The 144,179-nt window shown below is 42.0% G+C and overlaps 1 protein-coding gene across 5 annotated transcripts; it reads left to right on the forward strand.

The window, feature by feature from the left end:
• The first annotated feature begins 39,552 nt into the window (after positions 1-39,552).
• Positions 39,553-105,646, forward strand: DDHD1 (DDHD domain containing 1). 5 transcript variants are annotated; one of them, XM_053594835.1, is made up of 14 exons: positions 39,553-40,525; positions 68,179-68,352; positions 75,468-75,575; positions 77,416-77,544; positions 78,938-79,085; positions 79,518-79,624; positions 86,676-86,782; positions 89,352-89,614; positions 90,657-90,732; positions 92,346-92,495; positions 94,082-94,334; positions 95,392-95,583; positions 98,383-98,466; positions 103,336-105,646. In XM_053594835.1, the coding sequence occupies exons 1-14, from the start codon at positions 39,685-39,687 to the stop codon at positions 103,515-103,517; spliced, it is 2,814 nt and encodes a 937-aa protein (XP_053450810.1). In that variant the 5' UTR covers positions 39,553-39,684; the 3' UTR covers positions 103,518-105,646. The 5 variants fall into 5 exon arrangements, with proteins under 5 accessions (XP_053450810.1, XP_053450811.1, XP_053450812.1 ...); XM_053594836.1 differs by having other exon boundaries at positions 94,139-94,334; XM_053594837.1 differs by lacking the exon at positions 98,383-98,466.
• Positions 105,647-144,179: the final 38,533 nt, after the last annotated feature.

The following is a 144,179-nucleotide window of genomic DNA, read 5'->3' on the forward strand; positions in this document are numbered from 1 at the left end:
GCTTTCTCTGTCCTCTAAATTCAGGGAGGACTGTTTCCCTCAAGTTCAAGTGTAAAATTGTAAGGAAGAAAGACACAATTTGAATTTTTATCTTACTTACTGGTCAGTAAAACCTAATCATACAGAATAGGAGAGAAAAATAAAGCCTCCTACAACTTGAGATAAAGACTTTGGAAAGAGTTGAAGGGAAAAAAACAAAATAAGCATTCAGAACTCAGCTTTTAGTTCCTGCTCTATTACACGTTGTGCATCTTTCTGGAAAATACTTAAGCTTTTGCCTAGTCTCAGTTGTTTTCATATGTAAAAGGATGATAAGAATATAGTCATGGTTACAAGACCTTTTATTATGTTTTGACACAACAATCTATGAGGTGGTTAGATAATTGTTATTGTCCAGGTTTAGAAATAAGGAACTGAGACTTAGAAAGTTTAAATAACTTGACTAAAGTTCATGCATCTGCTAAGCTGTATGGTGATATTCAAATACAAGTCTTTTATGTCTAAAATCAGTGCCTTTTCTGCCAAACTCTATTGAGCAGAAAGGTCCCAAAAAGGACTCAAACCTTATGAAGTGACAATCGAAATCCCAGATAAGTAAGACTAAGGTATTTCTGTACATCTACAGAGGCTAAGTCCTCAGTTTCATTTTCTTATTCTTAATTATCTTATCCTTAGGACAAAACTCATAGAGTAGAATTAAAAGTAAGTTGGCCTTTAGAAATAGAAGGAGCTATGTAATAACAACAGAGAGAGAAGGAAGAAGAGAGAGAGAGAAATGGTAGGTCCAGACCCTATAGAAGGAGCTGCTGCTATACAAATAAGAATTTTTATGAACCACAGAATTATATTGATTCCAGTAAATCATTTTCACTTTTCTCCCATATGAAAGATGTCTTAAGCAATTCGAATAAAAGATTTTTTGTTTAATTTTTTTATCTAGTATTTTATTACGCACATTTTATCATCTCAAAAGATAATCCTACCGTGAATTGAACTGAGAAGCATCATCAGCCACTATCACAAGTACATTTTCCTCCTTAGCCATCATCCTCTCAGGATACACAAAGGTAATGAAATGAAATTAGCTAGCTTTATTATACCCCTGCTCTAATTTGTCACTCATTCTGAGAAAGAGGAAGGTACAGTTTACAAGATTTCTAAGAACTGAAGGATGAAGGATCAGAAATCCCAGCAGTAGGAGGAAGGATTAAATTATTAAAATTTCCTCTGTGAATTTAGTTAATCTTTGTATGTATGTGTGTTCATTTTCTAAAATCAATCTGAGGCATCTTAGAGTAAAAGATAGACATAATTTAGCCACCAAATTTGAAGTAAAAATGCCTTTATTTTTCTTCTCCATCTTATTCATTTTCAAGAAAAGATTACAGTGAGGGTGTCTCACTTTCAAAAGCAAATAAGAGCACATATCCCATCCCATATACAAGGGTAAATTCCCAGAAATTTATTATGAGTTTTACTAAGAGTCTACTGGTATGAGTCAATGAGCTTGGCAATTTAGAAAGCAAATAAGGATTTAGTTTCTAAATCTACTTGTCATCAACTTTATGAAAAAGTGTTAATGACCTAATTGCAGAAGTCAACATACTTAAGGATTATAGGTTTTTTAAAAGAGGAATAAACCTGGTCCCTGTTGTCATGGAACTTGAAATGTCTCACTGGAAGCAGAACAGAAACATTAAACCAACCTTTAATTGGACAGCAGGTGACTCAGGATAAGTCAATGGAATGAAAGCATCTCTTACAATGTTATGAGGGAAGTCTTCATGGATGACCTTTGTTTTCTGGATTTTTTAATAAGAGGAAAGGAATGGCTAAGTATGTAGAAAAAGATTCAAAGGTGCAGTGGCTAACTAGTCCAGCAATCAGTCTGGCATTAGTTAGCAGCCAGAAGATGGAGGGTCACCATGACAGTCTGTCTACCAGAAAACATCAGCAGCCTTAGCCCAGATGACTTTCTGCAAAACTGTGGCCCTGCCCACATATATAAAGCTTGAGGTGAAAGGGAAGACAGAGCCATCATGGTAATTTGATTAAGACCAATAACAAAAGGAATCAGAGAAAGCTGCTCCAAAATATGCCACTTTGGCACAAGGATTATTTTGAGCTGAAGGCAATTGAGAAACAGCAGATGAAAAACAAAAGCAAAAACAAAACCTCTCTACCCACCTTTGCCTAAAACCTGGGCCTACTCAGAGATGGCACCGAAAGGAAACTACATAACAAATGTCACATGATAACCCTTATCTTCCTTTAGTTTCCCCGTATATTTGCCTTCCCAGAGTTTGCTGCCTATAAAAACCTAAACCCTCTTTTCCTTTGTCTTGTCACTTCTCCACCACTAGATCGCTCTTTGTTAAAATAGTATATAAGCCCCAGGGTATAACTCCTCCTCTGAGTTCTCATCACTGAGTTTCTCCTATATGTGTAAACACTGCACAGATAAATAAACTTTGTGTTCTTTTTTCCTATTATTCTGTCTGTTGCCAGTTTAATTTGCAGGCCTCCAGTCACTGAACTTAATAGAGTAGGATTTTTCCTCCCCTACAACCACCAAATTTAGATCATTTAGTGACAGCCAAATATTAGTTCAAATTCCTGTCTGTAAATGCAATTAGCCAATTTTAATTTAGTTTGTGAACATAAGTAATATAAATAATTCTAATTATCAGAACGGTGATCTTACTATAAGACGACGTAAGTCATTCTAATTACCAGAGTGCTACAAATGAGAAGAAAAATAAAGTATTAATAATAAAATGTCAAATGGAACTTTTGCTGTCATCACGATTAATGATTTAATATGAAGCTCTATTTCACATTTTCAGCTGAATAATGTAGAATTTAGTTTCTTTATACTTGCCTTACCAGACTTAGAAAAGAAATAACTACTTCTTGATTTTGACCATTCATAATACAAACATGTCTCTGGGGAGAAATGAACGAACAAGTTTTTCCGTAAAAGCAGAGGTGAGAAAACAAAGTAATTCTTACATAAAATCTAATGAAACACAGGTATTTCTTATCATTACTTTGAAAAGATTCAGTATTTAATCATTCTTAGCCAAGTCTGATTTTTAAAAATCTCTCTAAATTCCTCTCTCTGACCATAGCTTCCGATTTTCCATTCTTTACTTCTTTATTCAGACTCCTCACTCCTTACCTCCCACAGACAGACTCAGCCCCACCACAATCCACCTAAATCCTTCTGCCTTGATCTAACTGATGAGCTTTTTCCTTCCCTATTCAGCTGAGATAACTCCCAATTGCTCTTCAACTATGGTCTTGACAGAATTCTCAGCTCCCTTTCTCTTCACCAGTAGGTCAATCCAGTCGCTTGTGGCATCTGCTCCAACCTGTGGCCGTCAGGCGGATGCTGCCAGAGTAAACAAGTGACCTTGGATTGCAGCTGCTGCTCACAAACGCCCTCTGCCTGCCCCTGCCAGCTCATTGTCCCCATTACACGCTCCCCACTCCAGCTTGCCACCCACACGCTCTGACAAAAGACACTCCTGCTTCTTAGAGAAAGCAGGGGCCACCTCTCGGCTTCAAGATCTGCCACCTACATGTTCACTCACACACCTCGGTTTACGCTACTTTTCCTCTCAACTGGAGCCAAGTCCCTATGACTGCCCTAGATTCTTATCTTCCGTCTTCCAGCAGTAGTCAACACTGTCTTAGACCTCACACTACTTCGTTTCTCTGTTAGTTCCTTCTCCTATGCTGTTCAGTGATCACCAATCTAACAAAAAATACTAATGAACTAAAACAAAACATACAGCAAACTCTCCCAGTAAAACACTTGCCCAGCTCAGGAAATCAGTCTTAGCTTTTGTCCTGTCTCTCATTTTGCCCTTTGTACAAGATGACACGTTTTTAAAATAATGCCTGCTTAGGTTATCGTAATAGATATTTATTCTCCTTATTTTTTAAAAAATGAAAAATAGAGGTGAGTAGGGAAAAATCCCCCATAGGTGAATTACCCAGAAAATAACACTAATACTTTCACGTACAGTTTTTTCGTTGTTGTTATCATTAAAATAATTGTAATCGTAAAACAAAGGCAAACATATATTTTGATTTTTTTTTGCAAGTAAAATACACTTTTTTAAAATTAAAAGGTAGTAAGGACTCTGGCCATGATGATTCTGTGAATTCTGCCTTCAATATACTATCCTTTGCTATAAACACAAAACAACTAAAAATAAAATATTAAAAAAGAGAAAATTAAAAGGGTATCCAGCAAATTTTATATCTAATAAGGGATTGATAGCAGAATATATTTTTAAAACACCTACAATTCAACAATAAGAACAAATGAAATTTAATGAAGAAATGGGCAACAAGCCAGCTGTGGTGGCTCATGCCTGTAATCCCAGCACTCTGGGCAGCCAAGGTGGGTGGATTGCTTGAGCTCAGAAGTTCAAGACCAGCCTGAGCAAGAGTGAAACACACACACACACTCCCCCATCTCTACATGAAAGTCAGAAGGAAAAAAGGAAGGAAAGGAGGAAGGAAGGACAGGCCAGGTGTGGTGGCTCACACCTCTAATCCCAGCACTTTTTGAGAGTGAGGCAGGAGGATTGATTGAGGCAAGGAATTGAAAACTAGCCTTGGCAACACAGCAAGACCCCATCTCTACAAAAATGAAAAATTTAGGAGATGTGATGGTACGCACCTGTCGTCTTAGCTGCTTGGGAGCCTGAAGCAGGAGGATCACTTATGCCCAGGAGTTTCCAAGATTCAATGAGCCATGATTGTGCCACACTTATATTCTAGCCTGGGCAATAGAGGGAGACCCTATCCCACAGAAAAAGCATAATGAATTTGAATAGATTTTTTTCCAAAGAAAATACAGAAAAATAACTACATGAAAAGATACTCAACATCACTGTTCATTAGGGAAATAAAAATGAAAACCACAATAAGTTATATCAAATCATGCCCATCAGGATGGCTACTATAAAAAAAAAAAAAACAGAAAGTAACAAATGTGGGCAAGGATGTAGAGAAATTTGAACCCTTTCCACTGTTGGTGCAGTCACTGTGGAAAACAGTATGGAAGTTCCTCTAAAAATGAATTTAGAGTTACCATATGACCCAGACATTTCACTTCTGGTTTCATACCCAGAAGAATTGAAAGCCAGAACGCCAACAGATAATCATACACACATATTCACAACATTATTCACAACAGCCAGGAAGTGACACGACCCAAGTGCCCATCAGTGAATGAACAAACACACCTGCTTTGTGCATACAATGAGATATTGCTCTGCCTTAAAAAGGAAGCAAATTCTCACAGAGGTCACATGGTTCAACCTCAACGGCATTATGTTAAGTGAAACCAGACAGTCACGACACAACAACTGCCCTATGACTCCATCACAGGAGGTAAGTCAAGTGTCACATTTACAGAGACAGACAGTAGAATGGGGTCACCAGGAGCTGAGGTCAGGAAACGGGGAGTTACTGTTTAAGGGGCACAGAGTCTCAGTTTTGCGAGATGAAAAGAGATCCGCTGAGGGATGGAGGTGACGGTCACAGAACAATGTGAATGTATGTAATGCCAAAGACTGCACACTTCAATAGGGGCTAATATGAGAAATTTTATGTTCTACATATTGTATGAGAAAGAAATTCCCAACAGCAAGCCTGGAGACAGGACCAGGCTGGAGGTTGCGGCAGCGGATCAGGCGAGGGGTGAGCTGGTCCCAGTCAAGGCAGTGGACGTGCAGGAGGGGACGAGACTTGGGAGATAACAACACACACAAAATTAAAGCTGTAAAATCAGAAGAGACCTGGGGTGCCACTAGCTCCTCACTGATTGCAAAGGGAAAGACCAATCGTTCTGTTCTCCAACAAGTGATGCTCAGTGGGGAGCAGCTGGCCCTCGTCCAGGGAGCAGCAGGAAGAGCACGAAACAAGCCAAGGTGATTTCTGGCTCCAGCTCCCACGTGGGCAGTGCAACCCGGAGCGACTCAGTCAAGCCCTCGAGGCTCTGAGATGAGAAAGAAGGATAATTTCACTTCTAAGTCCCCTTCCGACTCCAGAGTGGGGCTTCTCTGGCAGCCCCACCTCCTGGTTTGTTATCCCGGCACTTTCCTCTCTCCTGTGACTGCACTGGCCTCTGAGGTGCTAATTAGCACTTGCACTTGAGAAGGAGAGAAAGGAAGGTTAAAGTGCCTGCTCTTTGCCAGTTATTATGAAAAGAAAATATAAAAGAGTTAAAAACCGATGTTACCGAAATTCATTTCTGGACTTGGAGGTTTTAGTTTATACAGACTCGCCCTATGCAAAAGGTCATAGTATAAATTCCACTCCACTCCAAAAAGGACCACTTACATTAGGAGCATCTAAAGGCAGACGAGGATATCTTCCTCGTGGTGTCCCCAGGCATTCTACAGAAATCTCCCAATTGTGATTATAAATGACAACACAAGTTTTTAGCTAATTGAGGAGCTTAATATTCAAAAAAGAAAACAAAGAACCAAACTCAAAGCTTTCTCTTTAAATGTAATTAAAGACCAAATGGCCTAAATAAAGGTGTGTGGACTTGAGCAAAATTGTTGAGAAATCCCCTGTACAGTTGCAAACTTCACAGGATGCTGTCAACGAGCACCACCCGGGCCTGGGGCAGTGTTTCTGAGGGTCTGCAGGCTCTCTCACCATCTCCCACAGGATGGAAAATGTTTGCACTCGATTTGGGTGTGTATCATAATCCCGTGGTGGTGGGCATTACAAAAATGGTTTACTAGTCTCACCTTCACAGTTTGTGATTCCCAAACTCTGGAAGGGGCCTGAGAATTGGCGTTTCTAATATGGGTCCCTGGGTGATGCGAGTGCTGCTGGCCCAGGGGCAACAGCTTAAGAACCACTGGCCCTAAAACCTACTTTTATGTTTAAAATTTGGCTCAAATCCCACTCCCTGCTGAAGATGGGGTGAGAAGGGGGGCCTAGGCCTCAGCCCCATCCTGCGTCTGCTCACAGGTCTGTCTCTGCCCCACCCCCAGGCCTCTCTTTGCATTGTCCTTGAAAGGAACCCCCAAATCTTATCCCTGCTTTCATGTCTTTACCTGCATCAGTGTCTGACCCCACCAGGTAGGGACAGATAAATGCCCCCCCCGCCCCAAAATGCACAAATGAATACAGATATGAGTATGAAAACACTTTTGCAGTCAAAGTGCCACTAAAAATGAAACCGGGGCTACAAGTGAGTCCCCTAGAGATCTAATTAAAATGCAGATTCTGATCCAGAGAGCTGGGGGTGGGCCAGGAGAATCTGTATTTTCAACAAGCTCCAGGTGAGGCTAATACTGTCCGGGGGGCCAACACTTTAAGTCAGACGGCCTTGTCACATGGGTCTGGCTGCAATCTGGACTCACCATGGATGTTTGACAACATGCTGTCTAGGCCCCTTTCCAGACCAACTGAGTCAGAATCTCTGGGTGTGGAGCACAGGCGTCAGGATTTTTTAAAAGCTCTTCAACAATTCTAATAATGTACAATAACAAGTAAGAACAGTTGATCTCAAATTAATTAAACATGACATGGTCAAATGACCTTAAGTCTCAATTATAGGATCTAACTTATTGGAGTATGTGTTATTTATATTGCATTGATGTTGGTAATACCAAATAGGTAATTTTATTTTCTTTAAATCACTTAACATAAGATTATGTCTTTACCCAGTGGATATCATTATCTAAATCAGCCAGAAAAGTTATGATAGTTTTTAAAATAAAACTTTACTTAATGTTTACTTAAAGTTTACTTAATATTGATTTAAGGTTTGAGGAACTACCGTGTTTTAAAAAAATCAGTATCAGTAACTGTTTTAGACAATTGCAGTTGTGATACATATTTTTCTTAGGACCGGGGCAATGTACCTCCTAAAGAAAGCACAGTCAACATTAAAGATGCCAAAAAATCAGATGCCACAGCATGTGGTCCTGAAATGCCAGCTTCCAGAGTGCTCCATTGTTTTAACAGTCTGTCTTAAAGAAGCAGAGTCAAGCTTTTTTTACAAAAAATAATTATTTTAAGGCCAACAGGGTGGCTCAGGCCTGTAATCCTAGCACCCTGGGCGGCCAGACAGGTGGATCGCTTGAGCTCTGAAGTTCAAGACCAGCCTGAGCAAGAGTGAGACTTCATCTCTACTAAAAATAGAAAAACTAGCCAGGCATTGTGGTGGGCATCTGTAGTCCCAAATATTTGGGAGGCTGAGGCAAGAGGATTGCTTGAACCCAGGAGATTGAGGTTTCTGTGAGCTATGATGCCACAGCACTCTACCCAGGTGACAGAGTGAGACTCTGTCATGAAATGAAATGATATATATATATATATTTTTTTTTTTTTTTTTGAGACAGAGTCTCAAGCTGTCACCCTGGGTAGAGCACTGTGGCATCACAGCTCACAGCAACCTCCAACTCTTGGCTTAAGCGATTCTCTTGCCTCAGCCTCCCAAGTAGCTGGGACTACAGGCGCCCGCCACAATGCCCGGCTATTTTTGTTGTTGTTGTTCTTGCAATTGTCATTGTTTTAGCTGACCCAGGCTGGATTTGAAGCCACCAGCGGTGGTGCATGTGGCTGGCACTGTAACCATTGTGCTACAGGCACCGAGCTTATAAATAAATAATTTTAAGAAAAATTATCAAGTAACACTCTGTATTTACACAGAAGATATATCAGAGAATGGTTCTTTCATGTTTCAAAAGGAAGATTTCAATAGCATACGTTTAACTGTTCCTATAAAATACAATTCAGCCTAAAACTCAATTTCTACCAACTTTTCACAAACACATTTGTACCACAAAGTAAGGAATTTTTATGTATTAACTTTGATCTTGGTGTCTAATAAAGCACCTCAGATCATATCAAATCTTGCAGACCTGGGGTGATCTGTTTGAACACTGTTCTAGAAACAGGCTGCCCAATCCATTCTAAGTCCCTGACCCCTGGGAGGATTCTGGAGTCTCCTCCTGCCAGAACGTTGCCTTAGAACTTCAGTGCTAGGAAGAGGTCCAGGCTGCAGACACTGAAGTTGCTGCAGCTGATTCTCAGAATGATAGAAACTCAATTATGCATTTGGTCAAACCAAAGCCTCTCTCAAGCCTCTTAGCCATTAAGAATAAATTAAGTGATTGAAATAAAAAGCTTTAGAAAACTAATTAATAGCTGAAACTCTTTATTAGGTACCACTCTTAGGATATTCCTTTATTGATAATCATAAATTTCTGGGTAAGTATAATGATTGAAGAGATATTTGAAATAGCGATAATTGCAAGTAAGAAAGGATAAGATGGTGCCAAGTTCAATAACTTGTGTTATTATGAAATGATCATCTGACAGAGAGGAGAAGTGCCAGAAATAGGCCAAAGGGCTCTCACACAACACTTTCATGATGAACTGAAATTCCTGTTTTTATGGCAGAACTCAAAACAAAAAGATGCTTTGAGCATGTTAAGGAAAAAGTATTATTGAATCTAAAATCTGACTTTTATTCCCCTCTCATTAACTCTGCGCCCTGAGATCTGGTGTCCACTTCTCTCCCTCTTCTGAAACTTCCCTGAGATCATCAACGGCACCCACAGAAAAGAGAAGAGGTGCCAGAAATATGGAGAATACTTTTTCCTCCTGATTTTCAACAAAGAGAAGAATATACATTTTATAAAACCAAAGTGGGTTGCGGGTAAGTCTGCTACTGGTTCTAGAAAAAATTCTAGAATGAATAATTTAAAATACACAGGTATTAAGCACCTACAGAGAAAGTTGTGATCACCAGGAATTACCCTGAATTAAGGAACACTCAGGAAACACATTTTTTCCTAAGATAAGGAATGTGGTAGGAATCATAGAGCTGCTGCCGATGTTATGAGCCTGCATTTCAACAGTTACGGAGTCCTTGTGAGCAAGGCGAGCAAGCGTGGACCGCTCGAGAGTACACACCAAACCCAACCAGAGAATGCCGAGTTAGCAGCAAAAGTCACCCCGGAAAGAGATTTCCAACAGCATTCTGCAGAGCTGTGTTCTTGTCCCTAACTGGTCTTAGAATTAGGTTATGTCTAGCCCAATGGTCAAATTTGCAGACAAGCTGATAAAGGGAAACCCCAACTGTGGTAAACAGCTGCATTAGATCACAAACAGCTCACGGCATCCGCACCACCACCAAGAGTAACTACACTGACTTTAACAAGGTAAACACAAAGTCGCTTGCTCCAGTTTATCTCCTACCTCCGGGACCAGGACCAGTGAGCCTGGATCTCTCAGGGACAAGAGAGGGGAGAGAATGCGAGGAGGCTACTCGGCACAGGGCCGGGCACACAGCAAATGCTCCAGGGCGCTGTTTTATTGACTTCATTACTGTTTTTACCTTTATCTCATAAGGCTCTCCCAAGAAAATAAATGTACCTCCTAATGAGTTTCAGGCAAGTGCAAAACCAAGTTACACCTTCTGTTCTGTGCCGTATTTCAGCTCTGGCGCGTGTAAGGTTAGCCAGCTTCCAATACCGAAGGAAGAGAAAAGTACCCATCCCAGAAATTCAGTCTCTGTCGACACGTCAGTAATCTGGCCTCCCACAGGCCCTTTATTTGTACTGCTTTGAACTGCCTGCTGTAGAGTTATTTCCAAGCAAATCTTAGAAACGCTTATGATCTCAACTGCTACTGCTTTCAGCTTTCCTTGTGTACCTAGCACTCAGCTAGGTATTTACAGATGGATTATCGCTGAACCTCACCAAAGTCCAGTGGGGTAGGCGCTATTACTTCCATTTCATGTACGTTCTCATGGAAGCTCAGAGGGTCGAGACCAGTGCTTTCAACCATTTTTGTCTCATGGCACACGTGAACCTGTAGGTCAACTTCCTCAGCACACTTAAATTATGTTTATCAAAAAAAGAGTGAAAGAAAGAATCCACTTGCTGTGCTTTGAACTTCTTTCAAAAATAAGTTAACGAATGATCTTTCAAAAATTTCTTTGGCATATCTAAGATCCTCTCACAGCCGAGGCACAGCAGTGAAAAGTAACTGCTTCAGAGACTCATGCGCTCCAAGAATCAGAAGCCAATCACCACCTTTCTCCTCTGTGAAGTCAGAAGTCCCCAAATATTTTAGCCATCTTAAAATGGTAGCCCCCACTGCAAGTACCAACCACCAAGGTCCCCAGGATTTCCTGACCCCAGGAGAAGACTTCCACAGATACACTGCACTCTTTGTTACCTCCATGCGAGACAGTGATGGCTTTACCTGATCGCTGGGGATCACCCAAATCCCAGCTACAGTGAGGGTATCCACCATTCTAAACAAACTCTTGGACAAGGCTCCAACTGTCTCCTCACTGGACTCACAAAGGCCCTTCCCTGCTGAGGCTGATGCATTTTCACCATGCTCACAACAGGACTCCTGAATAGAGGCCCGCTCTCCCTGCATCTTCTCACACCCCCAGATTAAATGCTCCCTATGTGGGAGAATAAACTGCTGGCTGACAGGCTGCCCTGGAGCCCCCAAACCTGTCTCACTGCAGGTACGACACCCCGAGAGATGGAGTTAATGGACTTAGGAGGGAAATGTCACGGTAACAGGCAGTGGGAGCTCCATGTGCAGCTGGTTTCCATTTAGGAAGTAATTAGTGACCGTAAAGGCTTCTCCATACTGCAGAGTCACGAATTGCTTATCCATGGAGAGGAAATTCAGATATACACACAGACATCTCACATGAGAGGCCAGACCTAAGGCAGCGGGGATTCAGCTCCCCAAGTTCCCAGCCTTCTGGGTCTACCTTTTACTTTAGCATCCCGAAGCTCTGACTAAAACCCCTGCCCCAAGCACTGCAGGAAATCCAGAGCCCTGGTGGGATGTTCATTCCGACAATCTTTATGAGTGACTGCTGGGTATCCGGCTCTGCTCTAGACACTAGAGAGTGTGAAAAACAGGTTTTTAAAAAAAAAAGCCCTGCTGCGTTGGTCTTCTATGCGTGCTGGGGACAGGAGAGTCAGGACTGGGTAGGCCGCTCTGGTGGGTCCCCTGGGTCCTGCTGGCTGCACCACCCCTCTCTGCCAGGTGGGAATACCACCCCACTGTCTCCTCAGAGCACCCGTGGTACCAGCTGGTGTGTCTGGCAGCTTTTGTTGGAGGTGATGGGCAGCAGATCAGAGCATAAGGAAGTGCAAAGAACTTAAAATGGGATGTTAAACACCATGAGCTAAAAAGCCACTGCCTGCTGGGGGGGTGGGAGGAGGGGGCTGTTCTCCAGGAGCTCTGGCTCCTCGCCACCTTCCCCACCTCCCCCCAGGATCCTTTTCCCAGCCGTGGTTTTTCTAGCTGCCAGCTGCCAGCCTCGGACCCTCAGTTTCCTCTTACTTTTTTCATGCACAGTAATTCACCCACAGCTTCCCTGGGTGAGGTGGGAGGAGAGAGGGAGGCTTCATCTTCCCCACCTAAAACATCTGCCAAGATATTACTTAAAACAAAGAGTCATCTTGCCTGTTGTGAATCTTGCCATCCCTCTGCTATGTGAAAACAGCTGCCGTCTGTTCTTGGATCAATAGAATTTCTTTTCTCCTTGCAGTCAGCCAGTGTTTGTGGGGAAACATACAAGCATGAGAAGGAATTGCTAAAGGCTGCCCCGAACGTGGGACTGGAGCACTCTTACCAGCTGGGACTTGGGAAACACCATTAAAGATTCAAACAAATAAGTGACCAATGCCAATATGCTCAGTATTGAACAGGTAGGAAGTAAGAACAACCTTAAGAAAATGAAATTGAATCAGTACCTGACATATCAAAGTGACTTTCAAATAGATCGAAGATTCAAACATAAAAAAGGGACAAAGAAAATAATAGAACATATTGGGTTTTTTAATAATAATGTTCTCAGATAGAAAAGACCTTATGGTATGTGAGACCAGAGTGTACCACCTCAAAATGTACTTACTTGGCATTTTTTTTTTTTTTTTGCAGTTTTTGGTCAGGGCTGGGTTTGAACCCACCACCTCTGCCATATGGGGCTGGCGCCCTACTTTTAAATTGTTTATTCAAAGAACTGCAGACAGGAGTAGCTTGAAAAGTTGTCTCTATAAAGGAAATTTATATGTATGCACCTTAGGAAGTGTAAGCAGCAGATGCCTGTAGAGGCTTTTTTCTGAAGGCCCTTTATCTACCCAAAGACAGATAAAGGTCTAAACATCCCAAAACAGAGATTTCTGCAGGCAGTTGCCTATTCTTCGGATGGCTGACCTAAGAGATTTCATCTGCATAGCAAGACCCTCCTTTCCTCACCTCCTGTTTCCTCCCCCCCACAACCTGTCACCATCACCCAAGCCTCTGTCCCCTCTGTGAGGTATCAAACCCCAATCATCTGGCCCTCCTTTGAGCCTCTGTCCAGGATGGCTTCCCCGGTACGTGCACATAATGAATCTGTGTGCCTCAAATCTTCACAAGGGAAGGCTGGAAAATTTATTTTAGCTCTACATTAATATATATTAAGACTAGAAAATAAAGGGAAATGGTGGAAAGATCTGACTATATATAAGTATTAAAATTCCATGTAATGAAACTACCATAAACCAAATCAAAAAATATGGAAAAATATTGTAACACATATAACAGATTAAAGGATAACTTCTTCATTAGAAAAAGAGCCCACATCTCACAATGAGCAACAAAATTTTTTATAGTAGGCAAAGATTCAGCATTATACAGTGTATCTATAACAAAAACATCTGTACCCCTCTTAATATTTTGAAATTAAAAATAAAGAATTAGGCAATAAATTTTTAAAAAGTAGGCAAAGAATATGTTCAGGCAGCCTACACACACACAGCCACTAAAAATACGAAATTATAGGGCGGCGCCTGTGGCTCAAAGGAGTAGGGCACCGGCCCCATATACTTGAGGTGGCGGGTTCAAACCCGGCCCCAGCCAAAAACTGCAAAAAAAAAAAAATACGAAATTATGTGCAATCTCACTTCCACTTAAATAAATTTTTTAAAAAAATATTGTGTGCCAGGTGGCGCCTGTGGCTCAAAGGAGTAGGACACCAGCCCCATATGCTGGAGGTGGCAGGTTCAAACCCAGCACTGACCAAAAATTGCAAAAAAAAAAAATATATATATATATATATAGTGTTCCACCTGGCAGATTGGTGAATATACCAAAATTTATAATACCTAGTATTGGTAATTATGAGAGAAAACACCATTTTCATACACTGTTGGTATAAAACATAAATTGATGCAAACTTTTTGTAGATAATTAGATAATACCCAATCTAGAAATTTCATTTGTAGGAATTTTTCCTTAGATGTATATAAAAGGATGTTTTGCAGCAGAATTTATCAAGGCAACACTCCTATAGCAACACACAACAGCATCCCCATAGCTGACCCCCTCCCCACACTGACCACTCCCATAAACTGACCTGATTTTCATAGAGTGGACATGCACCACACGCACATGTCAGTAGAGCAGGCCTGGCCTTATGGTGACCAGCTCTGTGCTGACCAGCGTGTTATAATCCCTCGGTGGTCATCTTACAGAGGTGCCTCTGTGCACGTCCACCACAGGAGTGGTTATGTGAATTGTCAAGCCTTCACAGGATATAATACTAGGAGACAACATGAGGAACAAGGTCACTGTTGAGGTTATACAGCATAGGCTGCAGCCTTAATGTTATTAAGTGGAAAAAGTGGTGATCCCATTCATATAAAGAAAAAATGTATATAATACATAGCCCTTCTCAATCTCAGTCCAAAAAGCATTTATTTAAAAAGGTAACGTTAAGCTGGGCACAGAGGCTCATGCCTATAAACTTAGCACTCTAGGAGGCTGAGGAAGGAGAATCCCTTGAGCTTAGTAGTTTGCGATCAGCTTCAGCAAGAGCAAGATCCCATATCTACCAAAAATAGAAAAATTAGCTAGATGTTGTGGTGGGCACCTGTAGTCCCAGCTGCTTGGGAGACTGAGGCAGGAGGATCACTTGAGCCCAGGAGTTTGAAGTTGCTGTGAGCTACGCTGATGCCACGGCACTTTCAGGCAACAGAGTGAAACACTTTTTCTCAAAAACAAACAAAAAGTTCCTTAAACTGCTTTTCATTTTTAATACGGTGTCCTACTAAAGTGAAAAACTTTTGTTGTATCCAAAACATTCCAAAACCATAGACTTACTCAAAATCATATCTACCATCAGGGTATAATGTTATCTGTCTTCTCCCTATTAACTGACAAGCTGTGATGAGTGGGAGGAGTTCTGCGCCTGCACAAATTTTAATCCGGCAAGTGTCATATTCTGAAGGTGAAGTGAGGTTTGTTACAGTGGACCCACCTGATATTTTCCTGCTTCTGTTTAAAGTATGAACTGTCAACAAACAAGATTAAGTCTGGATTTTCCAAGGAGTTTCAAATCAATCAGGGCATAGCGAGTTCATGAACAGAGGTTGAACAGTCACGAGTCTCTCCTTCAGATGGAGGAAGAACGGCAGGATTTACGGTGCTGTAATGAGAAGTGGGAGAACATAATAGGATTTTGTAAGAGGTGACCCTACTCCCTGAGGATGCTGGGTGTTTTCAGCAAGCAATAAACAGTGTACAGCATAACAGACCATCACACTTAAAAGAGACCCTTTAACCAAGCCCGCAGAACCCTCCAGCAGTTTAACAGCTGCAGCAGCTGCCTCTTAACAAGGTGGGCAAGTTTTGCCACTGGGCCAAAAGATTGTAGCATGTAACTAGTCTTTAACGAATTCCAAGAACACCAAGGGCTTGTGTAGCTCTCTCAAGCGAAAAGGGTAGAAAGATGTGTGATAATTAGGCACTGCCCAGGCCTACTCATGTTTAGGCCAAGGGAAAGTGGTTTTATTATCCATAACTTGGTTAAGTCACATGATGGCATGGCAATTTCAAGAAAATTGGGGGCCCCTTCCCTACAGTAGCCAGTAAGTCCTAAGAATCTTCTTAATTGCCTCCTGTAAGTAGTCTGGGGAAATTTCAAATTGTTTGTAGTCTGTCAATAGGAAGGGATTTATCTCCTTTGGATAAAACATACCCTACCTAATAAATAATTTTAACTTCTCCTTGGAAATCCTGTGCCTTTCTCAGCTGAGGTGATAGAAAGACCAGTTTTAGAGCCCACCTTACCTTTGGAAAATGACAAAAGAAAGGTCATCGTCCACATCTGGCTTAAGCCCAAGAGTTTGAGGTTGCTGTGAGTTGTGACGCCATGGCACTCTACTGAGGGCAACATAGTGTGACTCTGTCTCAAAAAGTAATAATAATAATAATAATAATAAAGGCCAGGCATGGTTGCTCACTCCTGTAATCCCAGTACTCTGGGAGGCCGAGGTGGAAGGATCACTTGAGTCAGGAGTTTGAGACCAGCCTGAGCAACAGTGAGACCCCCTCTCTACTGAAAATGGAAAAACTAGCCGGGCATTGTGGCACGCACTTACAGCCCCAGCTATTTGGGAGGCTGAGGTAAGAAGATCGCTTGAGCCCAAGAGTTTGAGGCTGCTGTGAGCTATGATGCCATAGCACACTAGCCCAGGCAATAGAATGAGATTCTGTCTCAAAAAAAAAAAAAAGAAAAAAACTCTAGACACTCCAGACACCACCAAGGTCAGCAGAGCTTCCTGGACGGTGAACACATTAGTGTGGCCAGAAGTGCGACCAATCCTTGTTCATGGAGAGAGGATACAAAATCCCTGCTCTTACCCTGTGTCTCCTCGATTGGTGTTTGCTTTATTATCCTTTATAATAAAACTGTAATCATATGCATAATGCTTTTCCTGAATTCTGAGTCATCCTGACAAAATTTTCAAACTGGTGGGGGATTATGGGAACCCCCTAGATTTGTAACCAACTGGTCAGGAGTGTAGGTGGCCTGGGGTTGTCATTGGCAGCTGATGTGTGAAGGAAGTCTGGTTGCTACCTGTGCCCTCCACCTGTGGAATCTGGGTTAACTCTGAGCGGTCAGCACTGGAATATGATTGTACAGCAGCACGCCAGCCGGGGTCAGAAGAGCAGGGTGATGGGAATAGCTGTTTTATTTGTGACCCTGAGGTTCTGACTGTGGAGGGAAGCCTGTTACAAGGACTAGCACAAAGTCTTCTAGGCCCTTTCTCTGTTAAACTCTCAGCTTTTGTCTTTAGTCATTCTTTAGCTTCTGATTTTAGAGGGTATTACATTTAGTTAGGGGTGTGGATGAGTAAATCTGAACTTTGATGGGGTCAACCCCAATAATTCTGCCTGTATCAATATGGTTTATTTGCTGGAAACACATGATGCCTTTAATTTTTACTTGATTTAGAATTGACAATACCCTTTTATGTCAATGTCCAAATTAGTCGCGACTTCATTATAAATAGAGAAGCCTCTAGATAGTTTGAGGAAGAGACAATCAGAAAAATATTTCAGCATCAACTTCCCGTGCATGTCAAATCCCTCCCTGTTAAGTTAGGGGGCACAGTGTCACAGAGGAGGAAAGGATTTCCTTGGTGAAAGCTGTTAGGGATGCCACAGAGATCGTCTGACAATTATTAAAAGACCCTCAGACGGAGCAGCTTGCTGACCCTGAGGAAGCAGAAGGGGGGTGGTGGGTATCCGTCGGGATTGCTGTTGTGGCACCTATATTTAGACAAATTTCTCTTTGAGATGAAGGGTAAAACAGAAGACGTGGGCTGTTGAATTTCCCATGGAGCGCCTTCACTGCTGACTCACTTCACTGTGATCCTCTTTAGTTTCTCAGTCAACACATACAATTGTTTTTCCACTGTCTTTTTAGTTTACAGAAACTACAAGGTGTCTTCATCAAGAGTCTCCCTCTGGAAACAACCAGGACAGGTGTGTTTTTAATCTGTCAATCTATTCTGGGTCTTATTTGGTCTTTATTCTTTCCATGTTTGACAAGCAGTTAGAGGCAGCATGAGGCTATTTCCTGCTCTGCTCCTTGCCTGCATATTATATCCCCTATCTCCAGCTCGAGGCCTGGAGATGGGTGTTCCAGTTCACAGATAGTTAGGAGAGAAGCAGGGAGCGCATCCACGCCAACACCCCCGTGAACTCTCGGAAAACGTCACAGATGGCTCCAATTGGACATGTCCTTCCCCGGCTTACAGGACTGGAACAGAGCCCATTCTATTTTCACAGGGAGATTTTAAGATAATCTCCAAATTAAAAGTTACAGCATCTGTAGCTTTCTCAGCTCCCGGCATTTCCTGTCATCACTCTAGTGCCTACTGGTCTACCTCTTTGTTAGTGTCCCCTGAAAACTTACATGTTGAAATCCTAATCCCCAGGAGCCCTTGGTAGGTGATTAAATCATGAGGGTGGTGCCCTCACAAATGGGATTAGTGCCCTCACAAAAGAGGCCAAAGAGAGACTCCTTGTCTCCTCCACCACATGAGGACTCAGAATCAGTAAGGTGGCACTATCTATGAATCAGGAAATGGGCCCTCACCAGATATCGAATTTTTTTTGTGTGTGTGAGACAAAGTCTTTACCACACTCACCTGCTGTGGCATCATACCTCACAACAACCTCAAACTCTTGGGCTCAAGTGATCCTCCTGCGTCAGCCTCGCAAGTAGCTGGGACTACAGGCGCCTGCCACAATATCCAGCTAATTGTTTTGTCTTTCGTAGAAACAGGGTATTGCTCTTGCTCAGTCTCCAACTCCTGAGTTCAAGGGATCTTTCCACCACAGCCTCCCGGAATGCTAAGATTACAGGTGTGAGCCACCACACCCAGCCTGCTTTCATTTTTGTTTTTCATTTTATTTTATGCTTTGGCCAAGCAATCCTGTTAGGAAGGAATTTTGGAATGTAAATTTCTCTTGGTACTTCTTCATAACAATCAAAAAAATACAGAATGAATGTTCTGGATTTTTACCTCTTTTTATGTTAAGGTACCTCATGAATGAACAATTTTGTCCACATCAAAAAATTTTCAAAGTAGTCCCCGTAATTTGACATGATCACGGTGAAGTTACGCATTTAGAAAGATAAGTACACTGGGTTGAGTTCTAACATAGGTAGGAGTGAAGCAGGGGTCCTGCTCAGAGAGGAAATAAACATGAGCTTAGACCAGAGTGGGCAACCCATGGTTTGGGGCCATATCCAGTTCACTGGCCATTTACATAAGTAAGTTTTTTGGAACACAGCCTTTTCTTTTTTTTTTTTTTTTTTTTTTTTGGCCGGGGCTGGGTTTGAACCCACCACCTTCGGCATATGGGACCAGCGCTCTACCACTTTGAGCCACAGGTGCCACCCAACACAGCCTTTTCTATTCATTTACATACTCCTCTCAGAACAGGAGTAGAGTTGAGCAGTTATAACAGAGACCATAGGGTCCACGTCTTTAGTATTTATAGCCTGACCTTTCATAGAAAGAGTTAGCAGAGCCTCGGTTTAGCCCGAGTCTGGAATGGTCAGCTGCAGTTCTGATTAGGTCAGCTGACTCTGGCCACACTACTGTGACCCTGGGAACTAGTCTGTAGGATGTCTTTGGCTTTCTGGCCATGGCACACCTCTTATCACAAAAGGCACCCAGAAAAGGTATTTGATGGACCGTCCACACTTCCAACTGTGCACAGGAATTACGTGTTTTTGAGCCTTGTAATAATTATGCTATGGCCTACCTATCTCCTCAAGTTCATGTGTTCAACCTAATCCCCACCGTGGTGTGGTGGTTAGGAGGAGGGGTCTCCAGGGAAGTGATTAAGAGATGAGGGCTCTGCCCAGGTGGATGGGTTAGTGCCTTATAAAAGGGCTGCAGGGAGCCGGCTCAGGCACTTCTTGCCCTCGTACCTGCAGCCCTGTGAGGACACAGCCTTCACCGCCTCTGCAGGATGCCCCAACTGGGCACCATCCTGAAGCAGAGAGAAGGTCCTGCCTAGACATCAGACCTGCCAGCACCTTCATCAGAGCTCCCGGCCCCCAGAACCGTAAGAGACAGCCTCCTGCTGTTCATAAATTACCTGGTCTCCTGACTTTATAGCAGCATGAGCAGACCAAGATGATTTCCATAACAATCAGCTCAGCCGTCTCACTACTTTTCTCATCTCTTCCTGGTCCCGGATGTCACTATCCTCAGGAAGGGTCATCTCCCCGCAGCTCCCTGGGTGCTGATCAGGAGGAAAGCGCACAGGTCCTCATCCCTCTCAAGACCGGCCAGGCTGCCCTGGTCTGCACGGCCTCCCGGTGGCAGCCTCGCCCAAGGAGGGCCCAGGGCATTCAAACCTGCCCTCGTTCAGCCACCTCCATCCTTTGGTCAAGCACACAGTCATACCTTATGTCATAGCCAACTTTCTTTGGCTTTCAGCCTCTCAAGAGTGCTACCTACCATGCTTTTTTTAAAAAAAAATTGGTTATCACCTTACAAATCCACAACTCTAGCCCCGCTTTCATCTTTTCCATAGCTTCATCACACACTATAGATGTTACTTTAATACGTTCCAGGACAACTTCACGTACAGATGGGCGAACGCTCTCCTCCTCTTCCTAGACGTACTGCTTTGTTCATTCATTAACACTGAGCTCCGGCCAACAGCACCGTGACTCATGCCAGGCTTCTCCAACAGATGCATTTCTTGTGTGAGCTACACAACAACCTTTTTGCTCTTAGAACACTAGCCAGCACTTCAGCACTATGCTTGGGGACCATTTAAAAACAGTGAAATCACCAGCAGAAAGCACAAAAATGTGAAAAACATGGCACTGAATAGTCCACACAAAGGACATTTGTCTACTATAAGAAGGCAGAGCACTGTCTTGTTCACTCTCCACTGAAAATATGCATATTCAGCAACTCAAATATTTTGCCACTTGCACATTCCTACAAATACCTGGGAAAGTATCATGTATATTGACTTTGGGGGGAGGGGTTACAAATAAACTAGCAAGCAGGCAAGTTCACAAATACAGATTTCATAAATATTAATAATAAGGAGCAATTCTACCAAAAACCACTGAATTGTATACTTTAAAAGCGAACTTTGTGGTTATGTGAATTTATGAATTATATCTCAATAAAGCTTTTATTAACCAGAAAAAAAGACTGTTGAGTGTTTCAGGGGGAATTTCTACACTCCACATACAAAATTTGTGACTATATTTGGCTTTTCTTATGCTCATATATCCTGTGAAACAGAAAAATACCATTCTTTTCCCTAAAAGAGGAAAGAGGGACAGAGACCAGGCAGAGGTCTCTCTGAGCTCCTTGCAATGCTATGCACGCCAATTTCTACCCTCTCAAATGCTGCTTGTCCATGTCTTTCTTTGCTCCTGCTGTATTAAAAGGCCCTGTTGTGCCCGAGCTAGCTCAGGTCGTTTTCTGTTTCTTGCAACCAAAATAATTCTAATAAATACATCAGATTTTTTTAGAGATTTTTCTGGGACCTTTTGACAAAACAGTGGATGAGTATAATTAGGTTTTCAACGATGCTTGAGTAAACAGACATTAAGATGGCTGTGCAGCTGTAATCCCAGCACTCTGGGAGGCAGAGGCAGGTGGGTTGCTTGAGCTCGGGAGTTTGAGACCAGCCCAAGCAAGAGCAAGACCCCATCTCTACTAAAAATAGAAAATTAGCTAGGTGTTGTGGCAGGTACCAATAGTCCCAGCTACTTAGGAGGCTGAGGCAGGAAGATCAGATCACTTGAGCCGAGGAGTTAGAGGTTGCTGTGAGCTAGGCTGAGGGCTAAGGCCACTGCATTCTAGCCTGGGCAACAGAGTGAGACTCAATCTCAAAAAAAAAAAAAAAAAGACTATGAACCATCATAGGGGGAATTCCTTCGGGGAATTCCTTGGGGAAGGGTGTCATGTTTGTCTTTAGTCTACCCAGAATTTAGTGCCGTCCATTTCATGTCAAGGAAATGTTGCAGTGTAAGTGCCAAGTGTCAGGAGGCAATCCCAGTACCCCAGGCAGTGTGCTAGAACCCTGGCCTGGGCCCTCCTTTGTGAATGATAACAACTGGGTTTGTGGTCCCAACTATATCACTAACTGGCCAGGAGACCTCTGTAAAATGACATCAGAAAAATCATCAGAAGTTCCTAAGGCCTCTTGTGATCCTGATATTTTTTCCTAGGTAAAAGGTAAAACACACCTTTTAAAGTAGTGGCTATGCCACTGATTATCTTACTAAACAAACTCCTCCTTCCTGGCCGTCCCAGATCAATTCAGGGCAGCTCAGCCCAGCTACACACTCCTCCAGCCAGTGAATCCCTGTTAAGATTAGATTTGATAATTAAGGTGCTATTTAAGCAGAGAAACACTTGGGGTACTTTTATTTTAATCAGACAGAAAAGGAAAGTAAGCTTTATTCCCTCCCACACAAACATTCACCGTGTCTACCATTCTACAGCCCAAACCCCAGGAGAACATGTCCCAGGGATGTGAGCCAAGGGCATCTGGTGGACTAAGCCCGTCACGGTAGAATGGTGGTTCTCAACCTTCTCCTGCAGCAGCAGCTTGTGGAGAGCACCCTAAACCCAGATCCCCCCTGGACTGCAGCCTGTGTTCCTGGTTCAGTAGGGTGGGGTCCAAAGTTTTGCATTCCTAGCAAGTTTCCACAGGACAGGAACCGGTTGTTGGTTCAGAACCTTAGTTTCAGAACCAGGAAGCTAGATTAGAATCTCAAGGAGATGACACGTGGAGAGGCTGACAATCTTTGAGAGGCTGTCAAATTGGAACATTATCATATCAGAAACTACAGGTAAAGAGGACCTTCAAAAATGTTTTCACTGAGGTCTCCATCTTTCCTATTTTTGTGTCCCTAGAGAGGCAGGGAGTGTCTATTAAGAGCTTTCTAAATCATTAGGTGTATCTCCTTTCAAAGTCCCCTGACACGGCACAGCAATTGAAAGAAACCTATTCCCTCTCAAAGCATCTGTTTGATTGCCATGTAACATGAGAATAGCTCTGTAATGAACCCAGCCCCTAGAAGCCTCACATCAATGTTTTATGCCACTTCCTCAGGCCCATCCAGGAATGTCATCTTCCAGCGCTGCCCTCTGAGTGCCCAAGATGTACGCATGCCCATTCGGGACTGGGAGAGATGCAGGTATCTTGCTGTGCCAGCTACAATGCATTGCCAGGGTACTGCGTCTCTAAGAAAAAGGAAGAGAGATGACTGCCTAGGACAGAAGAAAGTGAAGCAATGGGACCTGGCAGAGACGGGAGCACAGCTGGTGACTCACAGTTGTTCAGTGGAACTCTCTTCCCTGACCTTCTCTTCTGCTTCCTCCATCTCTCTCTCTCTCTCTCTCTCTCACACACACACACACACACACACACACACACACACACGGCCCCTTTTCAGCTTACCGCAGGGCTAAGCTACCTGGGCAATTGCAATTTTCAAAAGATCTGAGAAGAGGCCAGGCGCAGTGGCTCATGGAGGCCGAGGTAGGTAGATCGCCTGAGCTCAGGAGTTTGAGACCAGCCTGAGCAAGAGTGAGACCCCATATCTAAAAAGTAGCCAGGTATTGTGGGGGGCACCTATAGTCCCAGCTACTTGGAAGTCTGAGATAAGGCGATCACTTGAGCCCAAGAGTTTGAGGTTGCTGAGAGCTATGATGCCACAGTACTCTACCCAGGGTAACAGAGGGAGACTGTCTCCAAAATTAAAGATCAGAGTAGAGGTATGAAGACAGACCCAGGCTGCTCACCTGATGCACAAGATCCGTTAGAGCAAACACACTCGCCATGTCACTGGGACATTCATAGTTAACGTGGGAATAAATAGCACCATGCCTACTAATCTCGAGTATTTCAAAATGCAAATAAGTGAGAATATGAGTGAAATCCAAACTGTAACACAACTCCCTGCTCAGCATTTATTCAGTTCAATTAGATACGCATACGCATTTCTGATCACACTTAAATTTGAAATAGAGGAAAAGGTATCTTAAATTTTTCACAGCAGATGTGGGGGAAAGGGTAGCTATACCATATTATTATATAGTAAAGAAAAATTTTAAACGAGTCTCAATACAAAATACTATGGTTTAGAAAACATTTTGAAGAAATAAGATGGGGCTGAAGCTGGACACAGAACAGACTGAGAGTCCTGCCACACAGCATGTGAGCCATAAGGCGTGTGCCTGGACGGCCCGCAGAGCCAGGAATGCCTGCTGGGGCAGCCCCACCCCCACCACCATCCCCACACTCCAGAGGCTTGCCCCGTGTGAGCTGATGAATGCGGTAGGCTGGGACTCAGTTCACCAGAGCTACAATGCATTCTCTCAGACCCCAAATTCTGGAAATTCCTTTGCAAGAACAGTGAAGCCAAAATACTGTAAAGAAAAGAAAGGGGCCAGGGTTGGAAGACCAATATCGAATAATATAAAACACAAAAATAAGATAAGACATAGGGAAAAAGTGGAAGAAGTATTAAGAAGAGAAGTTTACATGCCTAAGACCATGTAAACCATCTGTAAGCCACTCCTCTCTCCCTGTCCCCAGGACACCCCACTGTGTTAATGGCTGTAGTACCCTCTGAGGCAACATATCAAAGTTCAATTAATTCCATCTTGGGTGGCATGACAGTTGCTCCATTAGGCAAAAGGACCAAAAGGCTCACATACTCATGGATGAGAAATTTGCAGTGGGAAAAACAATCATAAAAGGTCATAGCTAGAAATGACCTTAGCTCGATTTCCTCCCATTACAGATGAGAAGTCAGGCCCTGTGAGGGTGACAGGGTTGCCAGAGGTCACAGGTCTAATTACTGGCAGAGCTTCGTCTAGAATCCAGGTTTCCTAACGCCCTGTGACACGTTTATGCTGCTGTAGCTACGAATCATGAACACACCAGCTTTCCCCGATGTCAGTCAATACTGACTTTTTTCCTTCCTTTCTGTGAAGAACACTGCTAAGGATAGCTGAGCCCAGGAGACCCAAAGCACCTACCTGCACTGACAAAGGCCAAGTTACTGTAACCCAAACACATGGCTTCCCTGTGCCTAGCGCTCCACCCAGAAGGGTTGTGTGAGCACCTCCACACAGTGGTAAGAGGTAAGAAACCACAGCTAATTAATTCTATGGTCGCTGGAGCACACTGATGGTCAGGATGACAGCCAGACTCTGCTGAAGGAAGGGTAAACCACCTTTGCATCACCACGTCCTCTGGAGAACACGGTTGAAACACGACAAGTAAACAGAAGAAATGTGGGCAGGAAAAACGGGGTTTGCTCAATGTTACTGCTGGTTCAACAGAATTGCTGCTTGGTTGTTTCTTTGAAAGAAGGAAGCAGTATTTTAAGTTCACTTAGGGAAAGGCATCTTCTAAGAAAGTTGCAATATTCTTAAAACTATGAATACTCTTTGTCCTTGGAGTGAAGCCAAACTTAGGGAAGTCTCATTTTGGGAGGCTGTCTCTGGGATGAAGCAGGACTATGAAAAATGCATGGCACAGCTTTTAAGGAGGCAGACAAAACTGTTCCTCATGCTTCACAGGCAACAAAAACAAACAAACAAACAAAAAGCACTGTTTAAAAATGAAAGTCCCCTAATTCTTGAGCCTGGTGCTTCCTAATATTTGCAGAAGGACGAAATTTCTTTAAAAGGATGCCCCTATTCAATTGGAAAACGAGTTATTGGCTGTTCTTACATGATACCGTTCTACGTAGAGTTGCACGGTATGACCCCATCCCTTATCAGGCAGGGAGAAACAGGATAATGGAGGGAAGAAGTCAGCGTATAATTAATTTAGTCCTTTCCTGTGGGTTTTCCCAAAGCCAGAGGTCTACAGTTTGCCCACCCTGGAAATGTTTTCTCCTCTTTACAATTGTGGTAGACAGTCTCATCTTCTCTAATTTATTCCATATCCCATTGACTAATTTATTAACCTTCTCTTTAAAAAAAAAAGAAAGAAAAGAAAGAGGTGGCTGAGATGACATTACTCTCCTGCTAAAATATCTTTTGTTGTCTTCATACTACGCACAGAATATATTCTAGTGTCTTAAGTAAGCCATTTGGAGTCCTCTGTGATCAGGTACAAACTTTGATACAAAGTGGTATACTGTTAATGTTTTACTTCAGTTTTTTTTGGGGGGGTGAGGGGGGTTTTGTTTTGTTTTTTGCTAATGTACCAGATGAAGTTTTTATCCTTGTTTTTAAATAATTTTTCAAGTTTTCATTTCCTCTTTTGCTAATTCGCGTTCAAAACCTCTGCCCAGTTTTCTGATGGAGCTTATTACTTTTTCCAGTCTGTGAACAGCAACTCTATTTATTAAGGTTTGTAATCTCATGTTTATCGTATTGATGACACTGTTTTCAGAGTTTGTTGATGATATTAACTTATGGGTGGTTTTAGAAAGTCAAAAAAGTTTAGTGTGATAGGTCAGAGTTTGTTCTTCACAAAATTTGTGTCCAGAATCTCTTCCTGGACGTGCTTGCCCTCTCTCTCCCCCGCATCTCCCACCCTCCCACTTTCTACCACATTCGTGTGAAACTACATGTTTTCCAATCCTAGGTATTTCATACCTTGACATTGCCTAGTCTTATGAAGAGTTAACTCTCTTTATTAAGAGTTAATAACATGATTTGATGTGTAAAATTTGGATTCTGTCGAAAGGCAGCACTTAAGGACCTAGAAGGCCACGTGTGACGGTGAGGCCGCAGGTTCCCAGCCCCCAGTTAAGGCTTTTACCCATCTGATAATCTACTGGAAGTTCATTGGGCTGATGAAAAAAGAGCTACTCTCCTCCTTCTGAGCCGAGATGCCTTAGCTGGGCTTGGGCCCTGCTGAGTTGAAGTGAGGAGATGGTCATTTCAAAGTGTAGGTCTTTGACAAACAGAAAATTGTAAAAAATAAAAACAAAAACCAAGACTAAAAAAAAAAAAAAAAAAAAAAAAAACAAAGTCTCAGGTTCTTTTGTAACCAGAAGTGGAGACTTCTTTGTTCACCTTGGAGGAGACTATTCCTTGTTCTTGGGGGAGACTGTTAAGGTGGCTGACCTTTCTGGGGGTGTTAGCTTGGCCATAGACGTCGGATGTTCCGACTGGTCAGGTCGACCTTCAGCTTTACCTCTGATGTGTTCTGTGGCTCTCTTTTTGTTAGATGATTAAGACAGAGAGGAGAGGATGGGGAGCACAGAACAGAGAGTTGCTCCCGGGGATCAGAAACTGACCTGAGAGGTAGAAGAGGAGGCTTTGTTACTGTAGGCAGAGGTGGCGCTCTGAGTTTCAGATGACAGATGTGGCTCAGGGTTGAGAAAAGAGATGGTCTTCCCTCCTCCCCACTCAGCTCGGCACAGCTTTGGTGGAGACTTAGCTGGAATCAGAAGACAGCACCCAGGCCACCCTCAGGATCTGGAGGGCACAACACTGTTGGTAAGGCAACAGGGAGGTTCCTTCAAGCTAACTGGAAGCCAGGAGGGTAGATTCGTGGGTAAACACGGTGTGGGTAGATCAGAAAGGAAAGGAGCGTTGGCTCAGATGATTATTGTGGTGGACAGAGCGTGAGCAGATGGGAGAATCCTTTTGAAGATAACAGAGAATATTGGGAAATATTTGACTAGCAATCAAGTCAGTGGGGGCTTAAGATATAATTGGAGCATTATAAACTTAATATGAGCCCACTTACACTTAGTGAAAAGCCTGCCATATCACACATTTTAAGAATACACATAAAATGCACACATTTTAAGAATACACAGAAAAGACAATGTTCCTACCTTGGTGTGGGCGTGTATCAAGCCAGGCAGCAAGCGCCCCACTGAGGAAATACGTCAGAGCAGGTTGAGCTTCGTGATGTCCTTTCTGTCAAAATCAGAACAATGACAGAGGATAAGCCCCTGGTGGGACCACATGAGAAGGATGATGATATCACGCCAGGTCATGGAGTAAACACCCAGACAGGCCCTGGTTCAGAAACATGGACTGAGTGGCAATTATGTGTGTGACCTCGTGCGCCGGCTGTCAAAGTACTTACAGCTGTACAGCTGAATTGATTTAAGGATGGTCATAGGGATGTAGCTTGCTTTTCTTTTTTTTTGAGACAGTCTCACTTGGTCACCCTGGGTAGGGTGCTGTGGTGTCATAGCTCACAGCAACCTCAAACTCCTGGGCTCAAGCGATTCTCCTGCCTCCGCCGCCCAAGTAGCTGAAACTACAGGTGCCCACCACAACGCCTGGCTATTTTTAGAGACAGAGTCTCGCTCTTGCTCAGGCTGGTCTCGAACTCCTGAGCTCAGGCAATCCACCCACACCATCCTCCAGAGTGCTGGGATTACAGGCGTGAGCCACTGCATCTGGCAGCCCACTCTTTAAGTATGTTCTGATGCGATCCTCTTGAGCTCATGTAAACTAACTTCCAATTTTTTTCAAAATACATTAGCCATCCGCAATATCTAGATGAGTTTTTAAAGGAAAATTTTGTGATTTTAGTCTCAGCACCCATTGCTCAGTGGTTAGGGGGCCGGCCACATACACTGGGGCTGGCGGGTTTGGACCTGGCCAGGGCCTGCTAAACATGAACAGCTACAACAAAAAAATAGCCGGGCGTTGTGGTCGGCGCCTGTAGTCCCAGCTACTTGGGGAGGCTGAGCTAAGAGAATTGCTTAAGCCCAAGAGTTGGAGGTTGCTGTGAGCTGTGATGCCATAGGACTCTACCGAGGACGACATAGTGAGACTCTGTCTCAAAAAAAAAGAAAAATTTGTGATTTAATTTTCGTCTCAGCAAATGTTCTCATTTAGCCCCTGACTAGCATCAAACCAAAGCCTGAGACCAATAAAGCAGCCCCCTCCCCCGCCCCGCCCACAAGCTCCCACTTGTTGAGGCTCCATGCCTGAGTCCCAGGGCACCTGCTCCTGTCCTCTGATCCTCCGGAGGTTCCAGGTGTGCCGATTGTGCCAACGCAGGGTAGTGAAACTGCAGTTTGCACTGGGATAAGAGCCAAGAGCCACCTAGAGAGCAGAGTTGTTTTCTCAGATGCCAGGTGAAAGATGATGAGGCCCTAATTGTGCTCTCAGTCAATATTCTTCTGTCCCTGCCTGGACTAGAATGAAGAAAGGGCCATTCTTTCCTGGGCAGTGAAAGAGATACAAGCTCCTTTGCACTTCTTAGCTCTAACCAAGAGTCTGAATGATGTCTGGTCTGGATCCAGGAGTGGTCAGCTCTTAGGTCGGCCATTCTGGCAGGAGGGTCTTGGGTCCTCTACAAAGTCCTCTGCCACCTTAGCCCAGCATTTTCCCAGGATCTGTGGAAAATTCCCGGAGCCCATCAGGACATTTTACTGGTATTCAGTTTCTGGAGATCAGGGGATTTCAGGATTGCCTGGCCTGGGGCCCTTCTTGTGAGCTTAATTCAGGATGACCACTCAAAAGCTTGACGTAAAGGAAATAGATTTTAAGGATTAAGCCTTCTCTCTTCAGCCTTGCTGAGTAAATGATTTCAGACATGATTGGCATAGAGAAAAACGGGCACTTAGTTAGATGAAAGTGGGCATTGCCCTGACCACAACCTCTCCTCTAGGGCAGCAGTAGCAGGCCTGGGCTGGGGTCCCACTTTCTGGCTGTCCAGCCTCCCTCTCTGGCATGTGGGAGATGCCAGGTGGCCCGACAGGTGCGGATGGTGAGCAGTTGCAGGAGAACAAAGACCTGACATGTTCAGGCCGAGCCAGTGCAACTGAGGCCGCTCCACCCACTCCTGGACAACAGCATCTGGAAGGCGAGGCTGACCCAGCGCAGGCGAGGCTGCTCCACCAGCTCCTGAACAAAGCATCTGCAAGGCGAATTTGAGACTAAGGACCCCGAGGACCTAGAAGAGGCAAAGCATCACAGCCCTTCCATCCAGCCTTTAGAGTCACAGGGACACAACAGTGACACAGGGTGTGCTGAGCCAGCCAGCAATGAAGGGCCTGGACACGTTCCACCAGCACAGGCCCTGGGCCAGGCCATCCACACTCAGTGCCTGCGGGTGCACCAAGACCAGAAGGCGACGAAGCCCAACCCCTGCACCAAGTCACCAAGTCCCAGACAGAGCACCAGGCCAGTGGTGCAGGCATACAGGCTGAGGTGCCATCCCCGGGGCTACCCCACCCACTCCCAGGGTCTCTCCTGGCACCTGTGGTCACTGTTGTGAGCCAGTGGCCCAGCCTGCCCAGCCTGGGTCCCCACGTATCCTGTGCACTGCTGATCCTCCACCCCAGCCCAGGCCCAGCACTGACCGTCCAAGGACGGTTGGGACGCCATGCCCTCAGCCTGTCCCTGATATTTTCTTTTGTTTTTTAAGATGGGGTTTCACTATGTTACCCAGGTTAGTCTGGAATTCTCAGTCTTCAGCAATCCTCCTACCCCAGCTTCCCAGGTAGCTGGGACTCAGACTGGCCACTGAGGCAGGATCCTTGAAGGATGCTTTGTATTGTTTGGTTTCTCTAGCAATCAACTTTTGCTCCCTCCTGATTCTCTATTTTCATTTTTTAGACTCCTTCCTAACTCTAGGTCAGCAGTACACAATTCTCTCTGCCTGGAATATTGCCAGCACGCACCTTCACCCCCATTTTCAGTTATCTTCTATTCACCTTTCAGATCCTGGCTGAGGCATCTGCTGCGATGGTTTGAATGTATTCCCCAAATTTTGTGTATTGGGAACTTAATCCCCAAATTCGTATGTTGTTTGGCGGTAGAGCCGTTGGAAGATAATTGAGATTGCAGAAGGTTGTCAGGGTGGGGTCCCTGTGACAGAACTGGTGGCTTTATGAGAAGAGTCAGAGACCTCATCTGATGTGCATACTCTGGCCCTCCTACCAGGATGTTATGACCAGCAAGAAGGCCCCTGCCAGACACCAGCACCATGTTCTTGGACTTCCCAGCCTCCAGTACCATGAGCTAAATACATTATTTTTCTTTATAAATTACCTATTCTGTGGTATTCAGTTATAGCAAAAAACAAACAAACAAAAAAGATGAAGACAGGGTCTCTTTTTCTGGAAAGACTTCTGTAACTGAATGTAACCATCCTCTCCCTCCCCCCACCCCATGCATGGGGAATCCATCTAACTCAGGTAATAACAGCCTTCAAGACCCCTCTCAGGACTCCATTTACACTTTACAACTGCATATTTAATTGCCTCCCTTTCCCACTAGCCTGTGAGTTCTGTAAGGATCAGTCTGTTAATTGCCCCTAACAGAGTACAATCAGCGCTCTATCCATGGGTTCTGTGTCTGCAGTTAACCACCTGCAGATCAAAAATATAGTTAGAGTTATGATAATCTGTCCTTAAACATACACTTTTTTTCTTGTCATTATTCCCTAAGCAATACAACAACTATTTGCATAGCATTCACATTGTATTAGGTATTATAAGTAATCTATAGAGATTATTTAGAACAGGCATCCTCAAACTGCGGCCCGCAGGCCACATGAAGCAGTGTGAATTGTATTTGTTCTCGTTTTGTTTTTTACTTCAAAATAAGATATGTGCAGTGTGCATAGGAATTTGTTCATATTTTTTTTTTAACTATAGTCCGACCCTCCAATGGTCTGAGAGACAGTGAATTGGCCCTCTGTTTAAAAAGTTTGAGGACGCCTGATTTAGAATATGTAGGGGGATGTGTGTGGGTTATATGCAAATGCCTTTTTATGTAAGGGATTTGTAAGTCCCCATTCATGGATGTTGAAATCTGCAAGATTTCAGATCTGGTCAAATTTCAATTTCAGATTGGTCAAATCTGAACCAATCCCCCCTCGATAGTGTACTTGGCTCATACATAGCAGGTATTTAATACATTCATTTGAGTTATCCTTTATTAGTTACCCCAAACTCATGACTTTTGAGAGCGAGGTCATTTCAATTGTCCCTCCTTTGACAAGGTGGAAAATATCGCCTGACCATTATTCATACAAGCTGAAAGATTATACTGAGAATAAAATTGTATTTGTGTCTTTTTCCTCCCTAAGAATTATAATAATGGATTCTATGTTTTCATTACTGACTCAGACTTCTAAGTCATCAAACCAGAATACTCCAAAGATATTCCTTGTCACTCCAAGGGAAGTATCACTTTCCTTAAGACCCGTTTAGTTCTAGTAGAGTTCTCATAGAGTTTCATCATCTTTGAGGGAGATCAGAAAGTCAGAGGCACCTAAGGATCTCATGGGTTCCCAGATGCATCTAAAGAAGATTTCAAAGCACATTGAAGAGTATGTTAAAATATAATTTGTAAAACCCTACAGATGGTGCCAAAGACATTAAGAAGGCCTGCAGTGCTAAGGAGGGGAAAGCAGAGTTGTACTGAGGGCTGCACATGACCTAAAATTCAGGTCTGTGGCCTCTCCAAGAAGTTGCATGAAGTTGGAGGAGCCAAAAAGTATTTATGAATAGCTCTGGGGAAGAGAAACTGGGTAATTACAGGCCCTTTGAGGATTTAGGGGTTGAGTGCCTTTCGCAGACCTCTGTGTGGATTAGCGAAGAGTTCCGAGAAGAATGACAAGAATGACGTTAAATAACTAAGGAATCACAGGACTAGAGAGAAATGCAAACGAATAGGAGCTTTAGATGCTGAATCCCACAGATTCTAGTTGGTAAGACTTACAGAGAAAAAGCAAGCAAGGGAAAAAGGAAAGAAAAAGGAAGGGAGAGAAACCTTTTAAAATACAGGAAAGTGATTACATCAATGTACACAGCTATGATTTAATAAAAAAAAATAAAATACAGGAAAGTCTTTTCTGCAAGTGTTCACTGCCTGCAACAGCAGGTGACAATTGTGGGGGCACCACAAGGGCTTCCATACGCATTACTTCATTTTGTGCTAAATGATCCTCCCTACAACAAAGTGAGGCAAGTGTGGCTGTTATTCCCGTGTAACTGATGGTGAATCTGAGGCTCAGAGCTCACACAGCCAGTCTCTGACAGGACTGAGAACTGAACCCAGGTGTCTCGACATAATTTCCATGACACCTGTATGTAATGATCTCATTCAAGTATCCTAATTAGCTAGATTGACATGGTCATACAAGGAGAAGACCACTCAAAAAAAAGAAACCAGTAGAGCAAGTAGGTGTGGCCATATTAAATAAGATTTCCTACTATACTTATTTTATTTTAGAGACAGATTCTCACTCTGTTGCCCAGGCTAGAGTGCTACGGTATCAGCCCAGCTCACAGAAACCCTACACTCCTGGGCTCAAGAGATCCTCCTGCCTCAGCCTCCTGAGTGGATGCTGGGACTGCAGGTGTTCACTACAACCCCTGGATAGTTTTCTTTATTTTCAGTAGAGACGGGGTCTCACTCTTGCTTGGGCTGGTCTGGAACTCCTGAGCTCAGGCCATCTGCCAACCTCAGCCTACCAGAGTGCGGGGATTACAGGCATTGAGTCACCATGCTTGTCCTATTTTGCTTATTTTAAAAGCTATTTTTTTAATAATTAATATACACATAAGGAACATACAAATGCATGTCCATCATATAAAGTTCAGATACGAACTTAAAATCTACCTTTATTTCCTCCCCACTATCCAGAAGTAACTATGTGGGTAGTTTGGAGCTTATCTTTTCAGATTTACAATTTACATAGATATAGGTAAATGTAGACAAATATATACAAATGCGTTTATATACCCTTGGATATCATGGGTTTGTGTTTTCAATGTAAAAATAAGAACAAACCACTGATTATTATGTAACTTGCCATCTTCACTTAATAATAGATACGTCTAAGAGAGCTCTCTGCACAGTGCCAGTACACACAAAAGCTCTCTGCATAGTGTTCATAGTCCCAGATGTGTAATACCATTCTGCTACTCAATAACATTTTATTTCCTAGTTTACAAATAAAGAATAAATATTAACAACCGTTTCATCTATCAAGACTATGAATCACATAGCTAATGTGCTAGAAAGCTCAGAAAGCCCATGTTTATTTTACCAATATAAGGGCCTTTACCCAGTATGTTTTATTCCCTGACTTTTCATTTTGCTAACCTCAATTTTCCCTTTTCTTCAATTTTCTCACTTAAATTTGTTGTTTTGAATGGTCGTTTAGAAATCACTTTAAATTCTATTTGAATAAGTGAGAAGATGAATAATTTGATGAATGAATGGAAAAGGTACGCTTTTCCTGAAATTCCTTCTCAAATATTTTAGTTAGATAATAAATTACTGTAGCAAACTCTATTACAAAAACTACTTTATACCATATTCTTTTCTGTATTTGGAATACTGAACCACTACCTATGTATTTGTGATCTTTACATTCACTGTTTTCATTTAAATACACAAAGGTGCTGCATGGAAAAATTCACCTAGTAACGTTTAACATGCTCAGCAGAGTAATTTAAACACCTGTGCTTCATATTCAAGTTTTATGTAGTGGGTAGAACAGCACCCCCCTCCCATGCCCACCTAGAACCTCAAAATATTATATTTGGAAATAGCGTCGTTGCAGATATAACTACATAAGATACGGTCATACCTACTGGGTGCTACATCTAATGACTGGTGGGTTTTTTTGTTTTTTTGAGACTGAGTCTCACTCTGTCATCCCAGGTAGAGTGCCCTAGAGTCATTCTAGCTCACAACAACCTCAAACTCCTGGGCTCAAGTGATCCTCCTGCCTCAGCCTCCCAAATAGCTGGGACTACACGTGCCCACCACCACACCCGGCTAATTTTTTTTTTTTTTTTTTGAGAGATGGGGTCTTGCTCTTGCTCAGGCTGGTTTTGAACTCCTGAGCTCAGGTGATCCACCCCCTCAGGCTCCCAGAGTGCTGGGATCACAGGCATGAGCCACTGCACTCTGCCTATGACTAGTGTTCTTAGAAGAAAAAGAGAGGACACAAGAGCCAAGGCCACACGATGACAGAGGCAGAGACTGGACTGAAGCATCTAAACCAGTGGTTCTCAACCTTCCTAATTGCTGCGTTGTTACAAATGGAAAAAAGGGGTCACAACCCACAGGTTGAGAACCGCTGATTTAAACCGAGGATACGCAGCTCTTCTAAATCTCCCTTAAAATTATTTCTAGAGCATGTGAGGTTTATAATTTCTAACCTGAGAAGAGTAGTAACATGAGTGATCAGAGTTGACGATTTTAACTTGAGTAGAGTAATATAATCAAAGGACTGTGAGCTTGCTGATGATTAAGAATTAGCTGAAATCTAAAGTTCTAAACTTAAGAAAGAGTAAGTTCCAAATGCCGAGCCATTGTTACACATTTCTTATATTTATTTTTATTTTTTTTAATTTTTTTTTTTTTTTTGTAGAGACAGAGTCTCACTTTATGGCCCTCGGTAGAGTGCTGTGGCCTCACACAGCTCACAGCAACCTCCTACTCCTGGGCTTAAGCGATTCTCTTGCCTCAGCCTCCCGAGTAGCTGGGACTACAGGCGCCGACCACAACGCACGGCTATTTTTTTGTTGCAGTTCAGCCAGGGCCAGGTTTGAACCCGCCACCTTCGGTATATGGGGCCAGCGCCTGATTGAGCCACAGGCGCCGCCCCACATTTCTTATATTTAAAACACAGGATGCTTAAATCTTTAAGATGAAATTTCTGAAGAACTTTGCTTTTTTACCACCCTGTTTTAATATATTAATGATGTTAACCTAAGGGCTGTCAAATGTGGAGGTTCAGAACCCCAATGGGAGTACTATGGAAGAGCTCCATGGGCTTGTGAGTATAGTCATATTCTGTTCATGCTGAAACCTTAAATTTGAAATGCTGACTTATGATGGAAGGACAAACATACCTTCCTAAGCAGCAGCTGCAAAAACAGAAATCAATTCTGCTGTTCAGTCCTTTAAACATTCAGCAAATTGCCCAGTTACACAAGTGGAAATCCTCATAGGAATATAGCTTTTTTCTTTCCTTTTTAACTTGTATGAAAAACAGAATCAGATATGTATATACAGGTGATGCTGCCTCGAAATCTCTCAGCATGATATTATGATTATCAATTACTTTTTATTGAAGGCTCATATGAGTTCTACACCATATACATTTTGAACAATACGTACTTCCAATTTCCCTCTGGAGTAAGGCAGGAAAAAATCCTAGAGCACAGAAGCCATCAAATGCATCTACAACAGAGGCATAACGTGGACGTCACAGCCACCTACGGCTATGGCCTAATTCACTTTTCTGTAATGAAAGGGCAGGAATACAGCCAAATCTTCCCTTTCTGATATAAACGAGCTGGCAAGGATTTTATGGCTGCCTCCACAGAGGACACATCAATAGTGTATTGATTCACATTTTCTTTCATTTGAATATGTACCTGAAACACCATTGATCCTAACTTCCAAAAGGAATATAAAACATTTTTATGAGGTTTTGGTAAGTATGGTCTTATAGCTAGGCCTCTTAGAAATCTTTAAGTCAATGCATTTGATGATTCTCAATGAAGTGTGTGATTTTCGTTAAAACTAGAAACTAAACCATCTTTAAAATAGCATGAGATGATAAATACTTTTGAATGAATAAATGGACGGATGAATGACTTTATTTATCATGTATTCCTGCATTATTTCTGCTCACCCAGCTCCCTTTGATTGTAATTCGATTTGTCTATTGACCTGTCTTTAGGAAGAGAATGATGCCTGGGGTGGTGACACAGCTATACGGCATTACATTTCTATTCCTTGGAAGAATTTAAAAGTTGACATTATGGTTTTATTTAAAGATACCACTAGACAGTGAATCCTTCCCTTAGAGCCTCGCATGGTGCCTGAAACCGAGCAGACACCTTAGGTGTATACGTCCAATGGATGTCCCCTGCCTCAGCCTAGTTGCTGTTCTTAGTGCATCAAAGAACACACATTTTTCAGAAGGTGGATAAACAGTCATCCTAAAAATAATAAGTAAAATAAATTTAAAATGTACTGGGTGGCTTATCAAATAGGAGATCGGCAGGTGGGGGTATGGTTATCCTGCCATCTTTTTTCATTCTAAATATACGTATTCCATCATACACTTTGATGCCATTTCAAGTGCAGGTGCAGGGTGCTGGCTCAGAATAAATTACATGGCATAAAGTTATCCCTAATAATTTTGCACAGTTGAAAAAGGGTTAAATGCACAATAGGGACAAGGTTTAAGGAAGAAGCAAAGGAAAAGATGCCATAAAAGAGGCATGAAGGGGAAGATGTCCATTGTGCCTAATGGGGAAGGGAGGACACAGACACGCAAATGGGCTGTTTTGGTCTTTCGCAGTACAACCCAGCTGGCTTCGTGTCTTTTCTGTCCCACACAAGGAACTCCCACAGGCTCAGGTCCATATGCACCTGGTTCTTGCAGCAACATGACCTAGTAATGCCGGGAAGTTTGAATCAATCATATTTATTTGCAGTATGTGAAAGAGGCTTGGTCTTGGGTAATTATTAAAATACAATAGAATGTTTACACAGAGCCATGCAAATTCAGCTACTGCTGTGTTCTTTGTACATGCTAATGAAACCTGTTCTAGCAGGTGGAATAGAGGCCCGAACCCTTCCCGCTCTCATCAGGATCACATGACCTGGAAAGACGCTCTAGGAAACAAAAGGAGAACAGTACCAGGAAACACCAGGTAACGCAAGCCTTTTTAAAGCAGAAAAGAAAGGTGACAAGAGCAACCTCATCACCTTTGTCTTGATTTACTCAGCTTGAGACCCACTAAGAAGCAACATTAAAGCTCACAAATGCTGACTGATACAAGTGAGGTCAGAAGAGAATCTAGGACTCCCTTCCCCTGCTACTTGAATAGTTCTGAAAATCAACATTGTTTTCAAAAACGATCATGCTGTCTAAGAGAGTATGACCATACCCAATCAGCCACAAAAGGTTCATCGTCTCAAAATAACCGAATAACCACAACGCTTACAACAGAAACATACATTTAATATAAGGCAAGGAGTATTTTTTTAAAAGAGGATAATAGTCATTAGTGGAAACTGCATAGTCTTTAACAGTTAAAATTCTGCCAAAATAATCTAACCAAATAGTTATGCAGTTAGGCTGTTCCATAAAAAAAAATTAAGGCATAGAGATATTTTAGATGTTATGATATTCCTTATTTTTAATCCCCTTTACAATATTTTTCATGCTGTTCTGTAATGTGCCTATTTACCTGTCTGTATTTCCCCACTAGGCTGTAAGGTCCTTGAAGAAGGAACTTAGTCTCTCCTACTCTCTCTTGTGTTAGAAGTCAGCATAGAGGTGCCTGGCACACAGGTGGCCATCAAAACTCTGTAGAATTAATGCTTTCACCGGTAGTAATTAGATCAAGGCTTCTACCCAATTTCATAGTCTGCATATTGTCAATGGAAACACTGGAGAAGAAACTTGGATGTAGGTGCCCAAAAAGCATTATGGAAAAGAGGGTTCCAATCTTAGATGTTTTCAGTCAGAACTGCACAAGATTATTCAGCTAAGAGTACAAATTGGGGCAGAAAATCCAGCCAGTGGTCTACATACCAAGCCACGAAGCTCAACACCACTCTGAATCTGCCTATATAGGAAGCAAAACCTTTTTTCAAATTTCTACAAAGGTGCTGTACAAACTTGAGATGGTCCTAATTTAAATAATGAATTTAACATTATCTCTGAGAGGTTAGATCTTAGGAGCAAGAAAAATTGCCCTACCAATCTGATTCCACCACAAAGGGAGTAAAAGAAACAGCAAAGACTACTCTTAAATTGAGAACACTGAGCTTGTACATTGTTTTTCTCTGGATTGGGAGAGGAGCTTATAAAACAAAAGCTATCTTTAAAAACCACATAAGGAAGCCTCAGTATTCAAGGCTGAGGCTCATTTCTGATCCCAGAAAGTGAGTTACAGAATCAGAGATGTATAAAAAACTGGAGGAAATCTTACAGGTCGCAGAACTTCATTGCTAGAAGGAACTTTTATCGGGTCCAACAGTCTTAATTTTACAGATGAAGAAACAAAAAGATCAGGGAGACTTACCTATATTTAGCAAAGCTAAGTCCAAAACCTAGTTGTTTTCTGGCTTTCCATCTAATCATCTTTCTACCACAGCTACTGACTGATTTACCATCATGATCAACAAACATGGCACAGCAACTGTACACAATTGTGTGGGATGGAAACATCAGGGCCTTATAATGAAGTTGACAAAACAGGAAATCCAAGTCTCGCGAAAGACAAGCAATACTTTGAAATGGCACATGAAGGTTTGGCGTTTCAAAGTGGTAGTGACGCCAGGCGAGTAGCAGGTGTGGGGCGGAGTGCTCTCGCGTGGGCGACAATTCTGGAGGGACCAGAAGCAGGTGGCAGAACGCAGGCGGACCTAAGGTCAAAAAAGCAACGTCGGTATACTCCAACGCTCAGAGGCCCTCTCGAATTGCAGGTTGAGCCTCTGGGCTTAGGGCTCAAATCCGAAGAATGAGCGAGGTAAAGCCTCCCCAAAGCCGAAACCTTGAAAGTGCCAAGCTGAAGCCGCGGGACAGGAACGCGACCGCAGCGACGGATGGGAACCGGGGAAACCCAGCGTGCAGCCCAACCCGGGCACTCTCGCCCTCGGCTTCCGGGGCGGGGCGCAGGCCGGCGGGGTGGGGCCGGGAGCAGGCACCGCCCACGTCGGGCTGCGTGACAATGGGGCGGGCCGCGGGCCCAGCTGCCGGCTTCGGGGCCGCCGCATCCCGGATCGGGATTTGAAAGATTAAAAACTCCGGGCGGAGAGGGCGGCGGCGTTGAATGTCTGGCGGAAGCGCTGGGGGTCGCGGCTTCTCCGCACCATGAATTACCCGGGCCGCGGGTCCCCGCGGAGCCCGGAGCGTAACGGCCGGGGCGGCGGCGCCTGGGAGCTGGGCTCGGACGCGGGGCCGGCGTTCGGCGGCGGCGTCTGCTGCTTCGAGCACCTGCCCGGCGGGGACCCGGGCGACGGCGACGTGCAGCTGGCCCTGCTGCGCGGGGAGCCCGGGCTGCACTTGGCTCCGGGCACCGAGGACCACGACCCCCGCCTGGCGCTGGACCCCTGCCTCAGTGACGAGAACTATGACTTCAGCTCCGCGGAGTCGGGCTCCTCGCTGCGCTACTACAGCGAGGGGGAGAGCGGCGGTGGAGGCAGCTCCTTGTCGCTGCACCCGCCACAGCAGCCGCCACTGGTGGCGACGAACTCCGGGGGTGGCGGGGCGGCCGGAGGGGGCCCCGGGGAGAGGAAGCGGCCCCGGCCGGGCGGCCCGGCCGCCCGCCACCGCTACGAGGTGGTGACGGAGCTGGGACCGGAGGAGGTGCGCTGGTTCTACAAGGAGGACAAGAAGACCTGGAAGCCCTTCATCGGCTACGACTCGCTCCGCATCGAGCTCGCCTTCCGGACCCTGCTGCAGGCTACGGGGGCCCGGCCCCAGGCCAAGACCCGGGACGACGACCATGTGTGCGGCACGGCCTCCCCCGCGGGCCCGGCCTCCAGCTCCGGGGAGGACGACGACGAGGACCGAGCCTGTGGCTTCTGCCCGCGCACGGCGGGGCACGAGCCCGAGTTGGTGGAGCTGGTGAATATCGAGCCCGTGTGCGTGCGGGGCGGCCTCTACGAGGTGGATGTGACCCAGGGAGAGTGCTACCCTGTGTACTGGAACCGTGAGTCGCAGGCCGGGGTTGGGGTGGGGTGGGACCGGCCGCCCCTGCGGGGGCTGGCACCCCCTGGGGGTGGGGAGGGGGGAGTTGCGACCTGGCCGCCGCCGAGAGGGAGGCGCGGGAGGCCTGGCGTTGGGTAGAGACAGGAGGGGATTGTGCCGGGTACGCCGGCCGTGAAGTTAAACGAGCAGAAGGCAAAGCCCAGGCTGCCCGGGGTCAGGCGGAGTGGATGCCGCCGGGGGCAGTGCCTCCCGGTGACCGGTGCTGCCGCTGTCTCCCGGGGCTGATCCAGGAGCGCATCCCCAGCCTGAGAGGTCGGATTTCGTGATCCCACCAAGTTTCGTCCACCTGGGGACCTGATTCATTCTCATTAACCCCGCACTGCCTGTGATTTAGATAACAGCGCGTCCCATGGAGTCGTGAGGTTTGAGAGCATCTGCCTGAGAATCAACAGTTCAGTGATGGGCTCAGGAAAAGAAAATTAATCCCCGGCGGGAAGGGAAAGGAGCTGGGTTATTCCCACTGGGTGTGCTCGAGAAGGGGGAAAGCACCGCAAGAGGCGGTTCTGCCAAGTGGGTCCGCTTGCACGCCATGGTTCACATATTTTTAGTTTTGCCTCTTCATCTTAAAAAATTACCGGTCTTATGTTCTCATCTTTATAATGGGGATAATTGTACTTAACTCCTGGAGTTGCTGTGGAAAGTAAATGAGAAAATACACCTACAGGGTTTGGGACTATGGTTGGGCACTTATGTGTGATATGAGTGTTAACATTTATTAGACAACTGCGCAATTAGGTTCGTAATTAAAATAGAGTAAGGAGGAGGCGATCAGAAATATCTCCCATTGCATGCAGTAAATATTACATATGTAATATGTAGTAGACATTCTATAGTAACTGAAGCTGTTGGCCACCAGGAGTTTTGTAATATCAGTTTAATTTTCATGGGCCCAACGTCTTCACTGACTGTCACTACCCTCGGGTTCTCCATACATCTTCTAGCACTCTGCCTTGTGTTAATTGTATGTATTGATGACTTAGCTTTGTTTCTGTATGTTTAGCAGCTTATGGGCCGAGTCCATCACCTTTATCTTGGTACTCTGTTAGGGCCTAGTGCAGTAGATACCCAATAACTAGGTATTGAATTGCACCAGTGATTCTGATAATGTGGAAACATTTGTGTGTTAAGCATGACTTATCAAGATAGCAATCCCAGTATGTGTCAAATCACCAAATAAAATAAGCATAGCAGGAAATGTAATTTCTTACTGCATTTTAAGATGACACTAAAAGCATTTGTTACCATTTTTATAAGGTCAGATTCAGGTGGTGTGTGTTAAATCACTGCTTTTGATTATAAACTCACTAAGAACGGTAATGTTTGTTTTATTCGTTTCTTTCATATTACTGAGTATTTGCACAGTGCTCTTGTGAAGGCTTGAGGAATGGTTAAGAGGAGGAAAATTCTTACCCTTCAGGAGCTTCCCACTTAGTTTATTCTTCAAATGACTTAAGCCTCACTATAGTTTTTTGTTTATTTTATTAAGGATTGAAACACAAAGATTTAGAGAAGCCAGAAAGTTGGATAAAACTGCAGGGCATGCTTGGAGAGGAGCCTGGGAACCAAGAGATGACTCTTACCCTTAGATGCAACTGAAGTGTGTTTGCCTAGAATACTGTGTGCTCTTTTGGCTTATGATAAAATCGCTAATGCTTACATGGTGCTTTATTATTTACAAAGTGATTTTGATAACCATTGTTTCACTGTGATTGCAAATAAATGCTAACCTGCCTGTGAAGAAATGGGCTCAGTTCAGAAATTAATGAACTTGTCCAAGGTCACTCAGCAACTGATTAAAGCAGTGTATTGGTCTAGTGGAGGAATCCAGTGCCATGTCCAAAGAGCTTCTCACCCATTCAAGAGTGAGGGTGTCTGGAAAGCTTTCCAGAAGATACAAGACTTTAGTCCTAAGAATGGATTTCATCAGGCAGAGGAAGTAAGGACACAGAGGAAAAGACATTCCAGCCAGGAGTAGCTTATTCAAGGCCACAGGCATGAAGCTGTGTGGCATTTGGAGGACATGGGACCTGCACCCACAGGCACCAAGACGCATGGAGTAGGTTTGGGTGACTGCCGCAGAGAGGGTGGTACGCGAAGGCTTGGGGGTGGGGGGAGGTTGGTTAGGGGCAGGATGGAATTGTGAAGGGAGCGCCTGCACATGAACAGCTGTGAAAGAAACAGGGTGGGCATGCAGTGCTGAGGAGCTGGGATTTTCCCCTGTGACTGGGACCAAACAGTTGAAGATTCTGTGTAACTTAGGGACAGTGCACAGGTTGAACTGGACAGTGAGAAACACTCATCAGAACGCTGGTGTCATTAACTGACACATGGTGAGGGCCTGCAAAAGCGAACACGGGGATAATGTGAACATACCTTTCTTAGACCCGCTTTCCTAAGGCTGATAACCATTAGGCTTCACAACTGGGAAATTAATTTTTTTAACTAGCCCAAGAGCAAACACCTGTTTTTATCTCTGTTTGGCATTTTCTGAACTACCATAAAAACAGTGGTGTTTCTTGTGGCATCCTGTAATTTACCATTTCTCACAGAATCTCACATCACTTTGTTGTAACTGGTTCTTTGTTTTATTTCAGATTAATATGAGGGCACATGCCCTTAGGTTATATAATTTATACATTAAAAGTTAAAGTCAGAGTTGTGGCTGTGTCCTATATTCTGAGGAGTGTGGCATATATCCATGCATTGTACTCTGTGGGTGGGAAGCTACTGAACTCCCTCCTGCCCTCCCCCAACCTTGAATTTAATTGAGATTTTCTCTTGTGGGTTTGTAATTGTTAATCTCCTATTTTCAAATTGCTTCTGAGTACGTGTGATGCTTGTTTTTCCAATCTTGAGATACTTCGGATAATGTTCTCCACATCTATCCAGGTTGTCACCAAAGAAGCAAAATCTCTGTATTTTTATAGCTGAATAGATAGCACAGGTTCACTCATTCACGTGCTGATGGACACTTGGGTTGTTTCCACATCTTTGCAGTCATGAACTGAGCTGCTGTGAACATTCAAGTGGTAAAATGCCTTTTTAAAATTTGTGTAAATTCCTAGTAGTGCAATTACAGGATCAATGGAAGGTCTACTTTTAGTTCTTTGTGGACTCCAAGCTGCTTTCCACACAGGCTGCACTAGTTTGCACTCCCATCAACAGTGCAGGCACCCCCGCCAGCATCTGCAGCTTGGGACCTTGTGATGTGGGTCATTCTCACTGGGGTTAGGTGGTATCTCAGAGTGGTTTGTTTTTGTATTTCTCTGATAATTAGGGGGGATGAGCATTTTTCTCATGTGTTTATTGCCCATTCTTTTGTCATTGTGAAAAGAGTTTCTATTCATGTCTCTTGCCCGGTTTTTAATGGGGTTGTTTGCTGTGTTCTTGTTGATAGGCTTGAGTTGGATTGCAGCATGCAGCCCTCGCATTCTAAGGGCTGCCCTTTTTGCTTTGTGGATTGTGTCCTTAGCTATCTAATTCGTTCTTTAAGTCTCTGTATATTATAAAAGTTTTCACCCTTTCTCAGGAGGTTCCCTGTATGGTTTCTTCAGCCTTTTTCCAAATGGAAACAACTCACACAAGACAGCGAAGCTTTTGACCTTCCCCCTATTTTAGCTTTTCTTTTTAAACCTTTTTAGAAACTGTCTGCATATTGGTAATGAAGGTTTAAAACAAGAAAATCCAGGTTCCTCTGTAGCATGGTGGTAGGATTCCATTGGCCATTTGGATTTTTGTTTCCTAATGTAGCTCACATCTGGGTGTCAAGGGCAGCAAGTTAGCTGTACCTGATTTAAAAGAAAGACATTATTTTACTCTTCCTTTGAACTTTACTGGCAGATAAAATTGAACCAGTTTGGTTCAATTAAAAAGGGAACAGAATTTGTCTTATATAGCTGGAAGGTAAATGATATTATTACACATGAAAAAAAGTATTAATTGTGGGGTACTTATTTTTGTTTTTTGTTTTGTTTTTGGCGGGGGCTGGGTTTGACCCCACCACCTCCGGTATATGGGGCCAGCACCCTACTCACTGAGCCATATTTTTATTGTATGTTTAGATATTCTTCTGGCTGAATGTGGACATTTTAGGTAGAAACTGATCATGTCTGAGGAAGGGCTGAATGGACTCTCCCTCAGCTGTTGCACTCACCTGGCAGGCCTGTCTGGAGGATTATTACAGTAAAGTGCTTATAACAATGTTGACACGTTGTACTAGGTAAAGAACTATTAACTATACCTATGTGGATCTCAAAAAATTCAGTCTCTGCCTTATTTTTCGAAGCTCACATAGAAGCTAATAAGGTTAAGCAGTACAGAATTGTTGAGCACCCACAATTTGATCTTATCAGCTTGTATCTGATCAGAGAGGAAAGAACACTTGTAAAGGATGTGAAGGAGAGAAGAGAGTGGCCAGAGCATTCACCAATAGATGGTAGGAAGGCATATGGAGCTTTCTAGAGATATTCCATGAGCTTAGAATAGCCTATAGCATTCTAATGGCAGTGATGTATGTAATATGCACTAGGAAGCATATGTGACTTCCATTCATTGACTGAATTAATAAAGTTATTTAAGTGACCAAATTTTTATGTGAACATTAAGTTTCTATAAGTAGTCTTTAACTATAAACCACAGATTCCTTCACCCTTGCCCTGGCTTCTGCCGTACTTATAAAGCTACTTAGATTATTATAATTTTAAACCATTTTCAGTTTCATGTACTTCAGAAATTAACCTTCTTCATGATATACTGAAATGAAAGGAAAATTACATTCCCAGTAAAATGATGTAGGAAACTTAGAACTTTCCCCTTAATTGTATAATGTTTATTAACTTGACATGGATGTAAACCATGTTATTCTGAACAGTATTTTATATGGAGCAGGACATCATGGGAAATAGTGGAGTCCAAGGAATTAGAAGGCTCTCTGTCTTGGTCAGTTTCTGCCTCCAATAAAGCAGGACTGGAGGGAGTGGAGACCAGGCGTTGAGGTGTGAGGCCCAGAGAAGTGTTGAATACTTTTCTCTTTTACTCATTAACTATTCCCCTATTAGCCCAGACTGAAAAGCAGCCTTGGGCTGCATTGGAACCCTGACTGCTCAGATTTGTGGAATTGTGGCAGAGTCTTCTGGAAATCCCCAGCCCAGATCAAGTTTGCTTCAGGGTGTGTTTTTCAGTGACCTGTTGAAACAGCACAAGGATGGGACTGGCTAGTGACATATATGGAGGGCAGAACTCAGCTGCCTAACCAGGGCATTTGGGGCTTCTCTGTTCCTTGCAACACACCGTCAGTTTAGAAACCAATCTGTGTCAGTTATCGAGTACCTTGTCTGCGCATGGCTGGGATGTAATAACGCATGCTGTGCTTTGTATAAATGTCAGGTGTAATCACTGTGCCATCTGTCAACGCCCTTGTCTTTCTTCTTTTACTGTTTTCTTATAAAAGAGATCTTTTGTATTCTTCTCTCTCCCAAATTTTATTTTCTGGGTCTTTGATCGCCACATCATTCTTTGCTGAGATCTCTGATGTCTGGAATCTATAGCTGATGGGAGAGAGTGTGAGAAGAGAGAGGGAAATGGGGGATGAAGCCTAAGATGAAGATTATTGGCATGGAGATTGGGAAGTAAGTACTTCTCTCTCTCTCTTTTTTTTTGAGACAGAGTCTCACTTGGTCACTCTTGGTAGAGTGCTGTGGTGTCTTAGCTCACAGCAACCTCAAACTCTTGGGTTCAAGTGATTCTCTTGCCTCAGGTTCCCAAGTAGCTGGGACTATAGGCGCCTGCCACAATGCCTGGCTGTTTTTTAGAGACAGGGTCTTGCTCTGGCTCAGGCTAGTCTCAAACTTGTGAGCTTAGGCAATCCACCCACCTCCACCTCCCAAGTGCTAGGATTACAGGCATGAGCCACTGTGCCGGCCAGAAATAAGTACTCCTGGAATTTCTGATAACTGAGGAATGTGATTTAAGACCTTTACCTTTTCATGAATGTGGTAGAATTTAAACTGTGCATGTCATCAAGAAAAAGTGTCAACACTAATAAAAGATGTAGATATACATAGTCCCTTCCTTTTTGCCACAATACTCTCCTAAAATCTCAGTTAAAAAGTAGAACAAGAAAACACTTTTTTTTGTTGTTGCTACTTATATGTGTAATCTATGGTACTACTATTTTGAGGCTGCATTGGTAAAGGGAAATTGTTGCCCACAAAAAAATGTTGGGTCACTGACAACTGAGTGGATTAATGGAGTGAAAAGCGTAATACAGATGCTTTCTGATGCCCTGGATCAGGTGGCAGGTGAAATTCAATACGGTAAGAAATAGGAATTGAAATAGGAATTAACCTGTCAGAGAACTGAAGAAAAACAGTAGCAAAATTGATACGAGAGTACAGGCAGTCCCCGAGTTACAAACATCCAACTGATGTAAAATTGTACTTATGAACCGTGGCTGTTACAGGTGGTAGGTAATGTGCCTGTTCCAACTCACATACAAATTCAGCCTAACCAACCTATAGCACCTAGCTCATTCTTAGCCCAGGAACTGCCTATAGCTCTGTTTGACATACTGCTGTCCAATTCCTCCAGATCACCAACAGGAGGGATGTGCATTCATTGACATTTACTGTAACGCCTTATCACATTAAGCCATGTCTCGGTAATCTTTATAATCATTGCTCTTTTTAAGTAAACTCTGTAGAATGACTGTTGGGGTCACACCAAGCTTTGGAAATGACGCTGTCATTGGTACTTCTGTTTCCCAAGACCTCCGATGTCTGGAAATCTTAGAGAACTATAGATTCCATCTGAGTGGATGGCTTTTCCAGATAGTTCAGAGTTAAGCTAGAATGTAATTTTAACTGAATCAAGAACTCTCTCAGATGTTACTAATTCTGTCTTTAACTGCTTCTCAGTGGACGGTCACTTGGAACATTGGTGCATGATAGTCTTTGAGAAACTTGACGTGAGGCAAAGAACTTGATGAACTGTTCTAAAACTTAAGATTTCTAAATCCTATGCCAGGGACCATTCTGCTCTATAGCTGAGATGACGCCTAGGAGCAGAGTTGGAATTACTTCTGAGCTTTAGTATAGACATACTTAAGTGCAGTCCCTCTCAGAATGTCTCACCTCTTAACTATAACAGCTCCTTTATCCATTTTTGGTTTATATTTTATTGACTGAATCTCCTGCTTTCTATTTATTCTTTAGAATTACTTCTAGCTAGGCTGAAGGGCATCCCATGTCTACCTGATTCACCCACTCAAATCTTCAGTAAAACTTGAATTTTAATGTCAGGTGTATATTTTAACAGTAAGTACCCCCATATATGTTTATGATTTGTAGAAAAAAGTCTTTGCTATGAAACAAAAGACAGTCATAGGAAAGAGCCTATTTCAAAGTAAATTAGAAATTGTTGGGCACCACCCCTCACTCAGTCCCAGGAAAGCACTTGCAAAGTTGATTCCTCGCACTCTTCCAGGGTGGCAAGCCCCTGCCGAAAAAAACCCTCACTAACCTGGCCAGCTGGTAGCGTGTGGCTGGGCTCATGGCGACAGGTGTGCCTGCCTGCAGGGTTTGCGAGCAGACATTGGCTTTGGCTCCGCGCTGTATTGCCCAGCAGCCGCCGTCATGCTTGTTGAAGATGTGCACAAGCTCCCGATTGTTCTGCTCTTTGCCTTTCACTGGAAAACACTGAGACCTTAGATTTTACAGCATCTGTTTGGATATGGTTGCTGTTTATTCTTTATCCTCTTTACTGTTCAGCTTTTGTTTTACTATTTTGTGTAAACTGTTACACATTATTAAACTTTTTTTTTTTGATGGAGGAGATGACTCTCCTATAGTGAATGCCCCTGATCCTGAAATATTGGATTGACTTGTGTGAGTCTGATTGCCTTGCAGGATTTTATGGAAATACCTACAACCCTTCAAGGAGCATGATAGACAACACATAAAAGGCACACCGGGTTTAAAATATTTGTTTACAGATCACCTTGTACCCTACCATAGTTCATTAATTTCATCTCTGCCATCTCCATTTCAATTTTTACTGGTTCTCCTAGGGAGGCTACATCATGTAGTGTTTAAGAATGTGAAGGGCCATTGGAGCCATACTGGGCCCAGATCCTAGCTCTGCTGTCTATCAGCGGTGTGGCAACTTGAATTCTCTGTGCCTCAGTTTCTTCTTTTGTAAAATGTGTTTTCTCACATCTGTAATCCTAGCCCTCTGGGAGGCCAAGGTGGGAGGATCACTTGAGGGGAATTAGAGGCTACCCTGAGCAAGAGCAAGACCCTGTGTCTACAACACATAGTAAAACTAGCCAGGTATGGCGGACACCTGCAGTCCCAGCTACTGGGGAGGCTGAGACAGGAGGATGGGTTGGGCCCAAAATATAAAGTTGTGGTGAGCTATGATGATGCCACTGCCCTCTAGCCCAGCAGAGTGAGACCGGGTATCAAGAAAGAAAAAAAAAAATTCTAAATTCTTATCTGCTGCTTTTTTAGTATGTAGCTCCTGATCAAATGTGGGTGATACTGACTTTACCCCCAGAGCTCATTTAGAACATTTCTACAACCTACTACGGTTTTTGAAAACAGTAGAGAACTCTACAGTTTTTCTCAAAGACGGCTCAGTTTTTCGTTGATGCAGAGCCAGTAGTGTTCTTGGTTTTCTGCCATGTTGGCAAGAAAAAAGTGGCCCACAATTCCTCTTCTGGTGAAGGAGACCTCAGCATAAAACTGAGAGATTCTTCTTGATAGATCTGCAGTCAGGCCAGCAGTGGTAGGGATGGCAGCTAGAGTAAGCCCTAACTTAAAATAATCTTGAATCTACCCTTTGTTGAGGGATTTGAAGCAGCCATCTCTTATCCAACATTGTCAGTAAAAGTCACATGAGCTCAGGGAACAGATATTTGTCATCAAATTCCCATAGTAGGAGTTCTTGATTTACCCATAGTAAGATTCAGTTCACATTACATGTATGTAAAATGTTTAGCCAAGTACCTGGTTTAATATGTATTAGCTGTCACGTCTAAGCCAGGCTGTTACATTTGCTCTTGAACTAGAAGCCTGTCTTCTGTCTATTAAATAGTGTATTCGTAGACATGTTTTATTTTGGTAGGGGAAAAGGTGGAACACTGTGGCTCTACCAAAGTCATTTCACCCTAAACATGGTGACCACATAAACACATAGGCCGTATATACACACACACGTTCTCACAGGTACTATGTGTATCTCCATGTGCTCATCTTAAACCTAGTTAGTTACGCTGAGAGTTCTGGGAATCACAGTGAAGTTTAGTACTTCTGGGGCCTTAATTTCTCCTGTGGACTCCAAGGTGGAACAAAGTGAAGACCTTACCAGATGAGATGAGAACAATGGAATAGTCTTCAGCTTCGATAGATAGAAGCTGCCTTGTTCTCAGCTTGTTCAGCCAGTTCAAGATTTGCATTTCAAGGGATTCTAGGAGAACTATCCTTCAACCCACAAATTGGTATTTTTGTTTTATCTTTGTTGTTTTTTCTACCTACCTATTGCTGGTCTGTCCTTCCAATTTAAAACTTCTGTATTCCTACTGATATTCTGTCTTCTTGTTCTACCAATTATTAATAAGATGAAGTTTCCAACTTATAACTGTGGGTTATATATATCCTATTGGTTTTTGCTTCATGTATATTGAAACTCTGTTACTAGGTGTCTGTACATTTATACTATCCTTTTAATGAAATAATACTTTTATCATTTTGAAATATTCCCCTTTATCTCTAGTAATATTCCTTGTCTTGAAAATTTCCTTTATTTGATACTAATCAGCCACTCCTCATGATTAATATTTGCAATTTACATTTTTTCCTGTCCTTTTGCCTTGAAACCAATATATGTCTGTACTTATCGTTAGGTCTTAAATGTTAAGATTTGTTATGACAGTCTCTGCCTTTTAATTAGCATTTTAAACCATTTACATTTATTGTGACTAATGCTGTCTGATTTTTTTTTTCCTCCTTCTTTTTTTTATTTTTTGAGACAGTCTAACTCAGACTAGTTCAAGTTTCCTTACCATAGAGTGCTATGGCATCATTTTAGCTCACAATAACCTCAAACTCCTGGGTTCAAGCAGTCCATCTGCCTCAGCCTCCCTGTAGCTGAGACCCTTCGCAACACCCAGCTAATAATACTGTCTGATTTTTAAATTAACATTTGACTAATTGTTTTCTATCTATCCCATTTGTTCTTAGTTCTTTTTTTCTGCCTTCTTTTGCATTGCATATTTTTTATGATTCTCTTTTACCTTTATTATTAGCTATTAAGGATACTTTCTCATATTATCCTGGTTCATGTTCTCTGAGCATTTTGGCTTCCAGTTACACATATGTTAGATCATTTGATATTGTCCCCCAGCTTTTGGGTGCTCTATTCTGTTTTTTAATTTTCCCCACTCTTGTTTTTTTCTTGTGTTTCAGTTTAGGTAATTTTTATTAACTAATTTTTAAGATCACTGATTCTTTCTTCAGCTGTGTCACATCTACTGAAGAGCTTATCAAAGGTATTCTTTGCTTTCCTTATCAAGTTGTTAATTTTTAGCATTTTCATTTGACTCTTGTAGTTTCTCTTTCCATTTTGAAAATTATTCATCTGATTATATATGTTGCCCACATTTTCCACTAGAGCATATTAATCATAGTTTTAGCATATTAATCATTGTTTTTTTTTAATTCTGTAGCATATTAATCATAGTTTTTTAACATTTTTTTTTAAAAGACTCCAGCATCTCTGGTCTGGGTTCTTTTTACGTCTTAATGTTAATATATGCCATAGTTTTTGTTAAAAGCTAAGCATCTTTTAGAACAGTAGAGTATTCATAGTTTTGTTAAAAGCTAGACATCTGTAAGACAGTAGGGTATTTATACCTAAAAATGGCACACTTTGTCTTTTGCTAGGCCTGTAGTGTGGAGAACTGACCAGTCCCTTTGGGAGCTGAGCAAAGTTTGCGTTCCATTACTGTGATGAACAATGCAGTAGTGAAGTGATAGTTGCCATCAGCGCACCACAGGCTTCAGGTTTCCAGGGCATCTCCTGTGTTCAGAGGGAAGACTGTTTTGCCAGTGTTTTTTCTCCTTGTCTCTTTCACCCTTAGCTTTACGGCTTCCCTTAGCACCTCTGTCTCATGGAAGGTCTTTCTCCATGGTTTTGCACTCCCCAGGAATAGATAAAATGCTATCTTGGTGGCTCGGTGCCTATGGCTTAAGCGGCTAAAGCCCCAGCCACATACAACTGAGGTGGCAGGTTCAAATCCAGCCCAGGCCCACCAAACAATAATGATGGCTGCAACCAAAAAATAGCTGGGCATTGTGGCAGGTGCCTATAGTCCCAGCTACTTGGGAGGTGGAGGCAGGAGAATCGCTTGAGCCCAGGAGTTGGAGGTTGCTGTGAGCTGTGATGCCAGGGCACTCTACCCAGGATGACAACTTGAGGCTCTGTCTCAAAAAAAAAAAAAAAAAAAAATACTATCTTGGTGACAGTGGTGTTACCTGATAAAGAGGGTCTGACTGCCTGTCACTGTGCAGCCAATATGCAGAGATGGAGGATTAGGTCCAACTGGCTTTATTCTCAGAAGGCCAGCAATTCTGGAGAACAGTGAGAGTAGCTTCTCCAAGACTATTCTGCTCTTCCATTTCCAAAACTACAGTTTTATACATAAAAACCATGTTAACCTTTACTTTAAACAACAATAATTAACCCTATCTTAAACAACAATAACGGGCATAACCCATGACCCAAAAACGACATTTCTAATTCAAATGTTACTCTCCCAAATCAATTGCCTTAAACTACTCAAAATACACACTTTTAGGTTAAAGCTGAATTTACAAAACAACAAGGATGAAAGACATGAGGTGAAGGTCAGGTAGGACCTGTGCCGCCTGGGCCCTGGCCTGACTGACGCCTCTGAGCGGTGCAGGTGCAGGTGGGAAGGTGCTGGCTCAGCTTCATTCTTAGCCACAGTGTTCCTTCCTAGTGATTCTGCCCAACCCCGCCACAGAAGACCTCACTGTCTAGGCCCAGGACAGTTCCCTGTTTATACACCAAGGGCAGTGTTTTGGTTTTGGTTTATTTTCCTGTTGCCTTATTCCAGCTGCTGTTAGTCCTTTCTGTTGCTTTCCTGCTTGAAGCAGTTTAGACTTTTGTTCCTTAAGTGAGATAGGAAGGAAAAATCCAGGCCAGGCTTAAGACCTTTGCCATCTCTGACACCGCAGATGTCACCCACCACCACGAAGGGGATACTTTCTAGGTTCCTCACCCTCCCCCGTGAGGGAGGCGGTAAGATCTGTGGGCAGAACGTGCAAGGGGGTATAATTTCCCTGTGCATCGGGAGCCCCAGAATTTCCATCCTCTCAGTGTAGCCCACACTTGACCTTTAGCAGTGTGTTAAATATTCTAGCTAAAGTCGTTTTTCTGGCTTGTGTGGTATCCAGTGTCTCACTCTAGTAAGTAGGTGCAGGAGCTTACATCTTATTCTTAGATATTGTGTTAGTTGCCCTGGATGGACCTTAGCTTTCTGAAGTGTTCAAGAAAAATTGTAATTTCACAAATTAAACGTGATAGGTTTGTTGTTTGGGGATAGGAGCAATAGTTCTTTCATCTTTCTCCATCCTAGGGAAAAACTTGAATTATTATACATTTTTTTTTCTGTTTTTATAGTAGCTGCTTTATGGTTTTTAGTACACATCTAGCTTATTAGAATCAACTTCCGAAATTACTATGTTGCTTTGTACAGGGTAGAAAAACCACGTTGGTGTTCTCACTGACCCCTTCATGGCCTTTGCCATTGTTGTCATATATTTTACTTCTGTTTACTTATACTGGGTCTGACAATTAAGTTTGTGAACTTTGCTGCTGTGTGCTTACATTGGCAGCACCATGGAAACAACTCGGTAAGGGTTCACGACCTGGGTGTATCAGCATCTCACAGCTGTGTTCATGTCCACACATGGGGACATCTTAGTGACCGGCTTTCTTTATTGCTATTGTGTTTTTGTATGCCATTGAGAGAATGTCAGAGCTTGAATTGGAGCAATGAACAAACAATCATAATTTCTTGTTAAACTAGTCAGGAATGGAAGTTGAATCAGGGACATGTTAGTCGTCTAAGTTTATGAGGATAATGCCATGAGAAAACAACAGTGTACAAATAGATAAAATTTTTTTGGAGAGGAGATGAAGAGATGTCAGGGAGGCCAGGAACGAGCAGAACTGATAAAAACATTGCAAAGAATTATCAAATTGTGCATCAAAATTGTCAGCTGACTATAAGGAGCACAGCATACCAAGTAGATTACAATAGAGAAACAGTTAGGAAAATCTTAGCTGAAAATATTACATAGCCACTCTTGTATCACAGCAATGAACCAGCTCACATGGCACTGTCTGTGAGGGAGTTTTTAGCCAGTAAACAAATAACTGTGTTGGAACATCGTCCCTACTCACCTGGGATGGCCCAATGACTTTGCTTTTTAATCCAAAGATAAAGGAAATATTGAAAGGAAAACATTGAGGACATTCAGGACATCAAGGGCAATACAATGACAGTTCCCATGGCCATTCCAGAAAAAGAGCTCCAGAACTTCTCTGAAGGGTGGACCAGGTGTTAGCATCAGTGCACAGTTTCCCCCGGGAGCACTTTGCAGGTGACCACGTCATATTCACCTGTGAGGCGGTAGCACTTTCTCTAGGATAAGCCCCAAAATGTTTTCTTAAACTCTGTTTCTCCCCCTCCCCCTTTTTTTTTTGGTAAGAGACAAGGTCTCACTCTTACCTAGGTGTGAGGCATTGACGTGATCATAGTTCAATGTAACCTCAAATTCCGGGGCTCAAAATCCTCCCACCTCAGCCTCCCAAGTAGCTGGTACTACAGGCACCTGCCCTCATGACCAGCTAACTTTCTTATTTTTTGTAGACATGGAGTTGACCAGACTGGTCTCAAACTCCTGGCCTCAAGTAATCCTCCTGCCTCGCCTCAGCTTCCCGCACTGCTAGGATTACAGGTGTGAGCCACCTTGCTGGCCTCTCCCTCATTTTTTTGAATGATAACTTTTGACAGATATTATAGAACCCTAAATGGACATTTTTGTTTGCTTCGAAACAATAGAATAAAATACGTCACTTTCTTGTCTTGTACTTGTACAGTTTCTGATGAGAAGTTTGCTGTCACTCTTACTCGTGTTCCTAGATGTCATCTTTCTTCCCGTTAGCTCCCCGCCCCGCTTTGCTTATGACTTTCAGCAATTTGATTATGATGCATTTAGCCATGTTCTTCACATTTCACCATGATTCTGCTAACTATGGGTTTATAGCTGTCATTGGGTTGTTTAAATGTTTGGCTATTATTTCTCCCAGTTTATTTTTCTGTGTATCATGTCCCTTTTCCTGGATTCTGACTATGTGTGAGTTAGTCTGTTTGATAGTGAACTATAATTCGGTTTGACACTGCCCCACGTGGCACGATTTTCTTTTCAGTTTTTTTCTTTGTGTTTTATTTTTTGATAGTTTACTGATATGTTACTATTGCTATATTCTAGAATATGTCCTATTGCTGTATTATGACTTTGAAGGATTCACTTATCTTTGCCTCTGCAATTTCTAATTTACTATTGATCTTATTTGTTAGTTTTTCATTTCTAATACTGTATTTTTCATCTTTAGAAGTTCAATTTAGGAATTTTTTTTCTATCTTCCAGGTTTGTGCTTTCTTCTCCCTTTTTGAGTCTGGGGGGAGCATCTTTCTCTGCTGATTTTGCTGTCTGAGTTGTTTGCTCCCAAACATGTTTTAGGATTGTCTTCGTGTTTCTTTGAATTACTTTTCAGGTGTATTCCTTGGATTTTCTAGGATTCCTTTAATGTTCACTGGGCTTTGTTCAGTGTAGTTATTTCAAATAACAATAGAACCTCCATAGCTGACCCCCTCCCTATGATGGCCTCTTCCTCAGGTTGACCTAATCTTCATAGACTGGACATGTGCCATGTGTAGGACTAGTTCCTTGTGTTGACCCCTTCCATGTGTTGAGCAGTTACAGCCCCTTAGATGGTGGCTACAGAGACTCTGTTGCCCTGTGACCCTGAGGCTTTCTTCAGAGCTTAGCGAGGGTCATCACACAGCTTTCAACGTGGGGCCAGTTTATCTCCATTACTCGGGCAATACCTTCCTGAGCACGTTGCTCAGTCTGATTAGAACACGAGCTGCTAATGTTAGGAATGACAGAAAGGGAATTTAGAGTACACATGATGAAAACAATGAAAGAAATAATGGAAACAATGAAGGAAACTGCTAATAAAGTGGAAAATAACCAAAAGGAAATCCAAAAGCAGAATCAAATAAGAGATGAACGATGTGAAGAATATAAAAAGGATATAGCAGAGCTGTAGGAACTGAACCAATCAGGGAACTTAAAGATGCAATGGAAAGTATCAGTAACAGGTTAGACCATGCAGAAGAAAGAATTTCAGAGGTAGAAGACAAAGTTTTTGAGATAACTCAGATAGTAAAAGAGACAGAAAAGAAGAGAGAGAAAGCAGAACGTTCACTGTCAGAATTATGGGACTTTATGAAGCGGTGCAACATACGAGTTATAGGAATCCCAGAAAGGGAAGAAGAATGCCCCAGAGGAATGGAAGCCATACTAGAGAATATTGTAAAAGAAAATTTCCCAAATATCACCAAAGATTCTGACACACTGCTTTCAGAGGGCTATCAGACACCAGGTCGCCTCAACTCTAACCAAGCTTCTCCAAGACACATTGTGATGAACCTGTCCAAAGTCAAGACAAAAGAAAAGATTCTGCAAGCTGCCAGGAGTAAGCGCCAGTTGACCTACAGGGGCAAATCCGTCAGAGTGACCGCAGACTTCTCTAATGAAACTTTCCAAGCAAGAAGACAATGGTCATCTACCTTTAATCTACTTAAACAGAATAATTTCCAGCCCAGAATTCTGTACCCTGCTAAGCTAAGCTTAAAAATTGATGGAGAAATCAAATCATTTATGGATATACAAACATTGAGGAAATTCACCACAACAAGACCAGCTCTACAGGAAATACTTCAACCTGTTCTGCACACTGACCACCACAATGGATCAGCAGGAAAGTAAGAACTCAGAAATTAAAGGACAGAACCTAACCTCCACACTGATGCAAAAGATAAAACTAAGCAATGGGCTCTCACAAAATAAGACGAATAGAATACTACCACACTTATCAATTATCTCAATAAATGTTAATGGCTTGAATTCCCCACTGAAGAGACATAGATTGGCTGACTGGATTAAAAAACACAAGCCATCTATTTGCTGTCTACAAGAAACACACCTGGCTTCAAAAGACAAATTAAGCTCCGAGTCAAGGGTTGGAAGACAATTTTTCAGGCAAATGGAATTCAGAAGAAAAGAGGAGTTGCAATCTTATTTTCAGATACATGTGGATTTAAAGCAACTAAAGTCAAAAAAGACAAAGATGGTCACTTTATATTGGTCAAGGGAAAAATAACAAGAAGACGTTTCTTTTTTTTTGTGTGTGTGTGGTTTTTGGCCAGGGCTGGGTTTGAACCCGCCACCTCCGGCATATGGGACCGGCGCCCTGCTCCTTGAGCCACAGGTGCCACCCAACAAGAAGACGTTTCAATTCTAAATATCTATGCACCCAATTTAAATGCTCCCAGATTCTTGAAAGAGACCTTACTCAGTCTGAGCAATGTGATATCTGATAATAACAGGGGACTTTAACACTCCTCTTACAGAGCTGGACAGATCCTCTAAACAGAAATTAAACAAAGATATAAGAGATTTAAATGAGACCCTAGAACAACTGTGCTTGATAGACGCATATACAACCCTCCATCCCAAAGATAAAGAATATACATTCTTCTCATCACCCCATGGAACATTCTCCAAAATTGATCATATCCTGGGACACAAAACAAATATCAACAGAATCAAAAGAATTGAAATTTTACCTTGTATCTTCTCAGACCATAAGGCACTAAAGGTGGAGCTCAACTCTAACAAAAATGCTCAACCCCACACAAAGGCATGGAAATTAAACAACCTTCTGTTGAATAACAGATGGGTGCAGGAAGAAATAAAACAGGAAATCATTAACTTCCTTGAGCATAACAACGATGAAGACACAAGCTACCAAAACCTGTGGGATACTGCAAAAGCAGTTTTGAGAGGAAAATTCATCGCTTTAGATGCCTACATTCGAAAAACAGAAAGAGAGCGCATCAACAATCTCACAAGCCATCTTATGGTATTGGAAAAAGAAGAACAATGTAAGCCTAAAATCAGTAGAAGAAAAGAAATATCCAAAATCAAATCAGAGATCAATGAAATTGAAAACAAAAGAATCATTCAGAAAATTAATGAATCGAGTTGGTTTTTTGAAAAAATAAATAAAATAGATAAACCATTGGCCAGACTAATGAAAATAGAAAAGTAAAATCTCTAGTAACCTCAATCAGAAATGATAAAGGGGAAATAACAACTGATCCCACAGAGATACAAGAGATCATCTCTGAATACTACCAGAAACTCTCTGCCCAGAAATTTGACAATGTGAAGGAAATGGATCAATATTTGGATTCACACCCTCCCCCTAGACTTAGCCAGGAAGAAATAGAGCTTCTGAACAGACCAATTTCAAGCACTGAGATCAAAGAAAAAATAAAAAATTTTCCAACCAAAGAATGCCCTGGTCCAGATGGCTTCACACCAGAATTCCATCAAACCTTCAAGGAAGAGCTTATTCCTGTGCTGCAGAAATTATTCCAAAAAATTGAGGAAGAAGGAATCTTCCCCAACACTGTCTATGAAGCAAACATCACCCTGATACCAAAACCAGGAAACGACCCAACCAAAAAGGAGAATTGCAGACCAATCTCACTAATGAATATAGATGCAAAAATTCTCAACAAAATCCTAGCCAATAGATTACAGCTTATCATCAAAAAAGTCATTCATCATGATCAAGTAGGCTTCATCCCAGGGATGCAGGGCTGGTTTAACATACACAACTCCATTAACAGTATCCACCATATTACAGAGGCAAAAATAAAGATCACATGATCCTCTCAATAGATGAGAAGCTAATTAAGGACACAACTCCCTTCACCATAGTTCCAAAGAAAATGAAATACCTAGGAATATACCTAACGAAGGAGGTGAAGGACCTCTATAAAGAAAACTATGAACTCCTCAGAAAGGAAATAGCAGAGGATATTAACAAATGGAAGAACATACCATGCTCATGGATGGGAAGAATCAACATTGTTAAAATGTCTATACTTCCAAAAGCAATCTACCTATTCAATGCCATTCCTATCAAAATACCAACATCGCACTTTCAAGGTTTAAAAAAAATGATTCTGCGTTTTGTATGGAACCGGAAAAAACCCCATGTAGCTAAGGCAGTTCTTAGTAATAAACATAAAGCTGGGGGCATCAGCATACCAGATTTTAGTCTGTACTACAAAGCCATAGTGGTCAAGACAGCATGGTACTGGCACAAAAACAGAGACATAGACACTTGGAATCGAATTGAAAACCAAGAAATGAAACTAACATATTACAACCACCTAATCTTCAATAAACCAAACAAGAACATACCTTGGGGGAAAGACTCCCTATTCAATAAATGGTGTTGGGAGAACTGGATGTCTACATGTAAAAGACTGAAACTGGACCCACACCTTTCCCCACTCACAAAAATTGATTCAAGATGGATAAAGGACTTAAATTTAAGGCATGAAACTATAAAAATCCTCAAAGAAAGCGTAGGAAAAACACTGGAAGATATTGGCCTGTGGAAAGACTTCATGAAGAAGACTGCCATGGCAATTGCAACAACAACAAAAATAAACAAATGGGACTTCATTAAACTGAAAAGCTTCTGTACAGCTAAGGAGACAATAACCAAAGCAAAGAGACAACCTACACAATGGGAAAGGATATTTGCATATTTTCAATCAGACAAAAGCTTGATAACTAGGATCTATAGAGAACTCAGATTAATCCACATGAAAAAAGCCAACAATCCCTTATATCAATGGGCAAGAGACATGAATAGAAGTTTCTCTAAAGATGACAGACGAATGGCTAACAGACACATGAAAAAATGTTCATCATCTCTGTATATTAGAGAAATGCAAATCAGAACAACCCTAAGATATCATCTAACCCCAGTGAGAATGTCCCACATCACAAAATCTCAAAACTGCAGATGCTGGCGTGGATGTGGAGAGAAGGGAACACTTTTACACTGCTGGTGGGACTGCAAACTAATACAACCTTGCTGGGAGAAGTATGGAGAAACCTCAAAGCACTCAAGCTAGACCTCCCATGTGATCCTGCAATCCCATTACTGGGCATCTACCCAGAAGGAAAACAATCCTTTTATCATAAGGACACTTGTACTAGACTGTTTATTGCAGCTCAATTTACAATCGCCAAAATGTGGAAACAGCCTAAATGCCCACCAACCCAGGAATGGATTAACAAGCTGTGGTATATGTATACCATGGAATACTATTCAGCCATTAAAAAAAATGGAGACTTTACATCCTTCGTATTAACCTGGATGGAAGTGGAAGACATTATTCTTAGTAACGCATCACAAGAATGGAGAAGCATGAATCCTATGTACTCAATTTTGATTTGAGGACAATTAATGACAATTAAGGTTATGGGGGGGAAGCAGAAAGAGGGATGGAGGGAGGAGGGTGGGGCCTTGGTGTGTGTCACACTTTATGGGGGCAAGACATGATTGCAAGAGTGTAATCATTTGTTTACCTAACAATTGCAATCAGTGTAACCTGGCTTATTGTACCCTCAATGAATCCCCAACTATTACAAAAAAAAGAACATGAGCTGCTGTTCACATCCTTGTGAGCTCTGGAGATTATTCTGCCTACTCGGTTGCAATGGTTCTTTTCTGTGGCTTCAGGCAGTTTTCTCCTGTGTGTGCGTAAGTCAGGACTGAGCCAGAGACTGCAGGGGACTCTTGGGCTCTGCCTGTCTGTGTTGCCCTCGATGTGCTATGTGTTGCCCCACAGATTCTGCCCGTCTCAGCCTCCCTGAACTCCGCAGGGGTGCGGGGCTTCATTCGGGCCACCTCTTCCTGCGCTGTAGCCTGGGAACGCCGGCTGTAAGCTCGGATGGTGGCAGGATTTCTCTCATGATCACTGTCTTCTTCTGCAATGTCTGAACGTCTTTGTTCTGTATATTTTGTCTGATTTTCTCCTCATGTAAGGTGGGATAGTAAATTCAGTACGTTCCTTTATCACTGCTGGAAGTAGGAGTCTGTTCTCTCAGTTTAGCTAACTGGTTTACTCTCTCCGTTTTTTATCTCCTTTATTTCTCTTTATTAGGTGCACCCCAGTACTCTCCTAACCCACATGTCTTCCTCCAGGTTCTTTGGCGTGGACAGCGGTAATGCCTTGAGTGAGCTCGTGTATGCCAGTGGCTGCTCACCCAGCTCTTAAAAATAGCCAGGCGTTGTAGCGAGCGCCTGTAGTCCCAGCTACTCAGGAGGCTGAGACAAGAGAATCACTTGAGCCCAAGAGTTTAAAGTTGCTGTGAGCTGTGACATCACGGCACTCAACCAAGGGCAACAAAGTGAGACTCTCCAAAAAAAAGGAAAATTTTTTTAGATCAAAGAACCTACCTTTTACTGGTATCACCAGGAAGCAAATCAGAGTGTTGATGAACTTACCAGTCACAGTGTGCCTGCAGGGACCTCTTCCTGGTCTTAGCATATGTCTGTTATTTGCTTCTCTGCCTGTCAGGGGGTGAGGTTTTCACATTGGAAGAGATGAAGGGGAAATGGGGGCTGAAGATTTCAGAAGGCTGTCTTGACGTAGCCAAGTTTAATTATTGTAGGTGGCTTTTAGAGACTTCAAAAGATACTCTATAAATTAAAATAATACCTTAATTTGGAATGAGATTTTATAGTTTACAAAGTACTTTCACATACGTGGTTTTGTTAATCCCTGTTTTAACCCTGCAGTGAAACAATATCCTTATGTCATCAAATAATAGGCTGCGACTCAGAGAAGTCAAGAGATAGAATTCCAGTTTTAGACAAAGCTGCTAAGTTCTTTTTTGAGACAGTCTCGTTTTGTCACCCTCGGTAGAGTGCGGTGGCGTCACAGCTCACAGCAACCTCAAACTCTTGGACTTAAGTGATTCTCTTGCCTCAGCCTCCCAAGTAGCTAGAACTATAGGCACCTGCCATAACGCATGGCTATTTTTTTTTTTTTTTTTTTTTTTGAGACAGAGTCTTACTTTATCCCCCTTGGTAGAGTGCTTTAATTCAACAAAAATTCATCTATTATCTACTAGGTAAAAGAAGGAAGTGATCACCTCTACTTCAAATAAAAAGCTTTCCCGAGACATTTGTGCTTGAGTCTGTGAGGAGGGCACCACAGGCTTGGGGAGTGGCCTGTGTCCAAGCAGCGACTGTGACTTGGGAAAGAGGTCCTGCCGGACGGGATATGAAGAGTAAGGTGGAAGACAGCTGTGTAGAGAGGCAGGGTTGGGCTGACGTGGCCTTTCAGACTGAAGATTTGAACTTTATCTTGTGAGAATGAAACCCTGGAAGTTATAAAATGGTGAATTAACTCAGATCAGATTTGCATTTTTAGATTATCACTTCAGCAGCAGTGAAGACAGAAAGTTGGAAAAGTCAGATAATCGGCAGACACTTCAGAGTGTTAACTGCAGCGTGTACTCCATAGAGAGGCCTCAGCTGTGCCAAGCGTTCACTGGAGAGGAGGGCGGGGTGCACAGTGGATGTCAGTGCCCTGCGAGGAAGTGGGGGTGCGGTCCAGGTTATCGTTAGTGTTGCCACTTGCTGGGATTGTGGAAGAACAAGAGATTTCTTGCCCAGCCCCAGCTGGAGTGTCAGAGGGAAGCTGAGTAACGCTTAGTTTTGACATATCACACGTGAGAGGCCTGCTGCACACCCAGGAGGTAGCCATCAGCGGGCAGGTGTACACACAGGTCTGGGGGTCAGAAGACGGTGCTGGAGCCAGAGACACAGAGATCGCAGTGTTCACACCAAGGTCTCTAAGACGTGTGCAGATACTGCGTTCGGGGCTGTGGTGGGGAAATGTTTGAGTTGAGACTGACTTTCTATCTCATCCTTTCACTGTTTCTATTTTTGTATGTCTTATAATGAATAAAACATTTTAGAACAGAAATACACATACATAATTTATACATAAGAATGTGCTCAAAGTATTTTTCCTTTGGTGAATGATCATATTTGGAGATTTAACCGATTTTAACTGACTGGGATCCAGTGGTCACTTGTGAGCATTTTACTTTATATTATATAGCTTGGAGAACTTGCTAAGAAATATGTATTTCTGGACCCTGTCTCCACAGACTGATTTAAGTTGTTTAGGAATGAATCTGAAAAATCCACCTTTCAATGTACTTCTTCAAGTGATTCTAATAATTGGGCAGGTTTGAAAACCACAGGTTAAAACCCTGGGGGAAATGTAGAGGAGAAAGAAAAGACATCAAATTTGAATGATGCCTGCTGATAATAAAAGTTCCATCTATGTTAACACTTATTCTTTTGATTTTAATAATCTGATAGAATGGGCTTTACACCCGTAGCTCAGTGAGTAAGGTGCCAGCCACATACACCAAGGCTGGCGGGTTTGAGCCCAGCCCGGGCCTGCTAAACAACAATGGCAGCTGCAACCAAAAAATAGCTGGGCTTTGTGGCAGGAGCCTGTAGTCCCAGCTCCTTGGGAGGCAAGACAATCACTTAAGCCCAAGAGTTTGAGGTTGCTGTGAGCTATGATGCCACCGCACCATATGGAGGGTGACAAAGTGAGACTCTGTCTCAATTAAAAAAAAAAAAAGACCCCATCTCAATAATCTGATAGAATGGCTATAGTCAATATGAAGTTGATCTCTGTTTAGTTAAAATTAATATTCAAAATTCAACTGTCTGTCTTAATGTTGTATAATTTCACTTTTTGGCATAGGTTTCTCTCATGTCTATGCAGATTGCATCAAAAATTTTTTTTTTACTTGGCCAAGTACTAAGAAAGAAATTTTTCCCTAAGCATGTAAAATTCTGCAGAAAGACTTACAAAATGGCCTACGATTTGAAGTCTGTTCTCCAAATTGGAACAGAAGGGAATGCTAAGAAATTCTAAAATCTGCCTTCTGTGAACTGAAATTTGTGAGAAGTATGAGAATGTAAATGCCTGAAGGAATCATGTAATAAAAACTTTGAGCACCACCGTGGGATGGACTGTGCCCCCATCAGATTCATGTTACAGTCCCAGCCCCCAGTGCCTCAGAACGTGACTGTACTCAAAGGGAGCACCTTTAAAGAGGTGCCAAAGTTCAAAAGGGACTGTCAGGGTCAGCTCTAAAGTGCTCTGAAGTCTGATGGGAGTCTTTACAAGAATCGGGAATTTGGACACCCAGAGACACCAGGGGCATGCTCACACAGAGGACAGGCCATGGGGACACAGCACAGAGGTGGACATCTACAAGCCACCGAGAGAAGCCTCCGAAGAAAACACACACTCTGGCACCTTGACCTTGGACTTCCAGCCTCCAGGACTGAAATAATAAACGTCTGTTGTTTAAGCCACCCAGTCTGTGGTATTTTATTATGACAGTCCTAGTAAACCAATACAAGAACAGTAAACCATTTAATTAATTTTACAGCTATACTTAGTGCTAGTTTTAAAACCTGACAGCCTTGTTTCTGGAATTTAAAAAAGCAGACAATATTTGGGATATAATAATATTGTTTTTTGCCTCTGTGAAACTAGTTTTAAACTTAGTCAGTGGTAGATTATTTTTGACATTATCTCTTGCCTAAGCATAATTTAGTATTCTTCACATAACTGTTACTTTTAAATATGATCCCAGGTATATTTTGGAGTATAAAAGGTAGAATTCTGGGCAGTGCCTGTGGCTCAGTGGGCAGGGCACCGGCCCCAATACCAAGGGTGGCGGATTTAAACCCAGCCCCGACCAAACTGCAACAAAAAAATAGCCGTGCGTTGTGGCGGGCGCCTGTAATCTCAGCTACTCAGGAGGCTGAGGCAGGGAAATTGGCTGGGCCCAGGAGTTGGAGGTTGCTGTGAGCTGTGTGACGCCACGACACTCTACCATGGGCGATAAAATGAAAATCTGTCTCTACCAAAAAAAAAAAAGGTAGAATTCTGAGTGATTGCTGACTACTGGTTCAAGTACACTATTACAGCATTGCAGCCAGGCTAAGTGATGACTTGAACAAAGACCAGTTACTTTTGTCCCACATTGCTCCTTCAGATTGTAGCTCTTACCTAGTGAAGGAGTATCCGGTATTCTAATACAAGGTGACATGTTGATACTAGTCCCTAATTTACTGCCTTTCATTCCATTTATCAATTAAATATTTATTAATTTTTTATTACCTATCTAAGTAGTCAGTTTATTATTTTAATTACTGATTTCATTATGACAAATTTAAAACATAAAAAAGTATAAATAACATAATCAAGTCAGTACCCCTTCACTTAGCTTAAGAAATTAAACTTTATGGATATAATCAAAAGTTCCTCGTGACTTCTCCCATTCCCTTTTGTTCAATCCAGAAGTAACCACCATTCTGAATTTTTTTTTTTTCTTTTTTGAGACAGGGTCTCACTCTGTTGCCCAGGCTATAGTATACAGTGGTGTCATCATAGCTCATAGCTCATAGCTCACAGCAGCCTCAAACCCCATGGCTCAAGTGATTTCCCACTGTGATTACAGTTGTATACCACCATGCTTGGCTAACTTTCCTATTTTTAGTAAAGACAGGTCTCACTCTTGCTCAGGCTGGTCTCAAACTCCAGTCCTCAAGTGATCCTTGCACCTAGACCTCCTGAAGTGTTGGGATTACAGGCATGAGCCACTGGATCTGGCCCACCATTCCTAATTTAATGCTTATTTCTATGCATTTTTAAGGTTATTGTTCACATGGCATTGTTTGCTGCCATTCTGTTCATATCCTCCTAAAACTTGCTTTTTAGTTCAGTTGTCGGGTTTTGAGATTAATCCAAGTTGACACATATAATTCCCTCCCTTGTACCCTCGCCCCCCAATTTGAATTGAATTTTTTCTCTTATGCGGGTGTGAATTAGATCATCGACTGCTTCATATTCGTGTTGAGTACATTGGATTCTTGCTTTTCCATTCTTGTGATACTTTACTAAGAAATTGTGTTTCAACTCTATCCAGGTTAATACAAAAATAAGGTCTCCGTTTTTTAATTTTTTTTTTTAGAAAAATGATCATTATGATTATTATTATTTTAATTTATTGTTGGGGATTCATTGAGGGTACAGTGTTCCGAGCTTGAGCCAGGACAAAGGGGATGTCAGTGTTGGAGAGGTGAGGACAGTCCAGGCCAGAAAAAGTGTTCCCCATTACATGACTGAGGTCCCATTTAGGGATGATCCATGCAGAGCTCCATTCCCAACCTGATGATTTAATGTCTGTTACAGCACAACATTAGGAATTTATTGGCTGATGTCTCTATTTAGAACAGTTTTATTAATGGTAGAAGTAGCTAGCTTTTACCAAGAACATAGCTCACAGGCATCTGATGTTTACCTGCTAATACTTTAACCATTAAAATAATCCTGTGTTTATAACTGGCTGTAGAAAACATAATATTGAGCCAAAGAAGCCAGTAGAATATAAACTATGTTGTTTAAATTTTTAAAAAATGAAAAACTATGTTGTATAAATTTTTTAAAAATGAAACATACTGTAGTGCTAGAGGTTGGGATTTTATTTACCCTTCGTGAGGAGGGAAGGGCTCCGCAGCGCCTGCGTAGTCTGGGGTAGTTACACTCATGAAAAGCCATTATTAGGATGTATGCCTATGATCGTGTGTTTTCTATACCTGTGTTAGCATGAAAAAGTTCACCCCACAAAGTCCCCTCCTTTTCCATCCTTAGAAAATAGTCAAACTCACTCTTGTGAATCAAAGGGTAATGGTCAGAAAACAGACTGTTAGAGGCTGAGAGACTGCAGTACAGACCCAGCCAGCAGGCTGGCCGGCGCCACGCAGACTGGGAAAGGCCCTGTTGGGAGCACTGATGAAGGGACTCAGGACCACACTGGCTCCCAATGACACATATTTATGGAAGTCACCCTGCATGGTGGTTCCTCTACCTTTCCTGAGGACATGGTGCCGTATGAGGGTCTCACGGCAGTGAGGACAACTAAGCAGACGGCAGCTGAGATAAACTGACAGGTACAGAGAATTGACAGGGTGGGGTCAGAAAGAAAGGGAGGAGATAAGTGTAAAAGCTAATGAAGAAAGTGGGTCAGAACACCCCAAATGGGGACGGCATAGGCAGGGCACAGGGATAAGACCCAGCACAGTGGACTCTGGGAAGTACAGGGCCATTCACATCGTCACACGGACCCCAGCACCTCCCCTCGTGCCTGGTTCACATGGACTCCTGGAGGCCAGGCGGGTACGTGAGGGGGTAGTTAGAGGAGGGATCAGGAAGAGCCCGGAACCATCTTGAGAAATTTATGGTTTATCTGGAAAGCAGTGGGGAGCCATGAAATAATTTGAGTATTAGAGAAATGTGGAAACAGCCTAAACAATGCCCACCCAGGAATGGATTAACAAGCTGTGGTAGATGTATGCCATGGACTACTACTTAGCCACTAAAAAAGATGGAGACTTTACATCTTTTGTATTAACCTGGATAGAGTTGGAACACATTATGCTTAGTAAAGCATCACAAAGATGGAGAAGCAAGAATTCAATGTATTCAATTCTAATATGAAGGCAGTAGAAGAGCTCATACAAGGAGGAGCAGGGGAACGAGGGAGTGGGGAGAGGGGCAGCGACGGGGCTCGCTGTGTATAGCACACCTCCTCAGGGCGGGATGCAGGGACTTTATCTAACAAATGCAATCAGTGTAACCTAATTCTTTGTACCCTCAATGAATCCCAAACAATAAAACAAATTTTGAGAATTAGAAAAACATAATTTATTATTTTAGAAAGATTCTCCAACAACTCTATAAAAGATATCATCTCACTCTAGTTGTTCCTACATCCCAACTAGGAGCTCACAACCTCCAAGGCGGCCCTGTTGGTATAACACACTCATACCACACTCTTTGTAAATGCTGTTTCTGAGATATTGTATCAGTATTCTGAGCTATTGGAAATCACCAAAGCCTTGCATACATCTTTTCTTAGCCACTTAGCCAGCCATTTTTTATTATCAGGGTCTCAATTATGTGGACAGCTATTTATCTACCTTTCTAATGCTAAAATAATTTTTAGGTGTAATATTTAACGTAAGTAAAATTGTATGCTATAGAAAAAGATACACTCTGGCTTAAAATTTGGATTTTAAAATTTGGATTTTAATCATTTAAAACTTTAAATGATTGTGTTAGGTCAAGAAAATCTGTTTTTGCAACATTAATAGCGAAATACAGGATTGTAGGTACTGTTTCTCTTTTTAGAAGGTCAAATCCTAAAATGTGTGGATTTCTCTTTTCAGAGGCTGATAAAATACCAGTAATGCGTGGACAATGGTTTATTGATGGTACTTGGCAGCCTCTGGAAGAAGAAGAAAGTAATTTAATTGAGCAAGAACATCTCAGTCGTTTTAGGGGTCAGCAGATGGAGGAAAATTTTGATATTGAAGTGTCAAAATCCATAGATGGAAAAGATGGTAAGACCAGTTAATACATTTAATATATTCTATAAACCAGATAAATTGTTGATAAAGTTTAGAGTAGTTCATAAGTTTGATGTGGTAATTTCAGGAAGGTTAGAATTTATAAAATTTGTTTCTTTAAAAATATTCTAGAATTAAAAACTGCTATGAATTTCTGAACTATCTCAATTTTTATTTGACTTAACATGTCTGCTCAGTGGCGTGACACACAGAGTTTACCATAAACACACACAATGTTATGATGTATTCCCTGAATTAGTAGTCCTTTTTGGTAGTTTTTTAGTTATCAAAGAAAGTTGAACATACAAAAAAATTCCTTGTCATTATATCAAAAGAACAATTCTGTAATATTTTAATGTTGATTCTTTCCCTGAAGTTAAAAACAAATAATTACCTATGTATATTTTATCTGACTTCCTATTGACAAACCAATCAATTTTTAGTCTGAAACAGTCTACTCCTTAGATTTTAACTTAGATTTTAACTATTGCAAATATACCTTAGATTTTAACTATTGCAAATATACCCTTATTCAGCGTTTGGGTATATTTGCAATAGTTAAAAATATCATATAATTGCCAAGATTGCCATGTTTTCATTATGTATCTGAACCTTGAGTAAACGTCACAGTAATGTGGTAAAGTTAAAAATACTTCTACTGTTCCATTTACTGCAGACAGTGGGATGAGCTATTCTGGTGAGTATAACTGTACAGGTAGATTAGAATTTGTAGATTTCTCTAAAATTTTTTCCTAAAAGTGTTTCTTCATCCATGCTTGCCTTGCCTTGAGAGGTTTCTTGGCAAGCCCTAGCAAATCCAGTGAATTAAAGTGAGGATTTTCCCCTTCCCCTCACAAAAGAGCTCTAAAGCAGAGCAAGTCAGTATCGATTAGGTAATTCACCGAAAGCAGTTTGAAAAAAAATAAATTATGTGTTTGGAAGTAATTATTGTAACATAATTAATGACAGAAACCATAAGCTTTAAACTGGCTGGGGAATTTCCCTTCTCATTAGTAAAAGGCCACGTCTTTCCTGCTCTTGGCTGGCTGTCCTCTCTCTGAAGGAAGCCGTGGGGGTCAGCTTGTATCACATTCAAACGTCTGCTGTGTCTGGGGGTCAAAAGCCCCGAAACTGAGGAGACTTGTGACTTCCGAATAAATTGGCAACTAATGTCAGAAATGTGTATAGTAATAGTTTCCTGTTACATGCCAAATACTCTAGGAATTTCAAATATACTGTCTCACTTTCCTGATCGGTAAAATATGTCCTTATTCCACTGGAAATTTCAAGGGAAAGTTTCTTAACTATCGATATGTGAAGAGCAGTTTCGCACAAGACCCGTAGCAGTCTCGCAGATGGCCAAGGAATCAGGATATTTCAGTTTTCCTCAAAGTGCTCAAATTTAAATAAGACTGATAGAAAAACATTATTTGTGCAGCAGATTTCTTTCCAATGTCTTGGCGTATGTGGGTGTTTATCAATTCTGGAGTATCAAGCTAGGGTATTGTGGTAATATTTTTGTTATCTTTAAGGGTGTACATTGGTAAATTTTTAATTTGTAATAATCAAAAATGGTTAAACTTAACAATTTTGTAATCTTTCACAAATGATGATTCTTTGAGGTTCATTAGAAGAAAAAACTGATTTTTTTATAATGTACTATGGCATACAAGTAAATATTTAGCATATTTTATTACTGACAAAGATTGAGTATATATACCGTTGTCATAATTGTTAATTGTTTTTGTTATTTAGCATTATATCAAAATATATTTATATGATAAGATGTAACATTTGACTTTGAAGATTATGGGAAATTTTTTAGAACATTATAGAACAGTAAATTTTCATTTACTATTCAAAAAGCTACCGTTGTTGGGAAAATAACCTTAAACTTACCGTATCTACAAAGATTTTAAAATATTAAAGTATTTTGATTATTTTGCTCTTGCACCTAAATTTTCTCATGTACAGATCATAAAGTCTGGACTCTAGACAGTTTCTACCCTCAAGCAGCATTCAAGCTACGAGAGTGGACACAGCTACATGAGGACAGTTAAAATAAGTGTAGGACAAAAGAGGAAGAACAAGATAGCACAGCAGACTGTGGGTGTCACACTTGCTGAGAAGGCCTTTGCAGTGTCTCTTGGGTGTTGGGAGAGAGTGAGTGATCACAGTGGAGTTATCCAAATACAGCTTTCTGGAAAAATCCCACTTAGTGATTAAAAACATTTTAAAATATTACATTAGAGACTTACTAAGTGCTCTAGGGGATTTCAAGGAAACTAAAGAATTCTTGCCTTCAAGGATATTAAAATAAATAATAATTTCCTTTTTCCTCTGACCGTGTTTGGTTTGGGTAGCTGTTGACACAAGAGATTGGATGTAGAGTCATCCCTTGGTGTCCACGTAGAGTTGGTTCCAGGATGTCCACTGATGCCAAAATCAAGGATACTCATGTCCCTTATATACATGACATAGGACTCAAATGTAACCTGTGTCTATCTTCCCATATGCTTTAGATCATCTCTGAGTTATTTATAATATAAAGTACAATGTAAGTAGTCACATATTGTAATGGTTTTTAACTTATATTTTGTGTTATTTTTTTGATGTTTTTTTTTCTTCTTTTTTTTTTTCTGAGAGTTTGGGTAGAGTGCCATGGCATCATAGCTCACAGCAACCTCAGACTCTTGGGCTAGAGCAATCCTCTTGTCTCAGCCTCCCTGACAGCTAGAACGACAGGCCCGTGCCCCATGCCCAGCTAGTTTTTCTATTATTAATAGGGACGGAGTCTCTCTCTTGCTCAAGCAGGTCTCAAATTCACAAGTGCAAGCAATCTGCCCACCTCGGCCTCCCAGAGTTGCTGGGATTGAATACAAGCGTGAGCTGCTGCACCCAGCCTTTTGTTGATTTTTTTCCTGAGCATTTTTGATCCACCGATGAGGGAGTGCCTATTGTACTTAATATTTTACTCCTTATTAATTTTCCTACTAATCGCAAAATGAGCAGTGAATTGAAGACACCAACAGAAGTTTAGTAGACTATGCAACTCTTTTTTAGGGTGTAAATAAAGATAACCGATTCTTTTTTGTTATTTATAGTTTAACCTAAATTTAGTTCTCTCTCACAGTTAAAATGAAAATTGATGCCTACTCACCTGACCTAATCAGTCTGTTATTTCACTGGGAATGAATCAAACACATAAAATCAGGCCTTCAATTAAGTAATTTGTAAATACTGAAATCTAGTACTGGATTGCTGTTCCACTCAGTTTACAGTTTACCCAAGCACACAAATAATCAGTAAAAAGGTCGAACTGAGTGGGCTAGTGCTGCCCATCAAGCTGGTCCAAAAATGCACACCCTTAATCCAGTTGTGAGAAAACCCCAGACGAACTCACACTGAGCCAGTCTACCAAATCACTGCTGAGCAAGAGCGAGGCGCTCGCCAGGGAAATGGAATCAGCCAGCTGCCCCAGCTACTGGGGAGGCTGAGGCAGGAGGAGCGCTTGAGCCCAGGAGTTGGAGGTTGCTGTGAGCTAGGCTGATGCCGTGACACTCTAGCCTAAGCAACTGAACAAGACTCTGTTTCAAAAAAGACGGGGAAAGTTTGAGGAATTAAGATTAGAGCAGCAGTTCTCAACCTGTGGGTCACGACCCCTTTTTAACAATGAAAATACATCACGGCATTAGGAAGGTTGAGAACCACTGGAATAGAGGGAGCTAAGGAGACATGACGCAAAATGCAGGGTTATCCTGAAGTGGATTTCAGAACAAATATATTAGCGGAAAAACTAGAGAAATCTAAATGAAAAGTATTTATTAGCTGATAGTATTGTATCAACATTAATTTCTGAGTTATATAAAATGCTAACATTAGAGGAACCTGGGTGAAAGATACACCTCTGCTGTTTTTGCTACTGTCTGTTACATCTAAAATTATTCTAAATAAAAATATTTTTTAAAGGAAAATAGAGGAATTAAAAGAAAATACTAATAAATGCTCAATTAACCTAACTATAAGAAACCAGAGAGAAGGAATGGAAAAAAAAAAAACAGAATAAACAGAAAATCAAACAGAAAAATGGCAGACCTAAGTTTAGCCATATTGATAACTACAAATGTATTTGTAAGTCTAAGTCAACTAATGCTCAGATGGAAAGGCAGGGACTGACAGATTTGAACGCAAGCCTTGACAGTGCACACTGTCAATATAAAATCATCGATAGCGGGCGGCGCCTGTGGCTCAAGGAGTAGGGCGCCGGTCCCATATGCCGGAGGTGGCGGTTCAAACCCAGCCCCGGCCAAAAAAAATCATCGATAGCTTGATGAAAGAGTCGCAGTTTTACCCTCAAGACTAATTTGGAGTGCTGTGGCAACCCAGGTGTTGGTGGCACTTGAGGATCTATGCAACTTAACCTTTTGGTGGGTAAAATGTACTCCTGTCACTTTTGCCAAATAAGGACAGTCCCACACTATGAATGTAGCATTTCAGTGAAAAGGATGGCCCAGTTACGGGGAGGGCTTGACCAACCTCTCTGACCTAAGCTTTCCTGTTCTCTCTTAGTTACTATTTAATTTCATGTAAATTTGACTTTATTTCTCTGAGGTCCGAGAAGGATTGGCTGGAGTTTTCTCTTTATAGTTGGCTGCTTCCCTGGGGTTGGAATTTTTCAGGTTGCCAGCTTTTACAAAAGGAAAGGTTATTAGGTTTTTTGTTCTGAGGATTAGTATGTCCTTATCATCAGAAGCCCACGTTTGCAATGCTCTCTTGCTTTCAAAATTATATAATGAAGAAAATTATCATGAAGAGATGAAGTAGCAAGGAAATTTCTTGGAAATACTTTTAATATTTTAAATCTTTTTCATTGCTGTATAAGAATTTACTATATAAAAGAACAATTTGTTAAATGTTAGCATTAATAAATTAGCATTTACAGTTGTAGAGTTCATGTATACTTTTTGCTAAAACAACGTAAGACTTTCTGACTAAAACTTTATTTTTAAAAAAGAACAAGTTAAATAGTGCTTTCTAGCACGTGAGTTTTCTTTAATGGTAATCTCCGTTTGAATTTACAGTAAACTCTTTTTTTCTCTCCTGTTTGTGCTAGTAACCCCAATTCTGTGCTACAGGGTGTGAACAAATAGAACAACTTTCAAGTGAAAATCAGAATTAAGTTTGAAAAGTAAAGAACCTTGTTTGTTTTTTGTGAAAATGTGAATTTTTTTCATTTCAGAATATTACAGGACTTTACATGTTTTGGTTACATAGTTTGCTTTTGTGTATTTTAAGTCAAAGTTAATGATGGTGCCTGCCCTTTAGCTAGAGAGTGTGTGATGTGCCCAGTGGGTGGAAGTTTCCCCGACACACACTGCTTGGATTCCTGGAGTTTTGCTTCCACACTGCACATGAGGGTTGATGAGCTGGCTCCACGTGGTGGTTGTTTTTTCATTCTAATGTTGTGAATATGTTTCTCTGTTTGGGGAAGTGATGAGAAAAAAAGTTTATCTGTATGTTGGATTTTTTTTCTTAATCCTTAAATTATGCCATTCTTTTAGGAAAGAAGGCCTTCATTTGTATACTTAAGTAGCTGGAGGTGTTAGTATGATTTTAAAATTTCATTTGGTCCATACATTTCCCTTTTAGTAAATATGGAATTGATTCATGTTAATTTTATTACTAGATTTACAAAGTCTCGTATTTGTTCTGTAATGGTAAAATCTGCAGCTTATGTCAGTGTGATCCACTTTGATATGTTAGCAGCTTTTTCCTGATGAGTTTTTGTTTAAACCTGTTCCTTGTCTAAGTGGTGTGTCTTCTCCTCAGTAACTAACTGACCAGGAGACCCATGAAGAAGAAACATTTAAGTGAAGAAAATGGCTGCAGTTCTCATTTACCGTCTCCCTGTGACCATGAGTTTATAATCAGGATGTAATAACCCTTAGTGCTAGTCTGTAGTGGTTAGAAGTACAGGTATGAAGTGCATCTCAGTTATTTTTACTACACAAATCTTTACATATTCTTCATCTGTGTGCATACAACAGATTTGTTATGTTTTTAGTGCCATACAGCAGGAATTAAATATTTTTTTGTATTTGAGCAATATTTAAACTTCAAATGTCATATTAATGTCGAACCGAGTGAGGATGAAAATCAAAAGTACTAGAACATAAATTTGAACTAAATCATGAAAGTTCTGTAATTTATTAAATGGAACTGATAAGAAACTGAATTATAAGGTTCAAGTTTAAGTGGATTTTAAATCATTGCCCATTTAAATTACAAAGAAATTGATACATAACTAGCAAAATTTGGCAGAGAAAACATTGACTTTAAGGTTATCTACTGATTTGCCAAATACCGAGTCTGTGCCTGGGTCTGCTCTATCTGGTTCACACTTACAAGACGCCACAGCATACAGTCCCACTGAGGACCTTTTTATTGTCATTACTAACCTTTCCCAAAAAGACAATTAAAAGTAAAACTTCCGATTTGATTTTCTTTCATTTTTTAAATTTTGTTCGTAAAAGTTTTATTTTTTAAGGTCCTTTAACAACTTGAACAGAGTTGTAAAAGGGCTGTTTGTTTCTGAGGGAAGGTTCCATGGCACTGGGGCGACGAGAAGGGCCTAGCAGGGTGTGTGCGCAGCATCTCCTCAGGGCCCTGCTGGGTATTTCACATTCGATGCTTCTCAATTTGTGCATAAGCTGTTGGCTACATCAGAGCCACAAATTTGGTGAAAATAAATAACCTTAGTGTTATAAAGATGGAATTTATTAATCTCTTAAGCATTCAAATATGCTGTGTTCTGTTTTTTTATTTCTATCTATGCAAAGGTGTTAAATGTGATAATCACGTAGCTGTCTTTAATAAGTTTAGATATCATTTGCCTTTTATCATTTGGTTAAAGTAGAACATGTATTTGATAAACATTAAATTAATGTTTTCTTTTACTGACTTTTAATTAGAAATTATATAAATAAAGCATTTAGAATAATGTTTGTCAAATACAACTCATTTTTTTAAAGTTAATAGTACAACAGAAAGGCAGAATGGCAAACCTCATTTAAAATTTACTTTGAAGCTCAGTGTTTTTGCTTTCTTAGTTGTCTACCACCTCCATCTCCCTCCCTTCTCCCTCCCTTCTCTGTTCCAATGGAGAGGAAATAAGGAGAGTACAGATGGCGCAGGTCTTAAACGAAAGCGTTCCCAAGGTACAGTAATTGTAGTTTTATTTCTCCCTGTAGTTAGATTCCTGGTTTATTGCATTCCATTGTGTTTAAAGCATAGAAATCATTAGTTTTTTAAAGACTGTGTCCATTGTGCTATTTGCTTAGTGTTGTTACTTGTGGTAAGTGTTGACTAAACACTGTAGGCTGTGAACACCCCGGCACTGCTGGGGTGCCCGTCAGTATCGTACTTTAAGACAGTGTGTGGATGATTTAAGGAGAAGCAAAATTTTGCTGGCTTAACACTATTCTGTAAATAAGTCTTATAGTTTCACTGTTTTAAGCGAATGTTGCTCAAAAGTACTTTAACGAATAGTTCATAGTTTAGAAACATTAGATTAAAAAGCTTAAAGTAGTGGCTTGCATCAGATGTGGAATTAGAAAAGCAAATAATTATTAAACCTTAACAGAAGATTTTTTTTAATTTTTGAAAAGTTTTATTTTTATTTAAAGAGCTACATTGTACATTATTTTCTTTGGAACTAAAGATACTGTTCATGTTTATTATTAATCGAATCTTGTGTACAATGTTAGTAATGTGTCCTGGCGGGTAAGTAAAATATAAATTGGTTTTCCATAAATTTTTGAAATCGTATTTGTAATATAACTAAGAAGTACATTTTCTCATAATGTACTTTGTATTCTACTAAGGAGTAGGTTTTCATAAAAATGCCTTAGCACCTACATCTTGACCAGTGCCTGTGTCTTCTTATATTTAGCTTGAAGTTATTTCAACCCGTCCTCAAAAAGTTAGACTCCGCCAATAACAGGCTTTGTGGCAAAGTCCATTAAATCTCAGTCCCTCTGTGTCTTTATGTACAAAATGGGGATAATATTTTGCCTTAAAAGGATTTTAAGAAAAAAATCAGGCATCACATAGTGATTTGAAGGTGCCTGGTATATTAATTTTTTCTGTCTATATACAGGGACAAAGAGGAAAATTTAAGCTTTCAAAATACAAGAGTTAGCAAATCAAGAATTGGTGAATATGCTATGTAAATTTTTTAAATTTACTGCTTCAGTAACAACATTACTGAATTTATGACATGTGCCAGGCACTATATTTGGTACTAAGTTACCAAAGGGATCAAGACAGAAGTTCCTGACTCACAGCGCTCAGGAATTGCTAAAGACACAGGTTTGGATTGGATTTGTTTTTTAAGACCCAGTTTTCACCAGGCATACCCCCAGATACAGAATGCAGTGACTGTATTGACTTGAACACAACAGAAAAACATTTCCTTAATTTTTTATTAACAAAACATCCTTTCATTTTGGACTTCTGCTATGATGAGTAATATCCAGTGGAAGTTGGTTTTACTATCCGTTGCAAAAATATCTTATAGTGTCAAAAGTTACTATCTTGACAGCTTAAAAATAAATTTTTTTTCTGAGTCTAGTTTTGTCAAGTGAAATTTTTACAGATCTTTTGATATTTTTAGTAAAATCAACCAAAGAAATGGAATTTAAATTTCTGTGTCAAAGCTATGGAGGATTTTCTGCAAGTGGGAGGAAGGCCTGGGGAGGCGATTCCCCAGTCACAGGACACACAGAAAGTGCGTGTTAGTGGGGAAATTGTGGCAGCTAGAACAGTACCTCCATGATGTTTAACAAGTCACCTTTCCCTGTGCCTGGTTAATCATTTATAAAATAAGTCCTCTACCTATTAGTAGCTTCACATAAAACTTATTAATGTAATATTTTTATAGAACTGGGTTATATATCTGAGTTACTAGATAATATTGATTGCAAATGTGAAAATTATAATTTTGCACACAAATGTTTGTCTTGGGAACTTCAAAGTACCTTTTCCTTTTTGCAACAGCTATTCATAGTTTCAAGCTGAGCCGAAACCACGTGGACTGGCATAGTATGGATGAAGTATATCTTTACAGTGACGCAACAACGTCTAAAATCGCGAGAACGGTCACCCAGAAACTGGGGTTCTCAAAAGGTAACTGCTGAGTGTTAACTGGGATGGGCATAACTTTAGGGGTCTGACTTTCTCCTATATGCAAAGTAGAAATTGAATTCTCTCTATGCAAAGTAGACAATTCAATTTCTACTTTTTGTATATTTTAAATACATATTAAATTTAGTGATGAGAATTTTCCTTCTTAAATGAAATTTTTATTAAAGGGATTGGATTGACGTGTATTCATCAACGAAAAATTTTATATTCAGAATGATCTGATAAGATTAATACATATCTTTTATACTTACAAAAGTATAAAATCAGTCAAATCTGAGGCAGTGAAAACAACACGTGGCAGGTGTAATAAGTGTCAGGGTAGATGAGGACTGACAGTTTCCACTGGATTCTGGTGACATGGAGGTCGTTGTTAACTTAGCTGGACTGATGGGGCAGAAGCCAAATCAGTGTAGGTTGAAGGTAAAGAAATAGATGCAGTGAAAATAGACAACTCTTTAAAGGAGTTTAACCAAAAGGAAAAAATATAAAGGGAACGGCACCTAGGGATGATGTGAAGGCATTATCAAAACTAAGTTCAAAGACATTATTCTTAGTAAAGCATCACAAGATGGAGAAGCATGAATCCTGTGTACTCAATTTTGATGTGAGGACAATTAATGACAATTAAGGTCGTGGGGGGGGAGGAAAAGCAGAGAGAGGGAAGGAGGGACAGGGGTGGGGCCTTGGTGTGTGCCACACCTTCTGGGCCAAGACATGATTGCAAGAGGGACTTTACCTAACAAATGCAATCAGTGTAACCTGGCTTACTGTACCTTCAATGAATCCCCAACAATAAAAAAAACTAAGTTTAAAAAAATTGTTAAGTCTAGTAAAATTGTACTGTCCCACTTTTTAATTTCTTTGATGATGAATTCTTGACTGTCTCTTTATATGTTGATTAGCCTGTTGTATTTAATTTGTAAATTACCTTGTCATATCTCCAGCCCATTTTGCTATTGGAATGGGTGTCTTTTGCTTTCTGATTAGTAAGCCTTTTCTGGTGTCCTTGGGTATAACTCATACTGTGCCATGTTTTGCATAATCTTTTCCAGTTTGTCATTCACCTTTTGTCTTTGCTTTCTGCTATTTTTTTGCTATAGAAGTTTTCGATTTTTGTGCACGCCGTCTGTCCTTTCTTTGTTCTTTACCTTTCTTCTGTGGGCTCTGGTGTGGGTGTCACGTCCAGTTACTTCATAGCAGAGCTGATCCGTCAGCTTACAAATTTTATTTCTTCCTACCCAGAGAATTATTTCTTGATACTCCTTTTACTTCTTTTTTTATTTTATTTATTTATTTATTATATTTTGGTTAAACATGTTATAGAAATTCTCCTTCTCGGAGTAAAGCGTTAACTTAGCGTCACAATCTCTCCCAGCGTCGAGTAGTGGGACGAGGCTGCACAGAGGCTACGTGGAAGAAGCCACGCTGGAGGACAAGCCCTCTCAGACGACCCACATTGTGTTTGTCGTGCATGGCATTGGGCAGAAAATGGACCAAGGAAGAATTATCAAGAACACGGCCATGTAAGTTCCTTGCTGAATACCTTCTGCCTCTAGTCGGTGCTGCAAACCGTGTCCGGGGTCAGAGACAGCAGCAGAGTCTGTCCATCTCCCAGCGCGTCCTCCAGTGCCAGCGATTCTCACAGCCTCTGAGTTACAGGTGGAGTGTCTGGACCAGATTTTGAGAGTAGCTCTGGTCAAAGGTTTGATTCCACCCACCACCACCACCACCCCTGATGGAGAAGAGGAGGGACTAGAAAGCCTTTTTAACCTAATAATTAAGTTAATTTACATTAGTCTGAGGTTGAAAGCAGGAAGAATGTCTGAAATGAAGGTACGCTAGTGTTGCAAACTTGCTTAATGTGATAGTCATTGAAATATAACTGGATGAAGTATGTGAACTTACTCTCAATTTGCATTTATTTTGTTTTCTTGGTTTTTGTTGTTGTTTTTTAGGATGAGAGAGGCTGCAAGAAAAATAGAAGAAAGGCATTTTTCTAACCATGCAACACACGTTGAATTTCTCCCTGTTGAGTGGCGGTCAAAACTAACTCTTGATGGAGGTATTTTTTTTTTTTTTTTAATTTGAATGGTTTGGCAGCACCCGTCGCTCAGTGGGTAGGGCGCTGGCCATATACAGCAAGGCTGGCAGGTTCAAGCCCAGCCTGGACCTGCTAGACAACAGTGACAACTGCAACCAAAAAATAGCCGGGTGTTCTGGGTGGTGCCTGTAGTCCCAGCTACTCAGGAGGCTAGGGCAAAAGAATCACTTAAGCCCAAGAGTTTGAGTTTGAGGTTGCTGTGAGCTGTGACATCATGACACTCTACCCAGGGTGACATAATGAGACTCTCTGTCTCAAAAAAAATGTTTTTGAATAGTTTATCCAGTGGCAAACTTTTACCAAATGTAGAAAATTTTAGGAAACACTTCTGCTCATTGGGAACAAAGTGTCTTCTCTTTAGTTGTCTTGAGGTATACTGACTCTTTTTTTCTAGATTATTTAAGAAAATAAAACTCATTGATATATAAAATAATTTTATTATTTGGACCATCAAGCAGATTTTATAGACAGCTCTGTTTTCATGCATGTCCTCTGGATTGGGAGGAAAGGAATGTAATGTTTTCTAAAGTTTTTAGAGACTATAGTTACTTGTCAGTACTTTTAAAACATTTGTTGTCTATAATTACGTATCAGCTTATATTTTCTACCTAATTTCTTCTGCTATCCTTCGAAGTTAAAAATTAAAGGTCTTTTTGGGGGGAGGGGGTTTCTTTTGTCATTATCTGTGCATTCCCCGGGCTGATGAATTAGTCTAACGTAGAGAATGTGGACATTTGTTTAAATAAAATAATTTTTTATTTCTTCCTTAAAGAACTGTTATCAGCCAAAATATGTGTCTGTCTTTACACAAAGTTGTGTCCTCCAAATATCAGAACCATTAAAATAGAATCTTCAGGTTAATTATTTGCAGAATCTGGAAATTGAGAGTGATGCCAGACATAACAGCAATTGCCTGTGGAGTTAGTGTATGCCTGGGACTCTGCTGTGCATTTTACATGAGGCATCTCATTAAATTTCCACAAAAATCCGTGAAGTACCTATTTTATTTTCTCCATTATACTGATAAGGAAACTGAGACTCAGTAAAAGGTGACTTTAAGAATATCAGGCAGTATCCTGGTCCACCTGCTGCAGCCAGAGGCCATGTTCATCACAGCGCTGAGCCGCCTCTCTGCCTGGTTGCTGAGGATTCTTCCAGGTGTATAATTCTGTCCCATGGACAGTTAGAAATGTCAGGGATAGCTTATCAAACCAAACTGCCATCAAAAATTGTCATGAATTAAAAAAAATAGTGGTGACCCAAAAAGAGATCCCCATAGCAACAGTTCGTCCATGAAGTTGAAGTGTAATAAGGAGACTCCTCCTGGGGCTTTTCCCATTGGTGCATGAAAATGTCTCAGGCTGCCCAGGAATGTACACAACATGAGTGGGTTAACTTTAATAAAACCCTGAGTTTTTAATTTTTGTTAGCTTTAAACTACTGTGGTAGTTTCAAAGGCATTGTGATGAGTTTTCAAAGCCATTCTTGCAAGATTACTAGTTTATGTTCCCATTTATATGACATTCTGGAAAAGGCTAAAAACTACAGGGACAGAATGAATCATTGGTTGTCAGGACTGAGGGATGGGGAGGATTTGGGTTCATTGGAGCAGCGAGTGGAAGTTTTTTAGGGTGAGGAAACAGTTCTGTATCCTGATGGTGGTGGTAGTTATATAAAGGTACTCATGTATGAAAACTCAGAGTTGATTTTACTGTGTACAGATTTAATAGTTAAAGGCTGTCTACTTCTACAGCAGACTTTGTGCTCAATGGGAGTGAAAGGCTAAAAACATTTCCTTTAAATCAGGAATAAGCTAAGGATTTCCACTCTTATAATTTAAACATTCTACTTAATGTCTGAGCAGAGTAATAAGATAAGAAAAAAAATAGTTATAAGGAGTCAAATATCTGTTTTGCTTTATAGATCATATGGTTGTCTACTCAGAATATACAGAAAAAATATTAGAATTAGTAAGATAATGTATTAAGGCTGTGAAGTAGTTGGTCTATATATAAAATAATTGCATTTCTATATACCAGTAGCAAGCAGAAATAGTATCACATTTTAGATGAATCAAAGACATAGTATCTGAAAGCCAAGACTTTTTTTTTATGGTTGTATACTTTATTTATTTATTTTTTTTTTATTGTTGGGGATTCATTGAGGGTACAAAGAACCTGGTTGCAATGATTGCATTTGTTAGGTAAAGTCCCTCTTATAATTGTGTCCCACCCCCAAAAGGTGTGTCATACAGCGGGACCCTCCTTCCCGCTCCCTGCTCTCCCCTTCCCCCACCCCCCACCGTGCACTAGGCCATTAATTGTCCTCATATCAATATTGAGTACATAGAATTCATGCTTCTCCATTCTTGTGATGCTTTGCTACGAAGAATGTGTCCCACTTCCATCTAGGTTAACACAGAGGATGTAAAGTCTCCATTTTTTTTAATGGCTGAATAGTATTCCATGGTGTACATATACCACAGCTTGTTAATCCATTCCTGGGTTGGTGGGCATTTAGGCTGTTTCCACATTTTGGCAATTGTAAATTGAGCTGCTATAAACAGTCTAGTGCAAGTGTCCTTACAGTAAAAGGATTTTTTTCCTTCTGGGTAGATGCCCAGTAATGGGATTGCAGGATCGAATGGGAGGTCTAGGTTGAGTGCTTTGAGGTTTCTCCATACTTCCTTCCAGAAAGGTTGTACTAGTTTGCAGTCCCACCAGCAGTGTAAAAGTGTTCCCTTCTCTCCACATCCACACCAGCATCTGCAGTTTTGAGATTTTGTGATGTGGGCCATTCTGGCTGGGGTTAGATGGTAGGTATCTCAGGGTGGTTTTGATTTGCATTTCTCTAATAATTAGGGACCATGAGCATTTTTTCATATGTTTGCTAGCCATTTGTCTGTCTTCTTTAGAGAAGGTTCTATTCATCTCTTTTGCCCATTGATATGTGGGATTGTTGACTTTGTTCATGTGGATTAATTTGAGTCTCTGTAGATCCTAGTTATCAAGTCTGGTTCAAAATATGCAAATACCTTTCCCATTGTATAGTTGTCTATTTGCTTTGGTTGTTACCTCCTTAGCTGTATAGAAGCTTTTCAGTTTAATTAAGTCCCATTTGTTTATTTTTGTTGTTGTTGCAATTGCCATGGCAGTCTTCTTCATAAAGTCTTTCCTCAGGCCGATATCTTCAAGTGTATTTCCTATGCTTTCTTGAGGATTTTTATCATTTTGTGCCTTAAATTTAGGTCTTTTATCCATTTGGAATCAATTTTTGTGAGCGGAGAAAGGTGCAGGTCCAGTTTCAGTCTTTTACATGTGGATATCCAGTTCTCCCAACACCATTTACTGAATAGGAATTCTTTTACCTAGTGTATGTTCTTGTTTGGTTTATCGAAGATTAGGTGGTTGTAAGATGTTAGTTTCATTTCCTGGTTTTCTATTTGATTCCAAATGTCTGTGTGTCTATTTTTGTGCCAATACCATGCTGTTTTGACCACTATGGCTTTGTAGTACAGCCTAAAGTCTGATAAGCTGATGCCCCTGGCTTTATTTTTATTACTCAGAACTGCCTTAGCTATAAGGGGTTTATTCTGGTTCCATACAAAACAAAAAATTATTTTTTCCAAGTCTTGAAAGTACGATGTTGGTATATTTTATTAAGGATGGCAAATACAGGAGAATATTTTTATGACCTCAGTGTAGGGAAGGAATTTTTTTTTTATTTCACATTAATGTGAAGATACAAACAACCAGGTCACAATATTTGAATTTATTAGGTAGAATCCCTCTTGTAGTTGTGTCCTGCACCCAAAAGATGTGCCATGCACCCCTACATTGTGCCCATTAAGTGGAAGCACCCAAAGCCCCCCTCCTCCCGTCAACTCCCTCCATCACTCCCTCTCCCCCCAACTTGAATTGAAATGAGTTTTTCTTCTCTGTGGGTGTGAATTAGATCATCTACTGGCTTCGTGTTAGTATTGAGTACATTGCATATTTGCTTTTCCATTCTTGTGATACTTTACTGAGAATATGTCCTAGGTTAATACAAAAGATGTAAAGTGTAGGGAAGGAATTTTTATTTATTTATTTTTTAATGTTTTATTTTGAAATATACATGCAGGAAATTATTTTTTTAAACAACTTTGAGGAACAAATTACATCACCATTACTTTTTTAATATTATGCAGAAAGACAGCCAAAGAAATTACCAACCCCTATACTATGTGTACAAAAAATGATTTCTATGGATGTTTTTGTATATGAGAAATCGTATGGACTTTTATAAATAACTGTTTCTAACACAATTCTATATTTGTAAATTAATTTATAATGTAAACTAAGGCATCAAAGAAAAATCTTTTTCCCAAGAAAGAACACTGCATGCTGGGAAGAATCACATGAAATAAACTTTTAAGTGGGATAACTTCTGGCTTCTTGGTCTTAAGCTTCTTTGTCCTAAAGGAATATTGATGAGTGGCTTTGTGTGCACTGAAGCCACTCCAGGGGGACTCTGTGGAAGGTGGATAATGGATTTTTTTTTTTTTACATATACATGTGTTTATTAGGTTTCCATTTTTTTGCCTTCACAAAATTAAAAAGGCTTAAATTCTAATAACAATAACAATGTTTAAAATAAGGGCTAGAAACAAAAAGGGATGAATTTTTAATACACAAAAACGTCATTCTAAGTTAACATGGATAAATTTGCTTAAGATTAAAATTAAGAACGTCTATTTATCAATAGACCATAAACCATAAAGAATGAAAGATAAGCCACAAATGGGGAAAAGATGTTGCAGCAGAACATCAGATGTAACCACCAAAGTTTTAGTATACAGAATAGAGCAGAAAACTCAAATGAGAAAGAAAAGAGAGAAAATCTAGATACACATGAGTGAAATACACACGACACTAGTAGTCAGTGAGCTGCAGATGAAAACCATGGGAGACGCCATCACACCCTCCGGGCAGGTGTCTGAGAAAGCCGCAGTGTGACGTGCTGCTGCCTGCGCACAGCGGTGAGGGAGTGTGGAGCGGTACAGTCACTTGGGAAGGTGATTTGACATCTTCTTCTAAACTTGAATATGCATGTGCCCTGTGCCAGCAAGGCCACTCCTGCATGTACCCTGAAGAGTTCACAGCTTATAATAGCAGAAAACTAGAACCAAGCCAGTGTCTCTCAGAGGAGAGTGGATGCCTTATATGTAGAGTGAAATACTGCAGAGGAGTGCAAGCGAGTGGACTAGAGCTGTATCTGGCACCATGGTGCATCTCAGAGACAGACTGGGAGGGAGGGGCCGTGGCTCTCTAGGAGGACAAGACAGGTGGATCTCTTGAGCCCAGGAGTTCAACACCAGCCTGAGCAAGAGAGAGACCCCATCCCTGTCGGGTGTTGGGGTGGGCGCCTATAGTCCCAGTTACTCAGGAGGCTGAGGCAAGAGGCAAGAGGATTGCTTGAGTGTTTGAGGTTGCTATGAAGTGTGAGGCCACCTCACCCCTACCAAGGGTGACAAAATAAGACTCTGTCTCACAAAAAAAAGAAACATACTGGTGGGAGAGGGTACAAGCCATAGATGATACCTCAATTTACACTGTGTTCAGAATCAAAATGAAAATAAAATACTTAGACACTAACTGCTGTAGAAGTAATTGGCTGTAATTATTAATATTATTGAACAATAGATCAGTAAAGAAAGTACAACTGATAAAACACTCCACTGGTGGTCACTTCTAGCCAAGGGAGAGGCGTGTGACTGCTTAGGGATAGAAGATGCTGGCAGCCTTCTTGAGCTAGCTGGTAGGAACTTGTTTTTCTTTTGATAAATTATTTTTTTCAATTGCCCATACATAATTATTTATCCTCTTTTCTGCATGTGCATGTGTTCACAGTAAAATCTTTTTTTCAAAATGCATTAAATTGACACTTAAGTCACACCTTTCACTTTTACAGTTTAAAAATAGGCACCGGCTGTAAATACAGTGTGCACCCATGAACAGCCTCAGTGTTTCCCTTTGAGTCTTTGAAAGGACTTGTAGCCTTTGCTTGTCATTGCCTTCTAGTTATTACTACATCGTATTAAAGTAAGGAATAAATAAGAATAAAATAACCCGAGCCAATGCAGTGAAAAACTAGAGGGCGATAGAAATTGTACTTAACTAAAATCATAAGCTTTGTCCTGCCCAGCTTGTTTTTTTAAATTATAATATTCATCCAAGTGTAATACTTCTTTATAGTTCTGTAAGAAATGCAAAATGTTCTGCATCTCTGATAATTTTATTAAGTGTCTAATAGAATAATTTTTCCAAGGTGGAAATTCCAAAAGTTAAGTGCAACTCAGGACAGACTGCACTGGTTTGTAACATGATTTATGTAAGTTTCCTTTCAGTGCAGTAAATTACAGCAACTTTGTCTTGTTTACTGAGGAGGCCTTGCAAATATACATAATATTTGCCGTTGTGCATATCTGTGATTGACAGTTGTTGCCCATAGACCCTCCGGTTCACTAAAGACAGATACATGTAAGTTATGGGGACTGGTGTTGGTTTGCCACCATGGCTCCTGGCACTCCACGTGCGTATTGCCAAGCCCTGGGTTCAGAGATTTAGAAAAATCAGAAGGAAACAGAAGAGGAGCTATGAAAGGAGTTGGGATTGTGTCCCTTGATGCTTGTTCCAAAATATCTGGCCTAGTTTTGATCTGGGTGAGCCTGCACATCGTGCAGAAGCCAGTACACATGAACAAGGGTGGGGCTTTACAGATTGGGTGATGGCCTTCATCCCGCAGGATGCCTTTTTCTCATGTCCCCTTTCATCTTACACCACTTCTTCTTGGAATATTTTTCAGGAAGGGAAGGACCATAAGAGCCAAATCTGGTCTTAAATATTTAAATGTTAAGTTAAAGAGCTCTTATTTCAGGCGAAGTGATTTTCGCGTGTATTTTTTCCCTAAAGCAGACTCTTTGTTGTAAGTTTAGTTTTACTGCTGCTGTTTTGCTCTTTTTGTGCTGTAGACACTGTGGATTCCATCACTCCCGACAAAGTACGGGGCTTGAGGGACATGCTGAACAGCAGTGCCATGGACATAATGTATTACACCAGCCCGCTTTACAGAGATGAGGTGAGTGCCTTATTGCTGTTGGGTGTTGTTTAAAGTGATACAGTGTAAATGTCCTGAATTTTAACATTTTATGCTCGCTTTAAAAAAGCTAATGAGAGCCAAGCGTGGTAATTTGCCCTGTAATCCCAGCACTTTGGGAGGCCAAGACAGGAGGATCACTTGAGGTCAGAAGTTCAAGGCCAGCCTAGGCAACATAGTGAGACCCTGTCTCTACAAAGTAATTTTTTTAAAAAATTAGCTGAGCATGGTGGCATGCACCTGTAAGTCCCAGCTACACAGGAGGCTGAGGCAGGAGGATCACTGAGCCCAAAAGTTTGAGGCTGCAGTGGGCTATGATCTTGCCACTGCACTCTAGCCTAGGGTGACAGACCAAGAGACTGTCGCAATAAGATAAAATAAAAATAAAATAAAACAAAAGCAAATGAGACATTATAAGAATTCATTAATCTATAAATAGCCTCTGTTTAAAAATGAATTTGATAGTCTTCAAACCAGACACTGGGACCCTTAATAAAATGGATGGTCTCAGGGGTGGAGGGTTGGTTAGAAAATAGCACTTTGAGAAGCATTGGTTTTTATAAATCTGATTAATTATGTCTGCAACTGTTGTCTCCACAAAGGAATTTTAGATGCAAAATTCCCTTTAAATTTTTTGTATATAGTAGACTTGCTTTTATTGCCTCGCTTCCGTAATGGGTCATACAGTCCCAAATGGTAGGGCTGCTGGGGCACCACAAGGGCAGCACTGAAGGGCGAGAGGCGAATGTCTGCTCCGTGGGATGAGAGAGTCTTCCCAGATGCACCTAGTCACTTTGGTGGTTTGAGGGAAAGGAATTCCATTTCACAGGAATGATGAACACATGTTACCTCACTTAATTTTTACAAAAACCCTGTGAAGTAGATGTGATCAGTATCATCCTCATGTGAAGGGTGAGAAAACTGAGGCAAAGAGAGACCTCGGGACTTGCCCAAGTGCGCCAGCCACTGAGTGGCAGAGCCGGGATCTGAACCCACGCGGTGTAGCTTCACTTGCGCTGTGACCCCCTCGCTCCTGCATTCACAGGGTGAGCAGTCTGCCTGTCATTCATTGGCCGATTCCTTTTACCTCCCTGGGCTTTTAGTTTCATCAGCAGGCAGTGAGCACCTGCTGCACCATGTGGCTCACCGGGGCATCTGCAGTGAATGTTGACACCTGCATTAGCGGGGGAAATCAGTGCAGGTGTTAGACAGTAAAATCAGTTGCTTTGGTAAAATTTCTATATCAGGAATCCCAGGTAAGATTTGATAATATATGTATCCTGAATTGGCTGGTTAAAGGTGTTTTAAACTAAGGAAATAATCTACATGCTTACTGAAATTTGTTTATTGAGCACTTAGTATGTATAAGATATTGTACAAGGATATGAGTCCCTGCCTTCCAGAAAGGTTAAAATATTCTGTAGGGGTGTTGGCCACCTCTCTCCACACACACACACACACACACACACACACACACACGAATCTTCTCTCCCATTCATGATGAACAACTCCCAGAACATCTTTGGCCCTGATTCTGCTCCTGTGTATGGATGCCATTGGGACCCCCTGTAGCTCTGAGATGTCCCCAGAGAGGACATAGTGCCTCCATTTATGTCCCTGCTGACCCCGCCAGTCATAACACACTCAGAGAGTTCTCAGTCTGTCAGAACATGAAGAATGTTCAGTAGAAGTTGGTGGAAAATGGCTTTCTCCTAAAATATAACAACTGAAAACAGAAGCAGCAGATAACTAAGCTTGCGTTTTGTAGTACCGGCTGGTATTACATAGCACTGAGAGAGGGACTGACCAGGGGAAGCTCACAGACTGATGGAGTGAGCCATGGTGGGAAGAGCCACCTGGACCAGGTCAGGGCCCAGCGCAGGCTGAGGAACAGAAGGGCCTCATGCGCTCCTGGCATTACGGATATGTCACCAGTGTTTGTTAAAGCCTAATTTCAAAGAAAGCAGTTTTACAAAAAAACTACTAAGACGCTTCGCACATACTAACCTGACCAGAGAAGGTAACTGTTTGCTCCTGTCTGTTTTGCTAACGTAATGGGAATCTAGAGCTACCGAGTCATGGGTAGTGAGCTTTTTCTCAGGCACACTGTCGCCTTTCCTTACATCACACCGTCTAAATGCGTAATAACACCTAACGTGTTAGTATACCATTATCATAACTCTGCTGTTGTTTTTCTAAAATGTACTATGACTAAAAACCACAAAAGTTTAGACTTGCATATGGATAAGCTACAATGAAGAAACTTGCAGGAGTCTTGAACATCTCCCGGGGTCGGCGTGGAACTTTGAGTCTAAGGACTGTACGGGCCCGGTGGTGGACCTACCGCGTTCTTTAGTGGTGGTGTGGATCATAATAATATATATACCTTACTTCGTTTTTGCAAGGCTTTGAAGCACTCAAGTTATTTTAACAACCGAGGCATAATTGGTCAGCTCTGTGGGTTTTCTTCCTCAATATATTTGAGTTTAGAAGTAACGCTCACGGCAGTTAGCGGTAACTCTAACATGTTTTGTTTTCTTATTCCAAACAGCTAGTTAAAGGCCTTCAGCAAGAGCTGAACCGATTATATTCCCTTTTCTGTTCTCGGAATCCAAACTTTGAAGAAAATGGGGGTAAAGTCTCAATAGTGTCCCATTCCTTGGGCTGTGTGATCACGTATGACATCATGATGGGCTGGAACCCGGTGCGGCTCTATGAGCAGCTGCTGCGCAGGGAGGACGAGCTGCCTGACGAGCCCTGGCTGAGCTGCGAGGAGCGCCACCTGCTGGGCGAGCTCTTCCTGACCAGGCGGCGGTAAGCTGTCCAGGCCTCGAAGCGGAGTCACAGATCATTTAGGACAAAAGATATTAAGATTTTCTTGATAAAGGAAAAAATGCATTGTTCAGGATACAAAGTTACTATATAGTGTGCCTGATCAAGCTAAAGATTGTTAATTTTCATGCTAATCACGCATTTTCCTGTAGTGTAAAACAAATTGTTCTGATAGTCTTCTTTTTTTTCCTTCTCTTTTCTTCACAATTTGTTAGGAGCGAAATCTAAAACTTATTCCAAGGGTTGGCACAGTAACTCACCCCTGTAATCCCAGCACTCTGAGGTCACAGGTTTGAGAACAGTGTGAGCTGAGTGAGACCCATTTATAAAAACAGCCAGGCGTTGTGGCGGGCACCTGCAGTCCCAGCTACATGGGAGGCTGAGGCTGGAGGATCACTTGAGCCCGGGAGTCCGAGGTTACTGTGAACTGAAACGACACCATGGCACTTTAGCCTGGGCAACTGACAGAGACGCTGTCTCTAAAAAAAAAAAAGAATTGAAGTGTAGCTTTTTAAAAAACTTAGCTCAACAGTGTATTAAATTAAATGTAAGCAGATATGTGACATTGTAATGGAAAAACGTGAAACAATCCAAATGTTCTTCAGCAGAGAAGGGTGAAACTGCTGTTCATCTGTATGGTAGTCTGTTAGTTGTACAGTTGTCATAAAAATGAAGTAGGTAAGGAGGCAGCGAAGTGGACGCACCACTGAGGTTCTCCAGGTAGAGAAAGGAGAAGCCCGGACAGTGTCCCTGTATTAAGTAGTCAGTGTGTATGTGCTGGTATATGGCCCACATCTTACTTTAAAAAGCTATTAACAGCAAGTGTCAGGAGGAGGAGTGGCATTTTATTAATTGCTTCATAAATTTTTATAGACTTCCTATACTTCAGCAGATGCATTTATTTACATTCTGTCAACAGGCGTTAATGTGAGGAAGGGATAATAGCTCTTAATTGCTTCTTTATACTTCAGTAAACTAGTACCCATCTAACGGATAGTGTGTTTGTAATCTCACCCTGTCCTAGGCTGAGGGAGATAGAGGAGCAGCTGAGTGAGCTGAAGGCATCATCTGTGACACAAGCACCTGCCTTAAAATTTAAGGTAAGGAAAGAACCAAGAGCTTTTAATTATTGATCTCATATTCTTTTTAAACAGTATTTAAAACATGCCTTACTTAGCCGGGCGTTGTGGCGGGAGCCTGTAGTCCCAGCTACTTAGGAGGCTGAGGCAAGAGGATCGCTTAAGCCCAAGAGGTTGAGGTTGCTGTGAGCTGTGACGCCATGGCACTACCCAGGGCGACTAGACTCTGCCTCAAAAAAAAAAAAAAAAAAAAGCCTTACAGACCCTTCACACTTAACAATAAACAAAAACAGAATCTACGTGGAGTTTCCTGTTATAATTAATTGATGCAACTACTGTCTTCCCAGTCAGCCAGACCCTGATCCTGTGAATTGTCTCTGACACATCCCTCACCCCACCTCCAATCAATCTTGTCCATCTCTCCTGTCCTCTTGCTTTCCCATTTCTGAGTGAAACGGTTTATCCTGCCTAGTTCAGATTCCTTCTTGCCTGAATGTTTTAGATTCCTAACTTGTCCCCAGGTCACCAGTCTTAATTTTGTAGTTCATCCAAACACTACAACCTGGTTTAACTTCCTAAAATATGGGGCAAATCCTGTCCTTCACTGCCTAATGAAGTAAGTCCAGCTTTCTTAGTGAACAGTCCAGGCTCTGAATATTCTTTTTTTTTTTTTCTTTTTTGAGACAGTCTCACTATGTTGCCCTTGGTAAAGTTCTGTGGTATCACAGCTCACAGCAACCTCAAACCCTTGGGCTTAAGCATTTCTTTTGCCTCAGCCTCCCAAGTAGCTGGGACTGCAAGTGCCCACTGCAACGCCCGGCTATTTTTTTTTATTGTTGTTGTTGCAGTTGTTGTTGTTGAGCGGGCCCAGGCTGGGTTCGAACCCACCAACTTCTGTGTATGTGGCTGGCGCCATAACCACTGTGCCATGGGCTCTGAGCCTGAATATTATCATTCTAAGCTACCTTTTCCCCACATCCAAGTTTTCAGCCATATAAGACTATTTCTGTTCTCAAAAATAAGCCAGGTTCTTTTCTGTCTTGACCACCCTCACATGGTTGTATCAGTCTGAAATGACACGCCAACCTCAGTATCCAAACCTCTACTATAGAAATCCTTTCTATTTTTTAACTGGCCAGTGCAAATACAGCCTCCTCTCTAAGCTAAGGCCCTCGGAGTTGGAACTAATAATTCTTTTCTTCACTCTCGTCCTCCCCAGTTATGGCCCTTATTTTATTCTGCCTCCCCACAGGCTTGTGAACCATGAGCATGGATGCTGTGTCCTGCTGGGCCTCACTGCTCTGTTTACTGCACAGCACCTCCCATGTGACTTCATACACGGCAGGAGCTCAGTAAATCTCTGCTGAGTACACAGAGACACACTAGGAAATGATCCTTCTCTTCCCAACTTCTTTTAGATTTAAAGATAATGATTTTTCTAGAACGTTTAATGATTGGAATATAGTCAACAAATAATGCGGATGCCATCTGGACAAAGCTCATTTCACAAATATACTTAAAAATAATGTTATTACTTTTATTTTTGAAAATTTCTGTTGAAAAGTTTCAAATTTCTGTTGAAAAATTAACACTCCACCATTTTTAAATTTCGATTGACTCTGTCATCGTTTTAGGTTGAGAATTTCTTCTGCATGGGGTCCCCACTGGCAGTTTTCTTGGCATTGCGTGGCATCCGCCCCGGAAACACTGGAAGTCAAGACCATATTTTGCCTAGAGAAATTTGTAACCGGCTACTAAATATTTTTCATCCTACAGATCCAGTGGTGAGTTGCAATATGTACTTTTCTCAATATTAAATTGTTCATAAAAGAATCTGAGAAACTTCGCAAGGTGCCATTGAATTAATGAGAAAGGGCCAGCTGTGGTGGCTCCCGCATGTAATCCCAGCACTCTGAGAGACCAAAGCAGGAGGATCCCTTGAGCTCAGGAGTTTGAGACCAGCCTCAGCAAGAGCAAGACCCTGTCTCTACTAAAGATAGAAAAACTAGCCAGGGATGGTGGCAGACACCTGTAGTCACAGCTACTTGAGCTGAGGCAGGAGGATCACTTGAGCCCGTAGGAACTGAGGTTGCTGTGAACTATGATGCCACAGCACTCAAGCCTGGATGACAGAGTAAGACTCTATCTCAAAAAAAAAAAAAAAAAATCATTTATCTGATTATTAAAATAGATAAACGTTAATTTAAAGGATCATGAAATAAAATACCTTAGAGATGATCTGTTTATGTTGTACTTATATATAGCTTTATATAATTTTATGAAGTCTTTTAAAGGCTGTTTTTACTAATGCCAAATGAAGGCAATATGGACTAATGATTAGATTTTAGAAAATCTCCACATGTTAAACACTCACAACTGCTATAAACCATGGACTGGAGAGTCTACTACTAGGCCAGAGTGCACAGTCCTGGCCTACTCGCTTCTGAGGCCCTGTCTTATCTGAATCATAGAGATAATATTTTACATCCTAGGGGTGTTGGGACTGAGGAAAATACATGTGAAAACACCCAGCAAGACAGTGGCATTTAATTAACATCCACTCGCTTTGTTTTTTCTCTAGTGATTTGATAGTAAATTTGAGTTCATAGATGAACTCTGAACCCTGTCCTTTGTGCGTCTTAAACTGTTACGTTATGAAGGAAGAGTCTGAACTCATAGTTACTGTCCATTTCATAGTTTCTCTGTGATTTTTTTAATAGCTTAAGTCAGAACTACAGTTCTTATACCAGTTCCTGTCCTCCTCACATCTCCCTGAGGGAGAAGGTGTTACCTCCTCTCAGCTCAGGAAACCCACACCTGAGACCTTACGGCAGCAGTTCTCAACCTGTGGGTCACCTGTATTAAAGGGCCAAGGCATCAGGAAGGTTGAGAACCACTGCCTTATGGCCTGAAAAGCCTCACACAGTTAATAAGGACAGGGCCAGGACAGGAGGCTGGAGAACTCACACCACATTGATTGCCGTTTCTGCTATGTCACCCTCCTTCACTTAAGAGCTCCTAAAATATTAAGAATTGACCTTTTTTGCTGTTTTCTAGATTACCATGTATTACTTCAGCTTTGCTAGTGTGACTAACATAAATCTAATAGTTAAATGATAGCAGAACATAATAAAAATCTTTCTCTGAAAAACTAATTAATAGATACTGTTAGCCTAGATTCTTTTTTCATAATCTCATCAACCACATATTATTAATGGTGAACAAATAGAAATACATGTTTGAATTATCCCCCTTTTAAATTACATTTCCTCTGTAAAGCGTACTTAACATGCAACAGAGTAAGAACAGTTTACTAACATCTAAGTATAGTGCTTAATGGTGTGTTTGTTTGAATTTTTTTTTAATGAAGGCTTATAGATTAGAACCTTTAATACTGAAACACTACAGCAACATTTCACCTGTCCAGATCCATTGGTACAATACTTCAAATCCTCTACCTTACGAACATATGAAGCCAAGCTTTCTCAACCCAGCAAAAGAACCTACCTCAGTTTCAGAAAATGACAGTGTTTCTACCATACCGAGCCCCCTGACCTCACCTATCCTGTCCCGCCGGCACTACGGAGAGTCCATAACGAATATAGGCAAAGCGAGCATCCTGGGTATGTCTCTGAGTGTTCCCTACCTCCCAACAGAAGCGCTTCTTGTATAGACATCTCATTTAGGGGACTTAGAGATATATTCTCTGTACCACAGAACTTCCAGCAGCTAACTCCTGTGTCCAGAATTAACGATTCTCTCACTATTTATATTTGAGGACCAAAAAGCTCTCAAGGTTTTTTAGTGTAGATCATATTCTGTAGCTTTAAAATGTGAGATAGCTAGATGAACCAGAAAAAGCATTGTTCTAAGAATCAAGTCCCTCCTTTTGATGTTGGTCTTAACACTCACTGTGAGATCTGGAGCGAATCCCTGATTTTAATGCTTTACCTGCCCACCTGCACTGTGTTCCCAGGGTGCCCCTCAACCAGTTCTCTGATCTCTTCTGAAAGTCTCTCAAACTGTGTGTTTATCGCGGGCAGAAGAATGTTTACTTTGTCTTTGAACTGTGTCCTCTCCTACACAGTGTTTGGGGTGCGGCCGGAGCTCAGTCTTGTGCCGCTTGAATTTAGCCACTGCTTTTGGCTACAAGTTGCCTTCATGCAAAATGTCACCAGATGGCGCTACAAACAGGCTTTGTCTGCCGGACTCTGCTGTCCCTTCTGGTCATTCTCACACATTTATTTAATGGCTTTTTATAACATTTCGACTCCGGTAGTCAACATATATACCCATGTCAATGGCATGGTTCTTTTATTAAAGATTTTAATCTTGCCAAATATTTTACTAAACAATGATCACTTGAATAAAATAGAATCTTTATTCCTTTGTTTGTATATTCTTATAAGTTATAGTGTTCTTTTCACCATTTTTATTTAGAAACCTATGATATAAATTGTAATTTTACATTCCCACCCTGTAAAAACGTGACGAGAGCTTGGTTCCTCTGCCCCTGGCTTTCATGCGGGCAGGGCCCTGCGGCACGGTGGGCGGGGCCACGTGGCATGGTGGGCGGGGCCCAGGGTGCGGTGGGCGGGGGCTGTGGTGTGGTGGGCGGGGCCCGGGGTGCGGTGGGCAGGGCGGCTCTGCAGAGTGACTGTGCTGTAATGTGACATGCAGGGGCTGCGAGCATCGGAAAGGGGCTCGGAGGGATGCTGTTCTCAAGATTCGGGCGTTCGTCTACGTCACAGCCGTCTGAGGCATCAAAAGACCCGATGGAGGAGGAGAGGAAGCCAGTTGCCCCACCTTCTACCACTGCTGTGACAACACAGACCCTCCCGCATAGCAGCTCCAGCTTCCTCGATTCTGCATGTTAGTTTAGAGTTCTTTCCTTAAGTTTGTATCTTTTTAAGATTTGGGAGGGCAAGAAGATCTAAGATACTAGCATTAGCTGTTAACTCTAGGATCTTAAGTATGCTTAGCTTGTAAAGAAAAAATGCTTTCCTTCTGTTTACTTTTATTTATTTATTTATTTATTTATTTATTTATTGAGACAAAGTCTCACTATGTTGCCCTCAATAGAGTGCTGTAGTGTCACAGCTCACAGCAACCTCCAACTCTTGGGCTCAAGCAGTTTTATTGCTTCAGCCTCCCCAATAGCTGGGACTACAGGCACCTGCCACAACACCTGGCTGTTTTTTGGTTGCAGTTGTCATTGTTGCTCAGCAGGCCCAGCCAGGTTCGGACCCTCCAGCCTCAGTGTATGTGGCTGGAGCCCTACCCACTGAGCTATGGGCGCCGAGCCCCTTTTGTTTACTTTTTAAAGAATAATTTCCAGGTAAAAGCAGTTTTATTCTTTGAATTGGCGAATTAGTAGTCATAACTTTAATAATCAAACCATTGTGGCAAATTTCTTGGGCTGGGTATCCCCTGATTTTATGAAGTAGATTAGATTTTTACAAATATGGTCTTCTCAATCTTAAAAATTCACATAATTGCTTCAAATCTATGCTGTATCTGGTCTATGCTAACCCCACAGTTGCTTCCATCCACCCTAATCATGAGACCGTCAAAACATAGAGATTGTGTTGGACCTGCTGTACGGCCTCCTGGCCCACAGCGGCCACCTGCTATAAAGTAGGTATTAGGTGTTCAGGAAACAACTGGATGGTTAGTTATGTGGGACTTAGCAATATAATAGACCTTTCTTTATCTTTTTCCAGTGGATTTGTAAAGTTTAAAATCTTGAATGGTTGTGAAGCATTATTATAGTTAGTATATATGCCTTCCAAGGGTCTGAACTTGAGCATTATTTTTAAGTGTTTAGTAAAATAAAACTATTAAGTCCTGTTTATTCTAATGATGTGTATAAGGAAATGAAAATTCTGAAACTAGATACTCCTTTTCTGTAATACAGCAAGAGAATTTTGCTTTCTTTATCTGAAAATTTTTAAGCAGACTTGTTACTTGCAGCAGTGTGTTACTAACTATGTCTGCTGCTCTAAATTTAAACTGTCTGGCACTCAGTGCCCTCCTTGGAACGTGAACGGGAGCAAGTTTAGAATGGCCCTCCTTGAGACCAGACGTTTCCTCACTGTCAACCCGTCCAGGACAAGTATCAGCAGGGACATTCCTGTTGGGGCCAACAGGTTCTTTAATTCTGTGTATGCCAGACTCTTTGGGTACTAAAAATTTTATAATTGCAACTGCCTTTTGAACATTAGACTCTGATATTTGCATGAAACTCATATTTTAATTTGTCCTATGAGTTCTTATATTAATAGTTGCTATACTATTTCTGACTTAAATTTTCTTTTCTACTTAAAATCAAAACTGTGGTTGTGAAAATACAAAATTCTGTTGTGACATGCAGATATCAAAAGAAAACTAACTTCTGAGGAAAATTCATTTCAAAGAGTTCTTAAGGTATTAAGTAAAAAATAAAGATTCTTTGTGATGTTGTTAATATACAACCATGATGCTGGTAAATGTTAAGGGGAACGAGGGAGCAGGAAGAGGCGAGTAGGATTGAAGCCTCGGTAAAGGATAATGAAGACACACACGTGAAGGTTTTACAGGATCCAAGAGAAGAAAGCTTTTCTTACTATGCAACATAAAAGTAATAATAATAGAAAAACCTCCAGTTTCTCCTTCCAGAACAGCAGTTAGTGGAGGTGCGTGGTTGGATTGAATCATATTATATTTTGCTAGCTTTACAGAATACTGTCATTCTTGCATACAAGTTCGTTGATGGTACAAATAATAAATTTCTTGTCAACTAGACTCAAATATGAAATAATCATGAGTCTTAATTACACAGACTTGTCTCTAGATGTAGATGTTAACTGTTGAAATCAGACTATTAGTACAGTAGGATTCTGCCTTTTAAATCATAGGCCTGGGACATGCTTTACTAATTATTTGACTTGCTTCAATAATGTGCTCTTCTGTGTGATCTCAACTAGACAGATTTCTTATGTCATAATTGATGTCTTGGCTGTATCTTGCAAATCATAAACATTTTCTTCCAAACCTTCTTTGTCGAATTGGTCGTTGTGGTTAGGTGATCGTGGCTTGCTTCCTCCTTTTCTTCTGCCCACGCTAACCATCTCCGTCCTTCTGGATAACCTTCCTTTCATGCTACCAGCTTTGATTGTCTTTCTACTAGAGAGTGAAATGGCACAGAGACTGAAATCAGACCAGTCAGGGTTTCTTTCTTTGACAAGTGTTAGCAGTTGAAACCTACTTCATTTTCATCAAGTTGAGCACCTTACCTTATATAGAGCTGTTCTTCATTTCTTTTGAGAAGTCTAGGCTTCTTTTCTATGCATTTGCTGTTTGATTTTTCATCCCCTTCTCCCATGTTTATAATATATTATCAAAAGAAAAGGTCTGTTTCTTTTAGCAATTTTTTGCTTAAAAAAATTGGTTAGACTCTAAATTAGCTATAAATTTGGGCTGTTAACATTATGAGATTATATTTCAAAGTTAATTATGCTTACATTTTCCATGAAAGAGCTTCTCAGAAAAACCAAGGTGTGTACTTCATGTGTGCTAGTTTTAAACTGCTTACTTGGGAGTATTGTTCTAACTTTGGGCCACTACATCATTGAAGGCCATTTTTAACCATCAGTCAATCCTTTACAGCATCTTGTGTTTTTTTTTTCACAGATTTCAGACTTCAGGAATCGTTCTTTAATCTCCCACAACTTCTTTTTCCGGAAAATGTAATGCAGAATAAAGATAATGCCCTCGGTATGGTATATGTCAGGAGCAGCATTCAGAGTGCTGTGAGCGTGGTCTGCCCGGGTTCTTCTGCTCTTTGACAAACTGCATGAGTCCTGCCATGAGATCAGCTTTCATGTCAGCACTGTGACCGACTATTTCATATGAATTTGCTTCCCTTATTTTCTAATCTGAAATAGTAGTTGTCTTGAAACCTTAGTATCGATTAGCCACTTACTGTGCTGACATATATTTCTGCACATTCTACAAAGAAGGAACCTTTCAGAGAGAAGAGAAAAGCATCCGGCCATTTTCTGTTTTCTTTACTGTCCTAAAATCTTCAAAGAGTTTCACTAGTCTCTTCATGTAACACACTTAGATATAAAAGGGTTTCATAGTAGAAATTACTTGTTCTCGGTCATTTCAGGTGCTGGTAACTCACCACTGAAGGTTGTAGATAGGCACAGCTGATATCTGGTTTCAACACAAATATTTCATTTACTTGGGTGGGGTAGATTCACTTTTTTACAAATGGTGTTATTGGACAGAGATACTTTCAGTCCTTTAATTTTTAGCATATTCTAAATGTATCACTAAGGATAATTTTATCAGTTTAAAATTATTTTCCCACCTAAATTCTCATTGTTTTTTCCACAGTTTCTCTATTTTTCTTTGTTTTTTTTTATACTAGATTTTTGTCTTTGGCAACAACATGTAACAGGATTTTCTTTGAGTATTTTAACAACATTTAATTTTACATTTTCTTTATTTGATTGCCAATTTTTATAAAATTTTTCAATTTAAAAAAATAAAAACTCTTATATTAATTGGTATAAGTTCCAAAGCAATGGTTTAATATAACAAGCTGGGGGGATTTGGGTCTATAACAATAGTTTGTGTTGATCTAACTCAGTGAATTTCCCTTAAGAAATTATATAAGTCTGGTACCTGCCATGTAATAGTCATTTACTTTCATTAAAAAAAGTTTGATTTATGCTTTGTACATTTTTAGCTGGAGGAAGGAAAATTAATTTACTCATAATTTGTCCTGCAATCAGGTAGCACCTACGTCTCCTGTCTCAAAACCCCTCTGACAGCTGGGCAGGTAGACCACTGCATAACCTCACCAGGCTGACTCAGGGGGTAATAGCTGTGTGGTTTCTAGTTTCTCTTGCCCTGTTTTTATTTCTTCATCAATTATTTATTAAATGTTTATCAGGAGCCAAGAGACCATGGTAAATGACTATAAGAGATACCAAGGTGAAACAGAGTTCAGTATTCCCTTATAAAGGTACTAATAGGGAATAGAAATAATTATAATATATGGTAGAACATGATGAGCCACATATCGGAGGTACAGGAGGGGACTGTCAGTTCTAAGGTGAGAAACTGCTTTCACCCAGATAAGTCCTAAAAGACTGTTGAAGAAGTAGGATTCAGACATGCAGGATGCAGATATCACAAGCAGAACCCCTGAGGAGGGAAGCAGTGGGGTACGTAGACAAGTGTATTTAGTTTTCTTGAGAAGAACCAAGGTGATTGAAAGAGAGAAGTTTGAATGTGGCTGGTAAATGCTGCTAAGCCATATTGTAAAGAGGCCAACAAATTAGCAAGTCTGGCCATTCATTTCTCTCTGGGTATCAAGAGTTACCCACATAGTCATCTGTTGTCAAATGTTAGGTATTTGAATGTCTTTCAGGATAAATTAGAAGGGAAAAATTTCTAGGTAAATATGACAACTGATTATAAAACTTCAGAGTTTTTGTTGTTACATTTTTTAAATAAAGGATGGCTTGAGAATATACCTAAATGTATTTGAAACTATGATAACTCACAAAATGTGAATATTCCTGAATATCAAACACTTCACCACCTGAAAGGTGCAGTTGCCCACAGGACAGGTGGGCTCTGTACGGTCCCTTGGAGGCTCAGGGTGTCTTTGCCAGTACTTTAAGTATCTTTGGTATCATCTCCCTGGAAAATAATGTGCAATTATGACCCCAGTTATTATTCACAAATAAGATAGCGTTTTAGGTTTATTAAATTGTTGAAAATTTCTCTCCAGGTAGGTTGAGAGATTTCCATTAAAAAGTAGAAACCTGTCCAATTAGTATACACTGTAATTCAAAAATACTTACTTTGCATTCATATTTTTTTTTAATATCATGTTGACAAGTCTTGTGCACAAAAGAATCCTTTGCTGAAGCACAGTGCTGATGACCCGTGACCTTCACACAGTGCAGATGCCCCACCTGAGGCAGTGGGGAGGGAGGCAGCCCTGCTGCGCCTCCCCAGAGAGAAAGTCATCCACATTTTAAACAGCGTGAGCCAAGGGCTGGTAGTTATTTTTATTTCTCTTAACTGTTCAAGAACCTGATTCTGTTCTTTGTGGATGGAGGAATTCTAGCACTGAGTCATTCAAGAGAGAAAAGGAAAAAAAGTGATGATTTTATGTTCTTCTTTGACCTAACTCAGCTTGAGAAGCTAGGAGAAAACTACCACCCTCTGTGGTACAGCCACTCTTGATGTGATCATTAGGAAGCAGGTCCCAGGCAGCGCCCTACAGATTTCAGCAGACTTCACAGCACAGACAGAACATGCTGCTACGCGGACCCTGACTCCGGTGGGCGAGAAAAGAGGGGACACAGCCTCACCCGGTTCCTGTCATCTGCCCACACAGTCAACATAGGTGTGAGGTCAGCTGTGCTGATAAACCTAGGGCAGAGGACGAGAGATGAAAACAGCTTATGAGTGCAGACTGGCCACCTAATTCCCACTCTGATGGAGACAACCTTAAATAAACAGAGAAGGACTGCGGAGCCAATCTAGTTAGTGGCACTAATTAAAGTCCCTGCAGTTGCTAAGAATAACCAGGGCACATAGTATGATAGGACCGTAATTAAGTTTACCATTTGAGTGTCTGCTCCCTGAAAGCTGGCCTTGTAAGGCGGTAATGGCATAGTAAGAATGATTTCAGGGACATAAAATCAAAGGAGAGCCAAATAACACTTGTTAGAATGGGAAGAATCCCTCTTTGACTTTAAAACAATTTCAGCTGAACACTTTTAGACTAGGAAGTTGTATGTCATAGCATTTGAAAGTAAATTTTTTAAAATTATAATTGTTCTTCACTGATACTGACATTTCCCATCTCTTTTGTTTTTCTTTTTTTTTTTTTTCCTTTGTAATTAACTTGACTTTGGCCTCTTCGCTGTGCTTGAGAGCCCAGGTTTCTGCTCTTGTCTCATCTCCCATCTGGGAGTCAGAATGTGGGGTACCTGCATGTCTAACACAGATGCCTCCAGGAATACAGAAGCAAAAGCCCAGGACTCCACTGCTGGCAAGGCCACCAGGGACTGCGGCTAGTTCTGACTGGTTACAGATGAGCTTCTTGTAATTTAAACGGAAAAAAGCAGTTAAAAACAACTTAGTCAAAAGCCTGTGTCGATGTATTTTATAAATATTTTTTAGTCTAATTGCTATTTATACATTTTAAGTGTAAGCCTTCTCTGAAAATGTATATGTTTATGAACATTCCTTGTTCAAAAAGCATGATTGAATAGAGAAACATCATAAGCATGCCTCAAAATACCTATTTAAGCATTAACATGAAGTCACTGCATACAGCAGCACTTCTCTCCCTTTTTAGCTCACAGCACACTTAAATTATGTTGATCAAAAAAAGAGTAATAAAAAGAATATACTTACTGTGCTTGAACTGCTTTTGAAAATAATTTAATTAATGATTTTTAAAAATTGTTCGTGGTGCACTGGTTGGAAATCACTGTTCTGGGTGTTAAGATTTCCTGTGTGTGATTACTGATTTTTCAGTATAAAGCAAAAGCCAACTTTTTCTCTAACCTTCTTAATTTTTGTCAGTTTTATTGCTAATGCCCTTTGGTACTCTCAACAAAAGCAAACTTAGAAATGTCCGAGTGGCAGTGATTTGGGTGTTTAGTTTGTAAGGTAGACCCTTCAAAGTGCTGTATAGTAAACGGTCTGTGAAGCTAGTGAATGATGCCCCATGAATATATCAATGTACACAGCTATGATTTAATAAAAAAAAAAAAGTGCTGTATAGTTCACTGATAGTTAAAGAGTTCCTGAAGATCAAAATGTCATTTTTTAAGTGTTTATTTCTAAGGATTTTTTAAATGAGTCCATTAAAATTCTCATAGAGCTTTGATTTGTTGAGGTGATTTTTCTCTAATAGGTATTACAAGACTTTCTTTGAGATTTAGAAAAGCCTACATTGGATTCACAGACTTGTTTGAGGACAGTGCTGTTGTAAGCAAGGCGACAGTCACCACAGTGCCTTGCAGGGGGACGGTCCCAGCCACGTGGTGGGTTCTTCTGTGGCACAAACATTTTAAGAGCACCTGTATGTGCCAGACCCTACTGGCTGGAAGGAGATTAGGGTTTGTGGGCGTTGCCTTTGAGGAATTTGACCTGGTGGGGAAGAAAACATTCCAGAGCTATAAAAAGATGGCTGTCTTCTAGCGTCCCCACAGGACTGGCTGGGAGATGGGACCTCCCTCGCAGAGCCCTCCAGTGGCCTGCTGCACCCCATGGGCGTCATTGCAAGCAAGCCCGACCCATAATTCTTCCAGAGGGGGCTTTCCTTATTGTACAGATATGCCAGGTTTTCAGCCCAGTTTGTTTTACTCCAGAATTACTCTGATATGAAGTGAACTTCTGTTTTCTTCCTTCATTGTTCCATATTGGCTGTTCTTACCGAATAGAATCCTGAACTACTGAGGCTCTTTTGAGTGTTTTCTTTTAAAATAGTGGGAAGTTACTTAAAAAAGGCAATTAGAGAATCACTTCTACTAGCTAAATTTTTACTCCTCATACCTTCCTGCAGAGTTTACTCATCTGTTTAACTTCTTTTCTTTTCAGTGGAGCTGGATCACAGGATCGACTTTGAGCTCAGAGAAGGCCTCGTGGAGAGCCGCTACTGGTCAGCCGTCACGTCGCACACTGCCTACTGGTCGTCCTTGGACGTGGCCCTCTTTCTTTTAACTTTCATGTATAAACATGACCACGATAATGACACAAAACCCAATTTAGATCCAATCTGAACTTGTGAAGGACATTAATGACCCCAAACTGATTTTTTCTGTTAAAACATGTGTGTCAAGTTATGGAGAATTCGGGGTTAAGTATTTTTCAGTTTTGTTTAAGGCAAGAAATATGTGAATTTAAAAGCACTTTATTTTATTTTTTTAAACAAACATGTTTCCAGTCCTAAGGAAGTTTTTAGTTTCCATCCTTTTGATCTTGAGTCTGACAGAACCCCCTATAGAGAATCAAGCAGGACCTGATGAAGGAAGGGTGGTTTAGGTGAGCCGCATGTAAGGGCTGGGAATCATAATCTAATTTCTCCCCAAATAAAAGCATATTAATGGGTTGATTCCAATGTACTAACCAAAACGTTGTTTTAAATTGAAAATGGTCAGAGTCCATTGTATTCCACGTAAAGACCACAAGGTGGGATCATTGTTTTAGGTTCTACGAAAGCTTCCATTCCACATCCCTTTGAAAGAGGAAAATAACAGGTTTAAAATGTTCTGAATTTAGCTTGTTTAGAAAAACTGATGCTAAAGAAGAAACAATATTTGAATTACTGTATTTATAATTTATTGCCTCTGACTAATTGCTTAATTTCAGTGTATGAAACATTACATTCTTAAATATTTTCTTATAATTTAAGGACCACATTTATTTTCTATACATTGAGACCCTTTTTTCTCAGAACTCCATCTTTGTACTCTTCAGATGACTAGATAGACCCTGTGGCATATTTCAGTGTTTTTTTTTTTCCATTAAAACTTGTGGTTTCACACAAATAACAGTAGTTCAGTTTTTTAATGAAGTTTTTATCATGTACCTCACAAGCTAGACTTGACATGGAGTGCTTCATACTGGGCCCATTTCATTAACTTCATTAGAAAATTAGTGTCTTTGGAATAGGGAGTATGACAGCTCTCTTCCATGTGCAAACATTTGCGTGCCAAACAGTTTATATGCACCAAGGGATGGAATGCCACTGTTTGATTTTTCAAAGTGCTTGACAAACCGTTGTCATACAAGCACAGTAAGTCAGGACTCCGAGGCTCAGGTTTTCCTCAGCTGTAATTGTTACCACCGTGATTTTCATCTGAGGGGCGCCAAGTGTAAGAGGGGTACACCCAGTCATCTGAGGGGAGTAAACGAGTGTCCTTCTCCCGGCACCTGGGTGGATGCCGACGGCCCTTCTCTGTGCTGCTCAGTGACTGGGTCATACGTGACCTCCTGGTAATTTGCAAACAACAGACGTTGCGGTTCAGAATTTGGAAAAATGACTGTGAAGCAAACACACTACCCCGCTTGATTTCTGCACCTTGGACGGCACCAGGCAGGTCCTTGGAGGGGACGGGCTGCCTCCGTCACGCCCGGCCTCACTCCCGGTGGTCTCGGCACGTCCTGCAGTTCTCGGCTTCCCAGTAATCATTGTCAACCTGGAGCAAAGGCAGCCAGTTGTGTACGTACCCTCCTTGTTTCTTTGTAAGATGATGGGGTCTGTGGCTCACTTATGGGTTTGACTGAGCACCATTAGTACTGTGGGCTATTTTGCCCTCTCACTGAATTTGCACAACATAAAGCACTTCTTTTTTTGCAGGTTTTTTTTTTTTTTTTTTTTTTGGCCAGGGCTGGGTTTGAACCCGCCACCTCTGGTATATGAGGCTGGCGCCCTACTCCTTTGAGCCACAGGCGCCGCCCCATAAAGCACTTCTTAATGTTTAAAAAAATCCCAAGACTCCATGGCCAAGTGCGTGACTCACTAGGAAACCCTCGCTACACAAGGCTTTTGATGCAATTTTAGCAAAGCTACAGCAATCTCTTCTGACTTCAGAGATTCCTGTGAACTCAGGTCATTGTCAAGCCCTGTTCATTTTGTAGGTCTCCTTCAGGTCTCAGGAAAACCACACGCACGTTAAGTGACTGTGTCGGTAAACATGTACTTGAGCACGTGTTGCCATCAGTGGTTCGAAGCTCAGGTACATACGGACTTGAAGGGATCATTCTTGACTACTACATTGTGAAGAGCCCTTTTTACCTGAGAAGGATGAAATTCATGTCAAAATTTTTAATTTGCTATCATTGAGTAAAAAGAAAAACGTGCCCCCATACGCATTGGAATATGTCTGCTTCCTTTTTTTTTTTTTTTTTCAGATATTGAGAAAACAAAGTCAAACTTAACCACTTTGAGTTTATTTGGATTCTTGGAAGAAAACAACATTCAAAACCTCTTTTCAAAATAAGATGGACTAGACTTCTGGACAGGTGTTTTGTTTTCCATTCATTATGTCGTCAATAGAGGTGGAGATTTTGGTTTCCCTGTTCTGTCTCTGCATGTTGTCATGGGATGTACTTGTATATACTCATTAATATACAGAGTATGTGTAATTCTGGCTTGATTTAGAAGCTAAGTCAGTTACTGAGTAACATTTTGCAACTTTATTCCAGCAAGTACTAAATTGGTCAAAAGTTTTGTTTTTGATACCATTAAAATGTTATTCTCTATTTTGTGTACATGTTAGTATGATTCTCCTGAGTACTTACCAGATCATTCAACTTTCATCCAGTTAAGTTCCCAAGAGTTACTGAAAATTAGAATTTCTTGGATCAAATTTTGTTTCATTTTTACCTTAAAATTAGCCTCCCTAAGCCCTTTTGTTCATAACTATTCAGCAGTAATTTTGCTTATAATATAATCCATTGTTCCTTATGTTATTTATTTATTATTTTGTTTTTTTAGAGACAGAGTCACACTTTATTGCCCTCAGTAGAGTGCTGTGGTGTCACAGCTCACAGCAACCTCCAACTCCTGGGTTTAGGCCATTCTCTTGCCTCAGCCTCCCAAGTAGCTGGGACTACAGGCGCCCAGCTATTTTTTGGTTGCAGTTTGGCCGGGGCCGGGTTTGAACCTCCACCCTCGGTATATGGGGCTGGCGCCCTACTCACTGAGCCACAGGCACCGCCCCTGTCCCTGTATTTTAAAACATACACTGTTGTCTCATTTTTTGTTAGCATGTGAAACAAGCTTAGTTTTATTTCTTGGTATTAAACAGCATCTTTTAGCTTTCTTAATTGCTCACACTGAGCGCGCTTCCCACTGAATACCTGCTGCAGGGCTCAGAGCGGCTGTGGATGTCCCGCTCAGGCTCTCCCTCTGCTTGCTCCCTGGGAGCTGCAGCGTCCCCATATACGAGGCATTTAACACACCATATCCCAGCTTTGCAGTGCCCAAAGAGAAGTGGTCAGCACACTCTAAAAGCTAATACCACTGTCCCCTTGACCTGAGGCCCGTCACACCAGTCAGACCAGGTCATGCCGTCTCACTGGAAGGTTCATAATAGGAGAAGACAATTTCTTTTTGATCAATCGATTGAGATGTTTCTTTCTTTTTTTTTTTTTATTGTTGGGGATTCATTGAAGGTACAATAAGCCAGGTTACACTGATTGCAATTGTCCGGTAAAGTCCCTCTTGCAATCATGTCTTGCCCCCACAGTGTGACACACACCAAGGCCCCATCCCCCTCCCTCCGTCTCTCTTTCTGCTTCCCCCCCATAACCTTAATTGTCATTAATTGTCCTCATATCAAAATTGAGTACATAGGATTCATGCTTCTCCATTCTTGTGATGCTTTACTAAGAATAATGTCTTCCATTTCCATCCAGGTTCTTTGCAGGCCTGAGTCCCCACTTGTTCCTACTTCTTTAGGCCCTCATGAAAGAAAGTCCTAGCAGGCCTCAGATTTAAAATACACAGGAAAAAAAAAAAAGTTTAAACCAGGTGTGGTGGCCCACACCTAAAGTCCCAGCTGCTCAGGAGGCCGATGCAGGAGGATCACTGGAACCCAGGTGTTTGAGGCTGCAATGAGCTATGGTCATGCAAAAAAAAAAAAAAAAAAAATTCAGAAAAATCCAAATTGTGCAGGAAAGTTTTTGTTTTATATTCTGAAGTCAAATGCAGACTTATAAGGAGACTCGCTACAGAGTGTTCAGCAGTGTTTAACATTCCTCTCCTGTGGTGTGTGTGTATGTGTGACGGCCTTTCACCAGTTCATGACAAACAGGTCGCTTGTAAAACTGTGCAGACATAGGTTAACTTTATACATAAAGATTGAAGCGCTGTACATTTTGGACACTGGAAGAGTTCTTACTAGTGTGTTTGTGTGTCTGTGTGTTTTTCCCAGACAGTCCCTTGGCAGGTTGTCAGCGGGAACTCTTCCTCTGCCTTTGTGACTGAGCAGGGCGGTGCAGGCTGCCATTGTCCAGCACCTCATGGTTTTTCACTTATGCATCACAGGGTGCGACCTGCTTCCTCCCCATCCTGCCGTCATCAGGATACATGGGAAGGGTTATTTAGAAAGGTTCCATGGAGCCTTCTGTTGGAGTAAGAAGAAAAACAGATCTGTTCACATTTCACTGCAATGCTGACCATCACCTGCCCCTTCCGTGACCACACCCACTCCTGTCTCCTCTTCATCTCTAGAAATGTTCCCTGTGAGACCTGAAAAGTATAACCATTTCCTGGCTCTAACACTGTCATAATAAACCCAAACTCTAGTAAGGGTCTGGAGAAGTATCTGCTGCTTGCTCCTGGGTAAATTTCTCAGGGGCAGCTGGCACTGCCTCTCCGCAACCCTCAGGCTGTTTCCGTTCTTTCAGGGACTTTGGGCGCTTCTGAAGTTCCTCTCCCTGAGCCCCAGCCTGCCAAGGGCAGTAGGAACAACTTTTGGGAGGCGGCCTTTTTCCTTTGGGCCTCTTATTCTCAATGGCCACGGCAGCTTCATTTTCTTGGAATCTTCAGTTTCCCTGAACCATGCATCAGTCCTGGTATATCAGTGTGGATGACCAAAAAACTCAAGACTTGTATTCTAGCACCGTCCAGTTCTGATCTTACCCCGAACTGGTAAATGCACGTCTCCTAATTTCAGAGAAGTGAGAGGTAAACATGCTTTCTCCAGCCGGCTTTGCTTCTGTCTAGCCAACCTGATCTGTTTGTTACTTTGCTCACCAGTAACAAGTGGGGGTCCCCTACAGTGAGCAGCTCCAAGACGAGGCCATGCTCTCCGCTCTAGGGGACACGATCCTCCTGCCCCATAGTTTGTGGTACCCTCCAGAAAGGTTTGTGAAAACTGAAAGGGTAAAATTTACCTATTCATCAGCCAGGGAGGCCACACTCTGTTCTGCTAGGAAGGTTGGTGACCACAGCCCCCTCAAGCATCTCTGAGGACCAAGTGCACACGTAAGAAAACCAACACACTCTGGCCTCGTAAATTAGGGTCTGTTGACAACTCCTCTGTCCGGGGTTCAAACTCTGCCCCTCGTTCACAGGTTTGCAGACTAACCCCAGGAGCCCCTGCAGGCCGGGACCCAACTGCCCTGTGTTCCCACTCTCTTTCCCATTCCCAACTCTCGTGCCAAAGTGACTAAAAAGCACTTTTAGATGTTTGTTGTTTGAGGAGTCCAGGAAGTTCAGTTCTGGACAAAAGTAATCCCCTGAAGAGGTATTGATCTTAAGTTGAGAAATAATTGGGACAATCCAAGATGGCAACCAAGTAACAGCTTCCCTGCAACAGGGCACGGTGAGTCTGGGGAGATAAGACTCCAGGCATCTCTGGCTGGCAGGATCTGCCTATAATCATCCCTTTAAGGATACAGGGAGTCAGCAAGGGATGTCTGGACCCCAAGAGGAGGATAAAAACAGTGGAAAAATGGAAAGTGGTTGCGTGTGTTCAATTGACTAATCCCAACGGCAGCCATAAGTACAAGCAGCAGTGAGACTGCAAACAGGAAAGGCCTTACCTGTGAACTGTTTCGGTGTTTTTGGACTTGGCACTCAGTTGAACTGCCTTGGGGAGAGCTTGAGCAGGAGTGCAGAGAACTTTGGGCATTGTCTAGGGCCCCAGACTGAGCCGCTGAGCCAGATGGAGCTAATAGTGTTCAGCCATGGGCCGCAGGGAGCCACTGTGAGAGAACTGCCTTGGCAAGCTCAGCCCTCAGGGTCCCAGAGCAAGGATAGGGCGGGAGCTAGTAACCTAGTGACTGAGCAGCCTAAAGACAGGAACTGAGCTGCCTTACAGCCTTAACCCTCAGGGGCAGCGTGAGACTGGTTTAAGCACACCGGAGCCTCAGGCTGTTGCCCTGGGTAGAGTGCTGTGGGGTCACAGCTCATAGCAACCTCAAACTCCTGGGCTTGGCGCTGCCCAGACCTCCATTGGAGCTGCGCCACGACCCCTGAACCAAGACCCGCACCCGCTGGGCCTCCGCATGCCCTGACCAGGAACTGCAGGAGCCACACAACACTGCATCCTCCCTCCTGTACCCTCCCTGCCTCCATACGGGCCCACTCATCTGGCCAGGGACTCTGGTAGCCACGTGCCCTCCAGAGCCCTCCCTGCCTCTGCTCAGAGCCCTTCTCCTGGCCAGAGACTGCTGGAGCCTTGGGCTCTCTGTGCCAAAGTCACTGTGCACCAGGCACTCCCAGAACTGTGCGCACCACCTCCCACCCTGTTGCTGAGTCCAGGTGTGTCACACTCCAGAGCTGCTTCCACAACCAGAACTCCCTGGCTGGGGAAGCCCCAGAGGAACTACACAGGGTCACTCCCTACAAAGATCCAGCAATAGAGTGATCCTGCTGGGGTCTAATCTTGGAGAAACACCTCCCCAACTCTGAGGATGGCCAGAGGCAATGGTGAAAAACAATCATGAGGCAAAATCAACAGAAAAACTCTGGCAATATGAATAATCAGAGTAGATCAACTTCCCCAAGGATCAATGGGGCAGACACAGCACAAGATCCCATGCACAAATAGCTGAGATGTCAGAAATCAAATGCAGAATCTGGATAGCAAATAAGATCAGATCAAAATTCCAAGCAGTAACCCAAAAGATATCTCAAGAATTCAACGAATTCAAAGACCAAATGACCAGAGATTTTGACACATTGAGACAAGAAGTTGCAGCCCCCAAAGATCTGAGAAACACAGTAGAATCCCTCAGTAACAGAATGGAGCAAGCAGAAGAAAGGATTTCTGACATTGAAGACAAAGCTTTCAAACGCCCCCAAACTCTCAAAGAGGAAGAGAAATAGGAGGGCAAAAACAGATCACTCTCTCAGAGAGCTCCGGGATAATTTGAAGAAAATCAATATTCGTCTTATAGGGATCCCCAAAAGCAATGAAGTGGCTTCACAAGGCACAGTCTCTTCTTCATGAGATTATGAAGGAGAACTTTCCAGACATGCCAAGAGAATCTGAAATTCAGATCACAGTTTCAGAACTCCAGCACGACTCAGCCCAAATAAGACATCCCCCAGACACATCATAATCAATTTCACTAAAGTTAATATGAAGGAGAAAATTCTGAAGGCAGCCAGACAAAAGAAAACCATTACCTACAAGGGCAAGAATATTAGAATAACTGCAGAGCTCTCTGCTGAAACCTTTCAAGCTAGAAGAGGATGGTCATCGACTTTTAATCTCCTAAAACAAAATAACTTTCAACCCAGGATCCTGTACCCAGCTAAACTGAGTTTCATTTATGATGGAGAAATTAAATACTTCAATGACATTCACATGTGGAAGAAATTTGCCATAACTAAACCAGCTCTCCAGGATATTCTCAGACCTATCCTCCATAAAGACCAGCATAAACCTCCACCACAAAAGTAAACCCACCCAGAAAATTTTGATCAAATTCCAACTTCCACAGTCGCAAAAGGATTAAAAATGTCCACCAGACTCTTGAAAGGCTTATCAATATTCTCAATTAATGTGAATGGTTTAAATTGTCCTCTAAAGAGGCACAGGTTGGCTGACTGGATAGAAAAACTCAAGCCAGATATCTGCTGCAGACAAGAATCGCATCTTACATTAAAAGACAAATATAGACTCAAGGTGAAGGGATGGTCATCTATACTCCAGGCAAATGGAAAGCAGAAAAAAGCAGGTGTTGCAATCCTATTCGCAGAAGCAATAGGCTTTAAACCAACCAAAATAAGGAAGACAAGGATGCACACTTCATATTTGTTAAAGGTAATACTCAATATGATGAGATTTCAATTATTAATATTTACGCACCCAACCAAAATGCACCTCAATTTATAAGAGAAACTCTAACACACATGAGCAACTTGATTTCCTCCACTTCCATAGCAGTTGAAGATTTTAACACCCCTTTAGTAGTGCTGGATAGATCCTCCAAAAAGAAGCTAAGCAAAGAAATTTTAGATTTAAACTTAACCCTTCAACATCTGGACTGAACAGACATCTACAGAACATTTCATCCCAACAAAACTGAATACACATTCTTCTCATCAGCCCACGGAACATACTCCAAAATCGACCACATCCCAGGCCACAAACCTAATCTCAGCAAATTAAAAAAAATAGAAATCATTCCTTGCATCTTCTCAGACCATCATGGAATAAAAGTTGAACTCAATAACAATAGGAACCTGCATACCCATACAAAAACATGGAAGCTAAACAACCTTATGCTGAAGGATGGGTTATAGATGAGATTAAGAAGAAAATCACCAAATTTTGGGAACAAAACAACAATCAAGATATGAATTACCATAACCTCTGGGTTACTGCAAAGGCAGTCATAAGAGGGAAATTTATAGCACTGCAAGCCTTCCTCAATAAAACTGAAAGAGAGGAAGTTAATAACTTAATGGGACTTCTCAAGCAACTGGAGAAAGAAGAACACTCCAACCCCAAACCCAGCAGAAGAAAAGAAATAACCAAAATCAGAGCAGAATTAAATGAAATTGAAAACAAAAGAATTATACAACAGATCAATAAATATAAAAGTTGGTTTTTTGAAAATATCAATAAAATAGATAAACCTTTGGCCAACCTAACCAGGAGAAAAAGAGTAAAATCTCTAATTTCATCAATCAGAAATGGTAATGATGAAATAACAACAGACCCCTCAGAAATTCAAAAAATCCTTAATGAATACTACAAGAAACTCTACTCTCAGAAATATGAAAATCTGAAAGAAATCGACCGATACCTGGGAGTACACCACCTACCAAGACTTAGCCAGAATGAAGTGGAAATGTTGAACAGGCCTATATCAAGTTCTGAAATAGCATCAACTATACAAAATCTCCCTAAAAAGAAAAGCCCAGGACCAGATGGCTTTACGTCAGAATTCTACCAAATCTTTAAAGAACTAGTACCTATATTACTAAACCTCTTCCAAAATATAGAAAAAGAAGAAATATTACCCAACACATTCTACAAAGCAAACATCACCTTGATCCCCAAACCAGGGAAAGACCCAACAAGAAAAGAAAATTATAGACCAATATCACTAAGATCCTAACAAACAGAATCCAACAACACATCAAAAAAATTATACACCACGACCAAGTGGGATTTCTCCCAGGGTCTCAAGGCTGGTTCAATATATGTAAATCTATAAATGTAACTCAGCACAGAAACAAACTAAAAAGTGAGGACCATATGATTCTTTTAATTGATGCAGAAAAACTTTTGATAATATCCAGCATCCCTTCATGATCAGAACACTTAAGAAAATTGGTATAGAAGGGACATTTCTTAAACTAATAGAGGCCATCTACAGCAAACCCACAGCCAATATCACATTGAATCGAGTTAAATTGAAATCATTTCCACTTAGATCTGGAACCAGGCAAGGTTGCCCATTGTCTCCATTGCTCTTTAACATTGTAATGGAAGTTTTAGCCATTGCAATTAGGGAAGAAAAGGCAATCAAGGGTATACATATAGGGTCAGAAGAGATCAAACTTTCACTCTTCGCAGATGATATGATCGTATATCTAGAAAACACTAGGGATTCTACAACAAAACTTTTAGAAGTGATCAAGTAATACAGCAGTGTCTCAGGCTATAAAATCAATACCCATAAATCAGTAGCCTTTATATATACCAAGAATAACCAAGCCAAAAAAACAGTCAAGGACTCTATTCCTTTCACAGTAGTGCCAAAGAAGATGAAATATTTGGGAGTGTACCTAACAAAGGACGTGAAAGATCTCTACAAAGAGAACTATGAAACTTTAAGAAAAGAAATAGCTGAAGATGTTAACAAATGGAAAAACATACCATGCTCATGGCTGGGAAGAATCAACATTGTTAAAATGTCTATACTACCCAAATCAATATATAATTTTAATGCAATGCCTATTAAAACTCCATTGTCATATTTTAAAGATCTTGAAAAAATAACACTTCATTGTATATGAAGTCAGAAAAAACCTCGAATAGCCAAAACATTACTCAGCAATAAAAACACAGCAGGCAGAATCACGCTACCAGACCTGAGACTGTACTATAAATCGATAGTGATCAAAACAGCATGGTATTAGCACAAAAACAGAGAAGTAGATGTCTGGAACAGAATAGAGAACCAAGAGATGAATCCAGCTAGTTACTGTTATTTGATCTTTGACAAGCCAACTAAAAACATTCAGTGTGGAAAAGATTCCCTATTTAACAAATGGTGCTGGGTGAACTGGCTGGCAACCTGTAGAAGATTGAAACTGGACCCACACCTTTCACCATTAACTAAGATAGACTCTCACTGGATAAAAGATTTAAACTTAAGACATGAAACTAAAAATACTTGAAGAAAGTGCAGGGAAAACTCTTGAAGGAATTGGCCTGGGTGAATATTTTATGAGGAGGACTCCCCAGGCAATTGAAGCAGTATCAAAAATACACTACTGGGACCTGATCAAACTAAAAAGCTTCTGCATAGCCAAGAACATAGTAAGTAAAGCAAGCAGACAGCCCTCAGAATGGGAGAAAATATTTGCAGTTTATACCTCCGATAAAGGTCTAATAACCAGAATCCATAGAGAACTCAAACATATTAGCAAGAAAATAACACATGATCCCATCTCAGGGTGGGCAAGGGACTTGAAGAGAAACTTCTCTAAAGAAGACAGACGCACGATCTACAAACACATGAAAAAAAGCTCATCATCCTTAATCATCAGAGAAATGCAAATCAAAACTACTTTGAGATATCACCTAACCCCAGTAAGAGTAGCCCACATAACAAAATCCCCAAACCAGAGATGTTGGCGTGGATGTGGAGAAAAGGGCACACTTCTACACTGCTGGTGGGAATGCACAGTAATACGTTCCTTCTGGAAGGATGTTTGGAGAATACTTAGAGACCTAAAAATAGCCCTGCCATTTGATCCTATAATTCGTTTACTAGGTTTATACCCAGAAGACCAAAAATCACAATATAACAAAGACATCTGTACCAGAATGTTTATTTTAGCCCAATTCATAATTGCTAAGTCATGGAAGAAGCCCAAGTGCCCATCGACCCATGAATGGACTAGCAAATTGTGGTACATGTATACCATGGAACATTATGCAGCCTTAAAGAAAGATGGAGACTTTACCTCTTTCATGTTTACATGGATGGAGCTGGAACATATTCTTCTTAGCAAAGTATCTCAGGAATGGAAGAAAAAGTATCCAATGTATTCAGCCCTACTGTGAAGCTAAATTATAGCTTTCACATGAAGGCTGTAACCCAACTATAGCACAAGACTATGAGGAAAGGGCCAAAGAAGGGGAAGGGAGGGGGGAGGTTAGCGTGGAGGGAGGGTAATAGGTAGGGCCACTACTATGGTGCATCTTAGAATGGGTACAGGCGAAACTTACTAAAAGCAGAACACAAATGTCTACATACAATAACTAAGAAAATGCCATGAAGGCTACGTTGAACAGTTTGATGAGAATATTTCAGATTGCATATGAAACCAGCACATTGTACTCCTCGATTGCACTAATGTACACAGCTATGATTTAACAATAAAAAAAGAGAGATTAATAAATGGCCAGGATGTAGGGTGTGCACACAGAATCCAATGGGAAAGTGTGTGGACCATTATAAAGGGTGTGGGGAGAGAGAGACAGCTACTGGTCCTGATGGGCAGGCAGCTTAGACAGGTCGGAGAAGGTAGCTGGAGGCAGTGTTTCCAAGAAGGGAATGGAGTCTCAAGATCTGACCTTGACATTCCGTCAGCCGGAGAACCCTTTGATGACTGTAAATCAAGCTCCCCATAGCCCCACAGCCGAGCTGGCCTGACTCTCCTGCCTGTCTGCAGCAAACTGTAATTTTTCAACAGCAACTACGTGCCATTTGTCTAAAATGCTCCCATTTCATTACCGTAGCAGCTGCTTGCATCTGTCTACCCAACATCCTATTTCCCCTCCTTTCCGGTCCTCACCTAGCCAATTCTGAAGGTTTGAAAGCCTTTCCATCCCTGATTAAAATTGTTTTCTGCTTTGTGTGAGTTCCCATCGACACTAACAGCTCAGTCTCAGCACTGTCTGTGCACGGCGGGGAGGATACCTGACTCAGGTAACGGCTGATTGCCCACTGTGCCCCACGGCTGTCAGCTGAGAGGCAAGCAGTGTCCCAGCCAGACACAGTGAAAGCCCTGAATTCACATAGCCTTCCATGGCGGTTAAACAATCTAGTGACACCTGGCACAATGCGAGCAGGAGCCATTTGTGGCCAAACTCCACCTGTTCCTGTGACATCACTAATGTCCGTTTGCCATGGAAAAGAAGGCTTACTACACACATGAGGTGGGCTCATGTGAGCTCAGAGAGCTCAGAGAGCTGAGGCAGGTGCCACCCCAGATTCCCCAGAGGTTCTATCCTTCCTCCTCCCCCAACTTGAATTGAATTGAGTTTTTCCTTTGTGTGGGTGCGTGTCAGATCGTCTACTGGTTTCATGCTAGTATCGAGTACATTGGATGCTTGCTTTTCCATTCTTATGATACTTTACTAAGAAGAATGTTTCAACTCCATCCAGGTTAATAGGAAAGATGCCAGGTCTCCATCTTTTTTCATGGCTAAATAGTATTCCGTGGTATACATATACCACAGCTTGTTAAACCATTCATGGGATTTGATGAGCATTTAGGTTGTTTCCACCTTTGGCAATTGTACATTGAGCTGCAATAAATAGTCTAGTACAAATGTCCTTTGATTTTTCCTTTTATTTGCTCAGGTCACTACGAGATGGGTCTTTTTCTTAGATCCAGAAAAGTTCAAATAAATCACTTAACCCAAAATAACGCCTGCACTGCTAATGGAAATTGTCTTTGAAGATGATACTTTCTGAAGTCTTTCCTCAATCCTCTAGTTGAAATTAACTACTGTTTGTGAGCCCTATTAATGATGCATTCCTCAATAACTGCTCTGGTTCAGCTGTGCCCTTCGTTTGGAGTTGGATTACGTGTCTCCCCCTTGTCTGTACAAGCTCCTTAAAGATAGGGAGCGTATCGTAGTGATCATGAGACCCTGCACAGTGCGTTCTAGGTACGTAAATTTGTTGAGTGGTGTCTGCATTGGTCCTACGTACCAGGGTCTTAAGTGCTAGATTAACCATGAATTTAAAAAATACAAAAATATTGCCTTATGGAAAATTAGGTGACCTAAATTCATAGGAATTGCTAAATGGAGTGAAACCTTGAGAAAAGGCAAATCCTGCCTGGATCCAAGATGCTCAGACAGAAGACACCTCCTTTGTCCACAGCCAAAGCAGATGAATAGCTCTTGGAGCAGGGCAGCAGTGTGGGAAGTACCTGTGAGAATGAACTTGAGAACAGAATGAGAGTGCACTTGGTTACAAGCCTGACTGTTGTATTACCTGTGCAGAAATCAAACACTCACCAAGACATTCATAATGGCAGGCAGTCCCCACCATGAGCGCCCTGGGCCCTCAGCAGGGCTTGCTCCTTGCCCTGTGCTGTTCCCCCACACCCTGCAGTGGGTTCTAGTTCTGTTTATCGAGCTTTCATTTGAAGCCCACAATCGCTGTGTTTGCAGTCGGAATAAAGCCACACCCCAGTGGGGCGCGTTCTCAATGCCTTCCAGCTGCAGGCCATTTTCTCTCACTAACACATGCTAATTTCCAATTCACTTCCTCTGCACAGAAATGAAGAGGGAGGAAAAACAAGCAAAGGAGATAAACACGGGTTTGTGAGAAATGAGGACTGGTCCGTCGGTTTGCTTTTGTGAAGGCCACTGTAACATTTTGCTGTTGTGTTTTGTTTATAAGGAAAGAAACGTGTTCCAAATGTAAAATGAAAAGCTATTAACTTTGGGAATGCAACTACTTTAAAGGCTAAAGATGGCCAGTTTCTCATACATAAACACATCCCAAGGTCAGTCTTTACACAGAACCTTTGCCTCTGATGGCTGACTGATCACGGCGCTGAAGGTAACTTCTGTGGACAAGAAAAGGCACCGCATGGTAGGGAAGGACACCTGGACGGAAACCAGGACGCCTGGACAGAAACCGCTCTCGGGTAATGGCAGCAAAGGTTACTTACTCAGGCAATGGGAACAGCTGGGGCATCTTGCGGGGGGCTGAGCCTGGTGCCTCAAAAACACTCATTTCTGATACACCAAAGCCTTGGGTATTTTTCTGTGGTTTTGAAAATTAGCTGCTACCACCTGTTTCAAAGTATTCCTGCTTTCCCCTCTACTGACTGTAGAGAGATTTACGAATACGTCTGTAGATGGTAGAGTGGGAGCTTACTAGATTGCCAAAATTATTAAATTCCCAATCCGGCAGCTTTTATTAACATCACTGTTAATATTTACCTGGCACTGTGCTAGGTGTTTTAGATACATGACCTCAGGTAAAGTTCACAATACTCCTGTGAGATCAATGCTGTTGTTAGCCTTTACTTTTCCACAAGAAAACAAAGGCACAGAGAGGGTGGAAGACAAAACCACAGCCACACAGCCATGAGGGGATGGAGCTGCAGTGAGCCTGGGTTTGCTTCACCCCGTGCTCTCTGCTTTTTCCAGTTGTAGTGTGTGGGAATACCTTCCAGATGGGCCTCCAGACTCCACATAAATACCTGTATTTAGAGGCCTGAGAATTGTAACTGAAAATTCTAGCCAACTCCCCTGCTACTGGGCTGAGTTGCTGATGAAAGTAACCACAGTGCTCACAAGTGGGATAGCAATAAACACATTTCATGTGGAGGAAGAAGCAAAGGTGGTCACATCCTGCTGTGCCTGGAGCAGAAGGGCTGGTGTCTCCACAGGGGAGCTGTCCAGCGAGTGTGACCCACCCTGAGCTCCCACCTCCCAATGCACCCAGTGCTGAATAGTCTCACCTGGGAGTGAAGCAGGCCTGGGAGTGGCCAGTCCACACTCCCTAGGTGATGAGGTCTGAAAGTGTCCTGTGGTAATCTGTCATAGTCAGCCTGGAATCATATTTTTAATAGTCTGAAGTCTTCCAGAATTCAGACTGTGAATTCTTTGAAACAGCTGTCGAGAATCGTGTGTGTGTGTGACTAAGGCATGCAGATTCTCAGCCTTATAGAGATTCCCTAAGGAGTCTATAAATTTTAAATTTTAAAAAAGTTGTCATCAAAAAGAACTGGATACCCTTTAGTTTAAATCTTATTTTACATTCTCTGAAAGACTAATCAGACTCAGATTTCCACTTATCTGAGATTTACTGAGTCTTGTAAGCAGAGCATTTAGTAATACTTAAGGCAAATCTTAAAATTCAGGAGCACAGCCTGTTTGTAAAAAACATTCCCCATATAACCAGGTTGAGACAAATTCTCTCAGACAGGCACAATCATGACATGTGTGTTAAGGTCGTTGTGCTGGACTTACACGCTCTCCTAACTTTGTATGTCATGTGCTTAATTTATCGTAAGTTTCCTTTTGCTGTTCATTTTGCTTTACCATTCATTAATTTCCCACCTACAATTACAGCCTAAGGTGTCGCCATTATAGTGGGGATAATGTGGGGCACTGTCTGGCCATTGCTGTCCTGTGTGCACCAATCTCGAATTTCATGACTTTGGCAACATTCTTAATGCTCCACAAACAGCTCTCCCCTTCACAGCTCATCTTTTACTAGTACTAGCCAGATTTTACAAACTAGTCTTGGCCTTGACAATCAAATATTCCGTCCTTCATAAGCCTTTAACTTCATTGCTTAGAACTTGCCCCAAGTTTTCGCTTAAGCCTTTCTCCTACATCTTGATTGTTGCTAAACAGGCCGAGCATTCAGTCAACTGTGTGCTGCTTGGACTCCTGCACAGCGTTCTCCTTAGGACACAGTGGGCTTTGTGCTGCAGAGGGACGAGCTAAAGAATGTTCCCATTATGTGGTGGCAGAAAGCTGGGACCTTACGTAGGTATGTGTACACAAATCGTGCTACTGTGAGTCTTTGTAAATATTTTAAATAAGGCAGCTCTTTTATTTTTAGTACGTCAGCTCCTAATGACACATGGCAGAAAGGAGAAAAGCATGGACTGAAACAAAGTGATGAATATATTATTTGTTTTGGAAATGCAATCCAAAAACATGCTCCAGTCAACACATCCTTGTGTCCTAAATAATCCAGTCACCGGAGCGGGCTTTCTCGGCTCTCCATGTTAACTGAACTCGGGTGAGGGTAAGGGGCGCTCAGCTGACCATGAGCGAGTGGCCGTTTGTTGAGGGAGCCGGTAGAGACAACTTGCAGTCTGTTCAGTCTTTATTTAAAGACTTGAAGATCCGCCAGTTGGAACAGCAGTGTGTCCAAGTTTGCACCTCACTAGTCACAAAAGAACATTCTTTCTAGTTCTTTGCCTTCCATAATGCGTTCACAAGCTCCACTTCCTCTCTGCACCCTTGTGTCAAGGCTTCCTGCACACCAGGTCAGTCAAGAACTTAATTACAGCTTCAATGCTTCTAAAAAGGATAGTCCAAAAACCTTTGTGTAGACAAACACTCTTGATCCCAGTGTCCCATTCAGGAAGTCCCTGATGCAAGTCTCATATTCAGCAAATTCCCAGGCAAGACAGAACTTGCTAGAAAACCAAAAAAAGGAAAATCTGGGAAGGAGGCCAAGGTTCTGGGTGTCGTTGCACAACAGTCAAGCCAACTCTGGTTTCAAGACTCTTTTTTCTGAGATTGTTACTCCATGATTGAAATGCATTCCACAGTGCTTGGCCACAGATCATCACACAAGGACTACACTGCAGAATTGTGCCTGCATACTGCTAGCTTCATGCAAAAGGGGGATTCAACTCTCAGTAGAAACGTTTGCACAAAATCTACTGGTAAAATATTACCAAATAGTAGACATAAAAAATGGCCAGGCACAGTGGCTCATGACTATAATCCTAGCACTTTGGGAACCTGAAGCAGGGAGTTTGAGACCAGCAATAGAGAGACCCCATCTCTACAAAAAAAATAAAAAATTAGCAAGGCGTGGCGTCATGCACCTACAGTTTCAGCTACTCAAGAGGCTGAGGCAGGAGGATCATGTGAGCACAGGAGTTTGCTGTGATGATGCCACTGTACTCTAGCCCTGCAAGAGTCTCAACTCTGTTTCAAAACAAAACAAAACACTACATCAGTGTTTTGTGTTTCTGTCATATGTAATCTTGAGTTAATCCCATATCTTCTAACTACCCTGCCTGTTTCCCAAGGTTGCTGTGAAAGAATTAAGATAGGGGACGTTGGTACCTTAAGACAACAGTTTGCGTATCTCCTTACGTGCTGACAAGTGAATAAACATCTCCTCAAAAAAAAAAAAAGGCATTGTTATAAGCATAAGGAACGTGGACAAGAAATAGTATGCTTCAATAACGAATGAGTCATAGTCTCCTTGAATAATCTGCTAATATGCTATAATATCAAAAATCAAACCTATTCACAAGAGAGCATTATTTTAAGACCTTTTCCTTTCATAATCAGTTTATGAACTCTTTACCTTACACAATCAGTTCATAAACTCCCTGTTTGCAGGAAGGAATCACACTAGAACGATACCGTGAACAAAACACTCTGGTAATAGTGTTTGACGAGACAAGAGATATGAATGGCCTGCACAGGAAAGGCCAGAAATATATCAGATCCATAGCAAACTTTTATATACGGTAGAGACAACGCATTAAATCACTCAGTAAGAAGAATCTAAATCTAAAATGTAAGGAGATCCCACTTTTCACCTCTAAGGTTGAAAAAATTCAAAAAGCTTGATAGCAGGCTCTAAGGGTGAAGGCAGAGGAAGGAGTTAATCCCCAGAATTTGCTAATGGAACATTCATAGCTGCAACCCCTTTGGAGAGTAATTTGATGACATCTGCCAAAACTGAAAATGCCATAGCCTTTAGCCCAGCAATTCTGTTTCTACAAATCCATTCTTTGCACCCCTGCAAAATGACCTCCATAGGAAGTAATTAACTGCAGAATTAGTGGTGACAGCAAGAGATTAAAAACAATGTAAATTTCATCGCTGAGATTAGTTAAATAAATAATGTACCTCCATAGAGATGTAAGATTAAAGTAAGGAAGTCCTGACAGGTATAAAACAATCCTCAAGCTATGTGGATATAGTGAAAACCCAATTGCACGTCAGTATGTACAGATATGCAGAGCATTTAGAGTACGTGGGGGGGCGGTGAGAGTGGGTGGAAAACACCTCTGAGAGGGAAACAAGGAGCCAGACCTGCTGGTTTCTCTGCAAGGGAGAATTAGGAAACTGAGGGACATATAGTCTTCTATGCCTTTTGAATTGTTAATTGCATGCCTGAGTAACCTACCCAAATGTGTATTTTTTTTTCCCTTTTTAGAAAACAAACAACACTGACAGCATTAAATAAAGTAAATAATCTCTGATAAATTTACATATTATAACCTAAATACCAAGGGATGTAAATGTTCCTTATTCTTTTGAGTGTACTGAGCAACATAAATAGGATTATTATCCCAGAGGCAGATATTGGGAGTTGTAGAATGTGGGAATTGGGAAAGAAATACCTTACTCAGACATTAGAGGAGTAATCTTAAAAGCAGGATGATTGAACTATCCGCCCCTGTATCCTGGAAGAAATTCAGCAACTGGAGCATTGGCCCAGGCCTGGCTTTATGTTCACCTACCAATCTAAATAACTTTCAAATAAATCATTACACTTGCCCATGAGCCTAGTCTTTGAGTAATCCAAACATTTCAGAAATAGTATTTAAATATGCTCAATAGGGTTTAAAATAGTATCTTCTCGCAAGACCATGGAACTCTATGATGAGTTTGTTTTATTTTGTCTTTCCTTTGAATTATTTATGTACTGAATGAAGTTAGGATGTCATGGGGTGGGGGGTCTAACCCAGATACATGTAGCTATTGTCAACTAAGGAGTCACAAGGTTTATAAATTTGGAAAGAAAGGCCTTATTTCTCTAAAAGGTTGCAGTCTGCAGAAAGAGCAAGCACTGCCAGGGGAGGGTAAAGGGAACAGGAATGTGTATGCCAAGCAGGGTGGCCAAACAGACATATTAAACAAGCCGAAGGAGTCGTGAATATTCATGAGAGAAGCAGCAGCAGCGCACAACTGGGCCTCAGGCCCCTTCATAGGACCCCTGTTCAAAACTGGATCAGCATGATGCCAGGGTGGAGTTTTCAGCCCTCAGAGGACACAGAAGCCCTCGCTGGGCGTCCTCGATAGCGGATAGCCAGGCCAGAACTGCTCTGTGGTGGGAGGTCTCCTGTCAGGAAGGAATGCAGGCCAGTGGTGTTGAAACCACAACGGGGAGGAGGCCCTCGAGGGCCTCGGCAGTTGGTTGAAGTCAGCGGTAGAGCAAGTCTTTCCAAAGGGCTGGTTTCTATTTAACTCTTAGGGAACGGAGCCCCGGGGAGGGGGTATAATGAAGGGAGTCTGCATCCAAACCTCCAGCCTGTCTTGCCAGGGATTTCAGTTTTTAAGGTTTCCCTGGGGTCCCCTTGACCAAGAGGAGGTCCATTCAGCTGGAGGGGGGTTCTTTTTTTGCATACAAACACTTGGTTTTATCTGTCACTTAAATGTTAGTGGTATTCACTAGTAAAATCATATGTGACTAGGGCATTACTTTTTTGCTTATTTTTGGTAAGGAAGTTGATAACTTTGTATATTTCTTTCACAATAATTTCTGGGTTTTTATTGTCTTGCTATTCTGAGAACAATATTGGCAATTAATATTTAGTAGAAAATTATCCATTTTGTCCATTAAAACAATGCTTTTTCCCATAGAGCGAAGCAAAATCAGCTTCTAGAAGTCTTTTAATTTCCCCAATATCTGTGACTATTAACCACTTTTATTTCCTATTTTTAGTTTGCTTTCTCTATTTAAACAATCAGGTTAACTATCAATTTTCTTGGCTTTTATTTTATTAGTTCTACCATTTTCCTGTTTTCTGATTTTTAAGTATCTACTTTTATCTTTCTGTATTTCTTCCTTTTCCTATGTTAGATTCAATAATGCCCAAATATACCAAATACAGCATATTGGCTAAAAATAATAAATAAATAAAAATTAACATACCACTTTATTTTCTCCATGGGAAGAATTGGTTTTAAAGAAAGAGAATTAAATTTTAGTGAAAAGTGTAATGAAATCCTTAATTTTTTTATTCCTCTAGGTAAAGATAATTATAAGTTATGATAACTGTCTTGTGGTCTTTGAGTTTGGGATTATTGACAATTCATTTTTCCTAAGCAACAAACCTAGTGTGACAATAGGAATTTTTTTTTTCACTTTTTTCTTACTTTTAATTTTACATTGCAGGTTTTGCATATAATATAAAAAGCATCAAACACTAAGATCTATTTTATTTACATGATGTAAAATTCCCAATAACAAAAATTTCTCATCATGAAAGATGCTAAACAGAGCAACAAGATTCCATGTAAGTCATCACATGCGACAATAGGAATTTTTTTAATGCACTTTTCATTGACTTTATTTAAGCAGGCCTTCCTTTTCTCCCTTTCTTTTCTTTTATTTTATTTTTTGAGACACAGTGTCCCTCTGTTTCTCAGGCAGGAATGTGCAATGGGATCATCACAGCTCACAGCAACCTCAGACTCCTGGGCTCAAGTGATCCTCCTGCCTCTGTCTTTTTAGAATATGGGATTACAGGCACCCACCACACCCAGCTAATTTTTCTATTTTAGTAGAGACGGGCCTTATTCTCTCAGGCTTGTCTAGAACTCCTGTGCTCATGTGATCCTCCCACTTCAGCCTCCCAGAGTGCTAGGATTACAGGCCTGAGCCACTGTGCCTGACCCCTTAATTCTTAATACATTTTACAGGTTTCAAGGTATATTATGAAGATCAAGGAAAAATGCATTCCTAGTTTCTTTTGTAGCGGCAGCTGCTACAAAATATTTTCGTACCTATTAATTTAATTGTTTAGATATCTACCCCATGTAGGGGCCCCTTTACCCTCTCAAGGTTCACTGAGAATGGATTAACATTAAGTAGATTAATAGGAGGAAAAGGAGGGAAATTTGTTTAATATGCATAAGCATGGCAGACTTGCAGGAGAATTATTACCTAACAACCCAATGGGTATATATACCCTTCTTCATAGGGGAAGGGGAGATAGGGGAAATTCCATCAGTTGAAGGGTAGTATCCTAGTCTGTGTTGTTATAAAGGAATACCTGAGGCTTGGTGATTTGTACAGAAAAGAGGTTTATTGGGCTCATAGTTCTGCAGGTTGAACAAGAAGCATGATGCCAGCATCTGCTCAGCCTCTGGCTGTACCTGCTCACAGAAGAGGGCAAAGGTGAGCCCCATGCACAGAAGGCACATGGTGAGCGTGGAAGCAAGAGAGAGGGGAGGGGAAGGGCCAGGCTACTCTTAACAGGGAGAGCTGCTACGCAAGCTAGTAGAGAACTCTCTGCCTCAAGACAGCACCAAGCCGTTCAAGAGGGAGCCCCCCCACTACCTAAGCACCCTCCCTTGGGCCCCACCTCCAATGTTGGGAATGAAATTTCAACATGAAGTTTGGAGGGTCAAATATGAAAACTTGACAGGTAGTAAATAATTTTTAGGGGGAATTAATGGGCCCAGTACTCATGGTTACTAAATACTTATCTTTGGGAATTAAATGGAACTGGAGAGCAGAAAATAGTTTGGGACAATGTGTATCTGCGTTCGAGGTGTGGTATTTAATTTGCAATCTCTTGCTCAGAAATAGGAGTTTTAATCTTCCCTAGTTGGTGAAATTTTAGGGAGGAGATCAAAGGCAATTGTATTAGGTCCAGTTTCTACATAGATAGGGAGCATCAGAGAACAGCCTCATGCTGCGCTTCGGGAGAGACAGAGGGTGAAGAGACAGTGGCAAGGGTGGGAAGGTCAGAGAGACCTGGAGGCTGCTTCCTTAGTTGAGCATGATGAAGTGCCACCTTCCGAGACTTCTTTTTCTAAACCCCAACACTAGCATTCCTTGTCTGCGTGTGCTGCTGATGTTATTGGTCACTTGGCTCCATTCCTTTTGGTTCAATTCAACCCAACCATCATTTGCTACATGCTTATAACTGTCCTAGGTGCTGGAGAGAGAGTTCAATGCGCCAAGCTTTTATCTCTCCCTCCCCTTCCCACCCTGGAGCTCCCACCCCGTCCTACTATACAGATTGCTCTTCTAGCTGCAGACGGCAGAGATACATGCCCCAAGACAGGACAGGAAGAGAAGGGGAAGGCTTAACCGAGATCACTTGTTATAATGGCAGAAATAAGGGACAAAGTTGATGTGGTTAACACGCATGCTCAGGAGTCAGGCGGAGCCCCCAGCAGAGTCACTTGCAGAGGCCCTGGGCCCTGGCTGGTCTGAATGAAGCTCTTGTTTGACGGGCTGCGTCCTGCCAGTGCTGAGTGCCCAGATTGTATTTCCCAGGGAGAAGCCTGGGACCTGTGTGCCCTGCCAGGCAGCGTCAAAGGTGGGAAGGCCTCTGTTTCCCCACAACTTCTCTCAGTCTTTGATGCCAGTGGATCCTGGGAGCTGTAGAGCCAGTTTATGTACAAACTAGCAAAAGAGTGCAGTCCCTTCAGAGATTTTGATTTCTCATAAATGCAAAATATTCTCAATTATTTCCATTCTTGGCATTCCACATAGAACTTGGAAGACTGTACCAGTATAATAATATAGGCACATTTCATATGCGTTTACTGTTTCCTACTTGAAATAGTTTACTTCAAAATAATCCCACATCATATTCAGAGACACTCTGCTGAGGGTCGCGCCTTGGATTTACTCAGGCACCATGAAGAAAGAGCAGAGTTTCTGGGTTATTACTCATATGAACATGTTAGAAAACAGAGGGCAAAGCAATTCTCCATTAGCAGCCTTGAAATCGAACTGAAATGTCAGTGTAGACAAGATGATAGCAGACAATCGTACGACTCTGGAACATTTCGGTTAATTTAGATTTTATATTTCCTCTCTGATGGAAAAGAGACTCTGACCTACAGTCTCTGGAACAGCCACACACTGTAGTAAACACTCTGGGGGAGGAAGATAAGGGTACTCCATGCATATCAGCACGGTGATGGGGGGGTGGTTGCTAGTCCGGTCAGAGCCCAGAAAATGGTCCCGAGGCTCCTTCCACGAGTGCTAGGAGTCGGCACCGAACAACATGCATTTCTCTTCTGCTTGCATCTGGAAAGCCTCATCTCTCATTTGCTCTCTCTTTTTGCAATATCTACACGGGGCCTAGAACTCATAAGTAGGATGTTGTTTTACTTCTTTTTTCTTCTTTTTTCCTTCTTTTTTTTTAAAGACCTGGTCTGGCTCCGTGGCCCAGGCTGGAGTTGAGAGCAGCATCACAGCTCCCTGGAGCCTGGATCTCCTGGGCTCAAAGCGATCCTTCTGCCTCAGCCTCCTGGGACTGGGATTGTAGGCATGAGTCACTGTGCTCAGCTTTCATTTTAAGGCCACTTTGCATCTGTCTTTGTACCATTATGTTCTTAAAAACTTACCTCAGTGATAATGTAACTTAAAGGCATAGCAGGAAGTCTTCCCAGTGGCTTTTCCTTTGTGAGTTAAATTTCTTCACCTCCTCATAGAAGGAGGAGGTACTTTCCTGTTTCTCTCCCGCGGGACACACTTCCGTTTGCCCTTGTTTGCCTTAAAGTAAAACACTCTGAAGAGGAAAATATGTCCTCATTGTAGTTAGATGGAGCAGAAGGTGAAGAGGCCTCTGGCAGCCTTGCCCCTTGCTCACACCCATTATATCACGGTGCACTGAAACACATACATCTTTTTCTTTTTCTTTTCTTTCTTTTTGTTTTGTTGGAGACAGAGTCTCACTTTGTCATCCTGGGTAGAGTACCATGGTGTCACAGCTCACAGCAACCTCAAACTCTTGGGCTCAAGTGATTCTCTTGCTTCGCCTGCCAAGTAGCTGGGACTACGGGCACCCACCACAACGCCCGGCTTTTCACATGAGTTGTCAAGTATTCAGGTTTCCTCAGTCAATTTTTGGGTTCTGGGCTCAGAAATGTATTTGTCAAGGTTCTTAACCACAAAGAGCAGAAACCAACTACAGTTACTTTAAGCAGAAACAGATTAGGTGAGTATCTGTGGCTCCTAGAATCAAAGAGAGGTGAAAATGGATCAGACAAGTACCCAGGGGAGCAAGGCCCAAACCACCTGCTGCTACAGTACCAGCTGCTCAGCACCTGCCCAGGGCCACAGGGCACGCTGCCCCCACCCCCCACCCCCACACACACAGCACCACCAGCTAACACCTCCTCCCCAAGGCAGGTTTTGCAGCTCCTGGAGTGTGCCCCTGTCCTCACAGCCTCCTCCCTGTCCAGCCACCCTGAAGCAGCCCGACTGGCCTGTGCCTTGTAGGCCCAGCCTCTGGGTATGAAGTCCCAGGGGGCAGCTTCTGATTAGCTGTGTCCAGCTCCCGTCCTTGACCACACTCCTCAGGGGATAGCTGCTTGACCTCCCCTGTAGAGGGCTCCCCCCAAATCAGAAAGGTGTTTGTATGCTGGGCAACCTGACTTATAAACATCTATTATATAGAAGTTTTAATTTTGTTAATTAGGCTCATCACTTGAGAATAATCTCTTTCAAGCAATGACTGTCAGCCAGTGAAATATAACTTGCTGCTGTCCCGAGTGGTTCCCACCCAGCCCCTGGTGAACGGAGGCGATGGTCCCCAGCTGGGGTGTGGCACTCCGGGGACTGTGACTGGGGTCTGACTCAGCCTCCACGGAGCGGCCCCACCCTGCTGCTCCAGTCACCAGCAGGCCCACACCAGGGAGCTGCTGGCTGGGATCCTTCCGGCACAAAACCTTTTAGGTCTTCCTGACAATTTCTCCCTCATCCCTTCAACATTTTGGCAGCTGCAAGGCCTCTTTTTCTCCTCCCTTTCAACTTGCCGGGTGCTTCAAGCCACAAGGGAGACCCCAAAGCCTGCAGAACATCCCGGAATGCAAAGCATTCGCCATGAGTCACAGCTGCAGAGGTGCCAGCAAGGGTTGCTCCAGCCTTAGAGAGGGAACAGGGAGGAGGGGTCAGGGCCTCAGCTGCAGGGCTTATGTCCCTGCTGGACCCAGGAAACGGGAGTGGTGGTGCTGGCTGGAAGAGGAGGAAGCAGCCACTGGGACCGCCCCTCTGAAGCTTCACCACCTGGTGTGGGGTTGGGGGCTGTCAGTTCTGCTGGCCACATTCTCCAAATTCTCCAAATTTTCACAGGAAAAGCAGTCTTCTGGATTATAGAGGGTAACAAGTTGGCATTTCAAAAATGATCCCTGACGGTCCTCTAACCAGCAATCATAAAGGGCCGAGCCACTGAGCCTTGCAGCACACTATTTTAAGATGCACTTTATTTAAGACGCAGCGGGCGTTGTCTCTCCCTGGGCCACAGAGAGGCATTCATTCACAGGCCAGCTCGCTCTCTGCCTGGAAGGATGCCTCCTTTCTAAGTCCTGGAAAGAGCATGTGGGTGTCAAACGTTGCCTCTTTTTAAACACTTTTTAATAATTGTGAATAGAGGATATATTGATAATATTCACCCAAAATATTTTTAAAGCTATGAAATAGAAAATGTCCATCTCACCCCAGCCACCTCGTCCTCCTTCCTAGAAGCAAACACTGTCACTCATTTCCTGTGTGTTTTTCCAGAAATATTCTTTGCATGGGTAAGCATGTCTGGTACATTCAAATTCCTTTATGAATTTTTACACAATGTTTCCTCTTTATTCTTTTGTTGCTGTTGTTAAAAAAAAACAAACTTGGAAACTGCCTCGTGTCAGTACAAATAGAACCACCCTATTTGCTCATTTTAACTAGACATTTAAACAAAACCCTATTTATGCACAAGGGGGTTATTTCCCATCTTCCCTTGTTATCAACTGCCTCAGTGAGTGTCTTTGAAGATCTATCATGCAGAGGTATGTATACAGGTAAAACTTCTAGAGGTGGGATTGCTGTCAAATTTTGTTGTGATAAATTTTGATGTTGTGATAAATGTCTTCTAAAATTGCCCTCCACAGAGGTCACACCAGTTGACACTCAAACAAGAGTTCAGGCATCACTCTTCCTCAGGACAAAGTTATTCCAGCATTTTTTGTCCTCCCCAATTGGTAGGTGTAAAATGGTATTTTATCATAATTTTAATTTGGTTTCATCTTATTCCCAGGCTGGGCATCTCTACCTGTATTTGAAGGCTACTTGCATTTTCTGTTCTGTGAACTGTATTCTCTGCCCATTTTCTATTGCACTTTTGCTTGTTTTGACTTGCTGGACTTTATATATTAAGGGAACTAGCACTTAGAAATTTATATGTGTGTGTGTGTGTGTGTGTATATATAGGAATTTTTCTACTTGCTTTTTTCTCCCCTTCATATTTGCAGTGTTTACTATAAACAGAACTCGTTTTATTTTGCTGAATTTATCTTTTCATTCTTGGCATCTAGAAAGTTTAGCATTTAAATAATATTTCCCCTGGCTCAGCACCAGTAGCTCAGCAGCTAGGGCGCCAGCCACATACACCAGGGCTAGTGGGTTCAAACCTGGTCTGGGTCTGCCAAACAACGACAACTATAAAAAAAAAAAAAAAAAATGGTGGGCGCCTATAGTCCCAGCTACCTGGGAGGCTGAGGCAAGAGAATTGCTTAAGCCCAAGAGTCTAAGGTTGCTGTGAGCTGTGACATCATGGCACTCCATCAAGGATGACACAGTGAGACTCTGTCTCAAAAAAAAAAAAAAAAGAATAAATAAATAAATAGTATTTCCCTTGAATTTGCTCAATATTTTCTGCAGGAAGATTTATTATTTTGTGTTCAGCATGTAGATCTGATCTAGCCAGAGTTTATTGTGCCAGTGAAGTTAGAGGGGTTCTGTCGGCCCCTCCCCCAGCTGGCCGTGCAGTAGGAGGCCATTTATTAGGACAGGCATTTGGGCAGTGTGGCAGCATCCCCTGCTTCAGGGTCCTTCATGAGGCTGCGGTTGAGTGTCATCAGGGCTGGGGTCTCATCAGAGACTCAGCTGGAGTAGGATTCAGGACACTGTCCCTTGTCACATTAAGAGCCTCTGCTCCTTGCTGATGGCCTCCGAGAGCACCCTGAGCTCCTTGCAGCTGGGGCCTCCCCCCAGTAGCAGCTCACTTCATCAAAGCCAGCAGGGGCGTGAATCAATACAGGGTGTCCAAAAAGTCCCTGTACACCTGGGAATGGGAAATGCAGCTAAATGTACGTTGTGTGTGGTAACTCTGGGGACATGCTGTAGTATGCTGGCGAGTGGAAGTTACAGTCTCATCTAACATAATCACAGCAGCAATATTCCATCACCGGCACTGTTTTCTTTTTCTTTTTTCTTTGTCTTTTTTTATTTGAGGCAGAGTCTCACTCTGTTGCCCAGGCTAGAGTGCCATGGTGTCAGCGTAGCTCACAGCAACCTCAAACTCCTGGGCTCAAGAGATCCTCCTTCCTCAGCCTCCCAAGTAGCTGACATTGGTGTGAACCATCACACAGGCTACTGTTACCATATTCTATTGGTCAGAACCAAATCGCAGGTTCCACTCACGCTCTAGGGGAGAAGATCACCAAGGGGGCGAGCACAGAGGTGGTGCTCATGGGATAGCCTGCCTCCCGCAGTCCACCTTCGCACCCCAATTATTCCCATCTACCCTTTCAAGTTCTCCAAAACTCTCAGCCTGCTACAGTAGCCCTTTGAGGTCCAAAGAATCATTCATCATCTCAATGAGAACCTGGTGTTCTCTGATGAGGCTCCTCAGGTAGGCCCAGCTCCTGCAGCACGATTCCTCCTCTCTGTGGGCCTGTGAAGCTAAGGGGACAATGCGTGTACCCCAAAGACTCAGCCTGCAGAGCAGGGGTGAGGAAAGGAAGGCAGCTAGAGACACTCCCTGTCAAAAAGCAATAAGAAGAGAGGGACAGGAGTCCTTGGAAAGAAGAGGTAGAGACTACTTATGCCAATCTTCTGAGGCCACCAGATACCAGAAGAGGCAAGGAAGGATCCACCTTTCAAGCCCTCGGAGAGAGCTCGGCCCTGACAACACCTTCAGGTCACACGCTGGCACCTGCAACCATGAAAGCATACATTTCTGTTTTGAATCACCCAGTTTGTGGCAATCAATATGACAGCCCTGGGAAACTGATACAGAATTTAAGCATTTCTCTGAGACCCCACCCCTTCGGCCTCTGATTATAAGTGATCAAGAAAGATCATTTCCATGGCTTACATAAAAATTAAATTTCCTGATCCTATATGTCAAAGAAAAAGCCTTTAAAGTTATATTGCTAACTACTTATGTAACTTTAAAAAAAAATTAAAAAAAAAAAAAAATAAAAAAAATAAAAAAAAATTAAAAAGTTGCTGGCTCGGTGCCTGTAACACAGTGGTTACAGCATCAGCCACATGCATTGAGGCTAGTGAGTTCAAGCCCGGCCCGGGCCAGCTAAACAACAATGACAACAACAACAACAACAAATAGCCCGGCATTGTGATGGGCACCTGTAGTCCCAGATACTTGGGAGGCTGAGGCAAGAGAATCGCTTAAGCCCAAGAGTTTGAGGTTGCTGTGAGCTGTGATGCCACCGCGCTCTACCGAGGGTGACATAGTGATACTCTATCTCAAAAAAGAAAAAAAATTGCCTATATACCCTGAGAATTCTCTCTAAATTCAGGATATACAAGAAACAGTATCATTTAATACCGCTGGTGAAGAGGACTACAACAGAGAAACAAAGGTAGGAGAGAAGTGTTTTCAAATATACACCCTCTTGTGTTATTTGAGTTTTTATCTTGAGCCTCTCTTAAACACACACACAGTGTTAAGCAAAAAAATAAATAAATAAATAAAAAGCATGGCACTCCTATTGTTTAAACTATAAAATGTAATGTAGTTTTCACAGAGTTACATAAAAGTATCTTTTTACCACCACTTGCCTGATCAAAATCAAACTATTCTTTTGCTTATATAAAGAACAGTGGTATGACTCATAATGATACAGCACACAGCTGTGACACTCTCATGCTTTGTTAAGTTACTACTGCCTGAAATGTTTGCATATCAAATTTAGTCTTTCTTCATATGTTGAATTTCTTTGTCATAACTTTATTTGAATTAATAGGGTACGTTTGCCCCTTCATTTTCTTTCTTTTTTTATTTTTTGAGACAGAGCATAGCAACCTCCAACTCTTGGGCTTAAGTGATTCTCTTGCCTCAGCCTCCCAAGTAGCTGGGACTACAGGCGCCCACCACAACGCCTGGCTATTTTTAGAGATGGGGTCTCACTCTAACTCAGGCTGGTCTCAAACTCCTGAGCTCAGGCAGACCACCCGCCTTGGCCTCCCAGAGTGCCGGGATTACAGTTGTGAGCACCGCGCCCAGCTGTGTGTTTGCACCTTCTACAATACAGTTGAGTAAAAGTGAGGGCGTACTGGAGTGATTGTTGCCAATAAGACTGTGACATCTAGGTTCTCCTTTAAAAAAAAAAAAAAATGATCCCAGGATCCAGGCCGTTTTTTAGTTACTTTTTCCCCAAATAGAAAGCTGAGACAGGCTTATATGTGAATATTAAGTTTAAAGATAATGATACTACTGCACCCATCAGTAAATATTTTTAGAGACCTAAAATAAAACCGCACTCATCACTGTTCAGTCATTCTTTCTTTCACTTGGTTCCATCTCCAGTGTGAGCCTTGTAACTCGCTGGAGCTAAGTAAAAGCCATGAGGCGGGGCATCTGCTCTCAGCCCAAGGACAGACGTGTAACTGGAGACCTAGGCCTGACTCACTCCGAGGTGCACAAGGGCAGCCCACAGCAGCCCACAGAAAAGGGTGAACAGCCGTGTCCCGGAGCTTTCAGAGGACACCACAGAGAAGCTTATACTGAAGAGTCACCAGAGCGGGGAGGAGCACCTGCCCCAGCTTTTGAAGATAAGGAAGGTCCTTTGTAACTGGTCCCTGTCTCCTCTCTTCTGTTTCCTTATCCTTCATGCTCACACCCCCCTCACCCCCGCACACAAGCCAGGGGGATCACAGCTCCACCTCCCTGTCTCTGGAATCCCGTCCATTTTCCTTTTAACTTCACTCCCCAAAGCGTCACAAAACTCTGTCCTGCTGAAGAAGTCCTTCCCTGACTCCCAACCCCCAGACCCCAGAAAACACCTAACTACATGCAAAGACTGCAGAGGAGCCACTCCCCACTCTGGTGACATCTTCCTGCCAGTACCACACTGCTTGACCACCTGTGCCCCAACTCCTGGATTGCCACTTGAAAGGACTGGGGTTGATGACTATCAATTCCTGAATCCTCACGTTGCATATCTGATAAATGCTTACTGAATTTCTGCCTCAAGTTTATTTGTACAAATAGCACAGGAGGACCCCAGCCCCATACAGACAGCAGCCTAGAGGTCACACCAATCCTTTTGTCCTCGTGGCAGACAGATGCCTCTACTCTGGAACCTTCGCGGGGGCCTGGGCACCTTTGGGAGCCTGAGCTGGAATGGAAGCTGGAGCTGCAGATGAAGCAGCAGATTGGGCCTTCATTTGATCCTTGGCCTTGGCCTTTGGCTGGCACCACCCTTGGCAATGTGGCTTAGAAGAACACTAAATTCCTGCAGAGGACAGGGATGAAGTGGGGATAAGGGGCATGTCCCTCGCTCTTCCCACTCTCCCCTGCACTCCCCGTGAGAGTGGGGACTGGTGGGGGGAAAGCCCTGTTTCTCCTCTGGAGAATGCACTCCCCTGTACTCCATGGAATGAAGGGACAACACATCACCCTGCCGTTAATGTGATCAGTTCGTCACAAATTCCTAGTGAGTATTGCCTGAATTACTGAAGTTTATGTCCTACACATGCAATTTTTTAATCTAGTTTTTTAATAGATAATACATTCTCATGAGTCAAAACAAAAACACACAGAAAGTTATAGAAAGCACCCTCCACCCATGTCTCCATTTCCCCAGTTGCTTTGCTCCACAGAAAACCATTTTTCTTAATTTTTTACATTTACTTAGTTCCAGAGTTTTTAATGCTCCCACAAGCAAATTACAAACATACATTTTCCCATTTCTTCCTTCTTTACCAAAGCACAATATACTTTTCTGAACTGTGTTTTTATTTTTACTTAATATTTTTCTGTTTTTTTGAGACAGAGTCTTGCTCTGTCACCCAGTGCCGTGGCATCATAGTTCACAGCAACCTCAAACTCTTAGGCTCAAGCAATCTTCCTGCCTCAGTCTCCCAAATAGCTGGGACTACAGGCACCTGCCACAATGCCTCGTTAGTTTTTCTATTTTTAGTATAGAGAAGGTCTTGCTCTTGCTTAGGCTCCTCTGGAACTACTGAGCTCAGACAATCCACCTGCCTTGGCCTCCCAAAGTACTGAGATTACGGGTATGAGCCACCATGCCTGGCCTTTTTTACTTAATATCTTTTGCAAAACTTTTCTTACGGGTGCATTTCCTTATATGTTGCTCCCTCATTTCATTCTTTTGCCCAGCTGCACAGCATTCCAGTATGTGAGATAGCACGATATTTTTTTTTTTTGTAGACACAGAGTCTCACTTTATGGCCCTCGGTAGAGTGCTGTGGCCTCACACAGCTCACAGCAACCTCCAACTCCTGGGCTTACGCGATTCTCTTGCCTCAGCCTCCTGAGTAGCTGGGACTACAGGCGCCCGCCACAACACCCGGCTATTTTTTGGTTGCAGTTTGGCCAGGGCCGGGTTTGAACCCGCCACCCTCGGTATATGCGGCCAGCGCCTTACCAACTGAGCCACAGGCGCCGCCCCAGCACGATATTTTTAACCAAGCCAATAAGAATAGACATTTGAGTTACTTCTAATCTCTTTTGAAAATAATGCTTCAATGATACACATTTAATCTTAAGATGATGCTATATGATTTGATGTATAATTCTTTTTACTTTTTGACCATGTACTTTATTTCAAAAAAGATTTCCTTTAATCTATGGACCAACCAAGGAGTGACATTTGCTAAAGAATAAATTAAGGTTAGACCATAGATCAATAGCCTGAAAAGTTACTCAACTTTATGAGTTCATCTCTGGGCATTTATCCATGAGAATTTTGGACGATACAGCAGAGGGTGAGTTCATTTCACTGGGGCAGACAGCATATGTGTAAACTTCGCAGTTTCTGCCAAGGTCATTTGGACAAAGCAGTGTTCCAAAGTTCCCCTTGGGAAAAAGCTCGGTCATTGTGGTACTTTTGATGATCAGCAATATTTTAAATTTTATTTGGGATTCTGGTGAAGCAGAGGTTTATAAGAAGAGGAAGAGCTGAGCATGTCCATCTGCAGCCAGGGTGACACGGACCTTCTGAGGAATCACATGCATCAGTTTAGGGCTCTCCTCCTTCCAGGGGCTGGAGGTCAGCCGCTGCTCTTCTGACTGCTCCACAGCACAGAACAGCACGTGTGGATTCTGTGTGTGTGTGTCTTGTACCTACCTGCTGCTCCTCTGCTCCAGTGGGAAATTCTGTCGCTCTGCGCCATCCTGCGTGGCCTGGTTGGAACTGTGCTACACCTGCTGGAGGGCAGAGTGATAGGTTGGAAAGGGCCAGTGGACATTACTGTGACTCACTATGGCATATAAGAAGCATTTCTTCAAAAGGGGCCAGTCAGGGTGATTATGGAGCTGCTCAGGCTGAGCAATACCTGAGCTCAAGACAGACCTATAAGACACAGACTCATCTCCAATCAGGAAGGCTGGGCCTCCTGCCCTGCTGAGGCAGTTCCAACCAGGGGTGCTTGGCAAGGCCACGCCACCAAAGCATCTTGCAGGGCCGAGAGACCTAAACTCATTTAAAGCAGACAGAGGTGAACAGCTCTACCTCCTCAATCTCTTTACCTGTGTATTTTAAACTTAACCAATTTGAAGGTCATTCTCTGATTTAAGAAGAAAAGACAAAGAAAAAGATACAGCCAAGAGTAGAGGTCTAAAGTAGAGAGAACTACTGCTGAAGAATATAGGTTTAAAAGCCCTTTATGTATAGCATTCACAAATCTTGGCTTTAACTGGATCGTTAGCTTTCTTAACCCTTTTTGAGTTACTGGTGATGGTATTTATTGGATAGATTTCTGGAACACTCTCCAGTCTGCTCACTTCCGCTCTTCTTGTCAATGTGGGCTCCCTAAGTTTGATGGACTGTAATCTATCACATTTCCAGTATTTGTCAGGCAAAAGGTTTAACTTATATTGCTGTTTCCCTCCGTTTCTTTCCTGCTTCAGGGAGCACCTCTGAGGCAGGTCCAGTTTCAGGCCCTGGGGACAGATCAGAGAGCAAAACGCAAAACCATGTTCCTGCCACCTTCTACACTGAAGGATGCAGTGGCAGGGAATGACTTCAGGTGAGCAACAGCTGAACGTGCGTTAGTTTCATAAACTTAGTTCTAGTGCCTCTCAGGTTCAAAGCTCTAGGCTTGGCCATGGGCCTGAGGTAAAGGTGAGCCTTTCCGACAGCTGCTCTTCTTTTCTCCTTCCTTCCCCTTCCATTTCTCCAGACATCATCTGGACGTTCCCCCAACACACACACACACACACACACGCATGACTTGTCTTTGTCCTATATCTAAATACAGGAATAACTATTTATATCTCAATCTCATGGTTTTCTTCCATAGTCTAACATCTCTTCCTTTTGTACTGGGAGAGTTGTACCTACTACAAAATAAGGCTGGGTGGGCAGAGCTTACACATATACACACCTGTATCCAGACCTGTCTTTGTAAACCTCGTGACTGAAACTACATGCAATTAACTGCTCAAGCACTAATTTTTTATGGTGACAATATCTGTATGTTTCAGTTATCTATCGCTGAATAAAAAATTTAATAGCTTGAAATAACAATCATCTTACTGTCTCATGATTCTGTGGATCAGAAATTTGGACGGGGCTCATCCAGGTGGTCCTTCTGCTTCCTGGGACATTGGCTTGGCTCACTCATGGGGGTGCATTTAGCTATGAATTTGGCCGGGACTGGAATGTTCAGGTGTCTTTAGGCCTCTCCACTGGTCTCTTTTCAAAAGAATGGGACTTTTTACATGGCTGTTGGCTTCTAAAATGGAGACTCGGCCTTGGAAATGACACATTACCTCTCACTTTTGACCCTTATTAGTTAAAACAGATCATAGGGTCAGCCCAACTTCAAAGGGAGAGGAAACATATGCCCCCTCTTGGTGGGGACTGGCAAAGTCACAATGAGAAAGATCATGGAAAATGTTGTAGCTGTCTTTGGAAAATAGAACTACCACACTACAAAGAATGGTCTTATGTTATATTGTTAAATCCAGTGTATATCCAAGTTAGGCAGTCGTGATGAATCTAGAATTTGTGTTTTCCCCCTGTATGGCCATCTCCTTTTTATTAATCAGGACATTATCTGGTAAAGGATCTTTTGAATTATAAACCTGAGTTCCATGGGTATCAGTATTTTTGACTTGAAGCCACAAGAAGCAATTTTGGCTAACTTAAGCAGAAAGGGGATGTTCTGTTGGTTTATCAAGTAGCTTATAGAAGATGGGACGGTTGAAGAACCAGCCTCAGAACATGAACAGAACTGAAGGAAGGCTGGGCTGGAAAGCATGTCCATTGTGACACCATAAGGACACTCTGGACAAGGGACTTCTGCACACACTATACAGTGGACACTGCTGCTGAGGGGCTCTTAGTGCTACATTCTGGTGCCCAACTTGGATTTTTTTCCCTTGTGATTCTAAGTCTTGGTTAAGAACAGCCAGTTATCCAAGGCTCCCTTATCAACCGGGAAGTAGGGATAGGGTCTCTTCCACTTGAAAGGTTGAGGCTGGGGGGTTCCTACTTTCTACCAAGACTTACATTATGGAATATTCTCCGCTAGTACAAAGAGCAACCTAATACTGAACAACCAGTAGTCACTGATAGAAACAGTGGATTGTCATGATCTGGCCCTGCCACCTCCCTGACCTCAACCACTCACTCTTTTACAGCCTCAATACAAAACACCAAACATGCTCTTGCCACGGGGACTTTGCACATGCCAGTTTCATGTCTGAAATGTTCTTCCCAATATCTGTATGACTCCCTTCCTCACCTATTCAAGTCTCTACATGAATATCACCTTCTCATAAGGCATTCCTATGATCATTCTATCAAAAATTGTGACCCTTCACCCCATACTTTCTCTCTTTTACCTGCCTCCTTTCCCTTGCTTATCATCATCTAATTACCATGTGCATATTTTCTATTTCCCCTCTAGAATGTAAGCTCTATGGGAACAAGGATTTTAGTCTGTTTTGTCCAGTCCCATGTCTCCTGTACCTAGAACAGTGCCTGTGAAGCAGTAAGTTCTCAATAAGTATGTTTTGGCTAATTGCAGGTGCAAGCTGTGGAACATAATACCTTTGAAATACGTTCGTTATAAGTTTTTACTGAGAATTTAGTCCTCCTACCAGTATAACTCCCTAGAATATGTTTTTTTATTTTAAATTGTTATAAAAAACAAAATGAAAATTTGGGCCTAAGTTGTATAATTTATTGTTCCCTTTCCTTGAACCAGGCTTATAACTCTGCCTAGAAGGAAATTAGATAAGTCAGACAAGGATCGCTTATTACAAAACCATGCCCTCTGCTCTGTTCTCATCTCAGCATTTCCAAATTGATATTTGCTGATTTATTGCACTACCTTTCAAGGCACTGCTGCAAGCTTAATAATTTTCAAGGTCATCCTTTTCATCCTTCATTCAGACAGACATTAAGTTGGCCTTTCTCCAGTTTTCCATCAGAAGCGGCTACGAGCAAGGCAGCACCCTGTGACCTTGGCTAATTCATAATGTGTACCAGAAGGTGAAACAGCAGGCTCTGTGGATTTGAATATGTGGATAGTGTTCAAATCACCATCGGTGAGTCACAAATGTTTACCGAGTACAAAGCGTGTGCTGGCTGTTCCCTCTCGCTGGTTGCCTTCTCATTAGCATGTGTGACATCCTCCAAGGAGCTGATCAAGCCCTGCCATTTGCTTAGCTCGGGCAACTGCAAGGGAGAAGCTCCAGTGGCTTTAGCAAGCTCTCATTGTATTCCACATTTGTGTCCTAGCGGGTGGCACGTTCTCAGTAGCTCTGTTTCAGTTGACAGCATAGTTCCCTGTTGTGTAATAATTGATGAAGATGATCTTTCATTTATTCATTCACGGAACACCTACTTCTGGCGTCCTCAAGGCCACACCAGGCACGGTGGTTATACAAGTGAGCAAAGCAAACTTCCAGGTCACGGGAAGTTTATAACTAGTTGTTTACAACTCTTGCTTTAATAACTGCAAATAAATACAGAAGAGAGAGTGTTGATGGCTGGCACTTTTACCATCCCCCAAAATACTTGGGCCAAAAATGAGCAAAAGGGACAGAGTGGAGGCTTTGAGAGTCATCCAGACACAATGAGAAAGGCGATTAGCTGCCACTCTATTGCCACTGTCCGTGACAAGCCCTCGTGTGACGCATCTTCCCCCACTGGTGACACCTGCTGTTCCGAGTGGGGTGTCCACAGTGGGCAGCTTCTCAAGGGCTTCATCATTGTAACAACATTTGGGGGCAGCATCAGCTCACAACATTCAAACTCTTAAATGAAAAACAGAAAATATTTGCAGAATTTTTTCTCTTTTTCTTTTCTTTTTTTTGCCATTCATACCTTGTCAGCTGGTACAGCCCATCAGGTTCCCAGAGCTTTAGAGCTTGCTTTCTTTTCTACCTATGATTTGCCACTGAGAAGCCCTGCCTATGAGCCTCAGGAGTTCACTTTTGTGCCCAAAGTGGAGGAAATAAAACTGAGCAAACCCTGCATGTTGAATAGAGTTGGCATTAGCAAGCACTGAGCACACAGAAGGTGAGCCGAGATACTTTCCAGCACAGAATGTCTGTGGCTCTCCAACATTCATATGTTGAAACTTAATCCTCACTGTGATATATTAATATGTGGGGACTTTGGGAGGTGACTAGGTCATAAGGACTAATGGGATTAATGCCCTTAATTTTAAAAAGGCCCAAGGGAGCTTGTTTGCTCCTTCAGACCATGGTAAAGAAATGGCAAGAAGCCACCATCTGTGAGGAACGGGCCTCATCAGATGCCAGCTCTGCTGCTGCCTTGATCTTGGACGTCCCACTCTCCAGAACTGTGAGCAATAAATTTTGGCAGTTTATAAATTGCCCCGTCTAAGGTTTTTTGTTATAGCAGCCTGAACAGACTAAAACAGGTGGGAAACAAAAATTAAAGCAACCTCAGAGAACCTCGATATAAAGAGATAAAAACTAGCACAAACGGTGCAGAGCCATTTGTTAGCCATTCAATTCAGTACAACAAACATTCTCTCGAAACACCATCTTTCCTTGGCTCCCAGACTTGCCTGTGTGTCTTCTCCCCTGTCTGGCTGCTGCCTCCCAGCCAGCTTTGCCATGTTCCTCCTGTGTCTGACCTCTACTTGCTGGAGAGCCCCCCAGCTCAGTCTCGGGTCACCTTCTCTTCTCCATCTCTCTCCACTCTCTCCCTAGGTGATGCCACCACACCCATGTCTTTGATTTGTATACCGTGCATGTGTGTCTATTAGTATGCTGTGTGGTAACAGACCTGCACTCACAGAGAGAGGCAGGGTGTGTGTATGGTGCACAATGCCTTGTGAATGGAAGCAGTCTCAGCCTGCTTCTCTCCCCCAGACTCTGGATCTGAAAACCTGGTGTCTTCCTTATCTCTCCACTCGGATGTCTCAAAGGCTCCATAGACCCAACCAAGCAGAAATGAACTCACGCTCTTTCTCTCTCAGCTCCTGGTCACTGACATCAGGGAGTGGTGCTTCCCATTGGCTCAGTTCTGCAAACTGAAAACCCCAGAGTTACTGGGACACTTTCCCTCGTCCTGACTGCTCACAGCCAATCCATCACCGAGTCTGGGCCACTTTGCCTCCTGAATATCTCTTAAGTCTGTCATCTTCACATTTACCACCATCACTTCGGTCCACACAGAGGTCATAAATCCTCTAGATTTGACTCCTACTCATTTACCCACATCCACTCTGGTCTCCTACAATGTATTTTCTGCACAACAGCCAAAGTGATCATATTTCAGAATGCCCAGCTCTTCAGTGGCTTTTCTGCTGCTCTTAGGACAAATGTGGCCCCCGCCTGCCCTGCCGGTCCCTCTAAGATCTGCACCCCACCCCGCCCCTCCCTCCAGCTCCCAGTCTTCCTTCAGGCTCTGGTATCTGCGTGGCCCCTTCCAAGGGTGTTGATTTTTCAGCCTGGAAATCCTTACTGCATCTTCTTGGTGTTTACTATGATTCCTCCTTCAGATCTCATGTGTCTGTTCCATAGTACCCACCACACAAAGATGTGTTAAACGATGCTGGCGTTGGAGGGGAGACCTGTGAGTAAAACTGCTCTTTTCCCTGCCCAGATTTAGAACCAGCTGAAAGGTAAGCTATGGCAGAAACAATCAGATGGAGATTAAAATTCTAGTTTTATGATCAAGAAAGTTGTTGGAAATGAAACTTAGGTGTGTAGCAAACCTGGTGTCACCAGTACAAACCTGGAAGCAGGCGTCCTCATTCCCCCAACTCTGCAGTGCTGGAGACCACACACAGGCACGGGCCGGGCTGGATCGAACTCGCCCCCCTGGATTGAACTCGCCCCCGAGAGGAAGAGCAGGATTTGGTCCCTGAGAGGAGAAAAGGAAGGGGCCAGGCTGAGCCCCCACCCTTCCCTTGAGATCTGCTCCCAAATTCACCAGCCAATTGACTCACTTCACCCCTGTAAGGAGAAAGAAAACTATTATTCATATAAACCATAGAGTCAGGTAGGAAGCCACCAACCTCTAGTAATAGTCAGGTAGATGGCTGAGTGAGCAAGGGAGTAAACATTGAGCAGACATCTCTGAGTGTCAGCCACAATGCTGAGGACTGAGCCACACTAACCTTTATCGAACCTGTAACACGTGCCAAGCTCTCTCTCTCTCTCTTTTTTTTTTTTTAAGATTTTTAAAAATTGTTTGGGATCCATTGAAGGTACAAAGAATTAGGTTACACTGATTGCATTTGTTAGGTAAAGTCCCTCTCATAATTGTGTCCCCCCCGCAAGAGGTTCTCTTTTTTAAAAATGTTTTTCCACATCTTTCCTCCATTTTTTTAAATTTTATTTCAGATTGATATGAAGGTGCAAATGATTAGTGTTTGCATGTGTTAGACAAGGTCCCTGTTGTGACTGTGCCCTTCCCCCAGGAGGGGGGCATAGTGCCCATTAGGTGGGAGCACACCAGTCCCCCCCTCCTCCTCTCTTCTCCCAACTTGAATTGAATTGAGTTTTTCTCTGTGTGGGCATGCATTAGTTCATCTACTGGCTTCACACTAGCAGTGAATACACTGGATACTTACTTTTCCATTCTTGTGATAGTTTACCAAAGAGAAGGTTCTCTAACTCTATCCACATTAATACATTTCATCATAAGGATGTTTGCACTAGATTGTTTACTGCAGCTCAATTTACAATCCCCAAGATGTAGAATCAACCAAGTGCCCATCAACCCATGAATGGATTAATAAACTGTGGTATAGGTATACCATGGAATACTATTCAGCTCTCTTTTAAAAGTGCTATCTTAATTTATTTAATATTAATGTATTAAATATATTAATAATTATATATTTACATTAATGCTACTTAATTCTGTCAACATATCTTTAATGTAGTTTAATATTATATTAAATATTATATAAACTATAATATATAATTACATAAAATATGTAATCTAATACCAATATTTCATGTTTACTAATATTTAACATTTAACATATTTAGTCCCTGTAACAACTCTCTCTACCCTTACCTTTTGTCCAGTGAGAGCCAGTCTGACTGATGTGGTGGTGAGTTTGAAGAAGAGGTTGGACACCCCTACCTCCTCACCTCCTTGACCTTCTGACTCTGCCTGCCCACAGAGGGGGTGGGTTTGCCTTTGCTCTGCCTCATGCAGAATGGCATGGCCTCTCTGAAGACAGTTTGACAGTGTCTCTGTCTCGCAGAACTAAACACACTTTTACCGCATGGCCCAGCAATCAAGCTCCTCAGCTCCCAAAGGAGTTAAAAACTATGTCCACACAAAACTCTGTATTTGAACATTTACAGCAGCTTTATTTGTAATTACCAAAACTTGGAACCAACCAAGATGTCCTTCAGGAGAAGAACGAGTAAACAAACTATGAGCTATTATTCAGTACTGAGAAGAAATGGGCCATCGTGCCATGAAAAGGGCATCGTGCTGTGCATCCACAATGCCAGAGGCTGAGGCAGCAGGGTCACTTGAGCCTGGGTGACACAGTGAGATCACATTCCTTTAACAAGAAAAAAAAAGACA

The sequence above is a fragment of the Nycticebus coucang genome, chromosome 6 (genome assembly GCF_027406575.1).
Source record: "Nycticebus coucang isolate mNycCou1 chromosome 6, mNycCou1.pri, whole genome shotgun sequence".
In the NCBI taxonomy this organism is placed as follows: Eukaryota; Metazoa; Chordata; class Mammalia; order Primates; family Lorisidae; genus Nycticebus; species Nycticebus coucang.

Coding starts and splice junctions, on each gene's coding strand:
- DDHD1 (XM_053594835.1), top strand. CDS start 39,685: ATGAATTACCCGGGCCGCGGGTCCCCGCGGAGCCCGGAGCGTAACGGC. Junction 79,625..86,675: donor AAAACTAACTCTTGATGGAG/GTATTTTTTTTT, acceptor TTTGTGCTGTAG/ACACTGTGGATTCCATCACT. Junction 95,584..98,382: donor CAGCTTCCTCGATTCTGCAT/GTTAGTTTAGAG, acceptor TTTTTTTCACAG/ATTTCAGACTTCAGGAATCG.